Source organism: Talpa occidentalis, unplaced genomic scaffold, assembly GCF_014898055.3.
Source record: "Talpa occidentalis isolate TD23 unplaced genomic scaffold, MPIMG_talOcc4v2.1 talOcc4.3, whole genome shotgun sequence".
In the NCBI taxonomy this organism is placed as follows: domain Eukaryota; kingdom Metazoa; phylum Chordata; class Mammalia; order Eulipotyphla; family Talpidae; genus Talpa; species Talpa occidentalis.
Genome location: NW_023603184.1, coordinates 13304916 through 13449094, shown reverse-complemented (window position 1 = coordinate 13449094; position 144179 = coordinate 13304916). Strand labels below are relative to the sequence as shown.

The 144179-nt window shown below is 38.2% G+C and overlaps 2 protein-coding genes across 5 annotated transcripts; one reads left to right on the top strand and one right to left on the bottom strand.

The window, feature by feature from the left end:
• Positions 1-58144: 58144 nt before the first annotated feature.
• On the bottom strand, positions 58145-75631 carry APIP (APAF1 interacting protein). Of its 2 annotated transcripts, none has more exons than XM_037522471.2 (7): positions 75434-75631; positions 69330-69430; positions 65073-65121; positions 63335-63452; positions 61810-61945; positions 59039-59206; positions 58145-58460 (listed from the first exon to the last, which is right to left on the bottom strand). In XM_037522471.2, the coding sequence occupies exons 1-7, from the start codon at positions 75488-75490 to the stop codon at positions 58361-58363; spliced, it is 729 nt and encodes a 242-aa protein (XP_037378368.1). In that variant the 5' UTR covers positions 75491-75631; the 3' UTR covers positions 58145-58360. The 2 variants fall into 2 exon arrangements, with proteins under 2 accessions (XP_037378368.1, XP_054555251.1); XM_054699276.1 differs by lacking the exon at positions 75434-75631 and adding an exon at positions 73650-73832.
• Positions 75361-129501, top strand: PDHX (pyruvate dehydrogenase complex component X). Of its 3 annotated transcripts, none has more exons than XM_054699275.1 (11): positions 75361-75556; positions 86111-86191; positions 98187-98287; positions 105385-105584; positions 109957-110055; positions 115535-115709; positions 117710-117857; positions 118475-118533; positions 121672-121830; positions 126002-126066; positions 128620-129501. In XM_054699275.1, exons 2-11 carry the CDS (start codon positions 86131-86133, stop codon positions 128876-128878), a joined length of 1326 nt encoding a protein of 441 aa, XP_054555250.1. In that variant the 5' UTR covers positions 75361-75556; positions 86111-86130; the 3' UTR covers positions 128879-129501. The 3 variants fall into 3 exon arrangements, with proteins under 3 accessions (XP_054555250.1, XP_037378366.1, XP_054555249.1); XM_037522469.2 differs by lacking the exon at positions 75361-75556 and adding an exon at positions 75849-76031; XM_054699274.1 differs by lacking the exon at positions 75361-75556 and adding an exon at positions 77065-77156.
• Positions 129502-144179: the final 14678 nt, after the last annotated feature.

Sequence of the window (144179 nt, the reverse complement as noted above, 5' to 3'; positions counted from 1 at the left end):
GGGAGGAGACTTTTTCTCCACCTAGTTATGATAATGACTTTTTTTCATTTTCCTCATCATAAGATGTTCTAGGAATAACCTTGAGTCCAAACTAGTAGAAAGCTGGAGGTATTTCTTAACATTGGCAGCCCAACATACTGTTTGATCCCAAAGAGGCTTGTGGTTTCATTTGACTGCAAGGTATGACAGGAGGCCAAGGCTATCCCCACCACTTTCTTCTTCCTCACCTTCTTTACTATCCAAATCAAATCAGTAACCCACAAGGGCATGGCAAAAGTACGAAGTAGGCATTTTGGTACCCAGGATTCTAAGAACTGTGTCAAGCTCCTACCAGGACTCTAGGTTTTCAGAGCCAAAACAACAGGAAATAATTTTGTTTGTTTTCACTCCATCAAAAAAATACAAGAAAAACTGCCAAACCTGGTTGGGCATGTGACTACAGTAATGCCACATAGAAGAGACATGACTGTAAGGAGAACACAATTAACCTAAAGCCACCATCCCTACCCTTAATACAAGACACACACACACACACACATACACACACACATGACTGCCTCCACTTCTTTCCCTAGTTTCATCAATGGATAGTTAAGTCAGTATTCATCTCAACAAGGGTAAATCGAAGGTAAAAACATTGAGAACCCTCAGAATTCTTTTCAAATATAGCTCTCAGGCATAGGAAATGATTCAGTTCATGGCCACTGAAGTCAAAGAGGACAGCTTCTTAATTTCTGGCAAAAATGACAATGATAAACCTCTCCTCTTCAATTCTCTTAATCTCATGATAAATAAGACACTCCTTCCCCCAAACTTAAACTCCAGTGTTAAACTTATTAGGGATGATGATGTTAACAGTGTGTAAATTGGTTTCTTTTCCATTGCTTTCTTTTCCACATAAATATAGGGTTTTTGTATTTATTTTATATGTTTATTTTTGGCTGGCTTCAATGTACTTTATTGATGGTATATGACAAGGTAGAGCTCCTTAAGCCCCTCCCCTCCTCCAGGGGGTTTGGAATGGAGGTGCAGAAAGGTCAGGAGATTCCCAGTGTGTTACATGAGCTGGGGAATGACTCTCTAGCAGCTGAACATTACTCTCTTCCTCTTACTCTCTTGCTAGAGCTGGTGGTCCAGGATTTTCTTAGTTCTTGAAGGCCATGTGGATTATAGGGTCCACCACCTTGTTGCTGTAGCCAAATTCATTGTTATAGCAAGAAATGAGCTTGACAATGTGGTGGCTGGAGGCAATGCTAGAACCATCATCAAAGGTGAAGGAATGGATGTTGATATGAAAATGGCAGAGGACAACCTGGTCCTCAATGTAGCCCAGGGTTACCTGTGATGTTAAAGTGTAAATTCTTGGGGTTTTTTTTTTTTTTTTTGCCCTGAGTCATTTGTAAATAAAAGATTTATGTTGGATATTTTCCAAATTAATTTTAAATCTAAGTTTCAACAACACTTTCTAAATTATAACTGGTGCTTTCTTCACTACTTTTTACTGTCAGTAATTGTGACTTCAGATAATCCTGATCTTATCTTAGACATTGATCAGAATTCTTTTTGGCTAACACATCCTTTGGTACACAACATCCATGAGAGAAACCTTTGGGACTTCAGGCTAGTTTAATACCCAAACCCCATCTAAATTGCATCCTCTCAAGATCTGACAGCTTCTAACAGTTTCTGGTTAGGGTGCTTTTGTTTCAGCAATCATCCCTGCATCTGCTCTGCTTCGTGGGCTGTTACTGAATTGTGTGCAGAGGTGTTTCATGTCCATACTGGCCGCTCCCTCTCACCATCTTCAGGGCAACTAGAGATACTATCAAACGCACACACAGAATGCAATAGACACATGGCACTATTAATCAGTACTGAAAAACTCTTTGACAACATTTTCCAATCATGAGTGGTAACTTTCCACTCCTTTTTAATATTGTCAGCTTTCCAACACATCTTAAACTGGGAGCTGCTGTGTGATCAACGAACATATTTTGTATAATTTCAGTCCTTTTACATTTGTTGAGATTTGTTTCATAGTTTTTAATATGATCTGTCTTGGAGACTATTTTAGGTACACTTGAACAGAGTGTATATTCTGCTGCTGTTAGAGGAATATTCCATCAATGTTCCTTGTGTCCATTTGTTGTTTAATTCTTCAATATTTTTACTACAGTATTTTAAATGATTTTTTGTCTATTTGTTCAGTTAATTGCTCTGAGGAGATATTGAATCAAGCAGATTCAAATATAATTGTATATTTCTTTATTCTTTTAGTATTATAATTTTTTTTCTTTATGTATTTTGAAGCTTATATTGGGAGATAATAATTATTATATCTTCTTGATTTCTTTATCATTATGTCGTCTACCCATTTATCCTTGGTAATATTTGTAATTTGAAATCTACTTTGTCTAATATTTACCATTGCCTTCTAGTTTTTTTAAATTAGTTTGCACATATCTTTCACCATTCTTTTCCTTTTATATAATTTTTATATTAAAGGTCAGATTCTTTTCAATAATATATAGCTGACTCTTCCTGCTTTATCCAGTTTAACAATCTTTTTCTTTTAATTCAGTATTTAGACTATTTACATTTGATATAATTTTTCATATAGTTAGATTAAAATCTATTATTTTGCTGTTTGCATCCTATTTGTGATAGCCATTCTTCTTTCTAACTCTTTTCCTACCTTCCTTTTAGACAGAATGCTTTCCATGATTATGCTTTATCTCTAATATTGGCATATTAGTTATAAATCAGCTTTTTTAAAAAGAAAAGTGGTTTATCAAACAGCTCTCCTACCCGCCTGTGACTATGCAGATTCCTCTCTTTTTCTCTTTTTCCTAATAAACCTGTCCTTTTTAAAATGTAAAAAAAAAGTGGTTTATCTATTTATTTGACAGTTTCTATGTGCTAATTCTAACACTGGTTCTAATCCAAATTATTGTTATTATTTCATTTAGTTATCTAATTCTTGATTTTTGATTGAATGCTGAACATTGTGTGTCAAAGAACAATGATACTAAAGTGGAAAGTATTTACACCTGAAAATGGACACTCCTCTTTCTATTAGAATGGGAGGATGAGTCAACTTGTTAGTAACTAACCTTTCAGTAAGAAGTCAGTGACATGACATTTTCAGATGAAAAAGAAAAAGTCAAGTAAGAAGTCTAAGTCTAGAAAAACTCTCTCTCAAAAATTAAGGAGAAATTAGATATTCCTAGGTAAATAAAAACTGAAATAATTAATTATTAGCACACTTAATCTACAAAAAAATACTAAAGAACTTCAGGTTGCAAATACACTAGAAGGTAAGTTGAATCCACTATAAATATACCTAGGTAAATAAACATAATTAAATATAACAGTATATATCATTTGTATCTGTACCTTTTTTCTTCTCCTTTCTAATGGAAAAGATAATAGTAAAAGCAGGGGGATAGAAGATAGGTGTATAGGGACAGTTTTTGTACACAATTGAAATTAACATAGTATTACTCTGAAATAGATTGCTTAAGTTAGGAAATTGAAATTGAAATTTCAATTGCTAATTGAAATTCCCCAGAATACCACCAAGAAAAATAACGGGAAAAAAAAGTTTACAGTAAAGAACAGCAAAGGAATTAAAAACAAATATTTATTTAACACAGAAAGTGGTGGTAATTGAGAAAAGAGGAACAAATGATACATGAAATACAAAAAACAAACAGCAAAATGGCACAAATAAATTCTACCTTATCGGTAATTGCACTAAATATAAATTGATTAAGTCCTTCAATCAAAAGGCAGATAATGCAGAAATAAATTTAAAATGATGTGGCTATATGCCATTTGTAAAAGATTCATTTTGGATTCAAAGACACAAACAGAGTAAAAGAAAAGTAAAAATATATGCTATGCAAGCACTAATGGAAAGAGTTGAAGTTGTTATACTAATATCAGTTAAAACAGACATTAAGAATTGCTACTAGAGACAATAAAACACATTGTATAAAACAAAAATTCTTCATCCATCGAGAAGGATTAACAATAATAAATTTGTGATGTTGTCTATCAAAGATACTAAGGAATCCCTAAAAACCATTATAAGGAATAAACAGCCTCAGCAGTGTGTCAGGATATGCAAGATCAGTATACCAAATTCAATTGCATTTTTATACACTAGCAATGAACACTCTAAAAATGCAATTAAGTAAACAATGTCATTTACAATAGCATCAAAAAGTAGAAAATATCTAGGAATAAATTTAAAAAAGAGATGCAAATCTTCTGTGTTGAAAAATGTGAAACAATGTTGAAAGAGTTTTAAAAGATGGAAATATATCACATTTTAAAACTCACATTTAGAAGCAAGGTTTTCGATAAGGGCTACAATATGTATTCATAAAGAAAGGATAGTCTTTCAACACATAGTTCTAAGATAACTGAATAGCCACTTTAAAAAAGAGAAAAGCCCAGCATGGGAAAACCTGTAGGTCCAATTAACTGGGTACTTCAACAGATAGATGGCATGGAAAAGTAGGGGTTCAAAATGTCTTAAAAGACATGTTAAGATTAACTCATAGTGACAAGAGATGAGATGCAAGTTTGGATGATAAAGCATAGACATACCAAGCAAGTGATTCATAGAAAAGTCCAGATGATCCCATTTGGCCAGAGGCAGAGGACTCTGATTGGGACAGACTCCACAGAGGGTTTTCTGAGGATCCACAGAGGGTTTTCTGAGGAGACGGGCAAATTTACGTCTTGACCTGAGAGGAGGTTAAAATAGTATGAGCCTCCTAATAATTCTCTAAGAACTATTTGTTTTGTGCTACTTTATTTTTCTGTGTCTTCCATTTTTACAAAAAAAGATTGAAAACACAAACTCTATGATGGTTCCCCATATCCCTCAGTGAAAAACCAAAACCTTTAAAATAGCTCACAAGACCTATGGGATCTGACCATTCATTTCCTCTTTATTCCTCTCTATCATTTTGCTCCTCCATATTGGCTATGCCTTACTTTGATCTAGCCACATACATTTCTGCTTTTTCTAGAACATTCTAGTACCCACCTTCTAATACCATCATCCCCTTAGAGGTCAGGATTTCAACATACAAATGGAAGAGGAGAACACAGTACCCAGAGAATAACAAAGTCAAAATTACTTTTCCTCGTAGAACCATATTCATAACTGCATTGTAGTCTGTAATGCCTGAGTGATAGTATCATGGTTTCCATAATGGCTTCCTCTACTTTCAGACATTTCTGTTTTTTTAAATTTTTCACTTTTATAAATAAAACGAGGCCCTCCCTGGTGGCACAAGGGGTTAAGTCTCAGCACTAAGAAGCTAATGGCAGCCATTGCAGCACAAGTTTGATCCCCGGCCAGGATGCTGACCCACATGGCGCAGCAGACCTCTCCTGTTTTGCCCACTGCTCCCCTCAGCAGTGGATTTCAGTAGATCTGCCTATTCTGCTCCTCACTCTCTCTCTCTGGTGAATCCTCTCATCCCCCAGCACCTCTGGCCTACACCTCAGCTATTGCATGCATAAATAAATAAATCTTTAAAAAAAATAAATGAGATGAGATAAATATCTCATACACAGAATTTTTTCTGTGGTTAGGATTATTTCCCAGAAGTACAGATATGAGGTCAAAGGTAAGAACATGTACTTGGCTCTGGGATCTATCACTCAGTGGTTTTCCAAACTGGCCCACTTTCTGGCAGCAGTGAGCAGTTTCCTGACTCAGCCTGAATATTCTGATCTGCTAGGCACTGAGTTTCCCAGGATGATCTTTTTCACCAACTCTTTTGGTGATTCTGATGCTGGGCAATGTTGGGAATGTTGGAACTCTCCAAGTGTCCACCCTTTCCATGCGAATATTCTAGATTTTATGAGAGTTAATTCTTTGCCACACCTTTTAGGAACAAATCTATGGCAATACCTCCAATTAAATACATATGGTTGCAAACACTAATTCATTATTTAAGTCATGAATTTGGGTGCTGAGTTAGATAATACACATACAGTAGTTTTCAAGACTAAATTCCTTCTTTCATGGGGTTAATATTAGCGTGTGATTTGGCAGATAATATACAAGAAAACAAGATGGTTTTAGAGATCATGGTGTGCTATGAAAGCAACAAAATGGAATAACAAGATAGAGTGTGGTGACAGGGCTGGTAGGGGAAAGTCAGAGATGACACAGGAGAGTCAGACATGCTACTACGTGAGGAGAAGCATGCATAAATCTGTCTGAAAGTGTTCCTGATGGGAGAAACTGCGAACTTGAAATGTTTGAACAGATGAAAACAGTAAGCATGGCAGCGTCTAGCTCAAGAAAGGGAGAATGCAGAGGAAGGGAGAGGGATGGTCAGATGATATAGACCTAGATGTCAAGGTCAAGTAATGGTGGGTAATTTCAGGACACAATTGATAGGGTGTAAGCAGGGTATGATTGGTAGGGTGTAAGCATGGTATGATACATATTTTAAAGAGATCACTCCAGTTATTGCATGTGGAAGGGAGGAGATGGGGTAGGGGAGCAACTGAAAGACTACTTAGGCGACTTCTGCCAATTCCAGGCAAGAGACAAAGTATTGGTATTGAATAATGACCATCAGAGAGGTGAATAGACTGCAGCCATATTTGGAGGCAGAGGCTGAGAAATTCCACAGAGACCTAGTTCTCATAGAGTTGTGGTAAGTGCATACACTAAAGCTCATCCCATTCAATGAGCGTGCTGAAGCCGAGAGGTCTGGGATTCTGCTTCAGCTGCCTCACCATCCAGTCAGTCATGTGGCCTTGGACAAATCATTTCAACACTCCTGGCCTCTTATTTTAGGGTTGAAATTGGCGTGTAAGATCATTTCTAGTTTCAACATTCTCCTAATGACTTTTTGGTGTAGTATTCTCTACATCATTCCTTTAGTCAACAAACATCTGTGGAATGCCTACTACGTGCCAGCACCGTCCTAGGTATTAATGGAGCTGCCAGACACTAAACCCTCTGTGGAGTGACAGCTTGGGAGAGGTGGCTGATACTAAACAAATAATCATACTACAAGGAATTATTTAAATCACTATTGTTAAGAGAGCTACTAGGGAGAATCACAGGGGACCCCTGCTCAGCAGAAAACTATGGGTAGGCGTCCCTGAAAAGAGGGCCTCTCACCACGGCATTTGATGAGGACATGGTGTGTGTAAGACAAATCAGAATCCTCATTATCTGTACTAAGTCCCCCTCACCTCTAGAGTCAGCTGTTTTTGAGACTGAAGCAACTCCAGCCCAGACCTACCACTGGGACCACGTGGTTCTGGGCTCTCATTCTTGCCTGAGGTCAGCTAGTTCTAGTTTATCAAAGCAAAACATTTTTCCTAGAATTGTATGTCATTGGGAGGCACATATTATGACCTGATGTCATGACACCCAGAATGAAGGAGGCATTTGGCAACCCACCAGTCACCTGGGCCTCTTTCTCTGCCTCCGCCCAGGGTTCTGGGACAGAATGCCAATTATCGAGACTTCTGGACCCAGATTGGCTTATCCCTTTGGAAAACAGCCACACTCCCCACTTCCAATTTTGAGAATTAGGTCAGGAATGAGTCTCCTCAGGACAAGAGAGAAAAATATATGTCAAGTATATTTGGTCATTTTTCAAAGTGACTATGGCTCCCGTTTTCCCATCCACTGCCCACCCTGTACCCAACTTCACAGGAGGATGTTGAATCTGGAATTTTACTGGACAAGCCTTCCAGGATTTGGGAGCTGATGTCTTGTCTGCTTTAGCAGCAGAAACTAGAGAGCCACCACACTGTTTTCTTCCTCTTTGGAGGTTTATAGCTGTTCTCTGTCTGAGATCACCCACCACCGGGACCCAGGGTGTGCGCATGCCTGGCCACACTGAGGAAGAAGAAATGCTTTCTCTGTGGCTGAGAGCACGGGAGGACAGCAACAGGCTCTGTCTCCATGGTGGGGCCCCTCTCCCCCAACCAGTGATAGCCCATAGCCTGAGGGGGGTGTCCCTTTGGGCAGTTGGTTTTCTAATGTGGACTGCTTAGGTTATTTTACAGCTCCATCTGAATAAGTGCACATGGCCCCATTCCCTCCCCTGAAGCAAGGCAGTGCAGTGCAATGATTAGGTAAACAGATTCTGCAGCCAGATTGCTTGGATACACATTTTAAACCTTGTTGCTTTAGGTAAGACATCCCCTAAGTTTTACTTTCTATATTTTTGTAGAGAACCAATTTAAAAATATGCCTATCAAAGGTTTTTTTTTTAATTGAGACATAATTAACATATTAGTTCAGGTGTACCTATCAGGGGTTTTTAATTTAAAAAATTGATGCTTGCGGATGCAGTAATGTGCATAGCACAGGGGCTGAACTCCACCACAAAGTCATGCCTTTGCCAGAGGCTGCAGGAAGCCTCCTGCTTTTGCTGCTACCCATTGAGGTGTGGTCTGGCCCCTAGTCACTGAGCACAGGGGCCACGTGGTCATTGGGAACAGCTACAGACAGGAAGCAGGGGACCTGCTACCAGTTCTCCCTGTGCCCTTGGCCAAGTCACTACATCTGCAAATCCAGGGGTGGGGGAATGAAAATAATTCAATAAAATGAACTCGATGGTCCTAACTAGCACATTATCATTTTTTAAGGAAGGCTCAAATGGTGCTGGGAAGAAGGTAAAAGCTGCAAATTGGCCGTGTGTTTGGGGTTCTTCCTTTTCCCTTTCAGCATCTGCATGCCCAGTGCTGCCCTCTGCCCCTTCCCTGCCCAGGAGGGAAGCCCAGCTGCTCACAATGGGAGAACCACCCCCCCCACACACCCATACACACCTAGAGGCCACCTAATGACCGTGGCTGCAGCAATGACTCTGGCGCTCATCTCTCCTGGCTATAGCTACCATGACCCAGCTCCAGGACCCACAGCCCAGTCCAGGTTCCTGCTAACTCTTAAGTTTTCTGCATCTACTGCTTCTCCACTTCTGCCCAAGTAAGTGGCAGGGACACAGGGAAGGAATGATGCCTGAGCCCCTCATCAGAGATCTGCTTGATAATGAACGACCCAAACCAAGGTGACTGCTCCTTGGCTCTGGTCAGGCCCAAACTCAAGGATCTGTAGAACCTGTCTTGCTTCTAGTTCCAACCCAAGCTGGCTGCATGATTTGAGTTTTTTCTCACCTCAAGCTACTCTTTAAAGCATGGTTTTTCCCAACCTCACCAACTCCTACATAAAAGACCCTAAGGAGATTAACCCTTGATTTAGATATGAACCCTTCCAAAGGGATTATTCAGCCCCTGACTCCCACTGAGGAAGCCCTTGGAAGGTTAAATTCCATTCCCAGGGTTTTACACTGGGTTTTGGAGTTTTTTCTTTCAGTGAGTGAACAAAGCCCATTTAGAAACCTAAACCTACCCACCAGCCCCTGGGGTCTAGGCCCAACTGCTAGATTGGTATAGCCCAGAGAAAGCGCCTGCTGCCCGATTAAATGGGCCCATTATGCATGGTTAATTCCTTAGCAGAACACTGTGTCTTTGAGGCTGGGCAGCAACTGGTCCTACCTGTTTTAGAGTCAGTACATTCTGTTTGCTGGAGGGATGAAGGGAGAGCAGCACACACATCTCATCATCATAAATGCCATTTCAGGTTAATGATTACCCCGTACAGTAGTACTGTAGTCAGACTCTGCACACACCAAGCGCCCTTCCCATGGAGTCTGGCGGGGCCCGCATAAAAGGGGTCATTGTGTGTGCTGGGTGCGGGAGGGAGAAGCGCCTCCGGGTGCCAAGTGTGGTCTCATAGCTCATACACTCAGGAAGGGGGAGGCTGGGACTCTGCGCCCTTAGTTTCTCATTTTATAAGGCAATCTATTTACATTTGACTATTGACACTGGGGTACTGTTACTGAAGCTGGAATTTGTGTCATTCAGCGAATACCCTATCAGCCTAACCTGACATTAGAGAGTATCAACTAGATGCCACACACAAAAATAAAATGAAAAGAATAAGTTCTCATCTCTGGCCAGAACCAGTTCTTAGCCACCCTTCTCCTGCCAGGGAGTCCTGTGGGCCTGTCTGCAGAGTGACAGTTAGGGGGTGTTTCTAACCACGCAAATGACTGCAGTTGATGGCCATCAGGCCCCAACCAGCCTCTTCTGTCTGCCAGGGACAAAGCAAGAATGTTCCCCTCCTGAGCTCTCAATTTACAGGCTTTTCACATTGATAATTAAGCAAGGTTTGCCACCTGCACTCCTGTTTGGAGATTCCTCCCAAGACAGTCCTGACATCGTTTTTAACCAGCCCAGCTGTGACTCCACCTGTTTCCATCGCCACCTCCAGACAGAGGAATTGTTCTAGGATTAGAAGCAATGACCTTGGACAACTTTGTGGATCAGCTGGATGATTTGGCAGGACTAAGGAGACCCTATTCTCCTAGGGAGAAAAACAGCTCCCGATGCCTGAAATTCTGTGTTCAGCGCACACTCGATATCAAGCATTGCCTTCTTTTGTAATTTTCACTTCAAGACCCAATAACTCTGGAAGGGGTAGGAATGTAAATTTTTAGTACTATGATGCCTTTGTCAGATTGAGAAAGATGGCATGAAAATCTTGAACTTTGGAGTTGGGAGGCTACACTGAAATGGGGGGAGTCCTAAGAGCTGGGGAAACACTTGAGGGGTAAAAGAGGAGTCATGGTATCAAAGGCTCAGTGAGTGTTTCCTGGGCAACCAGAGTTACAGATTCTTGTTTCCTGTTCCCCTTATAAATACAACAAAAACAATCTTTCAAGCACATGAATTCATTATGACTGTGGTAGATATCATTGTTTTGTCCACCCCACAAAGAAGATCTCTCTTTCTTTTGGGAACCCTTCCTTTCAGACTTGAAGTCCATGTGGTTTAGGTGAAACTGACTTCATCCCCAAGACTACATCACCTCGGCCTGGTCCATCATATTTCTGCCTCTCATAGTCTCTCCAGCCACAGCCACAGTTACATGAATAGGCCTGCGGTCTGAAGTAGGCCAACAAACTCAAATGCGGGGCTTTTTCTGAAAACCACTGGGAAAGGAGAGCTTTTCTTTCTCCTGGTGGTGCTGAACGTTGGCCTAGCACAGCAGTGGTCATACATGGCCTATCAAGAGTCTGACTAGTGGAGAAATCAGATCAGAAGAGTGTAGAACTAGAACATCCAGGAAATCATATTCCTAAGAATATTTAAACCATAGATCTGACTCCACCTGCAGCCAGTGTAACATCAAACTTTTCAGTGACCTGAGACAAAAAATTTATCCCCTCTTCCATAAATCAGTTTGAACTTTGATGCAGCAAAACAAGTTCTCCACTTTGCAATGAGAAGCTATTCTTTATCATAAGGTTAAAAACAGGACTAGTCCCCAGTTACTAGTCACTTCTTCTCTGCCTCATTCTGTGAAACTGGCTTAACCTTGGGCTTCAGTATACCATCTGTTATTTGGGGATAATAATGGACAGACAGAAAGGGGAAAAAAAGAATTGCTGATCTGAAAGAACTTTGTTCTCTTCAGAAGAAACATGCTGTAGAAATCCAGTCTTTTGTTGACGGAGGTAAACCTCACATTTTGACCCTGAGAGTATGTTGGTGCTTTAACACTGAAAGCAACAGAACACATCATCTGGGCCTTGTAAGCACCTCAGATCCTCAACCTTACTCCAGCTCTGTGATTCAGAATCTGCATTTTCACAAGGCCCTCAAGTAATTTGTGAAAACACATAAGGTGAAGAAGCATTGCTCAAAAGAAGCAGGATATATAAAACTTGTGTTTTATATGCTGAGGTAACATGCATGTCTCAGTTAAAACCACATTCCCTTACTTTGAATAATACTTATCACTTCAGTGTCCACATTTCACAAATGAGTAAACTAAGGATGAGACGATGACTTTGTCTAGGGTCAGAATCAGCTGCTCAGTCAGGATGAAAAGCAGAGGTTCTAAAAAATCCTCGTGACCATGAGCACAGATTTCTTAGATATGATGCCAAAGGCATGATCCATTATTAAAAATGGATAAATTGACTACATCAAAATTTAAAACTACTGCTCTTCAAAAGCTACTGTTGAGAAAATAAAAAGCCAGACCATGATCTAGTTGAAAATATTTGCAGAATACCTATTGGTAAAGAACTTTTATCCACTCAAACTCAGCAACAACAAAACTAACAATCCAATTAAAAAGGAGATTTTGTGTGTCTCCAAATTTCCCCTAATAATAAGGACACTACTCAAATTGGTATAGGACCCACCTTAGTGATTGCATTTAAATCTGATAATTTTTGCAAAGATGCTGTCTCCACATAAGATCACATTCTGAGGCACTGCAGGAAAAGTGGGTTAGGAGTTCGCCATAGGAATTTTGCGAGCACACAATTCAACCAGCAATAGGAGCACAAGTAAAACTTTTGCGGATGTATTCTGTATCTCAGCTGTGATCGTGCCCCATGGATGCATGGCTGTGTCAAAACTCAAAAAACTATACACCGAAAGGTGTGTATTATACTGCATATAACATAACACTTTAAACTCTAAAAAATTAAGCAGCTCTCCAAGTTTTTCTTCAAAACATGTTTCCTCTTCCCAACCTCCTGCACAGACCTGACTATATTTTGTGCTCTAAGCACCCATAGGGTAAAAGATTATTTTTCCAGAATTCCAAGTGGGTCACAGTTTCCCAGAAATGCAACTTTTCTGCTGTGTGAATTTATCTATAAGCAACATTCCGCCAAAGCCTGGAGAGTCCACTGCATTGAATGGTATGTGTAAAGAATTGCCTTTTTTGAGCGGGATAAAGTAATACAAACGGAGGGCCAGCCGGGAAAATCTGGTTTGGGACCTGCCAAGGTGAGTTGGCACTGGACTCCTCTCCCAGAAAGTAGAAGCTTCTGAAGTCTCAGCCCCTACCTGAGGCCACTGAGAGGGCGCCCGCAGGAGCAGGAGACAGGCGATCAAGCCGGCTGCCAGCTTCACTCAGACACACAGGAAAGCGCCCAGGAGGTGACCTCATCTTGTGGGAGTGGAGCAGGTGGGTGGACGTGCTCCTTCCACTTCATGGGGTGAGGGTGGGGGGTGGGAGGGTGGTGGGGGGAGGGAAGGGTAGTGGGGGGGAGGGGAAGGTGGTGGGTGGGAATGTTTTGTCACTTAGACACATACAGATGTTGCTTCACAAGGGAAAAAATCTTTGAAGGGGCCAGAGATAAGAAACCTTAGAGCCCTTCTCATCCCTGGCAGCTTCTGTCCCGGTGCCTTCTCATTTATCTTACTCTGCCACCATTTGACTTGTAGCCATTGGGCAATTCTGAGTCTGCTCAGGCCAAATGGAATCACTTAACCAGTGGGGACAGCAAAAAGTCTTTGTTCCTTCCTATTCACATGTGTGTGTGTTTGTGTGTGTGTGTGTGTGTGTGTGTGTGTGTGTAGATTAAGTCAGGTTCTATAGGGATGGCTGGAGAAGAGAAACCATGTTTCTGGAAGGGGCCAAATTGTGCTACAACAAATGCTAATTCCATGATGAGCAGCTTTCAGGACAGGTGTTCTGTGTACAGATGGGTCCTTCTGAATATCCCAATTTCACCAGTCTGCATGGGGCGGTGTGGCTGAGAACAGGAACCGAGGCCAATGCGAGCCAACAGGGAGCCATCTAGAAAGAAGGAAGGCAGAGCTAATCTCCAAGGGCTTGAGCAGAGTCTCCTCAGATGTGGCCGGGCTGGTTGAAAGGAACGTTGAGCTGGTGGCAGCGTGCCGGGTAGGACTGCTGCTGGCGTGTTGGTGGGCTGACAACCTGGCTTGTTCTTTCCAGTTATCTGTCAGAAATGAGCTCACTGTTTTGCTAACCTTCCCAGCCCTCACATTTCTGTGGACGCCCTGTCTACCTAGCTTCTATTCATTCTGGGCCTGTTGTTCGTTCTGTTTTTATTTCAGTTGCTTTCTTTTATTCTCCTCCCTTAATTTGATTTCCTGAACTAAAACAAAGTTTTTCTCTTGGTTTAGTTTTTTTCATCTGTAAAATGGGGGTAGAGGAAGGATGCTTCTTTCAGTCCTGAGTCCAAAAAGCAGATTTGGATTCAGAAGCTCTGGGTTCCTAAGTTTTTTCTGCCACACACATTTACAAAGATTACTAAGGTGCTCTCTCTCTCTCTCTCTCTCTCTCTCTCTCTCTCTCTCTCTCACACACACACACACACACACACACACACACACACACATTTAGTCTTCACAATAACTCTATGGAGTACTATTATTATCCCCACTTTACATAAGGAATAACAAAAACACAGACCTTAACATTTTCTAGCGCGTCCCATAGCTAGCCCAACATAGCAGGCGGGCAAGATTTGACCCCAGAGATACCCACACAAGGATTCATACTATGCCTCCCTCCAACTGTATCAAGATATAATTGACATATAACATTGTGTAAGTTCAAGATGAGCAATACGATGGCTTGGTATTTTATGTATTGCAAATAACTGCCACAATAAGGTTAGTTGTCACATCCATCATTTTGAATTCTTAATTAGGACTTTGCATTGTGCTGGCAAAGAGACAATCCTTAAATTATTTTAAGTGACTGAGCTTTTTCTAGACTTTTTCTTCATCCACCGCCAAGGATCTGAATTACTCAGTGCTGGGAAAGGAGGAGGCAGAACCAGGTGAATGGCCCAAGACAGCAACCTTTTGGGCTCTTCTGGACTGAAAACCCAGGGTGCTGTTGGGAGTGTGGGGGTGAAGAGGGATGGGGCAAGTGAGTAGGGGTGGAGGGTGGAGGCGGTTGTATTGCTAAAAAGCAAGAGTCAGAGCCCTCCCCAAGAGACAAGGCAGTTAAGTCTACTATCAACACCTGGCTGGCCTTCCTTAGAGGTGCCTTCACGCCCCCTATTGCCTTCTCACCTCCTGATCCTCCTTCACTAACTTTTCCCATGAGGTTTTTCCTGTCAACTAATTTCTGATATGATATTTATCTATGAATTGGTTGACATGGACTATCTAAATGACAGTAAGTGAATTTTAATGAAGAATTTTTGGAAACCCAAAATTAATCATGAAATTACAGTCCTTAGAAGGGAAGGAATTGATTGAGTTGTTGATGAATTCAGGGTTACAGATGCATGTATCTCTAGGTGCTGGCAGGTAAATAGAGAGAACACATGGTGATAGGTAGTAGAAGGTTGTAGAGACTGGAGAACATGGTCCATCTAAAGAATAACGTTACTCCAGTTTTTGAAAACACTCTTCAGGAAAAATAACAGAAACACAAATAAAGCAAAACAAATCAAAAGAGCTACATCTTAAATGCAATGTAGTGTCTTGGCTTAGACCCTGGGACAGAAAAAGAACATTAGTGGAAAAACCAGTGAAGTGTGAATAAAGCCTTATAGTCCAGATAATAGTAATTTTTTTTTTGTTTTGACAAATGTACCATGGTCTGTAAGAGGTTAATATTTGGAGTTGAATGGGGACCCATTGTTTTGTAAATCTAAAATTATTTCCAAAATGATGTTTATTTTTAAAAATTCCATCTACAATCAAAAGTGATATCTATGATAATGATAGGTATTGCTCTTCAGAAATGAGGTTAACCATGTCTAAGATATATACATATGCACACACACTAATCCACTTAATTTTCATGACAATTCTATCAGGTAAATAAAATTGTTACCCTCTTTTTATCAATTAGGAAACTAAGATATAGACAGGTTAAGTATCTTGCCCAAGGTCACATAGCTTTTACTGGTGGAGCCAAGCTTCTAATCCAATACACAGTACCTTCTCCTATGCAGAATCACCTGTGGGATGTAAAACACACCTGTCAGCATCACAGGCTCACTAGATGTTGACTTGTAACTAGGGGTGAGGCAGGGGCTATAGTGAGGTGAAGAAGATAACTTCTTGTTTCAAAATTTAAGGGGTACCAGCATCTCATCCCCATTAAGATGGCTCTATTAAAAATAATAAAGAAAAATAAGCAAAAGAACAAGTGTTGACAAGGATGAGGAGAAATTGGAATCCTTATCCACTGTTGGTGGGAATGTATAATGGTGCAACTGCTGTGGGAAATAGTATGACAGATCCTTAAGAAATTAAAAAATGGTAGTATCATGCCATTCAGAAATTCCACTTCTAGGTATACAACAAAAGGAATTGAAAGCAGGATGTCAAACAGGTATTTGTATACTCATGTTCATAGGAGATAAACTCTTTGACATCAATCTTAGTGATTTGTGGACTCATCTCTAATGGCAAGGGAAACAAAAGCAAAATAAACAAATGGAACCACTTCAAGCTAAAAAAGTTGTGCACAGCAAATGAAAACATCATTAAGATGAAAACATCAGAGATGTTTGCAAATGAATGAATCAGACAAGGGGTTAATATACAACACAGTTACACAATGCATACAGCTCAACAACAACAAATAACAAACAATCCAATTAAAAATGGACAGAGGCTCTAAATAAGCATTTCATCAGGTAGCCAACACACAGACGAAAAGATGTACTTCACCTCTTGCCATTAGACAAATGCAAATCAAAACCACAATGAGATTTCACTTCACACCTACTAGAATGGTTATTATCAAAAAGAAGAGAAACAATAAGTGTTGGTGAAGGTGTGGAGAAAAGGAAGTATTCACACACTGTCAGTGGGAATGAAAATTGGTGTGGTCACTATGGAAAACAGGGTGCAACTGCCTCAAAAAATGGAAAATTTCCACAACCTATGATCTACAAATTCTGCTTCTGGATATTTATCCAAAGAATACAAAAACACTAATTCAAAAAGATGGACACAGCAGCAATATTCACAATAACCAAGATACACAGACCACCTAAGTGTTCATCAAAGGATCAATGTGTAAAGAAGGTGGACTACTTCTAAGCTATTATTATTATTTTCTTTAATTAAAAAAAAAAATAAATTTAAAAAATGATAAAATCTCACTATTTGCAACAATACAAATGAAATTTGAGGGAATCGTGCTAAGTGAAATTTGAGGGGATTGTGCTAGTCCTGATGGAGAAAGACAAGTACTGTCTCAATACTTCCACTGAAATGTGGAATAAATTTTTTTTTTTTTTTAATGAATAATCGAAACAGAAACAAGCCCTCAGGTTCTGACAAAATGGGGTTTACCCGAGGGGAAGAGCAATGGGAGGTGGGTGGGGCAGGCAGAGGGGGTCAACTGGAAGATGGTGTTGGGAACTGAACTTTTCATGGTGGCCGTGGTGAGGAATACATATCTCTTCAGTTGTGGAGCTTTAGTCCTGAAACTTACACAATGCTGTAAGCCAGTGTTGCTTCACTTAAAAAAACAAAGCAAAAACACACACACACACTGAGTTGGAAACTGAGTTAAAAGGAAAATCTGGAAGAGTGATCCCAAAGGACATACCCCGTGAGAGCACTTGGGAATCTTAGAGGTAGACGGGTTATGGAGAAGACATTGAAAAAGCTACTGATTTCAGTATTGAGAGTTTCCTGCCCTCCAAGAGAAAATTATTTCAACATGTATTGGCAGAAACTGTGAACCAAAGTGGTCCACTTTCACTTACTAGAGGTTACCCTGACTAGCAAATGAGTTTGTGGTGAAATATCTGGGAGCTCAAGGATCAGAGAAGGATGCATTTGGGAGACAAGATGTGTGGGTCCCATTCCAGGGCAGCTCTGCTTTAGGGACTTGGTGTTTGAGGACACCAAGCCTGTGCATTTGTGGCTGGATCTTTCATTTTATCCACCAGTTAAGGCTGATTTTAAAATGCATTTCAGTCCTAACAGCCTAGCACCCTGCTGCCCTTTGCCAACTCCCTTGGGAAGTTAGATGGGGAAGCAGCAGCAGGACAAGTTTCTACAGCAACACCTGGGGTTTAAGTACTGCCATTAGCAATGCAAATGCAGGGGAGTGTCAGCTGATTTATTAAATGCTGGAGCCCTTGGCACGCCTTCATGCCTCACTTGGGTTCATCTGTCATCCCCTCATCAGCCCTGGGAGCCAGGATAGATGGGCTACATGTGCTAACCCAGCTCCATTAATATTGTCTCAGGGCTCCGGATTTATGGAGGCTTATTTCTTAATTTTTGGATCCCAGTTATTAGCGTCATGAGATCCTGTCATTAGTCCTGCAGGCTCTCACCCTCTCTCTGCATGTCTCTGTTTTCTTTACCAGGAAGCAGGCAATTGGTTTGGTTTCCTTCTTCAAAAACCTGCAGGGTCTGGCCCTGTCTGCCTCTCAGACTGATCGCCAACCCCTCCAGCCCCATGGTTCTCCCACCCTGGTGGCTCTGCAGAGGCTGCTCCTTCACCAGCCATACCTTTTCCCTTTCTGCCCTCCTGTGTTCCCCCAGCACCTGACCTCTCCCCATTGTTCAGTGGTTCTCATCTGGGGGAAGTTTTACTGTACATCAAGCAACGCGCTCTCCTCCAGTGTTACAAAGGTGAATGAGAACTGACAAGGTCCCAGATCTTGTGCAGCTCAGAGCATGGCTGAGAGGGGCAGAGGAGAGTGGGTGGGGGAGTAGGTAGTTGTGACCTGAGACATTTTGATGGTCACAACTGGGGTATAGTGGGTGGTGCTACTAGCGTCTAGTGGGTAGAGGTCAAGCTTGCCACTAAAGATAGCACTGTGCACAGGACAAGCCTCTACACCAAAGAATTATCTGGCCCAAATGATGGTGCTGAGGTTGAGAAAAAATAACCAGATAACTAGATCCAACAGGTGCAGTTCAAGCGATGCTTCCTGCTCTGGGGAAGTCATCTCTGAGGGGATTTTCCTGCCATCCTTACCCAGTGCACCAGGCACCACCCTAAATATACAGCAGATGATGCCATTTTCAGAGCATGTCCTCTTCTTTAGAGTATTTACCTTAGATTGTTATATTTTTCTATGCTCTTGTTTGATTAATAACTACCCTCCAACAACCCACACCCCCACCCATCCTCCTTCTCCCCTCCCTGGCCATGCTCTGAGCTGCACAAGATCCGGGACCTTGTCAGTTCTCATTCACCTTTGTAACCCTGGAGGAGAGCAGGTTGCTTGATGCACAGTAAGTTTCATCAGATCTATTGAATGAAACAATGGATACCTCCTCCTTCCACACCTCCTGTGAGGTCCCACCAGGCTCACAGTGGCCCCTGGGGCCTGCTGGACAGCTGGGAAAGGGCTCATCCTGTATGCATGATTGGAAGCTGAGAATAAACGGTGAACAAATCCTAATTACGCTTCTCCCTCTTCGTCCCTTTCCTTTTCCCTTGCTCTCTATTCTTCTCTTTCTCTCTCACCCTCTATTCCTCTTTCCTTCCCAGTAAATAAATAGCCAATGAGCATCTACTGAATATAGGAACTATTGGGTATCAAGTCTACAAAAATGAACAGGAAAGACACAGGGTTTGAATTTGAATTGTCTTTTGGGCAGACAATCATTGAACAAGTTATCACATGTGTGATGAATGTCCCCAAGGGAGAGGAAGTGGGTGCTGTGAGCACCTATGCCAAGGGATTCTAAACTGGGTGGGAAGGGTAAGGGAAGGGCTCACTTTTTTTCTTCTTCCTCATGGAGTTCTTCCTCCAGCACCTCTGTTCCCATCTCTGGTCTGTGATTAATGTAAATTATGTGCTAAACCTTTGGGGAGCAGCTCCAAAACAGATAGGCACAGTCTAGGTGTGCACAGGAGACTGCTGGGATATAAATAGAACTCTTTGCATTTATTTTCACTCACTCTTGTTTGAATTTTAATTTGGGACTACATTTGATAATACACATAATTGTCTTTGATTGAGTCTTCTGGACACAGATTCTGAAATGTAAATCTTCATGCAGGTTTGCTGAGGTAGTCTAAGGCAATACACCTGTAAGAATCTGTTCCAGATTCCATGTCAAAGGTAAACTCCGATATAATGACAATGAGGAAAGCAGGTTGGGCGAAAGGGGAAGCTGACATAGATGCACTTACAGCAGAGACCTCAGCCATCCTAACAGAGACACCCAGAGCTAGGATGATCCTCAGACTAGTCATGAATTGAGGCAAAGGAGTTGGGCATTTCTACTCCCATGAGTCAGTCACTGGCTGCAGGCCACCCCCTAAGAGGGCATGGCTTTGGGTAAGTGGTTTCCTTCAGCCAAAGGCAGTTCCCAATGAGGAATGCAGCCATGAGATTCAGAAACTAATATTCCCAGTTGCTCAGAAATGGAGTCACCAGCTCTAAAAAGAGGACTGGGGGTTTGGGGGGGTTTACCACAGAATGCACCCAAGACTATATTTGTATAGCAATACACATGAATTTCACATACAATTTATGTTTTGGGAATTGTGTACCTCTAGATTGTGTCAATGCTGATAGAGTCATGCCATCCATTTAGAGTTTAGAGATGATTAGAGTAGGGATACCCAATTGATAAAAGGAGCCTTTTTATCACTTTACCTTCACACTTCTATTTCTATTATGGGTCCCATATTTCCTAAAAAAAAAAAAAAAAAAAAGCCCTCCCACCCCAGACCGCTGTATTAAGGAATGCGTTCAATTCCCTACTTGAAATCAATGAAAGACAAAAAGAGTTCTAAGTGGTAGAAAGAAAGACAGCCAAAACTAATCTGATTTGGACTTCTGAAATTTTAGTTAATATGGTGGTTAAGAGTTGGGTTAGGAGCCTGGTTTTCTGGGCTCAGACACCAGTTCTATACTTACTACATGAGCTATGAGCTTGAGCAAGGTAGCTAACTTGCCTCATTCCTGTTTCCTCATATGTAAAACAAGGATAACTTAGCACTGGCTTCATGGGATTATTGTGAGGATTAGATGAACTAATGCATGTAAAGTACTTAGACAGTGACTGAGATATAGTAAGCACTCAAAGTTGTTACTCGGTATCATTAGTGTGCATGACTTTTTCCCCAGGGAAATAGGAGATCTTGACTTTTGAAACTATTGTGGACCCTCTTGCACTCGTTAAGTTTAAGTTTGCTTGTGAGTGATCAAAACTCAAAGTAAGAGGTAGAAGTTTATTTCACTATCATGTATTGCCAGAGAGCATGACAACTCTACAATCCTCAAAGACAAAGATTTCTGATTTGTTATTCTATTGTCTTCAAAGTGAAGATCCAATCTCATGGACCAACTTGATTACTCCAGTGGTGCTCATCATGTCTGCATTCCAAGCCATTTGGAAGTCTCCTGCTTTTAAGAATAGGATCGTCAGTTGACTTGTTGGTCAAATTCTTCTGGACTTGTGGTTTGACCTGGACCCACTTCCATCTCTTCTTCCCACCCTTTCTTCTTTAAGGAAACTGTTGTTTTTCACCAGCACACTTTTTTTTTTCATGTTCTCAGGACTCCTTCTTGCTTGTATTCATTGGATGGATGGATGATGGATTCATTGGGGTTCTATTGAGATGTTGGGTGAATGAAAGCTGCCATCGTAAGTGAGTAAGGACTTCACAGGGATGTTGAATTAAAGGAAGACTAAGCTCTCTGCTTCCTCCATCCTTTCCAAACATGGTTTGTAGGCAGCTCTGATGTCAGCTCAACCCATTTAGAGAGTTATAGCTCTGATTTGTTCCTAGATTTTAGTTGCCAAGACACCTGGTGTGGGCTGTGAGTGTGGGGTTCTTTGTTTCTTCAGGTCCTTCAGCTTCGTATTGCTATGACTTCTCCACATATTCAGATGGATCAAAACAACTCTATTTCCTTCTCAACTTACTCCAAGCCCTATCTTCCTCCCACTTGCCTCTCTCCATCCCCATATATATTATAACCAATACTCAGGCAGTTATATCTTACTGTCATCCCTGATACCATACCACCTTGTTAAAAAGGTGGTAGCATACAGAGTCAGGAACATAAGCTCTTCACTCAGGCAAACTTGTAGGTTCAAATCTGGATTCTGCTTGTTGGTTATGTATATTTCTTTGGGCAAATGACTGAAACTCTCTAGTTTCTGTATTCTTGTTTGTGATAGTGTGATCACTCAATATATGAAGATGTTGAGAAATGGTTTTTTTTACCTTGATGGTGAAATTGCTTTGAGGGGTGACAACTCTCCTCTGTGCATGGGCATGTTAGAAAAGGGCCATCAGCCAGTCACTCTTCCAGTCAGTATTCAGGTTTCCTCCCAAGAGTTTCTAAAGAGTATTCTTTAATTGCTTGACTGGTATATCAAAAAGCATCAAAAATAAGTTCAATTGTGCAAAACTGTTAGTCCTTGCATATTTGCACATCTTACGAAATCATTTGAGGAAGACACTCCTGATGCTCAGGAAAATGTAGGACTGTTATTTATATGGAAGAGATTCTGATCTAACTGAATGTGTGCTCAGATAGTATGACCATAATAAATACATTTAAAATTTATCGTTATATTTTATAATTATAAAATCACATATTATCACTGTAGAAAAGTTGAAAAACACAGAAGCCAAAAACAAAAACATAATTGATTTCTACTCAATAGTGGTTTAATGGTACATGGCAAAGTATGGACCAAAGGTCCACTAGGCATCCATAATAATAAGTCATTATTCATTTGTTAATCTTATTCTCTCATGAGTGTAGTATGGAATTTTCTAGAAACTTCAAGATGCAATGAGAATGATTGTTCTAACAGCTTGTGTGCTTGTGCATAAATTTAGAAATTTAATTTTTAAATTTAATTTTGAACATAACGATCCATAGCTGTAACTTACACAAACAAAATTTCTTTGTGATCCTCAATAATTTCCAAGAACATAAAAGAATTCTAAGAGCAAAACATTTATGATTTAGTGTGTGATATTTTCCCCTATTTTGGTCTATGAAAGTGGCTAATTGTTATAGGAGTTATTAGAAGAAGTTAGATAAGTTTTTCCTTTTGTGCTCATCAGGATCTGAAAACAATTTAACCATTTATTTAGCTTCCTTTACATAATCATTAAAGATTTGCACCATATTATATATACATTTTGTGTCCTGCCTTTTTACTTAGTTAATATAGCATATATAAATATTCATGTAAGACATAATAGCTTTTAGCTTGGCACTATTCAAAGTATTTCACATAACGACCTTTTGAGATAAGAATTATTATAATCTCCATTTAATAATTTAATAATAATAATCTCCATTTAATCTCCAAGGCAACTAATTTGCGTTATGAAGCTGTGGAAAGACAGCTGGAATGAAATCCAAATCCAAAGGCAATCCTGAAGCTCAATATTTCATCATCTGAGTGTCCCACAATTTATGTACTTATTCTACAATTTTTGAACATTTAAAATTTTAGTCATTTTCTACTTTCCACTTACATAAAATAAGACTACATGAGTCCTCAGACAAACAGCTTTTGGGGAGCCATTGATTATTTCCTTCTAATCCATCTTTAGAAGTAGAATTACTGGATCAGGGTGGGAAGGGAGTTAATTTTTCCAGAATTTTGATGCACATTGCCAGATTCTTTTCCAAAAACTCTTTTCCCATTCTCCTTCTACCCTAAATACTTGAAGAATATTTATCTCATTTTACACTCATTGATTATTTGCTCACATGATAAGTAACCAAAATAGTTCCTTTCTTTACCAGGAATTTCTTTAATCTCTAGGGAAGCCAAATACCACTTAAAATCTTTTGTCAACTGTTCATTTTTATGATCTATTTTTATCTAACGAGACTGACCTGACTTTTATTCATACATTCTTGAGTTTAGGCATCTAAGCACATGTTGACCACATCAAAGTGATCACTTAGACACAATCTAATGATAACAACACTTGATAAAATATTTGGAACTCCTTGATGGAACTTACATATAATGTAGTTTATGTCACATAGGAAGGTAGGGAGAGAATTCTTTGTGTAAAGCATGATCATTACCTTACAGAAAATGCTATTTGTATTTAAAAACAAAACAAAATACGTATTGCTTACTATGCATACTTTCCAGGATCCAAATAACATTTTGGTTATCTGCTGATATCAATCCTACTCTTGAGGGACTGGGAGTTATTACAGAAATTGACTGTAATGGACATTGTGGGTACCCCACCTCTTTCCCTGTCACCTGGCTAGGGCACCCATTGCCCTGGAGTTGTGAGGAAAGGCTGCTAATGACCTAAAGCAACCACTTCTTCAGAACATTTTCTGCTGAACAAGAGTGGTCAGCCCTACACATCAGGTATCCCGTCAAATCCTTAGGGTAGCCAGTAACCAATTATGACACAGGACACAAAGACTGATATCCTTATCTTGAGGGAGATCCAACTATATTGTGCAATTTGTGCTGCAGAGCTTTCTGTGGGACCAGCTGGTCTTCTGCCCACACCATATCCTTGCTTTTCCCTCTTGCCCCATTCTGCTACTCTTACTTCCCTTCTCCTGAGAGCACTATTCCAATAAATTAGCTTTAGCTGTTTTTAGGGAATGCCACCTAAGGTAATTGGAACCAGCAGTCAGAGCAGATAGATTCTAAGGATGGGATCCTTGAGGTGGGTCACTCACTGGATGATAATGAGGACATCTCCTGGGAGGTAGGTGGAGTACAGATAGTTTCTTTAATGCTTTCTCAGCAATGGCTGAGAATTTCCCCTGTGATAAGCTGGGGGAGGCACTAATTTGTGCAATGTCTCTGAAACTCGAGAGGTGTAGAGCAAATGGTAAACTTAAGACTGTGGAATTGAGAGACTGCTGCTAAATGCCATTGATTTCCTTAAGAGAAAAAAAAAGCAAGGCTCAAATGCATTACTCAGTCATTTAAAGCCAGTTCCTCTTTGGTGACACTTAGAGACACTCTTTTTTTTTTTTTTTTTTTTCTTTTTTGCAGCCAGAGGGCAGAAAGAGCTGAAGAACAAGCTCAGAACCTAATTGCAAAGCAGAACTTCAAAGCAGACTGAATTCTCAGCTTAAGCATATAGCCTATGCCTGATAAGAAAAGTGTAGGACCTTAAGATTTGGGAAACGGATATTTGTGGAAATGTTATAGAGCAACCCCGATATTAAACGGGTTCCTGGCTGTGGGTCCTCACCCGCGCGCTTTAAAGGGACTTATGAATACTCTACTACAGACACACACAAAAGGGTTAATAAAAGGTTTATTTACAAGAGAAAAAGAAATAAGGAAAATGTACAACTCAGGGAGAAAATAGGGAAATAGTCTTTAATGCATCCTACCCAATCCGACGACCTGGAATCCCAAAGTCACTCTCAGAGCTGCGAGCTGCGAGCTGGCGGGGAGCCAAAAATGGAGAGCCCCCAAAGCCCACGTGTCTGCCTTTTGTATCCACCTGGCTGCTTAACCCCACCCTCAGGTCCCAGCCACCTTCCCTTTGGTGGTGATGGGATTTGGAGTTCCCAGTGTCTTTGGCTTTGACCTGGGGTGGGGGTGGAGTCCACAAAGCCTATATGGAAATAGCTTTGGGACATCCTTTTCCCCCTAACAGAAATGCAGTTGAGAACTTTGAAATTCAGATTTCCCTGAAACCCACAGGCATGCAGGAATGGCCCACACTTCTTTGTTGGAAGACAGATTCCCTTTCCCTTTTCTTGACGATAATATAGAGCATCAAATGAGGTCTGTGTTTTATAGATGATGTTTGTTCTTAAGATCAGCTATCATCTTCTTCTTCATGAAGACCCCTAGACCTATAATTACAGTCAAATCTCCTATAACACCACTGAGAAGTACCCAGCCTGCAAAAGGTAGAGAGAAATTATATACAAATAAGCTACAGGAAATGATTAATGTGTACCAGCAGGAACTGGGCGAGTATGCCCAAGGGTGGATCATGAGGATGCTGGATGAAAGTGTGAAGAAAATGGACCATTTGCCAACACAGGGCTAAGGGCCCTAGGAGACATGTCTAATATACTGCCGGAGTAGTTTGTGGCTTAGAAGAGATGATGGGTGGCATCGAATGATATAGAGATGCCAGAATGCCTGGTAGACTGTGGGGATGGGATTAAAAGTCTCAGAAAACTGATCATGCTAGAGTGGGCCAGCTGTGTAAGACTGATACTCAGGCACTGACTCTGTCCCTCCGTTTACCAAGGTGGAAAAGAGGGCTAGAGGGCGGATACCAGAAATATTGGGAAGTTCCTTAGAGGCATTCTCTTTAGATGGGGCTGACAATAGAGCATGTTATTCCAGAACTAGGCTTCCTAGTATGAATGGGAATAATAGGGTCCCAGAAGAGCAGAAGCCAGGTGGAAACCCTTAAGTGTCAGAGGTGGACAGAACCCCTGCAAGAGGTAACAAACAGCAATGGCCCCCCAGGACATCTAACCTGAAGCTATTATGAAGATCACGAATAGGCTGTGTTGTCCCTAGGACCAAGGTACAGTGTGGCCAATAAGAATATTTGCTTAACATACAGAAATAAAAGATATCATTCAGGGATGAGCAGAACTTTAAGGTTAGTCATCCCAACAAAATCAGAATTCTTTTTTTTTTTTTTTTTTTTGCCCAGTTTTCATGCCTGAGTCAATGTTGAGATTCAGAACTCATTGACAACAAAGGGAGTTGGGTCTTCATGTAAGGAAGATACTTCAGCATCAAAATAATATATATGTACTGTTGTGATTCACCCAGTCCTTCTCCAAAATATAACTCTAGTTACCATGCAGGTAACCATATGTGGGGGGAAGGGAAATGCTGTCAGATACAAGATCAGGTGTGATCCTGATATCATGACCTCCTTTAGATTAGGGCATGTGCAAGTCAGGGGATAATGGAAGCCTCTCAGTTTGTACGCTGGGCCATGGGTCCACCCAGTGGTCATTTCAGCAGCTACCAAATATATAAGTGGAAGTGTTATAGGACAGGGAGAGGGGCAGCCCAAACCCCGCAAACCTGCCTATTCTAAATGGGTTCTGCCATCCGTCGCATCAACACAAAACATATGACACTTTAATGGGAAGGATTTTTAATAAAAACTAGGAAACAATACAGGTGAGGCAAAGAGTCTAGTTTCTAAATGAAGCACCCAAAGTTACCCATCCCCTCGTGGGTAAAACTCCATCCATATGGGGTCGGCCCAGAGCAAGGCCCCAAAGCCTGCCACAAGTCTAAAGCATCTTCCCGTGGGGACCCACAGAAAAGGGTCACAAACAACCAGACAAGCCCGGAAGGAAAAGAGCAAAATCAAAATCAAGATAAAAGCTGCCATTGTCACCTCCCCACGGGTCTCACCCACATCTGTGTCACCCAGTCCACGACCAAAAGACAAGCGCAGTTTCTTCACGTGTCTCTAGGCTCCACGCGCCTCCTCCAGGTCTCCTGGCTCCATCCTGCTTCCTTCCTCAGTCTCTTCTTCTGCTTCTCCTCTTCCTGCTCAGCTCCACCCTTCCTTGGGTGGGGCAGGGAACCTCCCCCTTTCCTGGGGACCACCCTGTTACAGAAGGGCTACTCTTAGTCATTTGCAAAACACTTCCATGTGGTCTTTGACCTGCAGGGTAAAAGTAATTATTGTAAGTAAGTCCCCAAACTGTACCCTATAGTCAAAATAATTTATCAAAACACTCTGCATCCTAGGGGGAATGACAGATTGGAGCCATCTTTAAATGCATAAGGGTTTTAGTGGCTGCCTTATATCCTTACCTGATTTATCTGTCTGCTCCTAAAAAATTGGATCATGGGACAAACCAGTAGGTTGCTGCAAACTTGATCAAGTAGAGCCCCCAACTGCAGCTCTTTTTTTTTTTTTTCTAGAACAGATTAACACATCCTCATGTATATGGTAGCCAGCTATTACTTGTCAAATACTTGGTTTTAGAAACTTGCCCAAAAAGGAAGATCAGAAGCAGTTGTCACAAATATGCAATGAACAGCAATGCTCATTGTCTTGGGGCTTTGTTTATTTTCTCCTTTCTAAAGATATAGTCCAGACACTCATGATCATGTCGTGTATCACCTCAGTTTACTGCTATCATGACATCAGTTTCATCAAACCTGATGAGAGGTGGAAGATTTTCTGGATGTCTTGACAATATTAATGTGCTTAGAGGAACACAGAACTTGCAACATAATTGAAGTTTTTAGGGGCTCAGTGATATGGGACATGCTGGGTTATCCTACATAAAGCAAAGGTCAAGTTTTTGTGTTTTTGCACCTTATTTTGTTAGGGGGAAAAGGATGTCCCAAAGCCTATATGGAATTTGCTTTGGGACATCCTTTTCCCCCTAACAACCTGACAAAATGTTCATCTGAGACTGCATCCCAACCTCCATATATTCGATCTTCATCACCATGGAAATGGTGGCAACAAGTGAAAGGGGGGAATTGTTAGGGGGAAAAGGATGTCCCAAAGCAAATTCCATATAGGCTTTGTGGACTCCACCCCCACCCCAGGTCAAAGCCAAAGACACTGGGAACTCCAAATCCCATCACCACCAAAGGGAAGGTGGCTGGGACCTGAGGGTGGGGTTAAGCAGCCAGGTGGATACAAAAGGCAGACACGTGGGCTTTGGGGGCTCTCCATTTTTGGGCTCCCCGCCAGCTCGCAGCGTCCGGCCAGCTCGGAGAGTGACTTTGGGATTCCAGGTCGTCGGATCGGGTAGGACGCATTAAAGACTTTATTTCCCTATTTTCTCCCTGAGTTGTACATTTTCCTTATTTCTTTTTCTCTTGTAAATAAACCTTTTATTAACCCTTTTGTGTGTGTCTGTAGTAGAGTATTCATAAGTCCCTTTAAAGCGCGCGGGTGAGGACCCACAGCCAGGAACCCGTTTAATATCGGGGTTGCTCTATAACAATTTGACTAAGAATGAAGCACAGAGCTTGTCAAACCTCCTTCAGTTTAGGAGATACAATGTTAACATTCATTTATTAGGTGATACAGAAGGATCCTAGATTGAGTGGGATCTTGAACACTGATCCAATAAATTCTTACACCAGAATGTCTAGTGTAAGACTCTGCTTGACTTCAGACAGGTACTGCAAGAAGAGACCAGGTTGACCTCAGACAGGTACTGGGTCTTAGTTCTATGAATTTTTCCTTAGGTTGAGTGATTTGAGCGTGATCTGTTTTCTCTGTGAGCCTCCATGTTTTCATCTATAAAATCTGGGGTTTGCGTTAGGTCAGCATTTCTTAACCTTCTTCCATCAGATAGAAGATATGACTGATAAGATTTACATGCATGACATCCATGGCACACCCAAGGGTGTGCCCCTCGGCACCCATAAGAGAGGCTACAGGTTATGTGTAATTCCCAGAAGGCTCACTGTAATAGCTCTCCTCCCGCCCACTTAAGAAGGAATATTGGGATGCATTGGGGTCAAAGTAGGATAACATGGTACTTATAACCTTGATTCTGTTCTATTTTTTTAAATATTCACAATCTGTATATTTTAATGTGCTAAAAATTACTTTTAACAGAATCCAGCATCTTGACACATGGCTCAGAAGTGGTGGTTTAAAATGCTTTTAATAATCCAGTCAAAAAATGGGCAGAAGAGCTAAAAAGAAACTTCTCTGAAGAGGAAATGCAAATGGCCAACAGACATATGAAAAAATGTTCAACATCACTTGTCATCAGGGAAATGCAAATCAAAACTACCATGAGATACCATCTCACACCAGTGAGAATGGCACATATTAAAAAAACTAGCAACAACAAATGTTGGCGAGGATGTGGAGAAAAAGGAACTCTTGTGCACTGTTGGTGGGAGTGCAAACTGGTCCAACCACTATGGAGAGCTGTGTGGAGATTTCTGGACCTACTAAACATAGAGCTTCCATATGATCCAGCAATTCCACTCCTAGGTATTTACCCAAAGGACACAGAAACATCAATTCCAAAGAGCACCTGCACTCCTATGTTTATAGCAGCACTGTTTACAATAGCTAAGCTTTGGAAACAGCCCAAATGCCCAAAAATAGATGACTGGATCAAGAAGATGTGGTACATATATACCATGGAATATTACTCAGCATTCAAAAAAGATAAACACATGCAATTTGCAGCAACATGGATGGCGCTAGAAGGGATCATGCTCAGCGAAATAAGCCAAAAAGAAAAAGAAAAATACCGGATGGTCTCACTCATAGCAGGAATCTAGAAAACTTAAATAAGGGACCAGGAAAATCAATATAAGAAAGTGAAAATCAAAATCAACAAAAAACTATGAACCAGAGACACTTTTTGGGGGTGGGGGGTGGGAGGGGAAGGATTGGGGTCAGAATGGGGCGTTTGCAATTGTATGGGGGAATATAAAAATAAAATTTAATATTTAAAAAATAAATAAATAAAATGCTTTTAAGATTACTTTACCTCCGAAGTCTTAGATTCTGAAAATGGGTCCCTCCAAAGGAATTCCAAGTTCTCTCTATAATGTCAGTGCCAGTGAAGTGAGAGCACTGCTTTGGGTACATAAATACGAATATAAGTTGAGGTGTACTTGGTGGGCACTCAACTACCATGGTCCTAGAGGGGGCCATTCACAACATATTTACTGACTGCTTCTTCTTGTGTTATTTCTAAGATTCTAGAAATCTAAGTTGTGATTAGTTGATTAACAAAATTACTTTCCTTACTTGACAGTAACATTCTTAAAATTGCCCATTAGTAAGTGTTCAGAGAGAAAGGGATTCTGTTGTCAGAAAACTTGGTGTCAATTAAGATTAATCAGATTTCTATTACAGACTTCTCAAGTCCTTTAATCTAAGCAGGTAATATGTTTTCTTGAATCTCCAGGAGAGAAATTTAGTTTGCAATGTTTCCCAAACATTTTGAGCAAGAAATCCCATAGGAAAAAGAAAATGTTTCTAAGAATCCACACTGGAAAAGTCTGCCTTCTGGGATTCACTGGCTCCTGAGTAGTCTGAATAACTGCAGTGATGCCATCCACGCTGACTTGCCAACCACCAACAGCATGATACTCTCGAGTGATGTGCAGGGTGTCTGCTAAATGCCGTGTGCTCACTTCTGCATTCATTTCTCCCCACCCACAGCCCAGATTCCACAAGAGCAACCAGACAATGGTTGTACTATAAAGTGTGTGTCTACCCTCCCAGGTACTGACAAACTTGTGGAGGTAAAGTGGACACATGGACCAGTGGTCAAGCACTGGGTCCAGGACCTTGCTCAGGCACCCAGTAGAAAGGTAACCAGAACCAAAGACTAAGAATTAAGGTGCAATAATCAAGAGTGGGGTATTTGTGAAATGAGCTGATACTTTTTAAGGAAGGATACTCCTTTTTTTTTTTTTTTTTTTTTTTAAGATTTATTTATTTATTTGTTTGTTTATTTATTTATACAAGCACTGGGTACAGTCAGAAGTGTGGGAGGGTGAGAGAATTCACCAGAGCCAGAGCGGGGATCAGAGCAGGCAGAGGGGAGCAGCGGGCGGCAGGAGAGGTCTGCGCACCATGTGGGACCCTCCTCCAGTGGTCGGGGAGCAGCTGGGGATTGAACCGGCGCTACAGAGGCTGCGGGCAGCTTCGCAACCCAGCGCTCAACCTCTGCGCCACCAGGGAGGCCCGAGCTGATACTTTTTAATACTGATTAGAGATATGTATGTTAAAATAAAATAAGGCACCTACTGCATTTCTGGGTCCGTAATCTGTAAGAAGTAAGAAAATCATATTATTTATAGTCTCATTTATCGAACACTCTACACCAGAACTATGCTAAATACTTTGCTCACATGTCACTTCCTCACAGAGACCATTCCTGACTATCCCCTCAGATAGGTCACTCTTCATACCCCCACCCTCACCTTTATAGAATTTATCACTATCACTTCCCTGCTGGTTCTTTTTCACTCTCTAAAGAGAATTTAAGATCTGTAAGGAGAGAGGTTTTGTGTATTTGTACTGTGGTTATCCCTAACCTCTAGAACAGTGCTTAGAACATGATAAGCCATAAATATATTCGTACAAGGAAGGCATAAATGAATGATCTCGTGGAACCACATCACTATGAGCTAAGTCCTATTATTATCTCCATTTAGTAATTAAGGAGACTGGGCCACAAAGAGATGAAGTCACCAACTTAAGGACACAATAAGCAGGTCTAGGTGTAATTCACAATGTTAGCCACTAGGCTATATAACCTTCAATGAATGCTTTTCAGAAGGTGGTATCTAGCCTCCATGGAGACTCACTAAAGTATTGATTATGGGAATTCATGATGACACAGCAGGGCTGCAGGGAATGCTGGGGGGCGGGGAGAAGAGGGATAGGAATGACAGAGTGAAAGTGCCAGAGAGAAAAGAATCACACCCATCTCAGAATCCAGTTCTCAAATGGACCAGTCTCGCCTCCTGGGATTTCTGTCTGGATCCTTCCAGGAGGAGACTCCATTAGGCCTGGCATGCTTTGATGTCCAGGTAAAAAGTTAGTACCAGTTTGACCTCGTTCAAGTCGAGTAGCTCTATGGCACCATAGACAGCCTTGAGCCAGATGCTGGATTGTCATGGAGACCTTGGAGGGAATCTTGGGAACAGGATCATTAACACAGAGACAGGAATGGAAAACAATAGAGTCAAATACAAAAGGTTATGGAACTTCACCTGGGGTCACAGAAAAGCTTAGAAGGTGGGCAGAATTTGCTAGGGTCTGATGTTCCCGGATTAGGCAAGTGTGGGCAAGTGCCAACTACTGACATTTGAATTGTTATTGTTATAGTGATTTCATTGGTACCTACAAATATTATTTTTCATCCTCCAAGGTTCTTGTTTTCCTTTGTCTGGTTGGACCTGGGTAGTTCTGCTCTGCAGGTCACGCTGGCCTTGTTGGGCTTTCACCCTGAAGTGACCAGGGGGTTACCCTGATGTAACCACCCTGCACTGTGACCAGTGCAACATTCATTCTTTCCCTTTCTGGGACGATCTGTAATTCACTGGTGGTTTCAAGCAGGAAAAAAAAACAACGTCCGGAATAGAAACTACCTGGGAGGATTCAGAACCAGTTCCCAAGTCCCACCTCCTGGCCACCCATCTCCAAAGGACATGGGTGAGCTCCAGAGAGAGAAAGGAGTCTTTTGTCCTCTCCTTGTTCCAAGCCCAACCGCCCTGCTGTGCCTAAATTCCACAGTGTCACAGGATTTGACTGAAATTGCTCTTGATTTCTAGTAGCTTTCTTGAGAGGCCCCTCCAGGACTGAGCTGTTAGCTCACCACTCCTTTATTTACATATTAGCTGGTGAAGTACACCCACTCGGATTGTGAAACACTAGTCATTGTTTTTGGCGAGTTGCTCTTTCGGTGTAGTCAAGTAGTGTTGTTCTGAGGGGTTCAAAAGTGTTCCGTAGCAATGTCAAATCCATAGTTGTGGTCCTAAGTGAAAACCTTGACCTGAGAAATGGGACAAACTCCCAATAGGTGAGGTAAGTACCTGGGCAAGGGACGACATCTCATTGTGTAAATTATACCACATTCACTGTGAAGTTAAACTTCCAATAACCCTTACAAAGTCCTCACAGGGAATGACTTAACCACGAATAGTGAGTTCCAGGTTTGCAGAACAGAACACGTTTGTCTTTTAAGTGCTATTGGGAAAGAGAAACTAGATTAAAATTGAAAAAGAAAAAGCCATTTCTCAGTCTCCAGTCATTGAAGGTTTGGCCTGGGTTCAGGGGTGGAATCCTGGTTTCCCCCCCTCAAACCAACCCAGGACTAGGTTATGCAAATCTTAGGTGTAGCAAGAATTGGTCATGAAATCAATTGCACTTTTGGAATGTCCATCATACCTGCAATTTGGTAGAACATTCTCTCTCTCCTGGTCCATTTTGTTCAGCATTTCCCTGAAAATAAGAGGCACTGATCACCTTTCGAATCCACAGGTTTGCATCACTTTAGGAGACCTCTGATCTTATGTGAATGATGCCCCCAAGAGGTATGCAAAACACCAACCCTCATTCTTTTCTAATGGGATCATGAGTACTTACCAAAAATAACGATCCTGTCTAATTGGATATCCATTCTAGCATACCTTCCACCGCCTGATCCAGGTTAAATGATGTCTTTCACCTCAGTCTATTTTTACCTTTTCCTCTTCATCGTTCAAAGGTGGGACTTTTCATCCAGTACCAAGGTGTGCAATGCAACATCTGACATAAGGGAGAGTGGGCGAAAAAGAGAAAAGAATCTAAGTTGCTTCAAAGAAGCTGGGACATTTGTTCTGGCAAAGACTTTATGATGGCACATAATATTTCAGATCCCAGATCTATGATTGATGTTGAATGTTAATAGACTTTGAGATGAAATGAGGGCAAGATGTCCCTGGCAGATGATGAGACAAGCAATATGTCTCTTCCCTACCTCACCTTCCAACCAAAATGGTTTCTGTGTGTGTGTGCTTTTTGTAACAGGTCTTTACTTACCAAAACAGCTGGTTCTCTTAGGAAAGACGTATCCAACTAATCCTCCACATAAATACTTGGCTTCAACAGAGAAAATAAATTTTCCATATTCAGCATAAAACTTGATTGCACTTGCCTCCTGGTCTTTGAACAAGCAGAGGTGCTTTGCCCATTAGATACTATAGGCAGAGTGCCTAAGCTAAGGCCCAAGAATATTTCAAGAGCCGATTAAAACACCTGAGACTTGGAAAAGAAATATTTGGCCTCCAAGCTGTGGATATTGATTTCACAATTTCAAAATATTTACTGAAATATAGATACAAATTGTGACATATGTCAACTTCATCAATTATTAAATTCTATACTCACAGGTATCTCATAGTTAGAAATAATTTGTTCTTTAGATTTTTCTCCCTTAAAATTTCTCATGAGTACCTAAAGATTGCTGAGAAATCATAACTAATTGTGAATCAAAGGCATTACACAGAAAATAATTTCAAAAGCCAAATTAGAATATGCCTTTCAAGTTTTTTGGCCCCTAAATTTTGGTAGATATGGTTGTTTGAATATATTTGGTAAGATATGGGTAGAACTGCCTACAATTTAGGAAGAGTTCCAAGTGGTCTCTTATGTGGGTCATTTCTGCTCCCTGGGATTCTTGTTAATTGTCTCTGTAATCATCCCTGATTTAAATCTTCAAAGAAAACTCCCCTAAGAACATTTCATTGTTCAATTCTTCTGGTTTCCTTGACTATTTCTTTAGCAATCACACATAGGAGGACTTATCTTCCTCTATTTTTATATTAAGGGCTTTCCTAACATTTTGTGTATTGTCATGTCATATTTCAATAAAGTAAAAGCACTGGAAGGGAAAGCATTTATTCATTCAACAAAATTACTATGTATTGGGTACTTGGGATACAAAGTTAAGTAAATCACAATTGGCCTTTCTTTCAAGGTGTTCACAGTCTAGAAAAGTAGATGGAAAAGCACATACATTATTATTGCACTGCTATTCATGGGTGTTCACTCTGTTGCTTGCACTGGCACTGGCCTCAATATTGTTTTTCTTATTAAGCATGCATTTTCTTGTGTGAGGTACTGTTTTCAACATAGGTGCTATTAGCACACTTGTCAGTATTAACCCTTTTTATTCAAAACGGTGTATTATTAACTCCATCTTTCAGATGAGGATATTGAAGAAAAGAGAAGTTAAATATTTCGCTTAAAATCAGTCACACAGCAAATATGTAGCAGCATCAGGATTTGAACCTAAATAACCCTGTCTCCATATACCATGCCATGGACCTTAAGGTTATGAATTGAACCACCAAATCAGTGCCGATAGGATTCCTTGAAGATGCTATATAACTAATTATGCACAACTAGGATGAAACAGGTAGGAAATTCTTTGAAAAGGAAATGCTATTTGAATTGCTTTGTATGAAACTGGAATTTGCCCAACAGATAAACCTGGAAACAGATTAAGAACAGCATTCCCAATAGAAAGCATAGCCTGGGCACCTCATTTACCTATATAAGCAAACAAGGAAGATAATTTGTTTGGGGAAATGCAAATATTTTATATGGTTAAGGTATAATAAACTTGGAAAGCATGTATAGAGAGAGGATTTGAAAGAGAAGCCAAGAAAACCTAAACTTATCAATCATTTCAAGGGGGTTGGCTCTTGGTCAGTTTCGACTTTGGTGTCGAAATGTTGATGCTGTCTTCCTACCCCCACCCCTTCAAAATCACTCAAGAGAAGATCTATAAATTCAATTGCACACAAGAAAATGTGTTCAAATGCATGGAAGGAAATGACACAAAGAGCCAACAAAGTAGGATAAAATGTTTCACCGTACAACGCAGTCTATTTTCCTTTTTTTTTTTCCACAGTCTATTTTTCTTAATCTATGAAGTGTGTTGACAAGTATACATGTGATGATGGATGTAAGCTGCATTGTGCGGGCACCATTTCACAATCTATACAAATATCAAATTATTATGTTGTATACTTGAAACTAAGATAATCTATCAATTATATCTCAACAAAAATAAGGAACAAGAGTGACCAAGGAATCAAGAGACAAAGGACTAGAAGAGAGGGCCTAAAGAAAAGGCATTAAAACATTTGTAAAGGTGCTTTGACCACTTATAATAAGAGAAATACAAAAGAAGACAAGCATAAGATACAATTGCTGCTGTTGGTTTGGCAAAGACAGAAAGGTGTGGTCACACACCAGCTGGGCTTTGGGGAAACAGCTGCTTCATATATTGTGGCTGGTAGGAGGGTAAATTGGCACAACTTCTATGAGGTCAATTGGGCAATAGCTTTTAAAATTACACATGTATATATTGTTTAACCTGACAATTCCACTCCTAGGAATCTCTTCTAAAGATTTATGCACACATGGATATGATGTTGTACCTATAAGAATACGTGTGCTACAACATTGCTTGTAATAGCAAAAAGATTTGGGGGAAAGCATCTAACCTAAATGTCCTTCACTAAGAAACTGAATGAGTCCATTATGGTACACCCAAACAGTAGTATTCTTTCCTGTCTTTGAAAAGAGCAATCTGTCCTATATGTATTGAAGTGTTGGAATCACCAAGATACAGTGAAAAAAAAAAAAGGTACAGAACAGTGAACAATGTTGGTTATCATGTGTGCTGAGGGAAATAGATACACGCAGACTACAAGATGCATTAAACACCTCTGAAAGAAACCTTAGGATTTGGTAAGCTTGCCTGACTCTAGGGTAGAAAACTGGATAGTAGGAGAAAGGGATTATGAAGATCTACTTTTTATCCTATAATTTTGAATTTTGATGTCTTCTGAGTTTTTGTCATGTTTCCCATTTTGATTGTCGCTTTGCCCTGGTATTAACTGATTGTTAAGTTTTAAAATTTTGGTTGATCTCCTCCCTTACATCATTGCATGATCCTACATTTGATAAGAAGATCAACTAATATATTTATTTTGTGTTTTTAATTTTTCACAAGATTCCAAACTAAGTTACCTTCTGGGGTAGAGAGCAGAGAGAAGAGCTGGACCACCATTCATTGGAGCATCAGGTTTGTTGGACATTCAGGCCAAAGAGGGAAATGCATAAAGAAAATGAAATGGGGGGGGGCCCTCCCTGGTGGCGTAAGGAGCTGGAATGCAGCTCTATGAAGCTATCTGTAGCCACTGCAGCACGAGTTCAATCCCCAGCCAGGGAGGTGACCCACCTGGTGCAGCAGATCTCTCCTGTCTCGCCCGCTGCTCCCCTCAGCATTGTATTTCAGTAGATCTGCTTGTTCCACTCCACACTCTATCTCTGGTGAATCCTCTCACCCCCACACCTCTGGCCTATACCCCAGTTTTGTATACATCTTAAAAAAATTTAAAAAAGAAAATGAAATGGCCAACTCTACCCAGGACCCCAAGAAACATAGCCAGAGCTCATAAAGCCCAGGGAGAGGCAAGAAACACCCAGAGGGGAGAAAGACTGCTTCCCATTCCAATCTACAAGCAGGTGATAACACCCACAGAGAGCAAGATGCAGCCAGAAGGGGGCAATTCCTCAAAACCGGCCAGTTTCTAGAGGGTAAGGCAAGTTCCCTAAGCAGGACAAGCAGTACCTGAAAAACCCCCAAATGCTCTCTCCCTCCCAAGAGAAGGGCAGAGCTGGATAACACATGGCAACTGAAGCCTAATGCTCTCCCCTGCCCCAACCAGCTGCCTGGGCTGATAAGACCACACCCCAGGAACACAATGAGAGGGAGTGACTTAGAAACTGCTGCCTGGACCAATAAACCATACCCCAGGAGTGCCAGTGTAGGCACCTGAGGAAGGGATGGAGTGAACACTTCCTGTACCCCATTTAAGGTGGGAACACCCTCATTTCCCTCACAGTTGTTCTTACCAAGGTCTCTGTCCACCCAAGGACCTCTCCTCAGTGGCCCTTTATTCTGTCTCTAAATAAACTTTGCTTTTGCTTCCTAAAGATGTGGCAATGAATTCTCACCACAGTCAAGAAATGAGGAGCTTCTAATTCAGGGAACCTGAAACCCCACAACAGGTTGAAGATGGCTCTGGGAAGAGGCTGCTTCTGCCCATCTTGTGCTGTGAGTTGGGCCAGCGGGAGAGACTGTGTGTCTGGGGAAGGCGTGCAACGCGGCTTGTTAAAAGACTTCTGTTTAAACACCTTTCCAAATGCTGGTTTTCTGGTTACTTAAAACTAGAGATAAAGGTTGTGAAACTCCTGTCTGGCCTCAGTTTTGGTTACAACCCTGTGTATGTGTTCACTGACACATTCTAGAATGTACATAATCTTCACTGACCCTTTTTGCTAAATGGGATAAATTTATGTATCTATTTTTAGAGATCTCTCTGGTATCAATCAGCCTTGCTTTAATAGGCTTATGTAACCTCCCAAAGCACTGATTTCTTCAGCTAATAAGACTGAGTGCAGAAGACCCAAGTGCCATTTAGAAGAAACTGTGTTTAGACCTCTCAAGGTATAATTAATAAAGAGAATAAAGGATCAAAGATCATTTCAACTGACAAGGCCAGGCCCTTCTAATTAGTGAAAACTGCCCAGTTGCCTTGCAATATTTTCTTTGCCAGGAGACACCTCCTAGCCTAAATGTTTAAGCGACTTCTTGTTGAGCTGGTTTCGGAGGATTAAGCTCAGTGTAATTTCATCTTTCCCAGGTGTGAGACACTTGTGTGTGCAGTAATATGATTCTGTACCGTCAGGAAAAACAGTATGTCTTTGTCAGCACTGTTTGACACAGTCAAACCCCTGAATCATGACCTCACAGGCCTAAATCCTGTGTGATTACCACTTGTCCTTTGCTGAGACATGGGGGGTTTGGCGCCTGGCATGTGGTCATGCCAGCCAGCCGTCGATAGAGTGGGTGCCACCAGTCTCGATGGACTTCAGAAACTATTTCCTTTCCTGTTCCTTTGGATTCCACTTCTAAGCTCATTCAGCGAGTGATACTATCTCTGTTTTTATCGAGAGTAAAAAACAAAATGTTTAATAACTAGTTTGTTTTCACTTTAGTTGATAGCTAAGTGGGTTATTTTTTTGAGATGGTGTGCAATGTCCTCAGTCATGGTTTCTGCTGAGTGTTTGCATTTTTGATATGTAGTATGTGCTATAATGTTATAAAATGGTAGCTACCATTTATGAATAACAGCTTTTTTTGAGTTCTAATGAAGAATCATATACTGGTCTATGTGCTTACATGGATTATTGCCTCTGATGCATACTACTATCATTATCATGTCCATTTTACAGACTTGAAAGTAAATGCAGGAAAAGTAGCCTGAGGGCTGGTAAGTGGTGGACATGGGATTCAAACCCAGGAGTCTGAGTCTGACATTTTAGCAAATAATCACAAAGTTATCTACTCCCATTTAGCATCTGCTAGACACAAAACCACCCCAAACTGATGATTACCATCCTCATTTTAAATGAGCAAATATAGTCTCCATTGAAATAAGTTACACAGGTCAGAAAGGTGGTAAATTCTTAGTGTAGTTAGCTCATATTCAAACCTTGGTCCACTTGGGTAATAGACAGACAGATATGGGCCATATTGCCATTTGTCCTTACCTGTCCCTACAGAGAGACATCAGAGATGAGAGACACTTGTATTCTGAGCTGGGGATTATATAAATTTGTTACTTTAAGCCTTGATGTCTTACTCTTCAAAAAAAGAGTCTTGAAGGGTTGGAACTTTAAATATCAGAAATGAGACCCCAATATTTCACAGATGAGGACTATTGCCTTGGTGACAGAAAGTTACTTATGCAAAGTCATAGAGAAAACTTCAGTGGACTTGCTGCGGTTAGAGCCAAAGTATCTTCCCATCAAGTCTAATGGTCTTTCTTTAACATCCTTTTTGTTGCCACACATGTTTATTGACCTAGTACTGCAAAAATCCCATTTGGGCAGAGTTCATCATTGTGTGGTTTAAGATCAGTCCTGCTTATCAATATCACTAACTTTAAGTTCTTGAAGTTCTCTATAAAGTCTGTGAAGTTTTCTCCATAGCCTCTACTCCAAACCACATGAATTGATGCCTCTGTGATTCTAGAAGATTGAATATAATCAGCTATTTATGATTCTACCTGATCAACTTTCATTTAGTAACTAGCCTTTGACATAGTCTGTCTTGAATTTACTAAATTAAGAAATCATGTCCTCTTATTGAATTGTTTCTTTAAGCAAATGCTTGCCTCGATACCTGTGTGGTTATTTTCTACTGTCCCCTGTGCATTCAGAAGGATACATGGGAGAACTTGAGAAGAATAGAGAGGAAGAACAGTATAGCAAAGACTTACCCAAGGCTTCCCAGTATGATGGGTTGCTAATGTCCTCTGTGTTCTTGCCAATTTAACTGTAAGATGTTTCTTAACTCCACATCATGACCGCCAGAAGCAGGTCATACTTACTTATTACACATTCTCCTAAAAGTTGATGACTCTCTTTCGTAGCATGTAATAAATTTCGACTTCCATATGAAACGATTTGACTGATTTCTTCCACCTCCACAGGCCCATAAATTTCACCTCCAGCCCTTAGCACAGTGTCTAACATATAGTAGGTGCTCAACAAACACATTGAACAGCAACAAAAATTTTTGTTTTATTCCTTTCCTCACCATCCAGCCCACTTAATGTCAGAATGTTTTATTTAAGAATATTTTTAAAAGTTTGTAAGTTACATTTATGTGGATGTAAGATGTGCTTTTATTGAGATATAATTGACATACAACATTATACTAGTTTCAGTGCACAGAACAGTGATTCAACATTAGTATATATTGTGAAATGATTACAATAACAGGTCCAGTTAACATCCATCACTACACATAGTAACAATTTTTTTTCTTGTGATGAGAATTTTTAAGATCAACTCTATTAGTAACAGATACAAACTTCCAGTTATAAACAAATAAGTCATGGGCCTCCCCGGTGGCGCAGCGGTTGAGCGCTGGGTTGCAAAGCTACCCGCGGCCTCTGCGGCGCCGGTTCGATCCCCGGCTGCTCCCCGGCCACCAGAGGAGGGTCCCACATGGCGCGTAGACCTCTCCTGCCGCCCGCTGCTCCCCTCAGCAGTGTACTTCGGTCCTTCTGCCTGCTCTGCTCCCTGCTCTGGCTCTGGTGAATTCTCTCACCCTCCCGCGCTTCTGACTGTACCCAGTGCATGTATAAACCAAACAAAACAAACAAATAATAAATAAATAAATAAGACATGCCTCTAGAAAATTAAAAAAAAAAAAAAATAAATAAACAAATAAGTCATGGTGCTATAATTTACAGTATGGTGAGAATTGACATGAAATTTGGTTCCAATGTAGATAAGGGAATTTGTAGTAATTACTTCATTTGTCTAAGCTGAGGCACAGAAAGAAGAATCTTTCCCAGCAATAAGGACAGTGTGACCTGGCACCTTAACTACTCTTAAGTGCCCTTAAATCTCCTAGTCAAGATCATTATCTGCAACCTGGGCGTACTAGAAAGTAGTCTTCTCCACTGACATCTCAACAGGGATTATGATCCTCTATGCTTATGGAACATGAAAAAGCCAGGCCCTGAGAAATATCTGAGACAGATTGCATGCTTGAGAAATCAACTCATCAAATAGGACATGGTTTAAATTGTCTATGCTTGGGTTGAAGATGATGGTGGCACAACAAGAATGCCCTGTGTCTTGTCTTTTCACTACCAAGTTATCCAGTGAGTAGTTCGTACATGCTTCTTGACATCTTCTTGGTGCTTTGACATCTGGCTTCCATTTTTCAGTTTTCCCCAGCTCAACATTTATCTCTTTGGACCTAGGTTTGTGGTACTTTCTACACTTACTTTTCCCTATTTCTCATAATCACCCCTTGCTACTATCCCTCCTCCAAAGTCCAAGTAAGCACAAAAAAAATAGTTCATAGCCTTCTAATTGGGAGTCACTTAGGCAGGCAAATTTCTAAGCTGGATAGACAACTTCATGTGCTATACTAGCTGTGGAGACAGAGTACAGTTTGACCTCAGTTTTGAGTTTGAGAACCCAGATGTATACTTTGCTTAAATTTCCAACTGTTTTACAGGCCACATCCTCCAAATTGAGACAGAAACATCAATCTTAGATCCCTTAGTTATGGGGTCCTGAACTGTTATCAAAAGCATTCCATTTGATAGCCACTTTCTCTACATCTTATCAGAGGAGCACAGAATAGAAAATTATTGATCTGAGATGCATAGGCCTTAGAAGGTTTTTTGAGCAAGGGTGACTTGGATTTTAAAATTTAAGGACTTGGAGCAAATTTCCTAGAATGCACCAATTCTTCAAATTCAAAGGTGCCAGAAAATAAAGTAGAATAAAAAACCAAACTACTATTTACTAAGCAGTATACATGACACTTTGCAAACATCTCATTTATACAAGCCTTGAAGAAGGTGTTTTCATTTCCCTTAAAGGACACTTATCCAAAATCACATCATCAATAAGTGGTGGACAGAGAACTCAACATTATAGTTTTCTGAAACTAGAGCTTATGTTGTTAACAATATTGTGCTACCCTTTCTTTCTTAGACTTATGCTTGTTATTTTAGCAACAGATGCTATTTTACCTTCTCCCTTTTGAAATTCTCATATCTTAAACTGAATGCAATATTGTTTGGATTTCCCACCCACTTCCTCTTTCTCTATTTCCTTTGCTGGTCTCTCTTCTCTATTTTTTACTCTAGAGTGTGCACTAATGTTGAATATTTCTCCATACCCTTGAAAAGTTCATCAATATTCATGGCTTCAAGCGACATTTTCACAGTCCCACTAGATTCTAGATAAGAGGACAACAGAGACCAGATCTTTTTATTCCCTGGAAAATTTCAAGCCTCTTGAGATAGTGCTTGACATATAGTATGTGCTCAATAAATATTATTGAATAAATGAATGGTTAGATGAATCACTGATCTGCTGAGGTTTCTCAGATACCCTTTTTCTTAAAGTCTAGACCATTGTTTTCAGCTACTTACTGGGTATTCCACCTCAGGTACTGTCATTGCTATGAATTGATAGTAAGAGTTTGGTGGAACTATTGAGAGTTTCAACAATTCATTGGATCGTCTTACCAGTTGAGTTCTCTAATGTTTTCCCATGTAGGCAGCAGTTTTCAAAGGAGAGCTATAGACTTCTTACAGGAGAGCCAAGAAGTTTGGTCTTCCAATGGTGTAGACTTGAACTTCCCAATGATGTGGACTTTAACTTCTTTGGGAGGTCCCAGTGTAGCTACTGAGTAGTGTCCTTGCAAAGTAGACATTGAAGGAGAAGGAATGTTGCATCTGAAGTGACTGGTAGCTCATTTGAGAGTGGGAATATCACAGTATTCATTGGGTAAATGTATCCCAGTGTTGAGGCACCAGAGATATTTAATGCCAGATCAAGTCTAGGCATGGAAGAATAATGAGCTCTAGCCATAAAAAGGCACAATCCTATCAGGAGCTCCAGATCTCTCGGTTGCCTTCTCCTCCTGTGAGTCCTCAGATACTCCCATAAATCTTGACTGTGAATGCCAAAATTGGTGGTTGTCCTTAGTAGAGGTTTGTTCCACTAAGGATTTGTTCCAACTAGAAAAATTAATCAAATGTCTTGAGAGGGGAGGATTTTCAGGGAGAGACTTGGGGGTGGATGACATCTACTGGTTGAGTTTCCTGTCCACTGTTTCACACCTAATTCTAGAGCACATACCCCCCATATGTTAATATCCTTTAGTGGGCATTAACATGATTCAAAACTCTTAACCCTTCATGCTGGCAGACATATGTTTGTTGTCTTGTTCTATCTCACTCTGATTTAATTCCAATATTTAAATCTTTCTCCTTCCAGGCACCTGATTAGCCAGTAGGAATTTACCACTGAAATTTATCTGCTTAATATTTTAACCTTATCTATATAAATTGGGTAACCAGACTTATCCTGTTCATTGGAAGAATTTTTGCTTCATCACTATCTTCCAAGGACATCCTTAGTGGGGTTATAGTGGAGCTCTTTGCCATATACTAAGTTGACCCATCCAAGAATTAAGCTCAAATCTTCTCCTATTCTATGAAATGGCTATAAAGTGTCCATCACTTGACCACGTGTGAGCTAAGAGAAAAGTGTTTGTGTAACAATGGTGAATGGTAACAATGGTGAATGGTATGGAAGCCTGAGTTATCTGCTATTGCAACTTGCTTATGACCTCTGACCCAGATCGTGCTGTATCTCATGTGTACCACTGGCATCTTATAGATTATGGCTGTGCCTATCTGTACTACAACATGACTTATGCTTGTTATTTTAGCAACAGATGCTGATGGTGATAGGCATTCCGGATACCTTCGTATATTAGTCAATTGGTTTATTAGTCAGTGTTCTCCAGAGAAACAGAAACCATAGGATATATGTATACATGTATGTATCTACACACACTCACTCATGCATACACATATGTATTTATACATTAACAGCAAATACTAAAAATTTTAAAAGGTCATTGACAGCAATCCACTAATTGCAGAGAATCTTAATACCCCACTTTCAGCAAGAGACAGATCAGTCAGCCAGAAAGTCACCAAAAAACAATTACCTTAAATGACAAATTAAATGAGATGGACTTGATAGACATTAACAAAATGTCCCATCCCTATATAACATAAAACATATTCTTTTTAAGTGCTCATGAATATTCTCAAGCAGAGACTATATGTTGGGATAGAAAACAAATCTCAATAGATTTATGGAGATTAAAGTCTTATGAAACATCTTTTCAGATGATACTGAAACTAGAAATAATAAGAAACTAGAAATCAACCATAAGAGGAATGAAGGAAAAACCACAAATTTATGGAGAACAAGCAACATGCTACTAAACAAATTTTAGGTCAATGAGGATATCAAAGATGGAATTAAAAAAATACAGGAGATAGCTAGAAATGACAACATAGCTTATCAGAACCTAATGGATACAGCAAAACCAATACTATGAGGGGAATTTTAAATAACACTGGTCTATTTCATGAAATAAGAATCACAAATAAAATTTCTAATCTTACAACTGAAGAACAAAAAGAAAAACCAAGTTACTTCAGTTAAAAAAAGAAATAACCTAGAACCTATGAATATAAAGTATTTTAATTGCTAAGGCATGCAACCAACCGGAATGTCCTGCAACAGACAAAAAGATAAAGACATTGTGGGATATATACTTAATGGAATATACACAGCTGTGAAAAAGACAAAATAGTGGTTTTGGATACAAGAGAGTTGGACCTTGAGGTGACTATATTAAGTCAAATAAGTCAGAAAGTTAAAGATAGATATTAGATGTTTTCATTCACCTGTGGAATATAAATTTTTAAAAATGCAGGCAAAATACCACAGGAATAAGTCTTGTACTTAATAAAAGAATTTAATGGTTACCAAGGGAATGGGGTGGAGGGAGAAGGGGATAGGAGAAGGAGGTAGAGAGGTTATTGGCTCAGGTGGTTTGGTAGGTCATGTGCACATATGGATGAACAAAAATAAAAATACAAATCATTTTGTTTTAAAAATACTTTCATTTGACAAATATTAATTTAGGCTTTATTTTATTCTTTTGGATGTAAAAGTTTACCTTGATAACCAAATGGTTAAAATTCTATCTAGTTTATATTTTACTTTCTTTATCAAAACCAGCAGGGCCAGCAGGGTAGTATGAGATGAATACAGATATTAATAAATTGGTTTATTATGGAATGTCACCTGACTTTATACAATATCTGAGTAGTATATCTACCAACACAAGATTTTATAATAATTTTGTCTTAGACTTAATTTCACCTTTCAACATTAATGCCAATGCTTCTATTCCTTCCTTTCTCCTCAACTCATGTTGTTGTATAAATTTATATACAGTCCTCAGTTCTTTTCAGAATGAGTGCAGATACAGATTAATGAAACAGAAATACTATAACACCATATATATGTTCTGGAAGGATCCTTGCTATGCTAAAAATAGTAAGGCATATGAAATCGAGAAGGCTGACAGACCAGGAGACATTTGTGGGATCGTATAACCAGAATACCAATTAAAAACAATAATATTAGTAATAAAAAATTCTAGCAGAGTTAGTGCTCTTCAAGTATTTGCACCGAACATCATTATTAGTTAATCATTTACTTCTTTATAATTCCATGTGGTTGTGCTTCCTCTCTTAAGGTGTAGGTCATAGAGGGCATTTGCTTCTAAAATAATTTTCATCAAATTTAGAAATCTGATCCAGTCTGAAGCCTCCTTCATTACTCTCTTGTTTTCTATAGGGAGAAATATCTTCTTAGTATCTTCATTCATGCCTGCCTGAGTACACAGCTTAACACTGAGGACTTGTGGATCTACTAAGTCAGCCTCTTATTTTTTTTTTGCAATAAAGAATGAACTTCTGTACATTTTCAGCTTCCCCTCCCCCAAAGTTTGTATATATTTCCAAAGTTTTCTCATTATTTGTGAGTTTCCCCCGATTGCTTTAAAACAATGATCTAAGGAAAATTGTGTACGAGTCAACACAACTTCCATGTTATAGCAATACACCAACATCATTTTTCTATTTACCAATTCTGTATGAAGTAATGTGCACAAAAAACTGTAGTCTTATCAACATTAACATGAGTTAACCTTTTGTTTTATATGGTTCCATAGCATCTACTATTAGCCAAACATCGTATCAGTTAAGTTTCTGTTATGAAAGGACTTATGTCAAAATAAGTCCAAAAAAAAAGCAAATTTATTCAATTCTTCTAATTCAATAAACCAAAGATGAATCCAAAGTCACTTCTGAATCCAGATACTGAAATGATGTCACTGGAACTACGTATTTCTACATCTTATAAGGGCCACAATCTGGAGCTGCTGTATGTCTACATCTTTGCTCTGTTTTATATGCTTCTATTTTTGTGTTGGTTTCACTCTCTTCAACCAGAGATATGTTTTCTCTGTGTGGCCAGGAAGATGGGCCCTGGCAGCTTTCCTTGAGTGAGCAACCTCATAATTGAAATAATCCTGGTGGGGTGCATCATTGGCCAGGCCTGGGGCATGTGCTTAGACCTGAGCAGGAGGTCATTGTGATTGACAGGCCCTCCTGGGATAGAGGATGGGGTGCAAGTGGGTTCAATGAATGAGTTGGGCAGATTCCAATAATAACTTACCACTACTTACCCAGATGGGCAAGATTAAGACAAGGCTAAGTACTCAGAATTCAGAAAAAGAGCAGCTGAAGTTAGGAGTTAGAGGATCACTAGGAAATGTCAGTCAAAAAATGAAAGTATGTTATTATAAATGATTCCAATCAATGTAAAGATTTAAAAGTGTTAGCACATGAGCTGTGAATATAGATGTCAGGGAAGAAAGGATAAGCCAAGAGAGAGGATTAAAAGAATAAAAGTTACAAGTTTAAGGAACAAAAAGGAAGAGAATTGAGAAAAAGGCAAAAAGAAATGAAAGCAATTAATAAAATCTCCCTAATTAAAAATGAATGGGCAGAAGGAATTGAAGAAAAGGAAAGCTAGTAGAAAACCTCTTTCCTAAGGCCTCCCTGGTGGTGCAGGGGTTAAAGTCTCAGCATTGTCAAGCTAAGGCCAGCCACTGAGGCAAGAGTTTGGTCCCAAGCCAGGGAGCAACCCACATGACACCACAGACCTCTCCTGACTCACCCGCTGCTCCCCTCAGCAGTGTATTTTGGTCAGTCTGCCTGTTTTGTTCCCCACTCTGTCTCTGGTTAATCCTCTTACCTCCACCCCCAACTCTGGCCTATACCCCAGTTCTTATACGCATAAATAAATAAAAACAAATCTTTAAAAAAGAAAAAAGAAAACCTCCTTGTTAGGAACAAATGCATTAGGAAAGATTACCAGTGATAATATATACTTTAATATATCATGGATTTGGTTTATGGTAAAGTTTTTATTTCATATTAAAACTAAATAGTCATTTGTTTCTTATGTAAATAGGAAAAATGCCTGAAGAATATTTGAATGGCATTTAATGATTGAAGATTAACAGCTAGAAGTAGTTAAGGACTGGGTTAAAATCACACTTATTTGTAAGCTTGGTGAGTCAGAATCACTGTAAAACGTTAAATGGTAATTCTTATAAAGTTACCTGGGGCAAAAGTAATATCCTTCACAATGCCAGCTTTCTTTCGCAACTCAGCCAGGTTTTTAAAAATGTCATGCCTTGGAAAGAAAATCTACAACTTGAGTAGGAGTTCAGTTTTGCTCTCTGGATAGAGGCAAAAGAGAACATGGTGATAATCTCTGAAATTTAGGAAAATGGAGGAAAGTTTTATTCAGATCATTTCTGTAAAAAGCACACACAGATTGCTGATAAAACAAGTGTAGATTGAAGGGAGTTAATTTATGGTATCATGTGATAAGATCACTTAGTTAAAGATGCCATTCAATTAAATTAACTGCAATAATTGCTAAAAAGAAGGGGACTTAAAGAGTAGAATTATACCTGCCATCCTGTGAAATAAATGGCTTTGTTAGTGCCATTGCAAAGTGTCACTTTTGTTCAGAGCCCTTTGAGGTTTGAATTTAAAATAGAAACAACACATTTCTAAGTTGAGACAGAGGTTATCACATTCAGGAAGAGTTAATGAAAGAAAAAGGAAAGGGAAGAAATGTGCAGCCTTATCAGTTTACATAAGTTTATTCTTAAAAATTGGAGGGTGGGGAATAATGGCTTTTAAAATATTACCATAGTATTCTAAAACTGTGACATTAATTACCTCTATGAATATTGTTAATTTATTTATGTATTTGTGCATAGAAGAACTGGGGTGTAGGCCAGTGGTGTGGGGGTGAAGGGACTCACCAGAGACAGAATGGGGAGCAGAACAGGCAGATCTACTAAAATACACTGCTGAAGGGAGCAGAAGCTGAGACAGGAGAGTTCTATTGTGCCATGTGGGTTAGCTCCCTGGCTGGGGATTGAACTCGTGCTGCAGTGGCTGGTGATAGCTTGATAGCCCTGAAAATTTAATCCCAGTGCCACCAGGGAGGCTCTGTTCAAATATTCACTAATCATTTTTTAGTTTTACTAAACCTGTGTGGGCACAGGTTATGGAAATGGATGGCACTGGCCTTGATTCACTGGAAGTTTATATTCTTCTGTGAATGGTTATAACACCAAAATCACAGGATTGTTGAGAAAATGACAAGAAGATTGAAAGTATTTCCTAAATTATATGATTTTATACAATTGTCATTATAAATATAGTTAATGATTAAGGTGAGTCATAGTTTGCTAATGAGAAATCTCATAAAAATTCAATAAAGACATTCAATAAAGAGATACCAGATAAGCTTTACTGTCTCAATGAGATTTTGGAGTTTTATTCTTCTCAATCTTTTCATTTGGTGTGTCACATATTATTGATTTGTTTATATTATTTATGTTTGTTCCAAACAGGGATTTTAGGCTTTCCCAGTCCTACTCCATTAACTCCAACCACCAATTATGTCTGTAACATAAGAGCTAACATGACTTTCTTCCTTCCCAGCCTCAAGTCTCTCCCAGTGAAATTAGAAGGAGGAGGTGAGGAAGACATTTTGTTTTACTTTTTATTTTCATTTGCTTTAACATTGCTGGGAGCCAAAAACCATTCATTCAACATTTATTGACATCTGCTTAATATTCTCAGGTTGGCAACGATATCATTTGAGGGGAAGAGATTTCCAACCCAGTGTTGAACAGGCATATTTAGTGCCTTGGGATGTCTATTCTGTTCTCTTATCTTTGCATTATGGCATATTTGAGATCACTGATTTCAACCAGATAAGCTTGTATCAGCTGGGAGTGTTAGATTTGACACCTTACAACTGCCTGCTTCGAGAGAGTCATTTATTATACTAACAAGTTATATTTCCTTGAGTTAGGGCATTTTGATTTTCATGCAGTTTTTACTAAATAATGCAAGCCTGAATGTGCATATGATTATACGGACACAGTGTTTTCATACTTAGAGCATGGGAAAGGAAAATTTGTTAACTGGAAAGTTTATGTGTGAGAAAAAAGAACAGATCTTAGCTAGCTAGTGAGCTCTAATTACAGTGGCATTGAATCATGTTAAAGTCGACTTAAAGAGGTTGTATAACAGAGCAACATATCTTTTATTTTTACTTGTATTAAAAATGATGATTGTAATTAAATCTAAAACCAACAATCAGCATTTGTGAAACCAATGGAAAAAATTGTGAGCAATTTTGAAATATCTTGTTAAAGTAATCAATGTTTGGTGCTGGCTTGATCAACAACCTTAAGAGACAAATTATTAATAACTGAGTGACAGACATAAACACTGTGCTTTTGAGTGCTATAGGTAAACATTTTTTCATTGAAAAAAAAAACAGGTTAAACTCACAAATCATATATATGCTACTTTATTAGTGACTTAAAGGATTTTTAAAGAAAAATTTGACTATTGGAGATTTTTGCTTTACTCATTAACTTTCAAATTTAAGAAGCTACCCACTGTATATCAAAAACAAACAAAAAAGATTCCCTACTTTTATTTGCAAAAATATTTGCCCTTATTGCAATAATAAAAAATATCAAGAAGGAAAGTGTAGGGTAAAGAAAATGTCAGGCTTTTCTGCCCTTCCGCCATCAGGATAGATGATGGATCCTTGTCCTGAATGCATGCCTGATGGCGGGCACCTGGAATAGGGTGTGGGCATAGGTAGATGGGATTCAGCTGAGCTAAGACTGTGCTTTTAAGGGCGGCGTCACGGGGGGACCCCAGCAGCAGCAGCGGCAGCACCAGTAGCAGCAGTAGAAGCTGGAGAAGCCGAAGCAGAAGCCGAGAAGCAGCAGAACGAACGCCAGAGAGTCCAGATAGAGTGTAAGACTTGCTGGGGGCTGGGAGGCCTGCCAGCCTCCCAGCCCCCCAGCCAGCACCCCTGCCTGCCATATGCCTGGTGAACCCCAAATAAAAGACCTGCAAAACCACTGAGGACTCTGACTCCTCCTTTACCTGGTCTGCATGGGATCAGAAAACCTGCACTGTGTCCAGTCCTGGCCCTTACAGAAAGTAAAAGGTATTTAATAAAATTATAAGTAAAATGATAAAAGGAAGAGAGTATTATATGCTTAAAGGAATAATAATTAAACATAGGATTGAATAATAGCTGAAAACCCAATGCATCACCAAGAAATGGTCCTCTAAGAAATTTTGGGAAATAGTAGGTCAGTAGAGCCAAGAGCTTTTCTGTGAACACATTAATAATTTTGTGTGAGTCCTCAGTCCCTAATCCCTATATCAGAAGCTACAGAGACTTTAAGAAGATAACTGTCTTTACACCCACAAAAGCAATAATTGTTAAATTAATGAGATAAAGTAGAGTTAATGTGGGAAAGTGCCAAGAGCATATTGGGTTATCTTGGTAAATTTTTCATTTGAGTGATTTAACCTGTGCATTTCATTTGTTTTTCAGTTTGTAAAAAGGGGGTAGTAATACTGTCACAGGTCATTTTAAGAACTGTATGTAATGTATTTAAAGGTCCTGACCAGAGAGCTTGGGCTTCTAAAAAATTTGTCTGCTGGAGAACTACAATTACACCCAGTCTGGCTGGGCCCTGGTCTAATATGAATAAATTCGTTGCATCTTCACAAATTTTATTTCTAAATCAGACATTCCAAGAAAATGATAGAGATTAATACAGTATTTATGATAAAAATTACCTTGCTAATGCTTGTAGAATTCTAATCAAGGAGCTAGTAAGTGGAGAAAATGATATTTTTCTTTTTCTACAGGTTTTATTTATTTATTTTCTTTAAAAATATGTATTTTTTTTATCTGACTGCACAATGAGGTTGGGTGGGAGGAGAAGGTTAGGGAGTGAAAGTGGGGAGGGGCACAATGGGCTACGTTGGAGAAAATCTATACATTTCTTAAGTCACTTTATTTAAATTTCATGAAAGTTACTTTTGAGCAACAAAAATTCCACAGTGAGAAAAAAACTGATAGAGAAAGATGAACACTGCTTACACTTGTTAATCACAGGAGAATACTTATTCCAATTTTGGTGATTAAGTGATTGCAGGTTATAAATCACTGAAATGAAAACCAAATTCTCTTTCTCTCATAGTTCCATATTAAACAAACTTGGTGGCCGAATTCTAATTAATTCTGGAAAAGTGATAGCAGTGTTGCTAGTCCCATATCTGACCACCTTGATGAGAGCTGCTGATGAGACACAGAAGTTTTCTTCATCAAAAGGGGAGTATTTGAATCACTTGAAGTGTAAGATGAAACTCCCCTGAAGCTTATGACTTTACCTTTCTGATTGTTTGGGACATTCTAGGGGAACTTTATTATTTTGAGGTACCTCTCACAGAGAGAGCTGGGGGGCCAAATGGCTCTAAAATCATTTGAGATACAAATGACATGCTCTTGACTAAAATATGTTAATCCCTTATTCACCTGAGAGTAAACGGAATGTCTTGCACTTAATAAAATAAAAAATATTTGATCTAGATTTTTTACCAGTTTAATCCTTTATAACCAATCTTTTCCCTCCTTATTTAAGGAAGGAATAATTGAGAGAACAGTCACCAGGGAGGAGAATGCCACCCTTCACAAGCCTCCACTCTACTGGAGGTGCCGCAATCAATCAGGGAGCAAGGATCACATTGTTCTTTACAAAAAATAACTAGGAGACACAGACTTCTACCAGCTATTCCCCCAACTCTACATTAGATTCTGCAAATCTTTTCTGCATTTCCAGTGAGAAAGAAACCTACGATCAGTGATCAGTTGTGCTATGTTGCAGCATAGCTTAAAGTGATCTACTTGTGGGGTCTCCCTGGTGGTGCAAGGGGTTAAGATGCAGCACCATGAAGCTATCTGCAGCCCCTACAGCTCAAGTTTGATCCCCGGCCAGGGAGCTGACCCACATGGTGTAGCAGACCTCTCCTGTCTCGCCCGCTGCTCCCCTCAGCAGTGTATTTCAGTAGATCTGCCTGTTCTGTTTTCCACTCTCTCTGGTCCTCTCATCCCCCACACCTCTGTATTCAACATCCCCCACACCTCAGTTCTTGTATGCATGTATAAAAAAAATCTTTAAAAAACAAAAAGTGGGGCCTCCCCAGTGGCGCAGCGGTTGAGCGCTGCATTGCGAGGTTGCCCGCAGCCTCTGCAGCGCCGGTTCGATCCCCGGCCACCTGGCGAGGGTCCCACGTGGTGCACAGACCTCTCCTGCCACCTGCTGCTCCCCTCAGCAGTGTATTTCGTCCATCTGCCTGCTCTGCTCTCCGCTCTGACTCTGGTGAGTTCTCTCCCCCTCCCGCGCTTCTGACTGTACCCAGTGCTTGCATAAATAAATAAATAAATAAATCTGGAAAAAAAAGTGATTTACTTGCATCACAATTACCATGACGGTGCTACCTGAGGGGTGTTCTCGTAAGAAGTGTAGCTTTTGAGTGCATTCCTAATATATGACAGTCATGGTGAAGTTAATACAATCTTTTTTATTTTAATTCTACATGTTATTCCTACCCGAGCCTCCATTTCCTCATCTAAAAAAATGAAATAATGCCTACCTCAAAAACGCCTTATGAAGGTTCAGTGGAACTTACAGAAAGGAGGGTAATTAATCCTTATTGAAAACCTATGGGTCAAGCTCTGTGTTCTTTCACACACTTATCTCATTCATTAGGTCCACTTTAAAAATAAGGAAAATGGGGGTAAGCCAAAAAATGATTTTTCCCCAGGGGAATACCCTTCACCAACAACTCAGGAAATAAATATTTATTGAGTGCTTACAAGGTGCCAGGCATTTTTCACTGTTGTAATGAACAAGGCAGAGATCTGTCTCAAAGAAGTTTTGGCCTAAGAGTCCTGAAAATGTTTGTGAGTGAGGGGAAGGTAATGGATACCAGGGAAGAAAAATGAGTAGCATTGTTTGGGGCCACAGTGTGCTAGACATCCCAGGGGTGATGAGTAGGGGGTGCAGAGAGAGCAGTCTGGAATGTAAAAGCAAGGTCTTGGCTGGAGATAACACTCTGAGCCGTCAGCCATATTTAAAGTCAAACACAGAAAGAGATTTCCTAGTTAAAGAGATTAGGTGGCCTGAGGCCCTCCAATGTTTACAAGTCTGAGAGTGGAGAAACTCTCCAGGAGAGAGCCACAGAACTGACCAAGGAAGGAAGCAGAAAATCTCAGGACCCTAGAGAAAAACGTTTCAAGGCAAGTAAAATAGAGAAGTGACCCTCATTTTGGCCAAAGGTGGTCTTTTAGTCAATAAATATTTAATACTGACTATGTACTAGATACTGCTCAGGAGACTAGGCGTATGGCAGGGAACAAAACAAACGGAAATCCTCATCATTCAATTCCCATTCTAGTGAAGGGATAAAGAAAACAAATCATCTGCTGTTGGTTATAAGCACTTCAGGAGATACTAAAGCAGGGAAGGAATCCTTAATGTGGGGGGAGTGTTATATTTAAAATGGGGTGATGAGGAGGTGGGGGTGACATTTGAAGACCTGAGTGAGCAGAGGAAAAGTGTCTGGAGGAGGAAGGTTTAAACAAGGAGGCATTTGTGTAGAAGTGCCCTGTAAGTTTATATTCTCTGGAGGATGCCAGTGGCTGGAGCAGAGTAGTGAGGAGGCAACTGAGGGAGGCAATGGGGAGCTGGGGGAGACTGCGGAGCGTTCATTGCGACACAGTAAGCTGAGTTTTGAGTGACAATGGCTGATTTCCATATTAACAGATCAAGAAGACTTCTGGGTTGAGAATAAATTTGTTTGCACCAGAGTGAGGGTCGGGGGAGGAGGGTGAGCAAAGGCCAAAGCAAGGAAATTGGTTAGGAGGCAACTCCAATAAGAGGTGAGAAATGGGAGGCTTTGGGCCAGGTGGGAACAGCCAACGCAGTGAGTTTAGAGAGACTAGGTATATTCTCAATGCAAAGCTGGGAGAACTCACTGGTTAGCTAGCTGCGAGAGGCATGTGAACAAAACCACGAGTAGGATAACTTATGAGCAACTGCAGGGTGAGGAAAAATGTCAGGTTTTTCTGCCTCCCGCCATTGGGATGGATGATGGATCCTTGCGGTCCTGAATGCATGCCTGATGGTGGGCACCTGGAATAGGGTGTGGGCATAGGTGGATGTGATTCACCTGGGCTAAGACTGGGCTTTTGGGGGCAGCGTCACGCGGACGCCAGCAGCAGCAGCAGAAGCCGAAAGAGAAGAAGCCCGAAGCAGAAGCAGAGGGGGCCGGAGAGCCTAGATAGAGTGAAGACTTGCTGGGGGCTAGGAGGCCTGCCAGCACCCCTGCCTGCCGTATGCCTGGTGAACCCCAATAAAAGACCTGCAAAAAAAACACTGAGGACTCTGACTCCTCCTTTACCTCGTCTGCATGGGATCAGAAAACCTGCACTGTGGTCATTCTTGACCTTTACAGCAACCAAAAGGATGGAGCTGGGGCAGACTTTAGGAAAGTGGGAACTGTTTGGGATGTTGCCTCTGAACATGAGAGAAGGGAGATCTGCTGTGTGTATTTTCAGTGAAATAGCAGTTGGGGTCATTAGCCAAGAGTGAGTGCGCTGGTGCTCGATGGTTGAGAAGAGAGAACATTTGTTGAGGAGAGCAGGGGAATGGAAGGACGAGGGTCATACTGTAAAATTCAGGGGCCGTGTTAAAGGCCCACTTGACCTTAATGTGGTTGTGGTTGTATGTTTCCTTACATACAACATGAAGGCACACAGGGGCAGTATGGTGTTGTAATAGGGTGGTCCCCAGGAAAGAGGGAGGTTCCAGGTTTCCTGCCCCACCCAAGGGACGGTGGAGCTGAGCAGGAAGAGAAGAAGCTGCAGAGGAGACTGAGGAAGGAAGGAAGCAGGATGGAGCCAGAAGGAGACCTGGAGGAGGCGCATGGAGCCTAGAGACATGTGAAGAAACTGCGCTTGTCTTTTGGTCGTGGACTGGGTGACACGGATGTGGGTGAGACCCGTGGGGAGGTGACAATGGCAGCTTTTATCTTGATGTTGATTTTGCTCTTTTCCTTCTGGGCTTGTCTGGTTGTTTCTGACCCTTTTCTGTGGGTTCCCACTGGAAGATGCTTTAGACTTGGGGCAGGCTTTGGGGCCTTGCTCTGGGCCAATCCCATTTGGATGGAGTTTTACCCACGAGGGGACAGGTAACTTTGGGGGTGCTTGATTTAGAAATTAGATTCTTTGCCTTTCTTGTATTGTTTCCTAATTGTATTAAAGTTCCTTCCCATTAAAGTCTCATATGTTTTGTGTTGATGCGGCGGATGGCAGAACCCATTTAAAATAGGCAGGTTTGCAGGGTTTGGGCTGCCCCTCTCCCTGCCCTATAACAGTGTCAGGAGAGCGCAGGAATTCACTGTGGTTGAAGGCCCACTGAGTATAATGGAACAAGGGGAATTCATTCACTCCGCCCCCAGGCCCATCAACAGGAGAGGAAGTGGAAACCACCACCACCTGCCAGTGTCAGGGGAGAGAGCAGCTTCATTTGGAGCAAAGAAGAAAAGGACGAAAAGAGGCTGAGGATCTGGGGTTTCCCTTATTCGTGGCAAAACTGTTTCAGTGGAATGGTGTGGCCTGCCTGGGGTGAGCCAAGGAACAACTGAGAGAACAGAAATTGACAGACAAGTGCACAACCCTCAAAAATTCTTGCTCTGAAGGAGAAGTTAACTGAAGGCAGAAGACAAGGTTTGTGTATTTTTAAAGTTGTAAGATATTATGGCATATCTTCATACCAATGGAAAAGATCCAGTGAAGAGGGTAAAAAATTGATGACTGAGAAATGGGTTAAGTGGGTAGATGTTTGCAAAAGCAAAGCCTCCAAGATCAGTGAACATTGTCTCCAAGGCTTAAGTGGAAGAACTGACTTTAGAAGCAGTTCGGTAGAAAGAATGTGGCAAAGTAAGGCTGTAGGCAGAGGGTTGGTGGCGATAATGAAGTGAGGAGATAGTGAAGGGAAGATAGTGAGTTCTAAGGGAGTGGGGAGATAGTGAAGGAGAGATAGTGAGTTCGCTTTACAATAGACTGTATTTTCTCTCACCTGAGAGTTGATGGTGGTGGTGGTGGGGGGGTTATGTTGGAGATTTGATGAATGACAAAGGAAGGTGAAGAAATAGTCACAAGGTGGGGAAAATGAAACTACTAAGGAATTGCAGGTTTATGAGTCAGTATGGAGTGCCCATAGGAGATCTGTGGTCATAAATCTGTAGTGAGACAGGCGACTGAGCACGGTCATTTTTCCCAATCAGGCCTTCCTACTTGTGTGTGGTTGTCAAGTAAGTGGTATAACAAGGACTGAAATGCCCCCATTCCAGAAAATTTTGGAGATGGTGTATTATTGATTTTTCTCCCCCAGCTGAAAAAAAAAAGTAATGGTGAAATAAAACTTTCATGATCAAGTTGATGTAGCTTTTGGCTACATTTAAAAAAAAAAAAACATGGTCTGATGACATCGCTGGTTTGGTCAGGGTTTACTTGGCTAGGAGACTTTGAGTTAATATCACCTGATCTGAATTTCACAAGCAATTTCAATATACAATGAGTGCCATATGTTATAAGGAAACACCATAGCACATGGGGAAAATTTATAAAACAGCTTTGACATCAACAGCAAGGGATACATTTAACCTTTCCTTTTCACATCGATTTTATGATAGCAATATTACAGCAAGTGAAAATGAAATCTGCTGTCTAATCTATTATCACCAGCAACATTAAAGAAAAGAGAGTTTCTTTGGGATTGTATGGAAAAGAACTTAAAGAAAAATATTTTGAACAGGACTTAAAAGTAAACATTATAAATTTTTTTATTACATTCAATTGTCATTTATAATTACAAGGATTAAGCAAATATCATCCAATGTCAATAGAGATTCAGGGTGATAATTTGCAGTATTTAGGGACAAAATAACAGCTTCATAGAAATTTTCAATTCATTTAAAACCCATCAAGTTTCATTTAAGTAATAAGATAAGCTTTTGCTCTGGATATAAACTTCCATTTGGCTTATACAATTCCATTTTCTCCAACTGGAAGCTGTGCAGGATCCAGCCCTACTCTCTTCATTGATACAGCAATATCAAACAAATAGTCGTAACACTCACACCTATGAGAGAAAAAGCAAGAAGGTGTTTAGTAAAACAGAGTTCACCAAACCCCGTCCATCAAGTTAGCCCTGTTTCTGGCACATTTAATTCTAGGCCAAGTTTTTCTTATTTTGCCCCAACATTATTAAAACATGGAGTGCGATCATAATAAATTATGCAACCTTTTCATGATCTACATCTTAGGAAATAAAAGGAAGTTTATAATATACTCTCTATTGAACTTTATATTTTTTACTATGTGCCACACTTTAAAGAATAAATGTGGCAAATCATCATTAGACTTGGTTTGCTCTATTCTGTCTTTCAGACTTAAACTGTGAACAATATTTGTCTCCTTGTCTGTATCAAAGGGCAGAGTCGTGCTAAATAAATAATTTATCCAATAAATATTACATAATGAAGATAATACAAATATCAAGAAATAATGATAAGCTACTTAGATTTAAGCCAATTTGATCAACAACACACACGCACACACACAATCACACTTCCTTTTCAATGATAAACTGTATTTTGTTCTCTTTCACATTTGGAGTGTGATGACTTGTCCCAGGAATGTTCTTTGATTTAGGCTTACATGGTTTTTGCCTTCTCCCAAGTCTCTCCCCAGACATATACTCCATGACGTCTGACCAGTACTGCACAGGAGTCTGGGTATTCGTTCATTGCACAAGCCATTCGTTCTTTGAGGTCCTTCTCCTCGGGTGTATTCTCAATAATGGGGACCACTAACATATCATCGTATCTGTGAGATGAAACAAGTCACTTTCCTTTTTAAAATGAACGTATACATATATAACATTTATAATTTTTTCAAGTAACCACTTAGACATTCTCTTTATAGCTGAAAAGTCGCTCCAAATTACAAACAAGATGCTGCATGCTATTCTGTGTATCTTGCATAAAAATCTGTATCAAAAGGCACCTTGGGAATTTGGCAGGCATTTTTCTAATCCTGAGCGTCAGTGGCAGAAATTTGTATAGGATACCAAAACCTAACAAAGGAATATCAAGATCATACAAGTATTTATTTGAAGCAGAGACAAGCATAGTACTTTTAACAGGAGATGGCAAATGATAGATCTCAGAATCAGAAGAGTGGGAAGGATTAACAGTTGAACTACTTATTAAGGAGGAATTTCTCAATGATATAAAATAATTTTATTTTACCTCTGTAGGACCTTACTATGTCTCATCTAGCCAATACAGGTATGGCTTATGGCAGTGGGATAGCAAGAACCTCCAGGAGAAAACTAGTAAAGGTAAACATTTTCGGGGTGTTCTCAAATCTGTGGCCTCAGAACTTCTTTTATTGCCATCCTTGTTTTTGGTAAATACATGTGATGAAATCGGAACACGCATCTTCCTTTCTGTTCAAGTAATAATATTTAAGCAAACGACTTTGTTACTGGAAAGATTAAGTCTATCCCTGAAGTCATTTATAAGTAATCAAAACGCAGATGTTTTCCTTTTCACAGGAATTTTTCTTGCCTTGTTATTGTAACATCTGCTTTTTTACTACCTCTATAATGTCTTAACAACAACATCAAAACAACACTTCTAGCGAAAGAATCTCAGAAATCACTAATTTAGGGCAGGTATAGGCTTTGTAGCTGTCCTGTGATAAGTTGGCCAACCATTATTGTAAACAGTATGAAGTTGCCCATTGTCTCACTTAAGTAAAATTCTTGAATATGTAAGGGATGAATTGCTAGTCTCAAATCTTCCCTAGTATTGGCCAGGAGAACCACAGATTTTTATTTTCCACTAGCATATATTGAATAGTCAGAAAGAAAGCTAAGTCCATCCAAAGCACTGAATTTGTCAACAGCACACAAATCCTCCTAAGGCAATGAGAAAGAGAGCTAGAATAGTCTTTTGAAGGTCAAATATAGTGTCCTTACTCTACCATAGGTATGAGGTTTCCAAAAGGGAGGCCCATTATATTTAAAGATGGTAACCTTCCCTGATAAGAACTAGGGTACTTGAAAGTTTTCACTTTTAAAAGATGGATTTATAAAAAAATATAGAGAATATAAAATTTTTTTTATTCCATCCCACCTTCTTTTGAAACGACTCAGCATCCTCCCCAAATTCTGATATCAGCACTCCCAGAGCTGTGACTGACCCAGCTACTGATTTCCCATAAATAGAATCGCAATCAGCATCTCCAAAATGTGTGTATTCTGTAAACTGTGAAACATTCCAAACAACACATAGACTGTATGTGTCACATAACAAATGGCATCTTTCATTCGTGTTCTTTCTTCCACAAAGTTCCAAAGGCTCTCTGTTGTGCTGTTCTTCCACCTACCTTCTCACATATTCTCTTGACTGATTTTTCTTTTCTTTGCCAAAGTAATCAAATGCCAATGACATTGATAGCACACGTAATGCCTCTCCTTTAAGACCCAGATACAGGAAAGGCAAAAGGGGCTATACTTTCTCTAGTATGTACACTTTCATAACTTAAATATTTAACAGTTGTAAATAGGTGTTTCACAGTGCTGAGAAATGCTTTGGGCACACAATAAATATTAACTCAAATCAATTAATTTCTTTGCACACTAGTTTAAACATGTACGTTCGACAACATGCAGTAACAATAAGATATTACTATAATAACTGGCAACTTTTCTTCTAAACAAGGCAAGGGAGAATTAGGCCTTTGGGAAGTCAGGAGGGTGAAGGCTCAGGCGTAAGAATGCCAATACATCCGAGTGAAATGCTTGGGAACATGCTTCTTCACGTCACTTGAGTCCAGATTTACAAATAATTAGGTTTTTATGGGCTGAAGGGTTTATTTGATTTTTATCTAGACAGCCTCTGTTCTATACCACTTATGCTTTTCCAATGAAAAAGCTTTTTTTACTGAAAAATCCTAAAAATAGAGGCCTACTTAACAATTTAAATAATTCGCAAAATGCTTACAGAAATGAAAATACTCCACAAGTAACAAATCAAAACAAACTATAAACTGTAGTTTGAGCTGAAACTTCTGAAAGACAAAGTGAAATGAGGTGATCTTGCTGTTTTGGGTGCCTCAACAGAGGAACATAATCTCTCCATCTCTACAGAAATCTCAGCCAAAGTTTTTTTATGTTACTCTGACAAACACTTCATTATTCCTGTTGCTTATAATTTACCCAGTCTGGCTGGAGGAGGAGGAGGGGCCGTATCTGATTTGTGTCACTGAGAACAGATCTGGAAGTATAATATTAAATGGGGTATTATTTAACACAGATCCCACAACATCTCATAAAATGCAGAAAAAGATCAGTTATCCTGTTTATCAAAAGAAGGAGAAATGCTTTTCGAATTATTTAAGCAAAAATTGAAAAAAAATACCTATAATACCCTCCTGAGGTACATTTCCTTATTCCTTTTATCATCTCTTGATGTGTAATTTTAAACTCGCGTCCTGGAAAGAGGAGGGTGGCCATCACAGCGGCTTTAGAATGGGTGTGGATCACCGCGCCTGCTCCTGGGAGAGGAATAACGTCACATGCTCAGTGAAAATGAAATTTTACCTTTCAAAGAAGCATATACACACTTATACACAAACACACATAAATATTTACATATGGGCATCGACTTGTTTTTCCTTGGCCTGGAATAATAAACTGGTGGATAAGGAGGGTAAGGGAAGGAAGAAAAAATACTGATAGAAAAGTTAGAAAGAAAAGAAAAAAAAACTTTATCTGGCATCTGGACAAAACATACTGCTTTATACATGCTCCAGAAATATCTTTTAGATGGTCTGAAGTACAACTATAATAAATATGGACGTGATAATCCTAATGCTACAGCTAATGAGATGCCAATGTGCCAGCAGCTGGACAACCCCCCTTTAAATTTTATCTCTTTGCAGTTTCACTATAACCACAGAAGCAGATCCTATTTCCCCGTTATGATGGTCAAGGATGGAGGCTGAGAGAAGTGAAATAACTTGTGTGGTTCACAAGAGGCAGAACTTGAATGTGGACCTAGGTACTCTGATCTTCTGTCACCAAGTTAGGCTTCTCAGCTCAGTCCATGTCTTGGTAACAGAAGGGATGGTGAGGATATCTAGGCAGAGAAGTGATGGATTTACCTAAGAAGTTATTTGCATGCTATAAAATTCAGTAATGGCTAGTTGGAAGTTAATTTAGTTTTACGCTGTTATAATCCGTCCCTGAAAGTTATATCCTTCAGTTCTGGTTGATAATATCCAGGAAAGGAACACAGCATGGTTCCTCCCTCAGCATTCATTCAGTGGCTATAGGAAAGTGGCTCTGTTAAATAAATATACGTATTTCATTTATAATGACTTTATTGCTGCAGTTGAGACAGTACTTCAGTTACAATTTTCTATTTTCATGTCGTCATCGAGGGTCCACCTTTCCAGGCTGTTTTTCTAGTACAATTTTGGTAACTGGAATAAGACTCCTATTATCATCATACAATAAATTTTTCAAAAAGAAAGGACCACTTCCACTGAAACAAAGGCCATAGTTCTCCCTCATTTGATTGACTTCTACTACAAGTTCCCAGACATATAACTTTTAGCTAAGAATGGGAATCTGATTGTAAACATAGTATGTAGCCAGTCATTCTGACAATCTAGGGAAGTCAGGCTGACCTGCGTTGGAATTCTGGCCCGAACACTCACTGGCTATTTAATTTGGGGAAGTCTTCCCAGAGTCTCTGCCCACTTACATAAAAGGGAGTATTGCCAGACTTTTGTCACAGGCTGATGAGAGAACTGAATGGGTTAACCCATCCAAAGTTCCTGCACATAGTAGGTATTCAAGAAACTTTAACTCTGATCATAATTACCATTATTTAGGGGAGTTGTGAAGTTTTCTTTATGTTGAGTACATGTTCTGCCTACCTCTCATTATGTAAGCATTCATGAATAGAGGAGTACACTGGCTTTTCTTCAGCTTCTTACACGGTGGAGGCCCACTTATGTCCTGCCCAATTATGTCACACACAAACATGTCTTCAGGCTATTTAGAAAGGGAGAAAAATGAAGGAGGCTTATACGACATCAATGCAAATGTCACACAGTGCTGACATAAATGTATATACACTTTTTAATAATTTTAAATGTCTCATGTTTTCTCCATTTTTAGCCATTTTGAGAAATAAAGAATACTTTCTATTAATAAGAATATTATCGAAAGAGTTAAATCTTCCCTTAGAAACTGAAGGAGAAATGGGTATAAAGATGCTGCTGTCATTTCATCAGCTTAGCCTCTCAACTTGTCTATAATTTCAAAACTGTATATATATATATATCTATATATAGATATATATATATATTTTAAATTTTATTTATTTATTTACACAAGAACCGGAGTACAGGCCAGATGTGCGGGAGGATGAGAGGATTCGCCAGAGACAGAGCGGGGAACAGAACAGGCAGACTGATGAAATACACTGCTGAGGGGAACAGCGGGCGAGACAGGAGAGGTCTGCTGCGCCATGTGGGACCCTTGCCCAGTTGGCTGGGATCGAACCCGCGCTGCAGAGGCTGCGGACAGCTTCATAGTGCGGCACTCAACTGCCTGTGCCACCATGGGTGGCCCCAAAACTATATTTTAGGGAGACAAAATTAAGAAATTATCCAGAGGGATTTTTTTAACTTTTCCCTCACATTTCATAAGAGGAAAAACAGGGCCTCCCCTGTTTGAGCGCAGCGCTGTGAAGCTGTCCGCAGCCTCTACAGCACGGCTCGATACCAGCCAGCCAGCAAGAAACCCACATGGCGTGGCAGACCTCTCCTGTCTCACCCACTGCTCCCCTCAGCAGTGTATTTCACTCAGTCTGCCTATTCTGTTCCCCGCTCTGTCTCTGGTGAATCCTCTCACCCTCCTGCACATCTGACCTGTGTCCCGGTTCTTGTATGTATGAATAAAAAAATCTTTAAAAAAAAAAAAGAGGAAAAGCATAGCGTAAAAATTTCTATCCCCTGAGAAACTTAACTGGTATTGAGAAATACTGATCTAATAAGGTATATTATTCTTAAAGTTCTGAGGAATCACATATATGGGCAGATTTTTGTAGTAATGCATGCATATTTCTGACTTGGATCCTTCATTTGCCAGGGTTTACTACAAACTTCAATATAAGTATTTTATTAATGAAGCATTATGCCCTAGAGAGAAGTGTTATGGTCATTTTAACTAGATTTTGGGTATTACTCTAGCATTAATACAGAATGACTCATCTTACAATTTTGAAATGAAGTTTATAACAAATTGGAATAGCTTTGCTGTTATTAAATGTGAATCATTTTGCTTCATTTGAGACCAATCTGATTACCTTACTAGCCTGATAAAGATAGTATTAGAAAGCTGCAAAATTGTAATCACTTTTCATTTTCAGTTATGATTATACTATTCACTTTTACTTTCTAGAGGTTAAAATGACAAATCAGTAAATGTTTGCTGAAAAAAAAATTTTAACTAGTTTTTCAGCAAATATTTGTTGATTGGTCATTTTAAATACTCACAACAAAATCACTTTACAAAACTAACATCTCTTTTAAAATCATTTCCTTTTAACAAGTCAGTAGTCAAGTAGAGAAGAAAAGACATTTGGCTTTATGGATCCCTTTACCATACCTGAATCTGTTCCTTTTGCACTCCTGAAGGAGCTATGTAGATTTCATTGCTGGTAATACAAAAAAATAAAGAAATTGGTATTTATTTAATTCTAATGTTCTGGTTTTGCACAAAGAAAAATATCCTTGCAGTCAAATCAATAATGTTTTTTATAAACTAAGTCATATAAATAGTTGCTTGATTGAATTAATGGTATAGGCTGTATAGAAAGATTACCAAATTATTTTAATGTCTTTGTAATGACGATGACATAGTTATATGTTGGTACTTGCTTTTGGGTTTTAAGCTTTCATATGTATTTCTTTTTACAGTACAAAATCAATTATAACCAGGCTTTAATTAGGTTAGGAGAAATAAAAATCTGAAAATACATCTTTAGCATCCTTAGGCATGAATAAGCAGAGTTTATCCTATTATATGTCAAATACAGTTATTCTATAATCCAGTCAAGGAAAAATATGCTCATTAGGAGCAGGTTTCTGTCTTGCAAGGAATCAGGTTTAACTTTATTGTTTGAAATGCTCCTATAAAACATGAAGTTTAGAGACCTCTGCTGGGGGTTTTGTTAAATTACAGCAGGAACACTTTCGTGGGGAAATATAATAGGATGTTTCCTATTGGAAACACACATCTATCTTGTAAAAATATCTGGTAACAAGGCTAAAGCAACTGCAAAAAGTTAAAAACAAAAAGTTAAAAAGAAATGGCTCCATTTAGAGATTTCTCTGCTACAGGTTGTGCTACTGGGAATGCTCTACGCTCCATTTACCACAACGTGCTTTTAAAGTGGAGTTGGAAATTAATTTCAAAGTCACCGCTAAACGAAAAGAACAAACAAAACATTGCCTCTAAATTCTCTTTATCCTCAACAAGAACACTCTGGCTCATTTATCAGTTTCAGTTGGGTCTTAAGAGTTGCCATATAACATGCAAATGAAGGAAATGTCAGCACCTACACATTCCAGCTTTTGCCACTAAGGCAAGGAGAGAGGACTCTGATCAAATATTAATGGTTTCAAGGTGAGGAAGAGGATGATGGCCTATACTGAATTAAGCTGTCAAAGTTGTGGTTATTAATAAACCTATAGATTTGGAGCTGACAAAAATGTAAGACTAGTTGAGAATTTCTTTAAGGGCCCAGTTGTAAATGAAGGTATAGAATTAAGGCCTGGTTATAGAGTGAAATGCAAGGCAAAGCATTTGTCTTCATGAAGCAGCTCCTGCTTCGGAGTTTTGTTGCAAAAGAGAACCTTAGCATGGCATTCTTCTGGAACCAGAGGGATGGGTAGGGATCATCTTGTTAAGAAGATGATATATATATATATCATCTTATATTTATATTTAAATATATATGTCAAATATATTTACAAATACCAGGGATTCAAATCTTTTGTCTTTGTGTAACATGAAGAAACCCTAGACTCATGTGTGGTACAGAGTCCACTCACCTTCACTGCTAAATGGACATGTGGGATTTCTTGTGAGGAGAATTGGATGCAGTGCTGGGAACAGACCCAAACGAAGTACAAAACAGTCTGGTGGTAAATAAAACCTACTACAAGTAGGACAATCCAGAGCATTTATTTTGTTTATTCAAGTGATTTGGTCCACTAAATCTGTTTTTATCACTACCTTTGTAAAACAGAAATCAATTTAGACTTCGATCAACGTTGGGTAGTTAAAAGATTAACTAAAAAGCTTTTAAAAAATATATCTACACCTGTTAAAAAAAAAAAAAAAAGCTATCTGGATAAAAATAACAGAGCTTTTAGTCTAGGAGGGAAATATGCCAAAGACTAAAAGTGTACTATTTAGCTGGTACTGTAAGCCACAAACAAAAGGTGTTTTGAATTTCAAGGTGTTAAATTTTGGAATTTATTTCTTTATACTCCCTGCTCTTTCACAATGTGGTAATCAGGGGGACAAGCAGTCATAATATATCTATGAACAATTGCTTCTATTTTTATTTACTTCAAAAACAATTTCTTCTATTTTTATTCACTTCACTTCTATTTTTATTCACTTCAAAATATTTAAATCTTACTATGTCTCAACTATCTTATTTACCGGGTACATTTCATTTATTTTAATTCTAATAGCATAAATCAGGGTTAGTGTCTCCTGACTATGCTGTGAAAACAAGAAACTGCTAAATTTGGTGTGGACCCAAACTAAACACAACGACTTCTGATTACCCCGGATTTATTGCCTTGATAACTCTTATTTTCTTGGTCTTCCATTTCTTCCTACTGATTTAGGTCTCACATGTGACTTAGCCTACCTTTCTATATATCTCTTGGTACCACACACCAGTAGCATAAGCTGGAATGGTTTTACCCAAAACTTGGAATCATTAAATAATTTTATTAATCCCAAAGAGCTTACAATCAATATTTTTTTGAAAACAATCTAGTGGATTTGTACTTCATTCCAAATGTACTTGCTTAAAGAAAACCAAACTTTCACTAAGAGCATAAGAACAACATTGCTGATCAAGTTCTTGATGTGAACTTAGGAATTTATTTAAATAATAATAATACATTCAACAATCTACTACAAAACATCCATTTTATCTGGAACACACAAATTTAACCGACTCCCGAAAGAGTACTTTAAAATTGTGGCTGTTTCCAACTACGACCTCTAGGAGGAGCTCCTCACTCATTAAGGCTCTTAAGAAAAAACTACACATATGATGCAACTTGCCTATAAATTGATTGTACTGCTATAAAAGCCATTTAATTTTAAAAGGTGGCAGTGATGATTTTATGGTGGCCACACACAATGCCAATGCATGGATTAGTAAGATTCTTCTAGAAAGAGCATAGTCCTTTATATTTGGGTGACCACAAAAGTTTCATCTGGAGGTTCCTAATGGCCCCTTAGCTGCATTCTTCTACTTTTAACTTTGCCATTCTTCATTAAAAGAGTCAGATAGAAATAGTTATTTCAGCTTTGTAGGAATTCCTATTTGTACACAAACTACTTCTGCATTTAATACACTAATGCAAATAAAGAGTAGTCAACTAAAGGCAACATTCAGCATAATTTACTACAAATAATAATTTGAGAAATCAAATTACTGGAACTCAGCTCCTACGTGGATGAATGAGACAGTAATATCAAAGGTTGTCATCAAAGGACTTTGCTGTAAACAGGTCAAATTGGAGGTTTTGGCAAAATAATCTGAAAGCCTATGAAGCGCTGAATTAGCACAGGGTCAGAGGCAAGGGGTGTGGATGGATGGATGATGATTTATCAGGGGGAGCTGGACCTTTGCAGATGAGTGCGTCCCCACAGGTGAACTGTGACATTTGTTGACCAAGGCCCCCTCCTGTCGGCTCCCACAGTTCAATTAATATTTCATGAGGTCACTGAAGAGAAAATTACAATGACATCATCCTGCAGTATGCATAAAATCCCTTTTGTTCAAAATGCTCTGGCTGTATTTTACATTCCATTCCTTTCCTTCCTGCCGTCCCCTTGGGGGTGTTATTACATATACTCATTAGTATATAAATATTGTAGTATTCTAATTTTGCTAAAAAAGGTGAATTAGCATAAAGCAATAAATCAATCTACTCAGTTTAACACTCAACCTCCAGATAATAATATTCCTAAAACATTTCAGGGGGAAAAACATTAATTCTATTCCAGAAATACTATTCCAGATATTCCACCAACACTGTTTTCAGCATTAGTAAGTTACTTATTTCTTCATCCTGTTGGAGGGAGGACAATGAATAATTCTAATGAACAATTAAATAGCAGACCAGCAGCTGCTATGTCCATTAACAAGGACACCAGCACTTACAGATGTACACTGCTTTTCTTTTGACTCGCTAAACATAATTTTTAGGATTTTTAATGTTAGTAATCTACATTTAAGTGATTTTGAAATTTGTATGTAAACCTCTGAAACAAATCCTGTTTACTGAGAGGGAACCGTTTATATTTCCACACACATATACATACTTGGCAGCAAGTTATTTAACTCTGCTACTCTGAAGACTGAGAAATCAATTATTTTGATTAGACACTGTGGTTTTATTATAAATCCTTCCATATTTATTATAAGTGCAAATTATGCACACTTGTTCCATTCAATTATGCAAATATCCTTTTCTCCATTTAGAAGCTAAATACCTACAGTATCCCATAAAACTGCTCAATTGTTCTTAGGACATAACACATGCTAGGCTTTTGCAGTCCACTGACATGGAGAATTCTCAGCAATGAAATCAGCCAGGAACTTACCCATGCTTCAAGCTAATTCCTCCTCCAGTCCCAGTGACCCAGCCCAGATGGTAAAACTGTTTGCAAAGCTCTGGGATCAGGTGTCTCGGATGTTCCTTGTCCTTAAAAAGACAGACATTTTATCAAGTGATATTCTAGCTGACACTTCTATTAAGGAAGTTTAAGAAAACCCACCATAGACAGAGAGTATAGTGAGGGACAAAACTATTATAAAACATACTTTACATTTTTAATGTTTAGAAGGTGGATCTATATTATTTGACAACTGGGTTACTGAGTACAGGACAGTACAATCCAACACTATGGAAGAGGCTGCAAGCACAAGGTGGAGAAATGTCCCCTATATATCACAAATATCTACTGAAATGGATGGAATAAAAAAGAATTAGGAGCCAAAAGGAACATGCCTCAGTGTGTCCAGAAAATTTCTTTATGCAAAACGCGTTATTCAAATAAGGCATGATACACATGAAATATTATGATAGCTATTTGTTCATGTTCTGTATGGTGGGTTCAATTTTATTTTTGTACTAAAATGTGTATTTTTTCCATAGTATTATATTGTTTTCTCTTATTACAAAAGCAATCCAGACTCATTATGGAATAGAACATAAAAAGCACTCACTCAGAAACAATCACAATTAATTCTGGGTCCATTCTATAAAGATGTGTCTAAAGGGACATATGTTCCTATGTAGGGAGAAACATCCAGCCTAATTTTTATAAGCTTAGTGATTACTTCTTTAGAAAAAAATAAGCCAATGTTTCTTCTTTTTTTTTAAGTTAATGAAAAAAACAAAAAAGAAATACAATGAATACTATTTTTGGCAGTATGATATATAACCCTTACCTTGAAAACAAGTAAAAATGCTGAATAAATTATTTAAAATATATTTCAAAATAAATTGCTAAAGTGTAAGAAAGCAAAGTTTCATAGGAGCCATAAAAGAAACGAGATTAAGACTAGCTGTCAGGGAAGTGAGTTCCAAAGCCATGATTTCCCTGAAGATATTTGCAAACTGCTGGTGACCTTGAGATTCAATTTTGATAACTAAGGAAACCACTAGTTAAAACCTACAGCATGCTCAAAGTGAGGCATCTAATAGAAAATTCTTACATAAACAGGAAGAACCCATGAGGCTATGCACCCTCAAGGTAAGAGTGAACAAGAGACAGACCCACAGCACAGAGAAGCACAGCAAGAAAGCTTGTGTAGATTAATCTTGGCAATGGGGAGTGGGGAAAAGTGCCTTTGAGTCTTAAAAGGTATGATTATTGAACAGACTTTCAGCCATTTAACTGGATACCTGAAATTGTGGTGTTTTTCCAAATTCACTGTTGACATTTTATATAATCCACTTGAAATAGCCTTCAAAATATATAATAAAATATGGGACTGTTGAAAAATTAAAGTTCTGATTTGATACAGGCAAAGGAGTTAAGGGAAATAAAAGTCAAATCCACATCACACCATTTACTACTTAACATGATTTTGGCTTTTTAATTTACTCTTCATCCATAAATGAGAACATGGTGAAGATTAAAATGAGATATAACAGACATAAAACTCTCAGCACAATGTGTGACATAGTCAATACTTGTTTCCTTTGCATTTTAATGAGTTAAAAATTCTTCAGTTAAAATTAGTAATAAAACCAGGCTGTTTTTTTTAAATATCTGCCCTTACAAAATCTAGCCAAGAGTATCCATGGTGCAGATAATTTGCTATTTCCTTTTTTTGGGGGGAGGGGTATATAGATGAGTCTTCTCTAAAGAGAAGACTCCTGCAGTTTCCCAATCCTTAAAACCATCAATTTGCACAGCAAGTTGCAAACAGTATAGAAAATGCTCTGTGATTATGGGTCTCCCCTTTCCCTCTTATCTTTTCTAGTACTGAGGTATTATAGTAATTAGCAGCTTCATGCTACAGAAATAACAATGATATGGCAGCTGCTGTTAATAAAGTTGAATTCTATTGTTCAAGCCAAAAAAAATTACAATTTTAAGGAAAATCATCACCTATCAGCAGGAACGGAGGGATATATTTGTAAAAATGCAGTTATTGTCCAATATAAGAAAGTATAAATCAGAGTATATATTTAAACATGATAAGAAGAAAGGTTTAGTTAATAGTGTTTAGTTTTCCCCTGAATGTTGTCTTTTATTGATAGAGCTGGCTTGTAATTAGAGTAAGAATTTTAAGAAAGCTGTACCTAAAAATGGGCTATAATCAACTGCTTTATACTAGAGGTTCCACTGTAAGTGATGGAAAAACACTTAACAGTATTTCAAAAGGTTACAAACAAAACAACAGGCCCCACATGGAGTCACTTATGCTAAGCCCCATGTCACCAAAACCAGACTTAAGTTAATTGCAGTTTTGGCTCTCCCAGAAATCTTCAGCAGTCAATCCTGTATCTCCTTCCACTTCCACCACACTTAAAACCTCCTCACATTTGTCAAGCAGTGACTAGGAATCAAAAGATGTGGATCTGAGCCCCACTCTTGAGCACCTTGAAGACAATCAGTGACCCTTCCTGGGTTTCAGCTCCCTCATATTACTAAGGTGGATCAGTGACTTGCAGACTTCTAAATTCCAAGACCAACCATTTTTTGCTGTTTTTAAATTTTAGGGTCTGTTATTAGGTTGCTAAATTTGATATTAATTATATATAGTCATTTGATATTAATTATAGTCACCTTTCTCACAAAATAAAGGGAATTTTTAACGTAAAAAAGAGTAGGAAGGAAAACTTCAGATTAGTGGTAGATTTTTAAATTTAAAGCAATTAATATTGGGAAGCCTAGCTTTTCCATTGTCTTTATTTTTCTTATTTTGCAACAGTTGAATAACAACGTTCAGGGACAAATACTTGAGGATTAAATTTATCTTTTCCTAATTGGTTCCTTGTCTACAACTTTTCCTTTTACTCCAACTTACCCTTAGTTCTAGTGTTAGTGCTAAAGTAACATAATTTGGTCACTGAACTCCATTCCTTAAATCATTTAATGCTCAAATACTGTGTTTTTTGTTCTAGTTAAGTTCTGCTTTCTTGCACCAATTTAACAAAATATTTTTCTTCACTTTTTTATATAAATTCCTCAATTCTGTTCAACTGAGTCATGGCAGTCAACCTTCAGGATGGCTCTTGATGATCCCTGCCAACTGGTGTTATTCACCCGATGAACAACAGTCCTTCCCACATTGTAAATGGTGGCAGATGAAAGGGGGGCAGGTGTAGGGCAGAAATGATAGTATGTTCTTTCTGAGATTGGGTTATAAATGGCTGTAACTTCAGCTTTTGTTGCTGGCTTTTGGATCAACTGCTCTGGGGTAAGCCAGCTATATGTCACAGGGGGACTCAGCCTATGCAGTAGGGCCATGTGCCAAAAACTGAGGTCTAGGGCCAGTGAGGAACAGAACAGATCCTCCAGCAGCAGTTGAGCCTTGAGTTGACATGACAGCAGCTCCAGATGACAGCTTGACTGCTGCCTCTCCTGAATCAGACCTCAGCTAAACTCTCCTGGACTCCTAATCCTCAGAAACTGGGTGAAACAAATGTTTGTGTTTTAAGTTTAGGGTACTTCTTGTGCAGCAACAGATAACTAAGCCAATTTTCTTGCCAGCCAGAGAAATGTTTTTCTTTGTGCTGTTACTGCTTATGCTGGATCTCTGATTATCCCAACTCTACCGGTCAAATTCCCACCGTGAGCCTTTACACCAAGTTACCCACTCATTTCACCCATGATTCCTTTTCTTCCCAGCAGGAAGTCATCACTCCTTCCTCATTTGCTCTGGCATTTGCTCTAGCTACAACAGTTCATTCAATATACTTTTACTTAAAGCCCTAAAGAAATGAATACAAGTAAGACAAAAATCCTTACACTTGAGGAGCTCATAATCTAGTAAACAGTTTTGAAAAGGCAAAGTAATATGGACCACCAAGCCCCAAACACTCCATTAGAAATTTAGAACTCTTTCTACGTGACTTCTCAATCAATAACTAAGTCTCCTAATTTTACTGCCTAAATCCCTCACTCAGGCTACCTTTAGCTCTAATCTGTGTTACTACAACTTACTAATTTTGTCTCCAAAATTTTTTGTCATGTTTTTGGTCATTTTATTGCCCTGAGGACCAAATGCTACAGTATTTGTAGCATTGGCTTGTAAGATTGCAGCCTCAGGTCCTGTTTTCCTCATTAGTCTCATCTCTTCCCAAGTCCTTATCCCCTACTTTATATTCCACTAACACCAAACTTATCTCAATATGAGAAGCCACCAGACTCGACATGCTATTTCTCTATCTGGAAAGCCCTTACCTCCATTTCACATAGTTTCATCTTTCTGATCCTTTAGGCTTTGGTTGATATCGTCGTTTCCTGATGAGGTATTTGCTAACTCATCCATGTCTTTGTTCTTATCATATTTTTAACTTTTTCATCATAGAATAAATACCATATTATCCTTATCTTTTCAATTATGTGTATCTTTCGCTACATGCCATACTCTATGGGGAAAGTAAACATGTGGTTTGCACTCTTGATCCACAACATCTGGCATACAGTAGGCAATCACTAAATACTTGTGAATTATTCACTTACAATTGAATATTTCTCTTCCTTAAGCTTAGAGATTGATTCTCAATTGCCCACAAACCTGCCAAAACTACAGTAAACTTTTATGATTTCTTAAAACTCTTCTTACTGCTCTACTTGTTTCTTTGCTTAAAACCAGGTAAACATAAGTGACTAGAGGGGCTAACATATTTAGGTGCCAACAGAAATCTAGTGTGAGTAGTGGAGCTGGGGCAGACAGGCAAACACGTGTCCCCTTTAAGGGGATACTCACTAGTCAGCTGAACCCAGAGTCACTTATTCATGAAGGAATAAGTGCCAATGCCATCATATATTCTGAAGTTTTAAAAGAAATTGGAAATATTTTGGATTTTGATTATGTTGGTTCAAAATTTTTATGACCTTTGATTGGAACAAACATGCATGTCCACCAAATTGTCTAAGGGCCATGTTCCTCGGATCCCTTGTGAGGCACTTTTTAATGTTCATTTAGATTATGTTTCACCAAGATTTACTTATTGGGGCATGAACACATGCGCTAAAGATCTTAGCAATGATTCTAAGAACAGGTTGCTTTTAAATTCCTCATCTTCCTCACAGCCTGCCTAAGAGCTATTTGGAGTTGTCAGTCCTGTATCCAACATAGTCTCCCTTTCTATTCAATCTTGCCTGTCCAGCATTCTATCCTCATAGAGTCGTTTTGTTAGTCTAGGGGAAGTCACTTACTCACTTAACATACAATAGACGAGTATTAAGCAATAATAACCTGCTGCGTGTTACTACATTTTAATTGAGACCTTCAGTCCTATGAAAGACTAACGGGACAAATAAAGTGGGCTAATTTTAGGGGGCTTTCCGTAGCTCTGAAGCAGGGCTTCTCACATTGTAGTGCGTTTATTTCCATATTTACCTACATACCCTTGCTCACTTGTCTCAATCACCACTGTCTCTCTAAGCATGACGAAAATGTTTCATAAAATTGTTACTGTGTTTAATGAAACAGATTTGCTGCCCAAGGGGGGATTTCCTTAAGGAAAGGATTGCTTAAGAAAGAATCGTTTCTATACCCATGCCACTTAAACTGCGACAGGCAAAGAGCCTGTCAGAGCCTGTCTCCTGCTCAGAGGAAAAGTGCTGGCTACTGAGGCATGGCTCTGGGTCTGCAGAGTAACCCTTGCATGAGCACTTCACCTGTGCTGCTATGGCTTGACACTTAAAACATCAAGTGCTCTTTTCGCTCCATCATTTTTATTTCTCGACGTGTGCCGCTCAGCTATCGCCACCGGAGAGAGCAACGCCGAAGCGGTGACAGCAGCCGGTTCAAAGTCAGCAACCGAGATGGAGGTGGACATGGAGGTGGACGTGGAGGTGGGCGGCAACCGCTTCCGGTCCGGCCAGAAGCCCCGCCCAGCCGGCGCGTGGCCCCGCCCAGCCGGCGCGTGGCCCCGCCCCCTTTCCAGGTTCCGCCATGATGCCGCCACCTGCGTCTCGTTTCCTGGGAATTAAGGGCACGGCGGCCCCGCCCCTACCTGCGCGCCGTTACGCTCCGAGCAGCAGTCTCCTTCCGTAGCGCGACAACCAGACATGGCAGGAGTGGGGGGCACCCTCGGCTTCCAATCTGCGCAGGGCGTTACGTGCCGCGCTCTACCTGGGTCTGTGCAGCGAGGCCCCACGCGCAATCAGGCGGCGCCGCGGGCAGCCCGGACGCGGAGTGGATGAGGCGGGAGGCGGGAGGCGGGCCTGGGGGGGTCCTCGTCTCCCGTACAGGCGGCGGCGCAGTCGCCTGACTGGCAGGCGGGGCCGAGGAGGCCGGGGGCGGGGCCGAGGAGGCCGGGGGCGGGGCCGAGGAGCGCGAGACTCCGGGAGTCAAAGGCCCGGCGGGCCCCCCCTGGGGGCGGGGCCTGGGAGGAGCCTGATGACTGAGCGCTCAGGCGGCGCCGCGGACACCCCGGGAGAAGGCCGGGAAGATGGCGGCCTCCTGGAGGCTCGGCAGTGACCCGCGGGTGCTGCGCTACCTCGTGGGCCTCCGGGGCCGGCGAAGCCCGGGTCTGGTCGGTGGGGCTGCTAGGTGGTCTGTCGGCCATTCAGCTAGTTGGAGATGGTTTCACAATACGCAGTGGCTCTGGGGTGAGTGACCGGGGTACCCTCAGCTGCTTTCTAGCTGAGCTATGGGCCTGGGTCAGGGGCTTTTTGATTGAGGGCCTGCCTCTGGGTGTAAAGGGATTTGGGCTTCCCTGAACATCTCTCCTCGGGGAGAAGCCTGCAGACTTGGCCTAGTGCTTGCCTCGAAGGCCTTTCTTGGGAGCTGGGAGCACTTGACTCAGTCGCTGGCTCCCATCGTTGTTAAGCCTTTTCTGTGACCTTGCCGTGAAATTCGTGTTGTGAGTCGTGGAGAGAGGTCCTAAGCCCCTTCTCTAAAGTCTCTTTCCAGTCACGTCTCATGTTCCTTTAGGGATGTCAAGCATCTCGGATGGGGGAAAGCTGCCCATGGTTGCTGAAATTCAAAGCCGCTGTCACTCCTATTCGTTCGCTTCGCTGGTCGCTGGGGGGATCTTTCAGATCTCTCCGGTTGCTCCACGAGACTAGTTGTCTTCCTCCCCCCTTATTAGCTTTAATTTTAATTTGTAAATGTCTACTGAATCACAGACATAGGGCTGGGAAAATGTTTTAATCCAAAATGGGCTTGAAAGAATGCAAATCTAGGAGAGGAATCATACCAAGAAGTTTATTCTACAAAATTGGCATCTAGTAGTGATATTGACACAGTACGGCCGTATTATTATCTGACAGTATGTAATGCTGTAGTATGCTGGGCATTATTTTTCTTCACATGGGATAGTGGTAGGGTACTAGGACTAACATTTTCTGAGTATGACATACCTCCCAGTCATTGTTCTGGCACATCACAGAATGAATTTTAATAAAAATTTGGCACTGTAGACATTGTCTACCTATTTTGCGCAACTTGAAGCTCAGAAAAAAATAAGGTAAAGAGTTACAAAGTAAAATGACTACTGAGATGTCTGAAGATTAGGTGATGTGAAATATTTCAGTTTCTTCACTATAATTTTTCATAAAACACTTCTTGGAGCAGTGATTCTTTGTGTACAGAATTCCCTGACTTCCTCCTCCACCTCCCCCGTCCCCCCACCCCCCCACCCCGAACGGTGTCAAGGATTTAACTTTCCTACAGCTCCCAGAGATTCTGTCTGGGATGGAGCTCAGCAATCTGCATTTAAAAAACAAACTTAGGTGAGTTTTAATGTTTTATGTTGGTGTCTCATGGGCTACTCTGAGACTCCATGCCTTAGTCACACGGAATAGTTAAAGCTCAGTGTTGGAAAAAAATCTAGGACGAGTGTTTTTAACTTGTGTGTAAAACAGATCCTTTTGAGAAACTGCTTTAAGCAGACTCTACAGAGAAAGGGGTGCATTTGTGGTTTCATTAAAAAAAATGTGCATGCAGGAGTTTCTCTTAGACTTCGTTTAAGGACTCCTGCTTTTGCAGATTCAATTAGGCAATCTGTCTGATAAGCTTTGCCATTTTACCTACTTTCATGTGCAGTGAATAACTTGCCTGACTCTGCTTGGACATCTGTAAGGGAGAGCATACAACATCCAAATGAAGCTGTGTTAGTTTCCTAGCATCTCTTGATCTGCTGTATAAGGACTCTTGTGATTACATTATTTTGTTGGTCCACCAGACTACCCTGGGTACTCTCTTCAGCTTACTTTCAGCTGTTCAGTGTCTTTGATTCCTTCATCAATTACCCTTTGCCATATAACATAACATATCAACAGGTTATGGTTATGAGGAGCTGGAGGACTGTTTGGTGGGGAGGGGCATTATCCTGCCTACTACAGAAGCTATGCTATTTAGTAACTAAATTATTTGGAAATCTTGGATTTTTTTTTTCTAATATTGCGCAAAACTTTGTCTCCTAACAGAACACCTTTCTTTTCTTTTTTCCCACACACACAGTTTTATTTTTCCATTCTGAATATAGCACTCAATCCTGGCACTATGTATTTCACAAATCGTGAATTTCTACCCTTTTGTTTTTCCTCTGAGCTTGTTGGAAATTACTGTTTCATAAAATGAAGCTTCTTTTTAGTAATCAATAAACTATTGTGAGTTAAGTACAATTGCTGAACTGTTACCTCTTTGATACATCTATCCAAGATTTAAAGATTTGCTGGTTACAAGTATACTTTGAATCTTGTTTTCCTTGAAAGGTGTTTGCTGGCAGCATTATAATGAGCTCTGTGACACATGCCACATGCTTAACACTGTCTAAAACTCCTTATTCATGACTTGTAGCAACCTAGTGAGGTTGACATTATCTGCACTTTATTGGGCAAAAATATTAAGGCTCACTGAAACTAAGTGAATCTCCCAAAACCACGCAGCTATTTTCCAGCAATGGACTACCTAACAATCCAGCCAGCTTCCTTGCAAATGTGCCACGGTTTACTAAGTGTATGAAAGAATCAACAGATTTTTTTTTTTTTTTTTTTGGTAGTGCCAGGCAGTGTTTTTTTTTTTTAAAGATTTATTTATTTATGCATACAAGAGCTGGGATACAGGCCAGAGATAAGGGGGTGTTGAGAGGATTCACCATAGACAGTGGGGAACAGAACAGGCAGACTAACTGAAACACTGCTGAGGGGAGCAGCGGAGAGAGGTCTGCTTCGCCATGTGGGTTTCTCTCTGGCTGGCTGGGGATCAAACTCATGCTGCAGAGGCTGTGGATTGCTTCATAGTGTGGTGCTTAACCCCTTGCGCCACCAGGGAGGCCCTGCCAGGCAGTGTTTTTATTATAACGTGTGATCTGTTCGTTTTTTGCAACTGTATATATAAAGATCTTTCTTGTACTACATAAACTGTTTCTAGGGGAGAATTAAGCTTGGCAAATGTACAACTCTTCAGGAGAGCTTCCTTGGGAATTTACTAGCAGCGATTTTTAGAGGGGTACAAATTATTTGAAAACTGATAAAAACTATAGCATGTCTTCAGAAAAATACATGCATGGAAATTTGTATGTGACTCCAGGGAACTTCATGAAATTCATATATAAACACCGCCTAGTCTCTTGCCTGTTTTTATAAACTTTTCAGTCATTTCTCAGAGAAACTAGATTCCATACTTTGTGTTTTAATATTGGGATTCTATCTATAACCATATGACTAGTGGGTTTATTTATAAATGATTGTGGCAAAGCCACTAACTTGGAAATCTTGATTCTGATCTGAGTGTGGGTTAAAATATACATGTGCACTTAGGCTCATCTGCTCAGTCTCCTATACCTAATATCTGTATCTTTCTTCTGCTCATATTTTATTCCATCGAGTGGAATGAACTTCTCTGTGGTTTAAATATTTTCCTCTGAGGTCTTTCTGTAGGCCCTTGGCAGGGAAACAAAAGCACTCTAAAAAATGGATAATTTGAGGAGAATTTAATAAGTAACCATTTTTGTGAATTCACGATACAGAGATGGTACTATATTAAGGGTTCTCTAAAGCAAGGTGAGGTGACCACAGTGGACTTGAAGAGGCACAGGAAGGAAGCAGTCACCAGGCCTGGAAAGGAATGAGCTTCTGGGGAAGACCTCCCTTGAATCTGTGCCTTTCAGTTAAAGGAGGGCAGCCCCAACTCACCTCACAGAGAGGGAGCCTGGAAAAGAAAATCCTCTGACCTCACTGCCCTCTCTTCAGCCTCCTGCTTACACTGCCAGTTGACTGAGCCCATCTGGAGCCCTAAGCACAGGAAGCCTCTTGATGTAGCACATACAGTAGAATGGGGGGAAGCTGGCGAGCAGATCTGGAAGGGCAAATGGATACACCTCTCACACCTACCAGATTCCCACCCATCTGTCATTCCATGGACACCTTGGTTTTAGCACTGGAACTATCGAATACTGTATTGTCTCTACGGTAGTTTCTCATGATAAGAGAACAGTATAATTTCTACACTAGGGAAGATCAATTGTAGTTTCCCTGGATGTGTCCCCAGGCCAGTCAGTGCCTTGCATGAGAGTAAGCACAGGGTTTTTATAACTGATCTGATTTTAATGGGGTTTTTTTATTACACATTTGAATGACTGAATAAGAATCAAGTCATGAAGTTTATGAGGCTCTTGTAGGAAAAAAGACTTTCTTTTTGGAGCTGTCACATATCATTTTGACTTGTTATTTTACTCGTACTTACTGATTTTCATCTTCCACATCCAATCTGTCAGGTATTCCTGTTGCCTCTACCTTTTAAGTGAAATCTACCCACTCCTCACCACCTTTCCCACTACCCACTAGACAAGTCCAAGCTACCACCACCTTTAACGTAAATTATTCCAGGAAAGTCCCAATAGTTGTCCTTACCATGATCCTCAACCCTATACAGACTCTTCTTAGTGCGACTTTCTTGTGAATTGTGCTTCTTGTAAATTATAAGTCAGATCCTGTCCTGCCTTTGCTGAAAAATGCTCCAAAAGCCCATTAAACTCAGAATAAATTATGAAGACCTTATTGTGGTTTACACTGCTCAATATGATATGGATGCCCTTCTTACTATGTTCCTCCTCACTCACTCCATTTTAGGGTACTGGCTTCCTTCATGTGTTTTGAACATACCAAGCACACTACTCATTCTTTGTGCTTGCTATTTCCTCTGTTGAAAAGCCTTTCCATCAGATGTGTGTGTGGCTCCCTCCATTCAGCTCTGTTTACTTTATCAGAGGAGACCTCTGATCAATTGGTAAAATAGTTCCTCCTCTGTCATGTTGTCCCTTTACCTTCATTTCTTTGTTCATATCACTACTAGCTATGTTACTTGTTTCTCAAGTCTCTCCATTTTAGAAGATAAGCTCCATGAGGGGAGGGATTTTTGTCTGTTTTTACTCATTTTTGCTATCTCCAGCCCCTAGACGAATACCTAACTAGCACCTGTAGGTGCTGAATAGATATTTGCTGAATAAATGAACAAGCAGGTCTCATTGTCTTCCTCCTTCTCTAGTTCATTCCTATGCCTTGTAATGATCCTCCAGAAATGCTCACCCCCTGATTCAAACCCTTCCATTTCTTTCTAATGAAGGCCAGACATTTAGAAAGATCTCAATCTCTTAGGTCAAAGGATCTGTGTAAATGAGAACAGGTGACAATTGATGGTCAGGTGACATCATCACTTTGTACTTACAATCCCATTGTTTTAGTTTTTTTTTTTTTTTTTAATGACGTTTATTGTTTTGACCATCTCAAAGCATATGCATTGGGGGGGGGTAAATTGTAGACTGAACATTAGCTGTGTATGTGGAACTGCAAGCAATTTCAGATTCTTTTTGTTTTCCTTTTGTTGATGGTAATTTCTCTTTCTTGCTCAGGTTTTTTCAGGGCCTTTACCCTTTCCATGCTGCCTACCAGTACTGAATAACTAACCCCTTTGAGACTTACTCTTGCCAGGCACCATAAAAGATTTTGCATTTGTCATCTTATTTAGTGCTTAGAAAACTGTATTTTATAAAAGCAGCAACTGAGGCATAGAATGATTTAGTAACTTATAAGTAGTGGATCTATAATTTGAACCAAGGTAGCTTGACTCCAGCATGAAGTCTCCAAATCATCATGGTGTTTTAGCTTAAGTCTTAAAAATGGTAAACATTTTGTTAAATAAATGTTTAACAAAGTAATACATGCATGAAGGTCTATAGCCTTCAGTGGATCTTCGCCCGATTTACCCTACTTGACTAGTTTGTCTTCTTCCTTAGAAGCCACATGTTTTGTCTCTTAATTTTCTTCTGGCTTATGCTCTGGCTTATGCTCTGGCTTATGCCCGTTTCTATTTTCCTATCTCATATACCCCCTTCCTTCTAGTGTAGTTATTTTGCAATTTTTGCTTACATTCATATTCATATTTATTCACATTCATTAAACATTGTGCACACAAGATCGTCTCATATCATCCTATATCTTGATTGATAGCTTTCTACTTTTTGCTTTTTTTCTGGCATTGTTAACTCTTTAAATTTTCTTTAGTTTGCCCTGAAACCATAGCTGATTCAACTCATACTATTTAACAACTTTTCAGCACAATTTTCTGTATTGTCAGTCACATCTCAATTAACCTTTTTTTTAGTTTCTATATATCTCTGAGTATTTAGGTTGACCCTCCTCCCCATAGGTCCAGTCATTTTCTCTCTTCAGGAGAAACCACCTTTAGTCTTCTGCTGAATGAGGGTGGAAGGAGGAAGGTGATCCTGGTGACTAATTGTGTTTCTAATAGCTTTCACCCATCTCTTCCCTTCCTAGTTCCACAGGTCCTCAGTTCTGCCAGCTCCAGGCCTTGAGGAAAATCTCTATGTGGTGTAACCAGCTTTCATACTTCTGGCTTAGAATTCAGCTTTCTTGAGTCTCTTTGGTCAATTATTATTTAACTGTTTCATTTTCTGCTTTCAAAACTGTGTCTCATTGTCCCTTTTCTTCCTGTCTTTGTGAGTTTCTGTCTGAAATAACAAAAGTACATTTTTTAATTAGTGTTAGGTAGGCTTTGGGGAGGGAATGGAATGGGATAAATTTATCATAGAAAATTATTAAAATGTGAATTATACAAAGAACTGGAAAACATATCACCAACTAGAGTTAACTACTATTACCATTGTGGAGTTTATCATTTCTGTCTTGGTGGGTACACAAGCTAAGCAGGTAGAAATTGGATTGTGCCCAAAATACTGTTTATGGAGGTATCTTTTATGACTGTTACCATGCTAAGACCTGTAAATGCCTTTTTCACACAAACTGTTCTGCATGCATTTTGTTGCCCATTTTCAATCTGTTCTTACGCCAATACCGTAACAAAATAATTTTTTAAACAAAGACTTTTATAATAAACGTGCACTTAAAAAAAGAAAACATTGCTTAAAATGCCTTTATTCAAGCTGTAGTGTCCTGGTGTTGATTTTAAAACTATCTGGATTTCATGCTGCTTTATTTCATCTCATCTGCAGGTGGCAGAATTGTTTTATTTGAACTGAAATTTTAAAAGTGCAATTTCCTTTTGTAAGTTCTTGTATTGGAAAGAGAGGTGATTCTATAAGCAGCTTCTCTCCCTGTTAGAGAAGACACAAATTAATGCAGAAGCAGTGAGCACACTAATGACATTCTGGGAACATCTTCATTTGTTTGTGTTCATTTTGCAATTTTTATATTTGGATCACAGTTGTCTAAATGGACCAGAGCATGAAATTCAAACTGTACCATAGGTAAACTGCTGGATTTCCTTCATTACTTTAGTCACAGTAATGGAACTTAGCTCTGTTTCATAGTGCCAAAAAGCAGTTTGTTCTGCATTTGGATTTTAAGTTTGTTTGTATTAATCCTTTTAAATTTTTTTTTAAATCTAGAGACTTTACAATCAATGTATATATCATCAGTTTAAAGCGTTGATGTAATCTTGCTGAAGTGTGTTTTGTTTTTAGGATAAAAGCAGTACTTTAGGGAATAAGAAACTAGATTAATGTGTCATATTTGATGTTGAAAACAGTTATGCTATAGAAATATAGAAAGTCTGGAAAAGCACATTTGAAGAAATGTAGGCATTGTTTTGAGAAACTGCCAAAAAATGATCAATAGATCCCAATATGGCAGGAAAAGCTGCAGAATCCTAAAGAACAAAAGAATTAATCTAGTGTGTTATTCTATTGAGGCCAAAAAAAAAAAAAAATCAAGGATTGCCACGATTTATGAAACGGCTTTTAAATTCCGTATGTCTAAATATCAACTAATGTACATACCATGACTTTGTAAGTCATTAGATATACTTTCTTGGCTTGATTATAAAGGAATAGAACACTAAAATGATTACAAAAAGGTTAATTTAATTAAATTTGCATTGGGCTGTGTGTGTGTGTGCGTGTGCTAATTGAAATAACCTGTATGATAAGTGAGGGAAAAGAACACATTTCCTTTATTCTTATCCATAGTTGTGCCGATTTTTTAAATAGAAAATATAATTGGCATATATTTCAAAGCCACCTCAATTTGACAGGAGAGAGGTACTGCATTGGAAAGGGAAGCTATATTTAATTTCAAATGAAATAAAGCAATATTAAGTATAGGTTAAAATTCCAAGAAGTCTAGAAAAGCCCACGGTTATCTCAGTAGAATTGACAGCAGCCATGAAGGGCAAATTTAATTTCTGCAGCTCTGTCACTCAAAGCTGATGTTATGTTTAATTACTTTTCCACTGGAAAATAATTTGGAAAAAGATGTACATAATATTCCGGTCAAAGGAAGATATACTAGAACGAAATATGAACCATGATTAATAAATTAATGCTTCTATTTTGAAATGCTTCTGTAGCTTGAGAGGCCAAGGATAGATTGGTTAGATTAATCAGAAAATACATTACACATTTTACTTTCCATAGTAAGCAGTGTAATCAATCAAGATGTAGTACTGAGTAATGGAGACATCTAAAATGTCTGTCTTTGGTTTTTGTCTCCTTCACTTCAGAGTAAGGGTAGTGATCTATTACAAATTTTTTTATATTTTATTGTCATTATTCAGAGAAGCAATTTCAATTCATCCATGAAGGGTAGCTATATGAGGAATGATTATGTTCTTTTTATTTTTAAAAATATGAAAAATTTTGAGGTTCTTGATATAATTTGGAAAATAATAAAAAATGCAAAAATTTCATAATACAGTCCTCAATGTCATGGATAATGGAAATGTGAGGGTCTTAGAGGTGAGAGATGATAATATGAGATAGAATCATAAAATAAATATGAGTTATATCTTGGCAACTAGGACAAAGGTATAAAAATATAGAAGAGATTTTGTTTTGAGAGAATCAATTTAGTATTTGTCATAAATTGGAATCTGGCCATAAAATCACTGAGGTCCGTTTATTTCATATCCTTGAAGTGAAACTCTATTTTATATATATTTATTATGTTTATAATTATGAAATATTCCATCTCACAATGCCAGGCTTGAATTTTTTGATGGAAGTAGCCTATTGAGACATTTAAGTTATACTTTACAAGAAGAGGCTTGCCTCTTACAGTACTATTAGAAGGTCAGTTGTTTGCTATTAACCCAATTTGTGTCTATGAGCTTAAAAAATTAAATGCTGAGATTTGAGCTGTCTATACACACTTTCATAAATGTTTTTGTTTTCTTCAACAAGTCATGTAAAAATATAACAGAGTTGATAGTCATATAACATAATGTAGGGGATTAGTAAGCTACTTTTATTAGCTCCAGATATGGTAAAAAAAAAAGAAAAAGTCCTCTTTTCTGCACTTGTGATATGTTAATATGCTATGATGCTTTGCTTTCTGGGGTCAGAGAGTTGAAAAATCTGAAGCGAGAATAGGCTCAATGGACGATTTCAGGGAGTGCAATTTGTTTCCATGGCTACTGCTAGTGCTGACGCTTGCTGTTAGCTATTTTATATAAACTTTGTATAAATTGTCATCTAACAGCTGTGTGCTGATCTGTGCATCTGGTCTTGGGTAGTGGATGACTGTTGGAAAGCACATCTGGACAAATAAGAGTGTAGCATATTTACCTTTTTGATATCTGAGAGGTAACCCTAGTTTGAGAGGTCCCCAAAAAGGGTACCTTTTTGCATCCCCAGTGGGATTATGGTATGCGGCACAATCTGAGATTAACTGGACCACTAGGTTCATCTGCTTCATCATCATTGAAAAGACAAACTTGCCATTATACACCTGAAAGAACCTTTGAATATTGCATAGTCTAATATTAGAGGAACGTAAAAACACAACTCATTTCTTAATGCCTAATGTTGATTTTTCTGTTGTAAGTCTACCCTTGATTATTTTAAGTGTTTTTAGAACCTTGTTTCTTCTTTGTCTTTTTCTTTGGTCATTTAACTTTTAAGTATACCTTGAAGTGACCAAAGAGGAGGGAGAAGGAACATGTCAACTTTATTTTTTCAATCTGGCAAGACTTAGCTTGGAAATATGCATAGAGGACTGAGGAATGATGAAAAAAGAAGTTAAAAGTATTCCAATAAAGAGTTTTCTTTTTAAAAAGTCAGAATTTTACTGACCAGTTCAGAGTCTGTTAGACATTGAGATATTTTCTTCTTTGAATTTGATATTAATCTACTTGAACATTTTAATCCATTACCTATGAGATACATTATTTTTTTTTGTGGGCTAATCATTCCATTTTTCAATTTCAGCTGATCCTATTAAGATACTGATGCCATCGCTTTCTCCTACAATGGAAGTAGGAAACATCGTGAAATGGCTGAAAAAGGAAGGTGAGCAAGCATACTACTAATGCCTTGTGTTAATCGATCACCTTGTTACTTTTGTACTACATGATAAATATTATATCAATGAAATAAATTATTTTCCTCTGCAGTTAATCTGAGCTTGTTTAAATAAAATTTTCCCATGTAATATAGCTAACATTTCCTGGATTCAGCATTTCATTAAACAGAAAATAGAAAAATATTTTAAAGCTTTTTTTCCAACTTTTAGTCTGTATACTTAGCTCTTAGTTTCAACATTATAAATCTGTCAGTCTACTTAAATTAACTTATGACTTTGTGATTCTCTGTGTGTGTATTTCCTGGTTCTAGGCAAGTTGATTATAAATTTCATTGGAAAGAACAAATAAGTAGGAATAATAAGGAAAGCTCTTGAAAGAAGAGCAGTTGAGCAGGATTATAGCCCTACTAGATAATTGAAACACACTTTTAAGCTGTATAAATAACTGTGGTAGTGGTGTGTAAAAAGACAAATAGAACTGAATAGAAAATGAGCTTGTAAGCACAGTTGCATGTGGGTATTTAGTGTATAATGAAGTAAGACAAAATTAGATTCATTGTTTGTACTATACAAAAGATAAATTACAAATACACTGTACACTTAATGTACAAGAATGAAACCATATAAGTACATTTATGAGAAGAAATTTCTCATTATTGGCATATCTCAACTCTCAAAATTGGAGAGATGATAGAATGTCACTGTATAATCATTTTGCAATCTCTAATAAAATAATGGCTATTACTAGTGATCATTTATGGTTGCTAATACTACAAGAAAGAGAAATTCAGAAATGCTTCCTGATGTTAGGACACTGCAACAGCTGTGAAGCTGTCTTGCTAGAAACTTGAACTGAATATGATCAAAACTGTAGCTATAACTACCATTTTTCAGGAAATACAGGGGAAAGGATAGTGTTCAGTGATGCCATGCAGTATATACTGGTAAACCCAGACTGTAGGGTATGGGGAATTCTACAGGCCCGTTTTTTAACATGAATTTTAGGGATGAAAAGGAGGAAGGAGAGTAACCCCTAGTTTAAATGAAATTGAAGAGATCAAATGTGTGGACCTTATTATGATTCAAGCAAATAAAAAAAGATCTTTGAAAATGGTATATTTAATGATATCAAGGAATTTATCATTTTAGAGGTTTAATGAATCTTAGCTGTGAGAGGTATGAGTTGAAATATTGACATATGACATAGTGCATGTGGGATTAACTTCACAATAACTGTTGGTAGATAAGAAGATAAGACAGTATAGATGAGACAAGACTATGAGTCAGGTGACAGTTGTGTAAGTAGGGTGAAAGGTACATGTAATTTCGTTAACTTTCCTCACAACTTTTGTATATGTTTGAAATTTTTATAAAGACATACAATTTTAAAAGTTGTACGCTGTAATCTTTGGGACAAAATTTGAAGTGAGACAATGCCTTTCCTCCGCTTTTTGTGCGATCCAGGGGAATTTGAATCTTGTTTTCACTAAGAGAATATTATCTACAATACTACCTGTAAAGCTGTATTAATCCATTGTTTATAGCAACCACTTTGCCAGGATATGAATAGGTAAGTATGCTGCAATGCTCATAGTGCAGAAGGACGAAGTAACAATTCATTTCTGGCAGCTGCTTTCTTTTCCCTTTTTTCCTTTTTCTGGGCATTGCCAACTGTGGTGGTAAACTCTCCTGGGTATTGACTGCTGTACAGCTTCCAGCAACCTTTCCTATGCTTTACTCATTCTGCAACATATTAAACTTTTGTGGAGGAAAGAGGATGACTCCAGTACTTAACCAAAATTGTTAGACAGATTTATAGAACTTAGAGGTGACCAGATGCATTCCTCACATACGGTAATATGCTTTGGTTTGAGAAATGGTGACCCAAGTGTTAAAAATGGAAAGAGAGGAGAGAAGAGCAAATTGAGAAGGAAAGTTATGACCTGGGAGGACTTGTCTGAGTTCAGAGACTAGCACTGGCAAGAACTTGTCCATTTGTGACTGAGTGGGCACAGATGTCATCCAGGCAAATGCTGGTATTGAGTAGTCCAGTATAGTGCTTGTAAAATAGCATTGATGGAGTTTAGGCAATGGGAAAGAATTCAGAGTATTGCAAAGTTGTGCTGTGATTCCAGGAGATAGTCATTCTTGCATTGCTTTTGCCAGTGGTGGTAAGTAAGGAGGTCAGGAAGATGACTGCAAGTATTTACTTAAGAACCCTAATCAAATAAGCTTGGGAATTTGGGAGAAGTTCCCATACTTTGAGGGAGACCAGCAAAGGCAATGGAATAGATAATAGAATAGGTCTCATAGCAGGAGCTCCGGACTATCTGTTGGGCCAGTAAGTGAGAGGTAAAGCACAAGGAGGTTATCTAAATGACTACGATGTGCTAGATATCACACCTGGTTGGAAGTGTTACTTACTTTTGCTTCCTAGTAGGGTTTCTAAATGGGGTTTGTTCTATAAGAACCAGTTCAAACAGCATCTCATCCACAGCGCCTTCTTAGTTCCCTGTTACATTTCTTGCTTTTGGTTTTCACTGCCAATACGTGTACTATTCACCCACTTAGAGTGCTGCTGGGTCTGTTCTAGTTACCATACTACTTATAACAGAGAAGGGAGACATAGCAAAACTCAGAAGAATACCCCACTAAGAAAACTAGACTGTAGTTAATTAGCATGTGATGATTGTTATCTGAAAGCCAAGATATATCCACATTCATGACTGTTAAGTACAGGTGGTTAGAGGTGGTTTCTGTGTGCTGTCTTGAACCATGTTAATAGCATTGCACTGATTGGAACAGACTTAAAGCATCCTGGTAGCAAGAGCTAACTAGAGGTCATTTAAGTGGGTCCCTTAGTCTGCTCAAGTCAATCCTGATGACTTGAGGTCAATATGACCATCTAAGCACATGGGGCTCCCTATTGGATATATAATTTTAGTGTAAATCTTTTAAATGTAAGTTGAACTTTAAGTCAAGAAAGCAAAATGACCAAATGTCATGAGCCTTCAGAGTGGTCAGTGACAGTTGAAGCTGCACATGCCCCACCGGATTACAGTTAGAAGACTGGACTAGCTGTGATAGGGAGTGGGGACTTTTGTGGTGGGAGGGAGGAAAGGCAATGAAAGATTAAGTTCGGTTTTAGATGTGGTGAAGTTTGAGATGCTTATTAGACAGTCAAAGGAAAGTGTTCAATAGATCAGTTGGATATAGGCGTTCTAGAGTGAAGTCTTGCTTAGTGATAGAAATTTGAAAGTTGTCAGCCTATGAATGAAACTTAATTCCATTTGATAACAGGCCAATTTATTTGTTTGACTTGGAATCTAAGGGAATAGGAATGCCTAGTCCCTTAAAAATTTGCTCTCAAGTCCTGTCCTCATTAAGCATTGGGATTAATAGTTTTTTAATCCAGGCCACACAAGATTCCCAGATAAAGTCCCACTTATCAGGAGTTCATGATCCCAAATTTAATTCCACCCATGGAAGTACTCCTAGGAGCAAAAGTCAAAAGGCATGACAAAGCATGACTAGACTGCCAAGAACTTCAGTTAACTGGAACTACTAGGTACATAAAAATGTATTTCTGAAATGACTTAACATGTAAGAGAAATTGAAATATGAAAAAAAGCACTATTTTAAAAAAGGCAGATTTGAGAAGGAGAAATAGAATTAGGAATGAAAAATATTGTCTCTAAAATTAAAAAGCAAAAATTTCAAGCTTGATTTATAATATGATTAGATTGGTAAATGTATAAACTGAAGACCAACTTGAAAGTTTAGCTTGCTCACAGCTCAGAGAAATGAAGCAATAGAGAATATGTAAAAGAAGTTGAGACATGAAAAGTATAATGAGAATTATCCAGTAACCAGTAGGAGGAATTCCAGGAGAAAAGAAAATGGGTAAAAGATAATATTTGGGGGGAAAAAATGGCAGTGAATTTTCTAGAATATGAGAAGCACATATGCCACATAAATGAAAGAGCCAGTGCTTCATTAGCAAGCACTTGGAGCAATTGGCTCTATGTGGCTGCTGCCATCTATTAAAATAATTACCCTTAGCTAAAAAAAGTTTCACCTTCATAAATAATGTAATCAATTGGAGTCTATTTTTAGGTTTCTTTTTACCTGATGAATTATAGAGCTTTGGCAATTTCTATATTTGATATAACAGAGTGTTGGCATCATTAAATAATGATTCAGACACAGAACAGTCGTTTAGTAGGGTTATTATAAAAAGATTAAATTTCTTCACACTTTAAGAACTGATAGGTAAGTAGATAAGAGAATTCTCTGGATCACATTTATCTCTCAAATTCCTAGCTTACAGGCGATCCAATAAGTTATTCATGTCCATTAGTAGATGGAGAGTATGATAAAGAGCCAGGAAAGACATATGGTCTCATCATTCTGCTCTTTTTATCTTTTTGATTACAAGGTGCAATTTTCATATGGGACAAGCCATGGTGTATTTTAAACTCCTGGAGCTTATTCCCCTGAAGGTTACTCTTAAAATTATTTGTTTTGCTAACTGAAAAGTGTGTGATTACCAATACAGTGTAAGTAATTGAGAACAATCTTTAATCCTTGGTTCTCAATAATTCAGTGGTTTAAGTTTATCACCTTTGTGATTTAGTTGTGAGCCTTTGAGTATAAAATCATTAACTTATACACATGGTATGACTGTAGATGTCTAAGTGTGTTTGATACTTGGTACATTTCTAGTAAGTAGGTTCAGTTATTCTGTATTAAAATATATTCTGACACAATACATTTTATATACTTTTTCCTCTCACTGGCTATGTTTTTTAAATTTTTGTCTTGAGATCTTTGTTAATGTATGGTCACTGTTTTTAGAACAATGACTCTTTAAACCTTCACATATTAAGAGGATTGGAGTTGTTTTCATGATAATTTGTGTCTGTGGCCTACACAGTATGGGCTCCCCCAACATTGTGAGCGGCTGATATACTTGGTGTTAACCCTCAGGTACTGCCATTTTATGTAGACATTCCTTCTGCCATGTGATTAGGAATTTGAGTATTTCAAATAGTTTTTGTGTAAGTCGTAGATTGTAGCTAACAGCATATAAAATTGTGAAGTAAGACTGTTTGAAGGAGTTTATTATTGAAGTGTTATAACCAGGTACAACTTGAGAATTGTAGGGGTCTCTGTCTTCTACTGTGGAAGAGGCTTTGATTTTTCTTATTTCTGGGACTTTTGTATACGTATTTGTGGTGCTAAAAGGAAAAATTTTGGAAACATTTTTCACAAATAACTTTAGTATTTTTTCAGTATACAGCTATTCAACAGGGCCTCCCCAGTGGCGCAGCGGGTTGAGTGCCACACTGTGAAGCTGTCCGCAGCCTCTACAGCACGGGTTCCATTCCTGGCCAGCCAGGGAGATTGCCACATGGCTCAGCAGACCTCTCCTGACTTGCCCGCTGCTCCCCTCAGCAGTGTATTTCAGTCAATCTGCCTGTTCTGCTCCCCACTCTGTCTCTGGTGAATCTTCTCACCCTTACGCACCTCTGGCCTGTACCCCAGCTCTTGCATAAAAATAAATAAATCTTTAAAAAAAAAAAAAAAACAAAACAAAACTATGCACCAGCTTATTGAAGTGTATTTTGCCTATTTTGGCATTCATCATTAAATGTACAACTCATTGATTATTAGTGACTACAGAATTTTGCAGCCATGACTACCATCCAAGTTTCCACTACTTGTCACCCCAAAAAATCTCTGGTCGCTTTCTTCCTTATCTGTAGCCCTGGATGAGCCTAATCTGCTTTCTATCTCAAAAACTGCCTTTTCTGGACTCTGATGTGAATAGAATCATATAATATGTGGGTTTTTGTGACTGGTTTCTTTAAGTTAGCATTATTTTGAGGTTTGTCCTTGTTGGAGCATCTATCAGCAGTTCATTCCTTCTATTGCAAAATAGCATTCCATCGTTCTGCTTTTTTATTATGCAAGAATTTTAGAATTGGTGAGTGGAATTACAGATTACAGTACTATTTAATAGAGCTTTCTCTGGTGATAGAAAGGTCCTGTGTCTGTATTGTCCAAAATAATAGCCGCTATCTTCATGCCCACCAGGCCCTTGAAATGGATGACACAATAACATGCAGGAGGTCAGAAGGATGTCAGGGCCAGCCTATTGGGCTCCTTTTCCAAGTACTGCATGGTGCCTTCAGCCCTAACAGGCAGGGCCCACGGTGGTCAAGGAGCCAGGTTGCCTGGGGCCCTGGGCCACACAAACAGTATTCTGATTTTAGTGGTGAAGTAAAGAGTTGGTAAATATTAACCAGAGACTATTGTATTTTATACTATTGTGCACACTAATTTGATGGGATTGGCAATGCCTGCTTGCTTGTTCTTTTTCAATCAGATTAGGAACTTCTTGAAGTAGGTCTGTCCTATTTTATTTTTTTACCACAGTGTCTTACATATTGTCATTCATGCATTGGGGCAGCTAGTACAGAGTTGTTGAGTAAACAATTGAGTTATTTTTGTCTCTTCTCATAGTTGTCATGGTTCAATATAACCCAACAAATGTTCACTTCAATGTAACACTTTAATGTTCACAGATTTAAAACCAGTTCTCCCCCACTACTACCACCTATGCCCTTTTCAAATCAAGACGTCTGTTAATAATTTTGGGCAGAACAGAATTATTTTGTGGAATCCACAGGGTGTGTTTACTTCATAACCAATATCACTATTAACTACTTTTAATCAAGACTATACTTCATACCCAGAATTTAAAAAGAGAAAGGGAAGTCTCTGTATACGCCAGTCCTCAGCTCTGACAGCTGCCCGTCTGGACAAAGGACCAGGATGATGATGCTGGCTTCGGTGCTGGGGAGCGGCCCCCGGGCGGGCCTCTGCTCTGGCTCCTCCTGGGGCCCGCACTCTCGCTCCGAGCCCGCTCCACCTCGGCTGCTGACACGGCACCACCAAGAGGAGATGGTGCAGGAATACTGCAAGGCTGCCATCTCCTTCTCCAACCAGCCAGCCATCCGCGTGGCAGCTGAGGAGTCGTCTGTTACTTCACACCGTCCATGATGCTCTCCTGGCTGCTCAGTCTTCTTCTCTAGACTGTGAGCTCTGCCTCATTGTTGTGTTGATAGGCAGTACTTAAGTGTCCTATCACTAATGTATATGAAGTGATTGTTTGAAAATGACGGAATATGGAGTAGGGAGTTAGAATTGTCAGTAACATGCCTAATATTTTTGTCTAAAGATGCGTAGTGTTCTGAAAATGTATGGGAAAGTTAACCTAGTATTTTCTCAGGGCCTTGATTTTTTTTTTTTAAATATTTATAGCTACACATCTAAAACCTTTCTGAGAATCAAGTAGATTAAATAACTTGGTCATGATTACTAGTAGGTCTTAGATCTTTATACTCAAACCTATGTCTGAATTGAAACAGCTCCTTTATATATCATGGTGCCTAATTGTTGATCAGACATAGAATAGTTTATTTGGAATTTTCATGATTCATTATTTAGTCTCAAAATTTTCTTTTGGCATTTACGTTGTATTTTGATGATAGATAGATACATAGAACCCTAGTTTCATGATAAATTATATAGTGATAAGGTATTTTAAACTTTGCTGTGGTTCTTGTGGAATGTTCATCATATAGTGGATAGAGCCTTCTTTGTATTTCTTTTGATTTCATCTCTCGGCATTCTCATATAGCTAACATACATGTCTATGTTACATGAATAGATGTCTTACTGCTTAGCATTTTGAATGTTAAAGCATACTACAGATCAGATGTTATAATGATGGAAATAAAAGGGATGGGTTTATGTATACCTCATGAGGAAATGAAGATTTGTGAAATTGTTCTAATTTTTTCCTGAAAGTCTTTTAATCTCAGAATCATGTGTGAGGCACTAGTCAGAATCCTGGGTAAGGAAGTGAAATATAAAACATGTGGTTTCCTGTTCCTGTTGTAAAGAAGTTTATAAGCGAGTAAAGTGAGGAAAACCCAGTTTTTACAGATGTAGTCAATAGTAACAGTATAACATTTTACAATGCAAATTGTGAATGACTTAGAATTATAATGGCTACAGAATTCAGCAACAGGAACAAAATCATCAAATTTGTGGATGATTCTTAAAGGATGTTTGGCATTTGAATATAGGGGAGTACAAGTGATAAAACACGATTTGACTCTGTCTACCTAAGGCCAGACTTTTCTTTCTAGGTGGCTAGTAGCAGGGTTTAATTGCTAGATTGCCTGTTGCCTAGTACAGTTGTTTCTCTAATCCCTGCCGCCTCTCCTACCAGAAGAAACATAAGGGCATGATTTTTTCTCCTCTTAAAATACAATTCATTCCTATTAAAACATCTGTCATATCAAGAAGTATATAAGGTTATATTATGTGGCCCCAGAACTTTCTCTGTACTACCTACAAGGGCTTTTTGGTCTGGTCTTGCTTACCTCACCAGTCTAATCTCTCACTCGTCTCATGCACCCTTTAGTTCCTCCAAACGTCCATGTTCCCTTTTGCCTCCAGGGTTTGGAGTAGTGGTGCCTTCTGCCTGGATCACTGCCCGTGTCCTTATTTTCTCATCTTTGGAGCCTCAGATTAGTTACAACATTTTTTCCTACGTAGCCTTCTTTTACCTTCCAAAAAATTAAATGAGATGCTCCTCCTGAATGTTCCCAAGGCATCCTGACCTCACCTAACCTGCTGTAATTTCCAATAAACAAGCTTCTTCAGGTCAGAAATCTTCCATTCCCCTGCCCCTCTCCCCACTGCCCTGTACTCAGCGCACTAATACATTTTTAATGACTACTTGTTGAGTAGAAAAATGTCTTTGAAGTTAGGCCAGACACCTTTTAGGTGTCCACAAAATAACATCTAACAAGTACGTTTATTTTTTTTTAAATAATTTCTATTGCTGGTTTTGAACTATTGTAACTGATGATAAAATATAACCATCCATGTGAACATCTTAATATGCAATGAATTTTGCTATAGTAAACTTTCATATCATATTTGTTACCTTAATAGTAAGTTCTTCTATTAATAATGCTAAGCCAGCTATTTTTGGTATGTGCGTGTGTGTAATTACATGTTACAGGTTTTCTATCATTGTATTTTTACTGTTTTTGTTTTAGACTTACCTCTTGTAAGCCACGTTTACCTAGATTTAATCTTTTTGTATTTATTTTGAAAACCTCTACTTTTAATAGGTGGTTTTAATACATTTGTAGTTATTGTAGTTACATTCATTTGGACTTATTTTTAGCATTTTTATGTGTTTTCCATTTTTATTCTTTTCACTTTTTATGTGTTCACCTTAAATTAGATGATAGTTTTATTTTTTATTTTCTTCTCCTTTTTCAAATATTATAGACTATATTTATTTTTTTATGTACACCATTAAATTTTTTGATACATATTTAATTGAATGTTACCAATAAAGTCTAGAGTTATTCAGCTTTTTCCTACCGATCTGTATTCAGTGGTCCTAGTGTGCTTTAACTATTACCTAAATATTTCCTTATCCATCTTACTTTTTTAACCCTCAGAAATTGTTTTTTAAATGATCAACAGCATCTTATCAGTTTCCCTGATAACTTATTTCATGTAGCTCTCCCTTTTTCTTCTTGATGAACTGTATTTTGTCAAGACTCATCAATAGGTAGGAATTTTTCTTCACCTTTGTATGTCTAAAGAATACTTTTCCTTCTTTCTTGAATGATGGTTTGGTTGTATATTAAATTCTAGATAATTATATTTTCTCAGCTTTTTGAAGATGTTATTCCATTGTCTTCTGACCTCTGTTACAGCTGCTGAGACCTATCCTCTTAGTCTGTCATTCCATGGATGTAATCTGTTTTTTTTCCTCTCTGATAGTACTTAAGATTGCATTTTTATTGTTGATAGTAAGTATATGGTTTCTCCACAGTCTGTTTAGTGTGGATTTGTATTTGGCAGTCTAATAATTTTTTCTGTTTAATATTTTAAGCAAGACATAACTGGCATGAAATCTAAGCCTAATTAATTTTTACATACATATAACCAGGTTACCACCACCCAGATCAAGATTGTAGAATATTTTCAGCAAGCGACAAGACTTCCTCTGCCGTCCTAGTCAACACACCGTAGAGAACCAATATTTTAAACTCATATAGAACTGCATTGAGGGCACATCTCTCTTTTCAGTTCTGGGAAATTTTCAGCCATTACCTCTTTTATTTGCCTCTCCATAATTCCCTACATTCTCTTTTCTTGGAACTCCCTTAGACAAGTGTTGCAGTATCAATCTTTGTCTTTCAACTGCTCTTTTCTATTTTTATTTCTTTTTGACTACCTATATTAAGCTCCAGCTTGTTTCTTAATGCTATCTTTGATTTACTTATTCACTCTTTCACCATATCTAGATTGTTGAGTGTTTCTTTTTATTTCTGTGACTCTATTTTTCATTTCCAAGATTTCTTTTAGTTTTTTTCCTTTCTACCTGATATTTTATTTCTGTGCATTATTTGAAATCCCTTATTCTTGTGTTAGATCTTTTACTTTCATTTATAATTCTGAACATCCTCAAGATATTGATTTTAAAGTTTTTGGCAGGTTGCACTAAGAAAATTTCATCTTAAGTGAATTTCCATTGTAATTGTTGATTATGTGATTTTCTTTCTTAGCATTATATTTCTTCATGTCTTGGAGCTTTTGCCATTTACTTTTTTTTTTTAATAGGGCATGTTTTATTTATTTGTTTGTTTGTTTGTTTGTTTGTTTTGTTTATACATGCACTGGGTACAGTCAGAAGCGCGGGAGGGTGAGAGAATTCACCAGAGCCAGAGCGGGGAGCAGAGCAGGCAGAAGGACTGAAGTACACTGCTGAGGGGAGCAGCGGGTGGCAGGAGAGGTCTGCGCGCCATGTGGGACCCTCCTCCGGTGGCCAGAGAGCAGCCTGGGATCGAACCGGCACTTCAGAGGCCGCGGGCAGCTTCGCAACCCAGCGCTCAACCGCTGTGCCACGGGGAGGCCCTGCCATTTACTTTTGCGTGGAAGATTTTAGTTTTTGTTTTGATGTCTTCCTGCTCACTATCCTCCTCCTTCCCCTACTCTCATCTTGGGATTTTACTATTGATATTGGACATAGAACAGATATAGTAATGGAATGAGAGGGAACTTGACTGGGTTCCTAGTATTGAGACAGTGTTTTTCTTCCCTACATTCCTAGACACACTATTCTGATTAAAGCTATATTCCTAGCCAACAGATTTTGATTCCCCATTTTACCAGCCTTAGCTTCAAGTAGTGAATCTGATTGAGGAGCCCTGTTTTCAGCAAGTCACTTGAAGGTCCTTTTACTCTAAAGGAAACCACTGTACTTGTCTTCTACCCAGCCTGCTTCTAGGTCTGGAAACCAGGAAGTCCAGTCCTGCTCAATGTTTTTGACGTTCCATTAAATTTTGTTATACCAGAACATTTCTAATTTGACCTCGTTGTGTTTTTCTCTCTTTTTGCTTAATATGTTTTATTCATTTGTACTCTGTGGTGCTAATATGATTTCTGAACTTGACTTATAAGATGTTAACCCAGAATTGCTGTTATTGTAAAACTTCTGTCTTAAGGAATAACAGTCAAAATATATTTTAAAAGGAAGGAGTGTGTGGGACCTAGAATTAATTTGTTTGAAGATATGCATTCCTTGCTATCATCTCTAAAATGCAGTATATTTTTAATATTTGTTTTGTGATCACTTTTTTATTATAACAAATGTATGTCAACTATAGAGTTGTTGGAAAATACAACAAAGCATCCATATATTCTTATAAAGAAATACACAAATATGGTGAGAATTACTAATAATTCCACAGCTCAGAAATAACTACTGAGTAATTTGGGATTTATTATTCATGTAATCACACTGTAGTCACACACCAACTCCTATGCTAATATTCATATTTTAAAAAACAAAACAAACCCAGTCTTGTTTTGCAGGTGAAGCTGTGAGTGCTGGAGATGCCTTATGTGAAATAGAGACAGACAAAGCTGTGGTTACCTTAGATGCAAGTGATGATGGCATCTTGGCCAAAATAGTGGTAAGTTTTTATTTTGATTGTCTTCAACAGGATGCGGATTTCTTAAATATAAAGTGCCTTTAAATAAAGTTACCTTTTGGGCCTCCCCGGTGGCGCAGCAGTGGAATGCTGGGTTGCGAACCTACGCGCAGCCTCTGCAGCGCCGGTTCGATCCCCGGCTGCTCCCCGGCCACCGGAGGAGGGTCCCACATGGTGCGCAGACCTCTCCTGCCACCCGCTGCTCCCCTCAGCAGTGTACTTTGGTCCTTCTGCCTGCTCTGCTCCCCGCTCTGGCTCTGGTGAATTCTCTCACCCTCCCGTGTTTCTGACTGTACCCAGTGCTTGTATAAATAAATAAATAAATAAATCTTTAAAAATAAATAAATAAAGTTACCTTTTGTTTTTACTCTGTTTATAATGCATTATCTGCTGCATAATATTCTTTAGATGTTTAAGATGTATTAATGGTAAGGTCTAATAATAATGATCAGACAACTTAGAATTATTTCAACCATGAAAATAGTACTCAGTGTTTTGAGTTCCCTAGTGGAGAATGAGAAGCATTCTGGCTGAGGGATGATAGAAGATGGTAAGTTAAAGCTTTGAGATACATGTTTGTATATGATAACAGCAAAAGGAAGAAATGTTTTACTCTCATCACATAAAACAAGAACTCCTGTCTTCATTGAATGCAGGACTGCTCAGGCTGGTGTGTATTAAATGATTGTCTGCTCAGTTCTAATTCTGTCCTGTGCAAAGTTTTGTCACTTAGTTACCTGTCCAATTCTTACTCATCCTGACAATTTGGACATTTTTTTATAATCATTTAAAGTATATATTATCAGGAATCATATGTATAGAATATCTTATGAGGATACAATTGAATGACAAACTTGTCTGTTGGTGGTGTATTTTCAGTTCCCTGAGCATTTTAATGGAAAATATGATTGTAGGGCTAGCAAGACCAAAATTACTCCCTTATAGACCTAAATTTTGATATGTCCAGTAATTTTGAGTACTCTGGACAAAATTCGCTTTATAACTAATTAAAACTGGAGGTACAACTTGGATACTTTAGCATTATTACTGGAAGCTGAAGTTAGCACAGCACTTTAACCAAAATGTGTACCAAAGCAAGAGTGGTTACTTCAATAATAGAAGACAGTATAGAATACATGTAGCCATTAAAATTTTTTTACAAGAAAAATAATGTGATTTCTTTATACATTAGTAAAAGCTCAACAATTTTTTGGAAAAACTGCTTTTAATTTCTATGGAAGTGATTACAATCTCCTAGGACTTTAGGAAAAACAAATATGAGAAAGATTAGAATAAAACATTATAAAAATGTTGAACATTCTTGGGGAAGAAGTGATCCTTCTGCCCCATGTTTTCTATTTTCTGTAATACTTTTGCTGTTTTATGTGGGATATTAATTTATGTAAAAAATAATATAAAATACTTGAAGCATGATTACTTTGGGTAACATGGTATATGCACTCATGGAGCATGCTCCTTAACTTCTAGAACATTTAATAATAGATAATGGGGTGTGGCAGCTGAGGTTATAGGCTCTTAAGTAACACTTCTGCCTGATTCTTATATAGACAATAAGTTCTTCTAGTTAATAGTTACATAAAGATTAAAAGATTCTTCCTTTGTGTATTTTATTCAAAGACCACACTTTGGAATGTTTTGCTCTAATTAGATGTAGATGTATACAGAGTTTTTTCCTTCGTGTTTCTAACTTGAAAATCCCTTTTCCTTTATTTAGTCGCTTATATTTTATTTTTGACCTTTTGATTCATCAAACTTTCTTGTCGTCTATAATTTGATATTAACAGCCATGTTAAAATGTTGAAAATACTTTCTTAGAGGAAATATGAATGGAAGTCTAAAATTTCTGTGCCTTTCAAATTAGGAAAATATAACTATTAGTACTAAAAATAGTTTGTGGGACTAATTTATGCAGCACTTTGAAAAAAAATTGTTTGAATTACCATATGTAATAAACCCAGCTACATTTTATTGTGTGTGCTTTTGGCAAGCTGTGTTCTTGGCCCTAGTTCTGGATTGTTTGACTATGATAGTCTTCCAGAATTGATAGCATTTTTCCACTTAGCTGCTTAATAATGCATTTTAAATTGCTACCAATGTCATAGGTCCAGAGTGCCTGTTCATCCCTTTCTTATGCTCTGAAAAGGTAGGGTCCTGGGAGGTTATGATTGATAGCAGCTTTAGAGCACAAATAGCTATTTCCTTGCCAAAAAAGAGATTGTATGTATATTTTAGGGCTTTGTGGCTTTATTATTATTCCACATGCTTTTCAAATAATAGGGTTGGGAATATATCCTTGTCACAATGCATATAATTTTATGGGGGTAAATTATTATGGTGGTATTATAGGTTGTTATTGTTTTTGTTTTAAATCATTTGCCCTATTCCAATCCCAAACTCCAAACTAGCAAGTTACACCTTTATCTTTTATTGTGGAATAATTCTTACATTAGCTCACATAATAAAATGACTTTTATAGTACATATAAGAGATATTTACCTTAAAAATTAAGGAGTTGGATAACTGAGCTTATGAAAAGGCGAGTGGTAATATAAACCTTCAATTTTTAGTTTGCCCCTATTTTTGAAAGATTAGAAATTATAAACTCTTTTGCTCATTGTAAGGATTTATTTCCACATTCTCTGAGAGATTTCTGTATTCCCTCTTCCCTGACAGTTTCACTCATTTCTTTGTACTCTTACAGTTTTTGCATCTAAATTCGTTTTAAGTATGAAATGATTATATTGTATAGCAATTAGAACAAGAACTTAGAATAATTATTGAATATAGATAATTTGTAATTTACTTCCAATTTAGTTCAGTTAATGGGAGAATTGTGAAATTTTCATTTAATCACTACTAAATTGTTATGCAAAAAACCTTAAATTATTACACACATTTTAGTTCATAAATTTAGTCTTAAAAATTTATTATCCAGCAAATTGGACAGCAGGTGTTTTAGATGATAAATTAATAAGATAGACCATTAAAATGACATACTTGAAGATTATCTAGTTTGACTTCTAACATATTTAGGGTTATCATATAATTTTTCATACAAACAGGATACCTCTGAGAGTGAAACAGGTGTAGGATATTATTGTTACTTAAACTTGTATATAATATTTATGAATTATAATTTATGTTCTCCATGAATTAAAAGCTAAGTCAGTTGTAATCTACCCTATATCTTTTCTTTGAAACTTGTTTTTAAACATAGTATTAAATACTGATCATTTTAAATACTACCTCTAATGTCAAAGCACATATCAGTTCTGGCTTATTTCAATACTAGCTTTGTGCTCCTGAACAAGTTACTTAACCTTTCTGTGCCTCAGTTTTCTCATGTATAAATAGGAATGATAGTAGCCCTTACTGTCATCGGAGAGTTAAATGGAGTTAAATCTGCTAGAGCATCACTTGAAAGCCAGACAGGCTATTATTCAATGACTAACCATTTCTTCATCCCCTCTGCATTTTAGCATGTCGTTAACTTGTTTTCAGCTTCAGTGTTTCTTGTGAATTCTTCATTTTAAACCAAAGTTCATTGTGTGTGAAAATTAAACTGTATGTGTTAAAGAATAAAAATAATTTATAGCTATTAGTGGTTCAAAACATGATTTCCAAACCATAAATTTCAGACCACATCAGTTGTGTGACTCAGTTCATCTCCACTAACTACTGTGCATGCTCCCTCACTACCCACTTAGCAGCTTTCAAACTGTTATGAAGAAAAATATTTTAATAATTAGTTACTTTATTTTTTTTTTTAATGTCAGCATCAAGGCAGAATTATTTACCAGCACCTTTAATGGAATGAACCCCTTCAGACAACTTCTCTGTGTGGAGATATTGCTGTAGGTATTTTGTATCTTGACTTAAGCATCCCAAATCCTTGAGTCCACTGATGAGCTAGGTGGTCTGTACTTAGCTAACTTCCAGGTGATTCATGGCAGCCTTCAGAGCTGTCTCTGATAAAGGGCTCAAGGCCTAAGATTGCAGTTTTACCTCTCTATGGTTTCTATAGAGAGATAGTTTGTCACAGGCCTTACTATCCCTATGTCTCGTGTGATGCTGTTTACGAAGTAGTACCGCCAGTTCCATGCAGGATGATCTTTAGGCTTAAATTTCTAAGTCTTACCAAGAGGCACTCCTCTATAATTCATCTTGATCCATGTTGAGTGTATTATTTTTTGTTTTAAAAATCAGTAACTTGGAGGGAAACATCGTTACCACAATAAAAATAATACCTTTTGCATTTATGTAGCTGTTACTAGATGTCTTGTGTATAACTCCTATTTTCTCATAACCACTCTGTGACATAGCTGCTATTACTATTTTATTTTATTTTGCAGTTGAAGAAACAGTCATGGTGAGATTCTAGTAAGTAGCAGGGCCAGTACAGATAGCCAGGAAGTCCATAGGAAACTGGGAGGGAAGGCTAACACTGAATGACAGACAGCAGATCCAATATGTCAGCATGAGTGAGCTCTTTGGCAGGGCTAAATTTTATTATAATTATAATAAAGTAAAAGTCAAAATCAACAAGCAACTATAAACCAGAGTCACATTATGGTGGGGAGAGAGGGAGGGATTAGGGTCAAAATAAGGGGGTTGGGAATTGTATGGGGAATATAACAATGAAAATGCATCCATTGTGCAAAAATGAAAAATGATGTAAAAAATATATAAAATAAAATAAAAAATAAAAAAATATTTATCTGAAAAAAAAAAGGTATCCTGCCATTAAATATTAAGAAATCAGTGGCACAAGAGTAGGAGAGAGCAAGTCAATCAAGTGCCTGGGAAACTACCTGGGCGTTTGAGGTGCCTTCGAGCTCCAGAATAGTGGCACCCACTGTATCCGCAGTGCTAACTTAGGGGGAGCAGTAGCAAAGGCTCATTTGGTTTCTAAATAGTTTTTGAAAGCACTTTATTTACTTGTTACTAAATCTGCACCAGCTTTAAACATTTGTTGACTACAACATAAGTAAATGTTTACCAAAAATCTAGCCCATCTCTAAAAGAATTACACTAAGGCAATAGAAAAGGTCAGTGAAATTATCTTAAACTTGTGATTATAATGACTTTAAATGGGACTGTAATAAACATTTATTTTAAATTTCTGTTACACATTCAAGTTTGATAATGTATCATGTGCCCTGTCTATGTTATTTGGGGTTCATGCTTCATGGTATTATTTTTTAATGGGAAAATGTTATTTGATATTTAGGTATAGTAAAAATTGAAACCATACTAAATGCTCCTTATTGCTTATTTGTGTATGTATCAACTGGTAGTGTGTATATATATATATATATATATATATATAAATCAATTGTATGATTTATTGTGGTAATGAAACAGATTACATTTAGAGTCCAATTCATATTTTAGAAATCTATCAATATTTTTATTTCTTTGTTTCTTTTTTTTATTTAAATATTTTATTTTAAAAAAAAAATAAATATTTTATTTTATATAATTCTTACATCTTTTTTCATCTTTGCACAATGTATGCATTTTCATTTTGGTTATATTCCCCATACAATTGCACCCCCCCCTCCCTTATTTTGACTCTAGTCCTTCCCTATCAATATTTTTAAAGGACAACTTTTTTTTTTTTTAATGCTTTGCGTTTGACTGATGTTCTTTGTATGTGGATATTGATCCTATTTCTGGCTCTGTAAACTTAGTAAACTTAGAAAGATTCTTAGCTGGGCCTCCCCTGGTGGCGCAGCGGTTTAGCGCTGGGCTGCGAAGCTGCCTGCAGCCTCTGCAGTGCCTGTTCGATCCCCGGCCACCGGCGAGGGTCCCACATGGCACACAGGCCTGTTCTGTTCCCCACTCTGGCTCTGGTGAATCCTCTCACCCTCCTGCGCTTCTGACTGTACCCAGTGCTTGTATAAATAAATAAATAAGTCTAAAAAAAAAGAAGAAAGATTCTTAGCTCGTAGAACTTATGCCTTATTATTTTAAGAATAGTGCACATAATAATAAGCATCAGAATTAATGTTTCTTGGAAATGTCAAACCCAATCTCAAAGTTATGCTTTTACTTAAAAATTACTATATTATTGAAGTCCTGTAGCCTATAATTCTGTTATTCATTAAATTACATCTGTAATGAACCTCATTTAAAGTAATTGAGGGAAATAATAGAAAAATTTTAAGAGTGACATTTCTTCCAGTACTGAGAATATCAAATATTGTCATCCGAAGGTTCTTTAGGGACCCTATTTTTAATTAGTAAATAAGAATTGAATCAACCTTTTATAAATTAATGCTGCTGAAACAAAATGTGATTTTAATTGCTACCAGCTATGAGAAAATATTTGCTTAGCTGAAACACCGCTGTTTCTGATATAGTTATGAAGAATTTTATTTTATTTTGCAGACCTTGTCAATATCCAGGGAAGAGTTAGATATAAAAATGAAAATTACATTTAAAGATTAATCCAAATCTATTGTACTGGCTTTCCCTGGTGGTCTAGTGGTTAGGATTCGGCGCTCTCACCAAATCTATTGTACAATTGATTTTTTTTTCCAGAGACTAAGTTTACTGAAACAGTTTTACTTTAAATTAATTTTAGTAAATGAGATTAATTTAGGAAAGTTAATCCCTTAAGAACTTTTGAAATTTCTAAACCATTGTGTAGATATTATCTGAGAAAGACAAATAATTAAGATATGTAACCACAGTCTTCTGTTTTGGATTTGTACTGTTTGACATAAAAAGGAATATAATATTGACCACTTTATATATTTGAAGAATCAAAAAGAGAAGAGCTTCCAGATTTATTCCTTTTATTTCAGGAGGTAGCAGTAAACGGGAGAGGGGGAGTTGTGAATGAAGGTATCTGTCTGTCTGTCTATCTATGCACATATCAGGGAAATTAAAAAAGGAACTTGGGGATCGAAGGAAGAGTGACTTGGAAGTATATTTTAGCTCTAATTAAAAGCTCTTTCTAACCAGTAAAGAATTATCCAACAAAGGTGTACACTACTTCATAAGGTCATGACCCTTTCCATTTCTGTAATAATTTTCTTCTTAAAATACAGGTTGAAGAAGGATCTAAAAATATACGGTTAGGGTCACTAATTGGTTTGCTGGTTGAAGAAGGAGAAGATTGGAAACATGTTGAAATTCCCAAAGATATAGGTCCACCACCTCCAGCTTCAAAGCCAGCGGCGCCTCCTCCCTCACCAGGACCACAAGTTTCCCTCCCTGCCAAGAAGGAACATGCACCCGGGAAACTGCAGTGAGTATGTTTATGTGAATGGTGATGAAAAAAATATGGCAGCAACTGTTAGGGTATTTTAATGTATAGTTGAAACATCTTTGTCCATTAAGAGGGAAGTTGTTGATCTTCCTTTTAATCTCTTAGGAAACTGACACCAAGGGATGACTATTTTACTACTACTGTTCATTCACCAAGGGTACCTGTTATGTTATAGGTGCTGTGAAAAAAGTGCTCACTCAGCAGAAAATAAACAGTCCATGGTATACTTGAATTTAGTTTTAGGTTTCCAGAATGGAATTCAGTACACTAAACTTCAGATTGTATTCCCGTTTGTGGAATTCTAATTATTATAGAGTGAATTTCAGTTTTAAACTGATATAAAATGGAATTAACATTTAACTTGCTTTCCTTTCCCAGCTGTTCTGTGGAGTATCTATCACAGATCAGAGCCCAGTTTTGTCCTCTTATCCTGTAACCATTCTGATAGTTAATAAATACCATTATCCTTCAGCATTATATAGCTTTACTCATGTACTTTGGAAATTCCAATATGTTTTACGTATTTGTTTTTAATATTCTTTCCAATTATATAAAAATACGTTTTCTTTATAAGGAAAAGTTCTTTGTAAAGGTCTCATTAAGAACTGCTTTTGGGGCCTCCCCTGGTGGCACAGCGGTTGAGCACTGGACTGCAAAGCTGCCCGCAGCCTCTGCAGTGCCAGTTCAATCCCCGGCCACTGGCAAGGGTCCCACATGATGTGCAAACCTCTCCTGCCGCGCCCGCTGCTCCCCTCAGCAGTGTATTTCATCGGTCTGCCTGTTCTGTTCCCCTCTCTGGCTATGGTGAATTCTCTCACCCTCCCGTGCTTCTGACTATACCCAGTGCTTGTATAAATAAATAAATAAATCTTTTAAAAAAAATGCTTTTGAACTTAAATGAAAATGTAAACCCTTTCAATTTGTGTCAGAAAAAAATCAGTGTTTATGAAGTGTTAAGTTTTTTTTTTTTTTAAAGATTTATTTATGCATATAAGAAATGGGGTACAGGCCAGAGGTGCAGGGGATGAGAGGATTCACCAGAGACAGAGAGGGGAACAGAACAGGCAGATTGAAATACACTGCTGAGGGGAGCAGCGGGCAAGTCAGGAGAGGTCTGCTGCGCAATGTGGGTAGCTTCCTTACGAGGGATGCTGCAGAGGCTACAGTTAGCTTCATAGGTTACGTCTTAACCCTTTGCGCCACCAGGGAGGCCCATGAAGTGTTAAGTTTTAATTCCTGTTACCACACACAGTATTTCTTACTCTATTGCCTAAAACTCCCCTTTATTTTATCAGATGGGGGATCATGGGTGTTTTTTACTTAATGCTCTTCTTCGCTTGTGAAGATGATAATGTGTATTTGTTCTGGCATTCTGCTAGCCCCATCATTAAAGACTTTACATGGATCTAAAACTCCACAGTGTCAGTTGAAGATGGAAAAACCCGTGAGCCAGTAGTATTGACCCACACGGTGATCTTTTATAAAAAAAAATTAGTTGAATGGTTATTAATTTATCTTACATAAAAATCTAAAATTTCAGTTTCTTGAAAAATCTGAAGATTTGGTACCACTGAGCTCATATCAAATAGAGCCATTTTTCCTTGAAAAGCAGCAAATGCCAGATTTGTTCCTTTCTATTTTTTTCTAGTTCCAGTCTCTTTTACTCATTTTCTTCTTTACCTTGCTATGTAGTCATTTGTATTAGCTGGTTTGCAAATAAACATGCTTTCATGCAGATACTAAGAACTTTAAAAAATATATGAGGGATACAATTCAACAATAATAAAACAAACAACTTAAAGCAGGCAAAGGACTCCGATGCGCATTTCTTCTAAAGAAAGATGTGCTTGTGGCAGATAAACACATGAGAGGATGCTCAGCATCACTCATTGTTAGGGAATTGCAAACCAGGGCCACGTCACACATTAGCATGACTGTTATAAAAAAGGAAATACTTATTTCGCTGAGCATGATCCCTTCCAGCGCCATCCATGTTGCTGCAAATTGCATGTGTTTATCTTTTTTGAATGCTGAGTAATATTCCATGGTATATATGTACCACATCTTCTTGATCCAGTCATCTATTTTTGGGCATTTGGGTTGTTTCCAAAGCTTAGCTATTGTAAACAGTGCTGCTATAAACATAGGGGTGCAGGTGTTCTTTGGAATTGATGTTTCTGTAAGCCAAAAAGAAAAAGAAAAATACCGGATGGTCTCACTCATAGCAGGAATCTAGAAAACTTAAATAAGGGACCAGGAAAATGAATAACTATAAGAAAGTGAAAATCAAAATCAACAAAAAACTATGAACCAGAGACACTTTTAGGGGGGCGGGGGCGGGAGGGGAGGGATTGGGGTCAGAATGGGGGGGCTGCAATTGTATGGGGAATATAACAATAAAATTTATAAAAAAAAAAAAATAAACTGTCAATGTTCAAAAAAAATAAATAAATAAAAATAAAATTTTGTTTTACTATGAAAAAAAAAAAAAGGAAATACCGGGCCTCCCCGGTGGCGCAGCGGTTGAGCGCTGGGTTGCGAAGCTGCCCGCAGCCTCTACAGCGCCGGTTCGATCCCCGGCTGCTCCCCGGCCACCGCAGGAGGGTCCCACATGGCGCGCAGACCTCCCCTGCCTCCCGCTGCTCCCCTCAGCAGTGTACTTCGTCGCTTTGCCTGCTCTGCTCCCTGCTCTGGCTCTGGTGAATTCTCTCACCCTCCCGTGCTTCTGACTGTACCCAGTGCTTGTATAAATAAATAAAACAAAATCTTTAAAAAAAAAAAAAAAAAGGAAATACCTGTTGACAAGGATGCAGAGAAATTAGAATTCTTGTGCAATGCTGGTGGGAATGTAAGATGGTAAAGTCACTGTGGAGAACAGTATGACAGGTCCTCAAAACATTGAATTGAATTGAATTGAATTACCCTGATCCAGCCATTCTTCTTCTGAGTATAAACTCAAAAGAATTGAAAGCAGAGGCTCAGAGATGTTTGTGCCCCCACGTTTATAAAGACATTGTTTGCAATAGCCAAAAGGTAAAAACAATTCAGTGAACAAAATGTGCTATTATATAAAATGGAAATGTCTTCAGCCAAAATAGGAAGGAAATGCCGATGGATTCTACAATATAGATGAATCCTGAAGACACTGTGCTATGTAAAACAAGTCAGTTACAAAAGGAACATACAGTATGATTCCATTTATATGGGTTACTTAGGGAAGTCAGATTAGTAAAGACATAGCATTGATGGTTACCAGGAGCTGGTGAAGAAGGGATGGGGAATTTCTCTTTAATGGGGACAGAGATTCAGTTCTGGAAGATAAAAAAAGTTCTAGAGATGTATGGTGGTGATGGTTGCATGGCAGGTTGAACGACACTCAGTTGTATGCCTAAAAATGCCCCAAATGGTAAGTTTTGTATTTTACCAGAAAAGATATGTGAAGAAAGAAGTTAGCTAATTCTTTATTGAGGAAGAACCATGTGAAAAGTTAATGAGTTCAAATATAAGCTCTCCTGTGTGGAGATTTCTGGACCTACTAAACATAGAGCTTCCATATGATCCAGCAATTCCACTCCTAGGTATTTACCCAAAGGACACAGAAACATCCATTCCAAAGAGCACCTGCACCCCTGTGCACCCCTGTGTTTATAGCAGCACTGTTTACAATAGCTAAGCTTTGGAAACAACCCAAATGCCCAAAAATAGATGACTGGATCAAGAAGATGTGGTACATATATACCATGGAATATTACTCAGCATTCAAAAAAGATAAACACATGCAATTTGCAGCAACATGGATGGCGCTGGAAGGGATCATGCTCAGCGAAATAAGCCAAAAAGAAAAAAAAATACCGGATGGTCTCACTCATAGCAGGAATCTAGAAAACTTAAATAAGGGACCAGGAAAATGAATAACTATAAGAAAGTGAAAATCAAAATCAACAAAAAACTATGAACCAGAGACACTTTTAGGGGGCGGGGCGGGAGGGGAGGGATTGGGTTCAGAATGGGGGGCTGCAATTGTATGGGGAATATAAAAATAAAATTTATTATTTTTTTAAAAAAAACAAACAAATATAAGCTCTCTCCTTATGAATATTTAGTCTTATTAAAAGAATACTTTCAAATACATACAATTTTGATGTTACTCAAGTAGTTCAATTTGTATGAAAATGTGATAGTAAAATAAATCATATTGTTATAGATTAATTTAACTGTGACTATCTGTAAAAGTCATTTTAGTTTATTGTAAGTTTTTCTTTTTCTAATTATCAGTAAAACTGTTGACACTTATATATAGTTCAAACATAAGCCTTAATTGGCTCCATTAATCTTCAGGTTTTCTTTTTAGGTTCCGTTTAAGTCCAGCTGCCCGCAATATTCTGGAAAAACATGCACTGGATGCTAGCCAGGGCACAGCCACTGGCCCTCGGGGGATATTCACTAAAGAGTATGTGTGTGCTTTTTGTATTAACTAATTTCATTATTTATCACAATCATCTTTTTCAGAAAGTATTTAATGAAAAGCTTATTCATTGTAAAGATTTAAAGGAAAGTATATTCTTTTAATTGCTTTTGTCAGTATAAAATTATAGTCTATGCAGGGGTTGTTTTCTGAATAATTGCAGCATTACTGAAAAATAGTTCTAATTTGGTAACTAAGCCAGATCTTTAGAAATGACAATAAATGCAGAAAATTAGAGTGCAAACTGGTGAAACTTTATATTGTTTTTAGTTTGTATGAAATAATCATGTAATCACATTTAACTCTTTCGAACATGGAAATATACTTTTAGAACTAATTTTATTCTTGTTCATTTGGATTTCATTCATTTGTATGATCGAAACATTTTCCCGTTGCACTTGGGTCACTTTTTGGATTTTCTTTTCCATTCCATTGTCCCTCTTGCCTATGACTTATAGTACTAGACTTTTAATTATAAATATTTTATAGTATACTTTAAAATCTGATATGAGTTATCCTGCTTTTTTAATAAGGCAGGTTTCTTGGTTTCTTCTCATTTTATTATTCTTCCATATGATCTTTAAATAATCTTTTACCCCACTGGTGGAGTTGGACAAGGAAGCTGGTATTTTAGGGATTGTATCACATTATAAATTAACTCAGGGAGGAGGAGATAAATTAATAAGGTAATCCAGGTAGAGTTAATGCTCAAATGTGGATTGGAAGATCTGATAAAGATCTTCCATAAGGATAGAATCCAGAAATCTTTGAAAAGGATTGAATGTGCCGCATAGACCAAGATAGCAGTAAGTAAGGGAATTGGAATTAGGGTCCGGTGATGAAATTTCGGTTCCGTAAGTAGAAATAAAGGGATCAGGAAAGCATCTGTCTTGGTGAAGTGAGTGCCTTGCTTGGAATGTGTTGTCATTATGGACAAGCCATGCAGGCATCAGGATCACCAAGGTGAAGATGTATCTCGGGAGATAGTTTTGGACTAAAGAGGTAGGTTTGGTAGGTAATAAAGAGGTAGTTAACCGACTTCATCAGTAGGTGGACTTTTTTAGAGGAAAGAAATTCCTGGTTGGAGGATACCTGGGAGATGGACAAAGCATCAAGGAAGATGGGGTCTTAGAAAAAGCTTTTGAAGTTGTTGCTTAAATGACCTTTTAGAAAGGAATGCAGGGGTCTGACTGACATTAGTGAAATGAAATAAGAGTTTTCTTCTTTTCTCCCTTCTCTTTCCTTCCATGCTTAATATATGTATGATAAATAAATGGTTTTTTCCAAACCTGAGTTGAAAGCTGTAATAGTATCCTAACATTTCCTAAGGAGAATAAAATGGTATGGCCTTCCTGGATGCCCTAAAGAAGCAGTGTTAAAGAGTTTTTTTAATAAAAAAATGTTGCCAACTTTCTATTCAGGTCTTTTCCCTGTCCTTTAACCAGCTATCACCGGAGAGTCAATCTTTGGTCTTCCAAATATGGCATACTACAAAAGATTTTGTGAGAAAAATGAATCCTTAAGTCAGGCATTATTGGGGATTTTTGCTTTGTATGCTACTGTCTGTTTTTTATTTAACATTCAGATGAGCTTTGGGAAAAAAAAAACTTCTGCTTGGTGTCACTACAGAAGTGTCATCTTCTGACAAGATTGAAAAAGTTCAGGCTTTGGCATAAGTGGCCCCCAAACACCTTAGTACATGTTCTTGGAGTAGTGCGGGACATCCGTCTTCTTTATCCTGTCAATGAAAAGTTAAGCAGAATAGAAAAATCATTTCCAATGACCAAGGAAGTGCTTCTGACGCATTGTAGTTATAAAGAAAATCATAAGAGTTAGCATTGCTGTTTTAATGTTGCATTAAAGCAATTGTATTGCTCAGAATAAATGTTTTGGAAAATATATAGAAACTTTTCTTTGCTTGTGCATGCAACTATTTTAAGAAAACAACTGCTAGGGTCACAGAAGCAGAACATATTTAGGTTCCTTGCCCGCAGCCTGACATCTGTGGTATAATACTGTCTTAAATCATAGTTGTTAAATGATTGTATTCAGACCACAGCATCAGGAATCTGGAAGGCATGACAGGCAAGTGTCTAGTATTTATTCCTTTGTAAAACTAATTCATGGCACATCTAAATGAATTTAGGGAACTTTAAATCAGGATCTCTAACAGAAATTTCTGCCATGAGTGTTCTCTCCCATTCTGCAGAAGTGTGTGGTGTTTTAGTTTTTCTCCTGATTTTTATAGCTTTTATTGTCCACCTAATTCTTCAAGCTTAGTCTGATTAATTATGTAAAGGATAGAAATCATTAAACTCATTCTGTTCATTGTAGAAACTTAACTGTTGGCTATTACTAAACAATAATTAGCATTTATACTTTATGAGGTATGTCAGTATAAAATCAGCAATAAAAGTTTACTGTGAACCAGTGACCAGAATTGATTTTCTCCTAACTTGTCTATGATTAATGACTCCTTATGTTATTCTACACCAACTGCTGATTTACCCAAGGATCTTAATTTTTACAGGGATGAATTATACTGCCTTTTCTTCATAAAATAGTAATAATTATGATGATATGAAGTAAATTGTCTATTAGTGTGACCAATCTTCTTTGTTTTATTTTTTAGTAGATGCATTAAGACATTAGCATTTTGGGTACCAGATTCTTCCCAAGTGCTCATTTTTGCTTGTTTTGTTATTAACTCATGATACTGAGTAAAACTAGGAATCCCCATATAAGGAAATTAATGTGTTTTGGATATGTCATTCTGGAACTAAATTTTAATTTGATTTGAAATCCAGGTAAATAAAATTTATTAATTAAAAAAAAATAAAAAAAAATAAAAAAAAATAATAGCTTTTGTAGAGAGATATATTTAATTACCTTATAGAATGAAAAAAGACTAGTAATATTAGACTGTGTCCTTTGAAAACACTCAAAGCAAAATATCTTTCATTAAGGACATTTTTCTGAGTCAACGGAAGGCTTATTTTATATCAGTGCTCACACTTTTGTCTGTCTGTCTGGGGTTTTGGCTCAGGATATATGTGCCCAGGGATTGTGTTGGCAGACTCATTATTATATGTAAATACTATTATTAACTGGACAATGGTGCTTTTGGTTTTGAATATCATAAGTAAATTTAAAATTAATTTCCAAACAGAAGTGAGCTTATTGTCAAAAACCTTAACAGTGCATAAGATTTGTCCCTGGGACATAAACTTACTCTTGCTTACTCAGTCTTTTGTGGCTCATCCTATTTGAAGAACCCTCCTTTCACCCATCACTGTCTCATTTCTCTTGTTTATATTTTCTTCATGGGCACTTTTCATTTGTTTACTTGCTTGATGTATGACTTCCTGATAGAATAAAGCCCCTTGATGGGAAGTGTTTTGTTTGATATTATATCCTAAACACTCGGAATAGGTCAGGTGGTTGAGGAACAATTGAATTGCTCATGGAATCTTAACCTCTTGTGTCTGCTTACTCATCTGTCACTTGGAAGTTATAAACTTCAACATGACTGGTGTTAGATTAATAATAACTTGAGCATAATCCATACATAAGGGAGGCTAATTTTTCTACTTTACAGTACTTAGGATCCAAGAACATGAACATTTAAGATTTCTTTGTCAGTCTCACCTCTTACCTTAAATGTCAGTTCTTTAATTTTAAAACGAATTACTTATAAGTAATGTATTTAAGTCCATGGATTCCTTTCTGGACCTGACATAAAGGACAGAGTCAACTTCCTAAAGAATTGTAACAGTTCACACTGGAGGAGGTGGGGGTTATCCCTCTAAGGATGCACCATCAATTATTGCAACAAATTCAATAGCTTAAAACAACACCTGTTGTTACCTAAGAGGTTTATGGGTCAGAAGTCCAGGCCCAGTGTAGCTGGGTTCTCAGGTCATGGTCTCACAAGGCTAAAATCAAGGCATATACAGGGTCACGGTCTTCTCTGAAGCTTGAAATCTTCTAAGTCAAGGTGTTGACAGAATTTGCTCCTTGGAGCTATAGGACTCTGACCCCTGTTTTCTTGCTGGCTCTCAGCCAGGAACCACACTCAGCTCCTAGAGGCCTCCTTTAGATCCTTGCCTTGTATCATCCCCGTTAGGCAGCTCACAAATGCCCGTTTGCTTCTCCCATGCAGCAGGAGCATCTCTCCCTTCAGATTTCTTCTTTCAGGAATCCCAGTTTCTGTCATGGAAGTGACATCTGTTACAGACACACTCAGTAGGGACTATATGAGATGTGTACACAAGGAACAAGAATATTGAGCTATCTCAAAATTTTGCTACATGCTGCCAGAAGATTCTAAGTAAAATCATTCTAGGGAGGATAATTGTCATCTCAGACATGATCAATAGGCGCTAGGTTTTACCCTTTACCAGTTCTTTTGACAGACAATACCAAAGTATTAACTGTGTTTGAGAAATGTAAAAAATATAATCCATTTATATATGTGTCAACCTGAAGTTGTTTATGTTATGGAATGCCTTTTTAAATTGTTTAAAATTATTGTATTCAAAGTATTTTTAAATGTAAAACTTTTTTTGACTTGTTAGACATCAGATTTTCAGAAAAATTTTAAGAAAATACTTTACTTGATACCCATTGTATATTAGCATAAATTGAGAGCTTGACATATTTAGTAGCTTAATTTATATCCTCTTAATAAAATAGGTATCTTTGTTTTATAGAGAAATACAAAGACAAGTCTGTTACATGTTACTTTTCATTCTGAATGCTGCTGTGAATTAGTTTCTTTACATTAGGTTGTCCTGATAGCATTTGGACAGAATTTTAAGTAATGCAATTTCCTGGCCATAAGCAAGCTAATTTGCATGGGAATAAACATTGATTGGTAAATGTCCTAATGATAGTCATAGATAAGGTTGACATTTTCTGAATGCCATGTGCAAACTATTTCACAAGTATCAAGAATGAGGATATGGTTTGATTTATGAATTGCTCACCTACCAAATGATACCTCCTCTTCCCCACTCTCCCACTCCTCGGGGGAAAAAAGAATACTAATTTCCTTTTTTAAAATAGCTGTCTATATCCAATACTTTCGTAAAATTCTAATTTTGCTTGGTTTTTGAAAATGTACCAATATTGTAGCTGTTGAGAAATCAATATGAATCAGCAGATCAGGTTAAAGACAAGATTTGCCTGAGTATACAGGCTTCTGCTGTGGTCCAGGCAAGGGGAGGCTGAGCACTTCCTCCCCTCTGGTTGTCCCATGTTCCAATGAATTGGAGGCTGAATTGAGAGTCAGTGAGTTAATAGGCTGAGGGGAGGCAATTGGGTAGGAGGCTGAAAAAAAAAAAAAAGATTAATTGTGCTTGACATCTATATATTTCTATCTTTCATGTCTCCTCCATTTTCTGAAAGTTCTCTTACATTATTTGTTGCTAATCATGATTATGCAATTTCCTCACATCTTCAGAGATGCTCTCAAATTGGTCCAGTTGAAACAGACGGGCAAGATCACTGAATCCAGACCCACCCCAGTTGCTCCACCCACTCCTGTCCAGCCTTCGCAACCACAGGCCACAGCCATGCCATCTTATCCCCGGCCACTCATCCCACCGGTATCAACTCCTGGACAACCCAATGTAGCGGTAATGTCATCTGAGTCGATTTTTCCATATTTAAGATTTAACTGAGAGAGAAAATAAGAAACGTTATTTTATGTTTTACAAGTACTTTTACCAGTCCACATTAGTAGTAACTAATATACTTCAAATGCTTTGTTTTGCAGATTTTCTAGGACAAACAAAACTTGTACAATGCTAACTTCCAAATAAAACATTAGAGATATGATTCAATTTTAAATTTACTGCAAGTTCCATAACTTCAATACCATATATATGCTCTGTAATCATGAGCCTTCTCAGGTTTTTCCCCCCTTGGGTGCAGTACTAATCATTAGCAGCTGACAATAGCACCTTTTTATGGATATGTTTTGTTTTTTGAATGAGGAAAGTCTCACTATGAAGAACTGTAGACTATATAGCTCATCAACAAAAACAGACCTCTTTGCTTTCAAATTATTCCATTTGACCTTTGTGTCACCCTTTTTAGTATCATTCATGTCATTTGCTTTCCATCCAAAGAAAGGCAGGATATTCAATTTATTTAAAATTGAGTAGACACTGAAATTTTTTTAATGAACAAACCTACTGCTCTTCCTGATGGAGAAATTTATTCTGATCTGGAAACAGTACAAGTTTCATGGAAAATAGATTTTTTCCAATGTACATTAACAATTCATGCTATAGATAAAAAATGTTTATGTGTAATAAAGTATTTCTTTTAAAAATAAGTTTTTCAAATTAGAAAACAAAAAAAGTAACAAGTTAGAGAAGATAAGCCTTTCAAATTCTTGTGGTCTGTAGAGAGCTTTTATTCTAATTGATCAAGTACTTTGCTAACATAAAATGCTTAATTCTCTAAAAGAGCATCTGTTAAAATAAAAAGAAAGAATGAAGCCCAGCTGCTGGGGAAATTTTTGCCTCTGTGTCTTACCCTGAAGTATATTACCCTAGAATGAAGTGATGTTAGGTGAACCTAACATCCAGGGTTATCATGCATTTGTTAGAGGTTCAGGGAATACAATGGGAGAGCTACAGTAAGCTTTCAGGAAGATTTTACTGTCTCATTCATACTTTAACTTAGGAACTTTTAGAAACTATGGTACTTCTGAGGGTTTGTTTTTTTTTTTAATTACAAACCAAAATAGAAGTACTTTGGCAGATTATTCAGTATATTAGATAATCTTTTTCTACTCTTTGCATTTTTATAAGTAAGAATTGCTTTTAGTTGGTTTGTTGATTTATTGGCTATTGAGTTTTTTTTTTTTTTTTTAATTTTATAGAGGCATGTTTTATTTATTTATTTGTTTGTTTGTTTGTTTGCTTTGTTCATACATGCACTGGGTACAGTCAGAAGCGCGGGAGGGTGAGAGAATTCACCAGAGCCAGAGCGGGGAGCAGAGCAGGCAGAAGGACCAAAGTACACTGCTGAGGGGAGCAGCGGGCGGCAGGAGAGGCCTGCGCGCCATGTGGGACCCTCCTCTGGTGGCCGGGGAGCAGCCGGGGATCGAACCGGCGCCGCTGAGGCCGCAGGCGGCTTCGCAACCCAGCGCTCAACCGCTGCGCCACCGGGGAGGCCCCTATTGGCTATTGAGTTTTATTAAGAAATGATGTTTGTAACAGAAGTTGTTTGCAGTTGGTATCTGTGTATGTGTATGCATACACTCTCAGACACCCATGGGGCAATTATTTGTAATTTGGTATATTTTCTTTTCATCACCTTGAACTTGGTGTAACATAAGATGTCCCCTATACAATTGAAACATGAATTTTTCTATAATCCCATACTATAATGTAAGAAATACATTTTTCTTATATACTGTGTCTTATATGTTTTATTTTCATATATACTATGAAGTCATAACTGCTCACATTTCTTTATTCTTCTTATACTAAGAATTTGTAATAGTACTTCTCCTACAATGGTTTTTATTATAAGTCAGTGAGGCTAGATTTCAATTATGAAGTTTGTTTGTTTGTTCTTCTTCTATTTATAATTTAAAGGGCAGATTGCTATTTCTTTGCAGGGCACATTCACTGAAATCCCTGCTAGCAATATTCGAAGAGTTATTGCCAAGCGGTTAACTGAATCTAAGAGTACTGTGCCTCATGCTTATGCTACTACTGATTGTGACATTGGAGCTGTTTTAAAAGTTAGACAAAGTCTGGTCAGAGGTTGGTAAACTTTAATTTACTCCTGTAATACACTTGCTATATTTTATTTCAGTTTAATCATCTGGGCTTATTGAAATGCTAGAAAAAATAATTGCTTCTCTTTTTTCTGTGAGAATATTTGGTTCTATCATCATTTATGGTATGATACCTGAACAAAAGAGTCTTTATTTAAAATAAACACATGTACTGCTCTTCTAATACATTATAAAGCATACTTAAAATAACGACATTTGAAAAGGATGAGAAAAAATGATTTGATAAACTTGGCTGTATAACCACAGAGATACTATTTGTCTTTTAGACATGTAAGAGTATGTTCTTTTCTTTCTGGCAGTGGTTATAATGTATCCTTCAAGTTCTTGTGTATGATATCTGAGCCATTTAGAAAAAATGTAATCAAGGCTTAGAAGTGAACTTTCATACTCGTGGTTAATATTACATATCCAAGATCTTAATGCAAGTGTTTCTAATCAAGGGAGCCTTTCTGAATTACTGACTAAAAGAAACAAAAGCTCGTCATTGTCATTGCAGTTTGTAATTTACAAATTTGAAATCATAATGGTCAATATTAAAGTTTTATTATGAAGATTAATTTTAATATATGTATTTTTTTTCAGATGACATTAAAGTATCAGTAAACGATTTTATCATCAAGGCTGCAGCTGTAACCCTTCAAGTGAGTAGTAAGCTCCAGAAAATATTTGCTTCTAAAACAGTCTTAATCTGGGGATTTTTTTAATGATAAGTAGAACTCTTAATTTTAAGTCACAAAATCTATAATTTTATTGCTAAAATGATTCTATCACTTAATCACACTCCCTCAGTTTTATAGGTGAAATAACCAAGAACCAAAAGGTCTTAGAAGTAATTGCAGCAGAATAATGATGACTTATTCAGCAAATACTAATTAATCCCTTAACTTGTGCTAAATATGTTCCAGACGTTCTGAGATACCATAGTGAAAGAAAAGCCTACATGTATTCTGTTCTCATGGGGCTTATATTTTAATTTTGAGAGACAAACATATGTATGACAGACAGTAAAAGTGCTTAGGAGAAGGAAAAGGGTAAGGGGACAGAATAATTAGGGGTGTTTCTTTCCAAAGTTAGGCAAGGAAGGCCTTTCTGACAAGGTGTTAATTGAGACAAGGCATGCAAAAAGAGGGAGTGAACCATGTCTGGTTAGAAAAGTACTCCACCCAAAGGCGCTGAAGAACAGAATATGTTTCAGAGACAAAGCCCTGAGAATTAAGTCTGCCTGCAGTGGGGAGGATAAGAGATGAGATTAAATATTTTAAAAGAGGGAGTATTTAAGGGAGACTTGAAGTCCATGAGGCCTTGTTGACCATAGTAAGGACTAGGTATTGGATTGTGAATGAGAAGGAAGCCTTTGGAGGATGTAGAACGGAGGAGTAACATGATCCTGCTCAAGCGATACAAAGGAAAAGGCGAGACACCTCTGGTTGGGTGAAATACAGCCTGCAGAGGCAAGGGTGGGAGTTGTGAGCTCTCCTAGAAAGCTGTGGGCTAAAACAATGGCTTAGACTAAGGTGGCAACAGTGGATTTGAGATGAGGTGAAGATTTTGGTTTACATTTCACAAAGAGCCAGTGAGATTTGTTGATGGGTTGCATGTGGGGTGTTTTGAGAAAGAAGGTAGATGATTTTGTCTGGACAAAGTAGCAGAAATGAAGGTTTATGTGTGCTCAGATTGGGAAAATGGGAGAGAAGCAGGTGTAAAAGCACAGAATCGAGAATTTGGTTTGGGAAATAATTAAATTTGAGAAGTCTAATCAAGCCCCCATGCACGTGGCAGTGAGGCATGACACAAACCTGCAGTCAGTGGAGTTATAAGATAAAGGTCTGAAACCCCTGTTTCTGCGCCATTTTCTTTCACATCTTCTTTTTTATAACTAGGCTAATTCTCTGTGGCACTAAGTGCATATTACAGACTATCTTTAACTAGGTGTATATTTATATACTTTAAATTTTTTTTAGATCTTGAACAATAAAATATTGGAGAATATTAAAGGCATGCCTTTTCAGCCAATCAGTATGTAAATACCTGTATGACTTTTATCTTTGACCAAGTGTTTTGAATTATATTAATGAATTTCTAACTAAGAATCATTCTTGCCCTCTTTAGGTGACTCTGTAGTGGTCATTAGCTATTTCTTAGTATTTTATAATTTTGTGTCTAGAGCTATAAGCAGTTGTAATTTAAATTTTGCAACAGCTTTCTCAGGCTTTTCTTTTTATATCAGTGGCTTCATACAATGAATTTGGATACTTACTCCTTCTCCTTTTTCTGTGCTTGCTTCAATACTGTAAAGATTTTTTTCCTTCCCATTTTGTGGAATTCACCAATGCAAATATCTGATCAGTTCTGTGTGAGGAAGAGGGCCTTGGCAACTTTCCCATTTATTTCCTAATAATTGCTGACCTGTTTAATTTTCAGCTTTTTATTAAATCAATTTTGGATTATTTATGTATTTCCAGAATATAATTCTGGGAATATTATTTCATGTAGATTCCCAAACTTATTAGCATGGAGTCATTTAAATTTGTTTCTTAGAATTCTTTTACTGTCTTCTGTGCCTGGTGTTTTTCTAGATTCTCACTTTTGTTCCATATTTGTGTTCTCACTCCTTTTATAGTGTTTCATTATGTATTCTTTCATCTCCTTAGGTTTATAATGGTTAGAAAGACTTTGTTAGAAAATTTGTGCAATCATTTTAGTTATTTTTTATTAATAAGTAGGCTTATGATGATGAATTTTCTTTTGGAAACTACTTAATCTATGTCCCACAGATTTTTGTGATGTAACTTTCTAATTAAATATATTTGCTAGATAGTCTTCCTTTGTGAGGTTTTTTGTTTTTTTGTTTTTCTTTTACTTTGGTGTTGTCTGTGAAGAACTGAAAATCTTCTATCAGTTGGGACTTCATTATTTTGACACTGGCATTATTGAATGAAAGAGCTAAACCTCAAAAGAAGGAGAAGTGAAAAGAGCAGTTGAAACATAATAGAAGTGAGCATAGCTTGCCATTGAGAAACCTGAGTAAAGTAGGAAATTCATCTTAGGGGAGTGGTCAGGAATAAAATTAAATAGGTTGGGTGGAATCAGTTGTGGCTTGCCTTGCTTAAAGGACACATCCTGAAAGGCTGAGACTTACTCTGTAGAAAACAAAGAATTTTTGGAAAGAGAAAAAAGTTTGTTATTTTTGTTTTTTTGTATCATCTTCTATGATATTTGGCAACATTATGAATATACACTGTTTCCAGGCATTTAGTCATTTCAGATGGTATTTTCATTCTCATTGTGATAAGTATATTAAACATAAGCATAGTCATATGTTGCGTATATATGAAGCCTAAGACATCTCTCTTAATAGGGGAGTCCTTTATTAAGGGCCTTCTGATATCTCCCAGGACTACACCAGAAAACCAGACTTCCTTCATGCCAGAGGAATGATGTGGCTGAATGTCACTGTTTGCCTCCATCCCCTCATTGTCAAGGTCCTGCTGGTCATTATGTGAGGCAAGAGGTAGAGCAAACACTAAGTACTTTGTAGTAAATTCAACAAAGGCAATCCTTTCTTTCTAACCCTGATAGGAAGAGACCAAAACGTGCACAATCAGAATTTCTTCAAACTTCCTTTTAAAAAGATTGCTTAATTATTGTTAAACTGAATTTTGATTTATTTCCTTCTGTCTAGCTATATTCACTTTTAAAAAATGCTAATAATGTTAACTATTTTTCTTGGTCTGAAACTGCTGCATTAGTAACATGTTTTTTCTGTTTCTTTTTTCTAGCAAATGCCAGTTGTTAATGTAAGTTGGGATGGAGAGGGTCCAAAGCAACTGCCTTTTATTGACATTTCAGTGGCTGTGGCCACAGATAAAGGTTTAATCACACCAATCATAAAAAATGCTGCTGCTAAGGGTATACAGGAAATTGCTGACTCTGTAAAGGTATGTCTTAGGAAATAGTGTGCTTTCTAAATGAAACAGTTTACTGTCTGATAAAATGTCAACATGATCTGGTCACACTGATATACAGTATAGCTGTAGATATAAAATTTTTAATTTCTAAGTGGTTGTCAGTTAGGTACTTAGGCCTTTTAAGTTTTTATCCAGTATAACCTATTTCAACAACATTGAGAACACACAAATTTAGAGGTCACATACAGATAAGGGCCAACTGTATTCATGTTATAAATCAGTGCTTTCTTTATCTAAGTTGACAATTCAAGCACTAAATATTTTGAATAAATTTTAAAATTAAAGCTGAAACTATAGTTCTGTGAATGTACTAATGGATAGATTTCACTGTAACAGCATTTTATTCTTGAAAGCAAGTTTATTCATTTCCTCTCTAAAATTAAGACCACTAAAACTACTTAAGCTTTTTTTTTTTTAGCAGAAGTGTCACATATTTTGAAGTGTTGCCATTGAAAAGTTCCTATTCATTTAGATAAATGATTCTTTTATGTTTTCATTTACCAAGCACCCTTGTGTGTGTGTGTGTGTGTGTGTGTGTGTGTGTGCATGCACTCATACCCCCATGTATGGTAGACCAAGTCATAAGGGGGATATAAAAAAAATGTAGAAGCAACTACTTACTACCTTGGGAGTGCTGATAATATATAAATGTATAGACCTTCTTTACCAAAAGAAATGAATGTAAGTTACCCTAGTTTTAAAATTATACTTCGTAGAGTTTCGAGTTAGATCTAATTGAAGGGAACTTTAATGGGGTTAACAAATTTAGGTCTTTCTTCATTCCTCTTTGAAATAATTTGCAGAGGGTAGTTTTATAGATAAAAATGCAATTTTTTTCTTAATTAAGAGAGAACATTTATTTGGCCAGTTCAAAAGTCAAAGTAATATAGATTGATTTACTTAGGACAATGCATGAATTTTTATTCATCAAGAGTTTTCAGTAACAATGAGAATACATGTTTGTTAGTGTTTTTGTGAAGTTCAGATGAGATTGAATTTAAGTTCAGATGAGATTGTGTAGAGTTGGAATCTTCTTTAAATATATTGCATATTAAAACATGGTAAGTTATCTTTGATTTTCACCAGTTTACCCATTTTACAACTATAATACATATTCTTGTTGGCATTCTCTGTTCCTTACATCCTGAGAGAACCTAAGTTGGGGAGTTGAGGTAGTGAAGGGCATTCACTACCCAGCATTCAGAAGGGCAATCCAGGCCCTTTGGAATGTTCTCGTGCCTCTGGTAGTCCTTGAACATTTCTTGTAATTGCCAGCAACTCATAAGGTTTTCTGTGCTCTGCTTCTCTCTTTGTGCGTCTTACATATCTGCTGCTTCTCTGTCAGTGTTCCCCTGTCTCTAATTATACACTGTGCTTTCAGCTAAGCACTTTATATCATGTTAGCCCAATAATATAGTTGGAATCTTAACTTCTCCACTTTGAAACTGGGAAACTGAGTTTTAGCACCTTAAAGAAATTTGTCCACGCTTGAGAAATTGTCAATTTACTTAAACCTAAGCATTTCTTATATTTCATTTTCTTAGACCTTCTTTGACTTCCAGAGCTAAGGTAGCTTCCTGATGTTGCCCTGCTTTGTTATCTTCACATGGTCCATCAATCTTTGAAATTACTTTGTTCTATGTGCCTTATTATTGCCTGATGTTGACTGTCTTGTTCATTGCCATGTATATATGTAGTGTTTGGTGTTAAGCTTGGAGGATAGTAGATGCTCAGTGATTTTTTAAAAAGAGATTTTATTAAAAACTTTCTATGAATCTGAAGAGTTTGTGGGACCCTAGAAATCTTTTGTGCACCCCAGGTTAAAAACACAGACATGTGCACTTAGTGTTTTCTTCTTTAATCCCAATAATCCCAAAGATGTCAGTATGTGGACTAAAGCATGCCTCAGCCAAGTTCATGTTTGTGTTATAGTAACAAACCTTAGATCTCATGCTGTTCTTCATTAATTCTAAGTTTCAAAGCACAGAGACAGAATTCACTTCATTAGTATTCTGTAAATTTTTTAAATGAATTATTAAGAAGTATGATATATTGTAGAAATATTTGATAATCATTTTGTATTGTAGCCTTTTAGATGGATGCTTCAGGTAACATGCTTTCATTTTTGAGTTCACATTGTCAGGGAATTCCTGTGAAAATTAGGAATTTTCGGAGCAACAGTTTCATCAGCATCTGTCCTTATTCAAGAACCTCAGATTTCGCTGGTAGAAATATCCTGCTGATGTATTTAGTGTCTGCAGAGATTTTTTTTAACTGCGTTATGTGTGTCTGCAATCTCATTTTTAAAAAGAATATGGTTTTCATTTGTTTTAGCCTAATAACTCATCAGGATATGTTGAGATCATCTGCCTCTAAAGAAATGCCTTTCAAAGTTCATGTGATACGTGCCTGTTCAAATCATGTGAACACTTAATTGCTTAGGGCATGAGAAAGAAAAACATGTATATAGCTTGTTCTTTTGACTTCTCTTATTCTAAGGATTATATAAGTCTTAAGTTCATGTTTTCAGTTTTCAGTTTTTTACAAGTAACTGTATCCAAATAATATAAATCTCTGTTACTTCCTTTGGCAATAAAATGTTGAGATAATTTAAAAATTTTTGAAGAATTTTTTTTTCAAAATTTAAATCATTTATGGTTTAAAATTGTTACCAATATTGATTGCATTTATACCTATATTAGTTTGTCTGTATGCTCTAGATTTATTTCGTGTATTAAAATGACAATAGCTTCAATTTTTTCTACTCTTAAATAATTTGTTAATTTTTCATATGTAATGACAAGCTCTGTTTCCTTGTTTTTGAAGCATTGGAAAATAAAAATTTAAAGAAGCGAGTTTAGTTGCAAATACAAATAAAGGAAAATTAAAATACTTTTATTAATGTCACTCTCAGACATTTCCCTCTGTAAATTTTTAGAAATTAGTGTTGTCAACAGGTATATGAAATTGCAACATTCTTACAATCCATATAACAATGTAAATTGAACCAGTTCATTCAGGAGGTGCTTCAGCTATAAGATCAAGACCTGCCTCCTATCCCCTCAAAATGTTCATTTTCTAGGACTTAGTAATTTTCCTCCTAAGAACTTATATGAAATAATTCAAAGGAAACCAGTGAACCACATTATAACACTGGGGAACAGACTAAAAGTAAATCGTGGTAGATGTAGTGTTTGGTGTTAAGCAGACATTAGAAAATCACTTATAAAGGCTAATACCATGAAAGGTACTTAAAATATTGAAAAGTGAAATACAAATGTTTGGTTCTTTTACAACTACCTGAAAGTATTTGTTATAGATAAGAAAGCAAAAACTTGAAGAGGAAAACTGTTATGTTGGGTATGGGTTTGTAGCCATTGGATAATTTGTTTAAAGTACTGGACTGACATGAATGATTGCTTCTAATATTTTGTCTTACAAGAAAGCATTTTATAGGAAAAATAGAAAATTACAGTATATATTTAGAAAACACTGATACATTTTACATTATAATGGCATACAGGGTAATTGAAGTATGAAGAATTTTTCAGAGGAAAGTGATTTTTCTGGAGTTTTGAGTCACATCTTTAGTTTCTTAGATTATCTGTACTCTGCTTGCTAATTATTTAAATTGTATTAGAGAAATATATATATATATATAGGATAATTTGTTTGGATAATTGGATAATTTGAGATATATATAAGCTATATATATATATATATATATCATGTTATAAAGTCAAATCCATGCTCATCAGAGTTGAGAATATTCCCTGTACAAATATTTCAAGGGACAAGTACAAGTGAAATAAACCAGAAGAAGAAAGAGAAATACATGATGGTGTCACTTATATATGGAATATAGAGAAACCAAACAAAGGGTCAACCAAAGACAAATTATAAACTAATCTTTGAAAACTGAAATGTGGGGGGCAGGCTGAGTGAGCATAGTAGACTATGCAGAGGACTAAGGGTGCTTTGGTGGTGGGAGAGTATGATGACCAAAGGGGGGAAATCCTATATTGTCAAAATGTTAACAAAAATATAAAACAATGGATCTACATTAATAGAAATATATTTCAAATGATAAAGTCAATGCATGACAGTGTTTGTTGGTTGACATGCTCTGTATTTTTTTCAGGTTTTATCAAAGAAAGCAAGAGATGGAAAATTGTTACCTGAAGAATATCAAGGAGGTTCTTTTAGGTAAATTTAAACTTTTAATCATCAGTAGCATCAGGCAGATTTATAAGACTTATGATGACCCTGTCAACCGGTGTCATTTATTTTTTGAAACATGTTTTGAAATTTAAGCTAAATATCACATACTGTATTTGGATAACAGAAAATATGTTTTAGACTAATCAGACTTTCATATTAAAGCTAGTGGGAACCCTCCAGGATCAGCTAGTTAACCCACTTAGATGTCCTTGGAATGACATTCAGGGTCTGAATTTTTTTTTAATTTATAAGTAATTTATAAACTTCAGCTTTTTTCTACTTGTGATGTCTTTTCCTTTCAAGTACTTTGAGGAGAATACTAACATTTAGACCCTTCAGTTATTAACAGTTCTATTTTTGTTTAAGTATCACGTACATACAATAATGTACACTGAGTGTGGCTTGAGTGATTTGCAAAGTAAAGAAACCTGTGAAACCAACCAAAAAGCAAGATGTAGAACATTACCAATGTCCCAGGAGCCTCCCTTTACCTTTCCAGATACCATCCCCTGAAAGATAGCCACTATTCTGGAAATTAGAAGCATAGATTTATTCTGTTAGCTTAGATCTTTATATATTCTTTAGTGTCTTTAATGTTAAGTGAATTTAACATTAATGGCTGTGAAATTAACCATGTTACTATGTGAAGCAGTTATTTACTTGTTTCACAGATTATATTAACACAGTACATGATATTCTCTAGTGCACAGCAAAAGGATGGCAGAATCTGCTTACTGATTTTGGGGAATTTGTGTTGGTTAAAGTTTGTGCTATTACAGATTCATACTAGTGTTTAATGGTGAACATATGAACATATTTTCGTTTTATAGATCTGAAAGTAGAATTGCTGCCTTAAAACTTTTCAGACAGGGCCTCCCCGGTGGCGCAGCGGTTGAGCACTGGGTTGCGAAGCTGCCCGCAGCCTCTGCAGCGCCGGTTCGATCCCCAGCCACAGGCGAGGGTCCCACATTGTGCGCAGACCTCTCCTGCTGCCCACTGCTCCCCTCAGCGGTGTACTTTGTCACTCTGCCTGCTCTACTCTCCGCTCTGACTGTACCCAGTGCTTATATAAATAAATAAATAAAATCTTTTAAAAAAAAAAACTTTTCAGACACTGGCAAACAGTTTTTCAAAATGGTTGTGCAAATTTATACTTCTGTCAACAGTGAATGAGATTGTCAAAGGCTTCATGATCTTGCCAACACATAGTAAAGTTTCAAATTTTAATGATTTTTGAAATGTGTAGTGGTACTCTTTGTGGTCAGAGAAATGCAAAATAATGATATAAATACTGGTTTTCATTTATCTTTCAGCCATTTGGATGTCTGGTAACTCAGATAAAATATCTGTTGAAGCCTCATATCTATTTTTAAAGTGATTTGCAGTTTTTTTTCCAGACACAGAGATGTTTGTAGGATATGTATTTTATTTCAAATAACTTTTCCCACTTTGGAACCTTTTTGATGAACAAGAGTTCTGAATTTTAATGGTCTTATTTATCAGTATTTTCCTTTTACAATGGTACTTTTTGCTTTCTATTAGGAATTATTGCCTATCCCAGAGTCCGAAGTTATTTTTCTATGTTATCTTCTAGAAGTTTTATAACTCTCCACATGTAGATAGATCACTGTTCAATTGATTTTTACTATGTTGTGAAGACAGAGGTCAGGATTCTCTTTTTTTCCCCCCATATGGATATGAAATTGACTCAGCATCATTTTTTGAAAAGATTTCTCCTTCTCCATAGTGTTAAGAAGGTGAACATATATGTGCTTGGTCTTTTTTCCTCTTATATTTGATTGTCCTGTTTGTCTGTTCCTTGCTCAGTGTTACAAAGCTTCAATTTTTGACATCTGATAATGAAAGTCTTCCATTTTATTCACCTTCAGTGTTTTCTTCCCTGGCTCCTGGGATTCATAGTCAAATTGACATTTTTTATTCATACATACATACAAAACAACCAGCCAACCAACCTTGCTGAAAGTTTGATTGGAACTGCATTGAATCTTTTGATCAGTTTGAGGAGAATTAATTTCTTTATAGCATTAAGTCTTCAAGTTAATAAACATGGTATTAGCCACTATTCAGCTCTTTAATTTCTTTCAGTTAGGTATTGTAACTTTTTGTATAGAGGCCTGATGTGTATTTCATTAGAGCTATTTGTTTTTTTGATACTATTGTAAAATCATTTTAAAATTTTATTTTCTAATATAGCAATTTTTATAGATTTTTATATGTGTAATCAGTTCATCTGTGAATAAGTTTTCTTTATCTAGTCCTTATACCTTAAATTGGTTTTTCTTGCCATAGTGCACTTACTAGAACTTCTTGTTCCGTGCTAATAAATGTTTATATTAGATATGATATTTGTGTGCTGATATCTGTTGATACTACATAAATGGTAATGTTTATTCTTGATTTTTGAAGAACTTGATGTGAGCTTCTGTAGCACATTTGGTAAAGCAAAAATACATGCTTCATAGGAAAGACTTTTTGACTGAGTACATGCCACTTACAGAGCTGTTTGTTTTCCCCTAGTATTTCCAACTTGGGGATGTTTGGCATTGATGAATTCACTGCAGTGATCAACCCCCCTCAGGCTTGCATTTTGGCTGTTGGGAGATTCCGCCCTGTGCTGAAGCTCACTCAGGATGAAGAGGGAAACGCCACGCTGCAGCAGCGCCAACTCATAAGGGTCACAATGTCGAGTGACAGCCGTGTGGTCGATGATGAACTGGCTACCAGGTTTCTTGAAAATTTTAAAGCAAACCTAGAGAATCCTATCCGACTTGCCTAGTCCTCAAAGATAAGAAGGTGGTCTTTGACATAGTTGCATTACTGTTACCAAGAAATATATACTGTGGAAGACAGGTATTTAAGTGTGAAATGGATAAAATGTTTATTTATTTAAGGTAAAAGAGTTTGACCCAAGTTGTCTTCATTTTCACTTTGGGGTTAATGTTGTAGAAGTAGGTGATAAGTGTAATGAATAAGAGAGAATATTTGATTAGTCAGATCCATTTTAACCTCTGGTGCTAAAAGGGGTGTTAACTAGATGTAAATTATAACTTTGGCTCATTTGAGCATTTTAGAATACTTGAGAATGTATGATAACTTGTAAAATCAAAAAATTATTAGAACCTAATTGTGTCAAAATTAGAACTGGTCTTTAAAGGGATTCCCATGGGACTCCACTGTTACAAGCACTGTTCTAGGTATGTTTGAACTACTCATGTACAGTTTACTCTGGATAAAAGTAACTAAATAAGGGTCATATTGTATTAGAGGTTGTGGCAAAATTATTGAATTTTGTATGTATATAAAGCCATATGTTTCAGAGTGGTTTCTATTAGTCTTATTTTTCACTTCTATAACACTGTGAACTTACAAAGAAGAATAATTAAAAAATACAAAATGAGAGACCAAAACATTGTTTGTTTCAATGATATATTATAGCTAAAATATCTAAACACTTAAAGATTTATTTATTTTTATTTTATGCATACAAGAACTGGGGTATAGGCCAGAGGGGTGGGGGGTGAGAGGATTCACCAGATACAGAGTGGGGAACAGAACAGGCAGATCTACTGAAGTACACTGCTGAGGGGTGCAGCGGGCAAGTCAGGAGTGGTCTGCTGTGCCATGTGGGTCAGCTCCCTGGCCAGGGATCGAACTCATGCTGCAGTGGCTGCGGGTAGCGTCTTAATCCTTTGTGCCACTAGGGAGACCCTAAAATATCTAAGCACTTAAAAGTAAACTTCTTACCTTCATACTAGTTGGTATATAGTAAAATAAATTATACTAGCTAGCTTTTACTGAATATTTTATGTTGGTGTTGATTTAAACACCAAATGTTATGTCTTAGTGTTTTTTAACCATTTTTACTTTGCAGTGCAGTGTGGGGAAATATAAAAATTTCTATTGTATTTTGAATGTTCGGACGCAGTATTTTAAATGTTCAGACACAGAAGATTAGTAAAACTATGCAGTAGATTAGTAATTTCCCTGGAATAGTTTAGAAGGAATTTTACAGGAAGGAAAAGAATTTAAAGATAAGACGACATTAGGAAAATAATGGATTTGGGATGTAAAGTTTTGAAAAAAGAGTAAAAGAGAAATTTATTAAGCAGGTGAAAACTTTTTTTCCAGTCATAAAATGAAACTTTCACTAATTTTGTAAAAGTTAGAAAGCTTATTTCTTTCTTCTAATAACTCTGCTACAACTGACAAGATAACTGTACTGAAACTGCATGGTAATTTAATTAAACAGTCACAGAAAAGCTTATGTTAGAGTTGGCTGACAGGAACCAGAAGAAAGATGATGTGGTACAAGTTGTGTGGTTTGACATGATGAGCCACTCCACTTCTGAAATGATTAGTATTAAGAAGATGCTTAATTCAGTTTCTCAGTTTTAACAAGGCATATTTTTTTTAAGTCTTCAAAAATTTGCTATATTAATTTAACAGTAGCACTAAAAATTATAACCAGTTTCCCAACCTTTTATTGAAAGATAGGTGGTGCTGTAAGTTAATATACATGTATTATAGTTAGAGCATGAGAGGAAAATCAAAGTGGCACTTAAATCTTAGTTTTCAAGGAAAGTTGGTTCTGCTTGCACATTGCATTGTGGTGGGCTTGGTCTTGGGGGAAGTGAAGAAGTGAAAGAACAACTTTTGTTGGTTTGAAGAAGGAAGTAGTGATGCAGAATTATTTTAAGATTAAGGATTAGTCTGTCCACCATATGCAAGATGGGTCAAAATAAGGAGAGGACGGTGGTCCTCAGAAACATTCTGGAAAATTTTGCTGGAATGAAGGCATGAGTTGGTTAAGTTCTGCATTAGTTTATGAACTTCTTTACTACCTTTTTTTTAGAAGATTTATTTATTTATTTATTTATTTATTTATTTATTTATTTATTTATTTATACAAGCACTGGGTACAGTCAGAAGCGTCGGAGGGTGAGAGAATTCACCAGAGCCAGAGAGGGGAACAGAATAGGCAGACTGATGAAGTACACTGCTGAGGGAAGCAGCGGGTGCGGCAGGAGAGGTCTGCACACCATGTGGGACCCTCGCCAGTGGCTGGGGATCAAAGGTGGCCGGGGATCGAACTGGCACTATAGAGGCTGCGGGCAGCTTCGCAGCCCAGCGCTCAACCCCTGTGCCACCAGGGGAGGCCCTTACTACTTTTTATCCCTAAAAAATATCTTTTAACAATAAAATTGTTGTCATCTAATGAAATGTTAGTCACAACTATTAGTCAGCACTTTATAAAACATACGGTACATTTTGATGTAAGATGTTAAATTGTTAATCACATCAGTTGCACTTACTCTACACTTAATCAGTGACTCATCAGCAGTCTGTTTGATAAAAATGGCATCACAAAGCTATCAATGGTTCATAATAAACTACCATCTTCTTCACAGAACTTCTGGTCTTTAGCACATGCTTTGTTTCCCAAGTTTGCATATTGAAATCAAGACTATTTAAGGCCTAGTTTCTACTTTGTAGATTAATGAGCTCTTGGTATAAACCTTGTATTTCAGAGCCTCAAATATTCTTGCCTATAAAATGAGGCAATAGCAGAAGAGAAAATTAACAACAGTGATGGTTCCCTATCTTATTTAATCTTCTCAGTTCCAGAAAGTAGGAATATTCCACTCTCCAGTCATCATTGCAAGGAAGGATAAGAAACAAATTCAGAATAGAAAATGTGATTCCATCATGAAGCTAAGAAATGCCACAGTTAGGATTTGAACCTCCATAGCATCAAAGCACTCACGCTGTCTGGGTTGTAGTGTCCAGCTTTCTAAGTTGTATTGCTGCTGCAGAGATATTGCTGTGTGAACAAAGTTTTTCACTAGCAATCACTGAAGGCCCTGTTCTTCAGTAATAACACTACTGTGTTCAGTATATGACTGCTCTGTAAAAAGTGCTGAGGGATATTTTGTTTTCATAATCACAACTACTATTAACCTGAAATGCTGAAGTTAAGTGTTATAACTTGTACCTCTGAATGGAAAGCTTAGAAAAATATAAGCTTCAGAAACGTTAGAGATTTAGTGCCTCTAGGGATAAAAACATAGACCATTTTGCTTTTAAGAACTAGCTTTGAGTCAGGTTCTAGCAAGAATCTGAGCTAGCAAATCCAGAACCAAAACTGGTTATCTCAGCTTTCATTCTGAAAGCTCCAGGCTTCTATAGTGACAACAGTTTCACTTGGTGTAGTCTTCTCTGGTGACTATCTTAGCAGTAAGGGCCCAGTGGTTACAGCCCATTGGCCAGCAGAGCAGTTCATTGGGATGTCCAGGCCAGACCCGTCAACACTCACCAGGGAAATAGGAAGCAACCCTCCATGGCCCAGGTGACCTCAGCTGCTGAGCATTGGCACCAAGGGGTCAGCAGGCCACTGCAGGTGGAGAGGCCTGGAGCACTGGTGCCTGTCAGGAAAGCCACAGAAGGTGACATAGTTCATATAAGTGAAAGGCAATTAAGTAAATTCAGTAACCAAAGATTGTACATAGGGCATGGGTTGAGATGAAGGCCTCACAGAGGAGGTCACATTTCAACTAGGTTTTTACATTACTGGTTACAACCAGCTCCCTATTGTTGGTGATTTCTTTGACTAATTTTCAGTAGCCAAATATTTAGCATCTGTTATGTACCTAATACACAAGCTCAGCTGTTCATTTTATATGACGTTCACTCAGTGCCTGTACATATGAGTATAATAAACTTAATTCCAACAACAGTTAGGAACTTAGAAAGAAAGCAATGGAGGTTATGTGGCAAAGAAAAAGCCTCTACCCTATAAACTACTCAACAAAGAAATGTTCTTTGCCAGGTCATTATGCCTAAAGAAAATTAGGTTAATTTTCTTTATCATGCTTTATTTAGTTGCAATGTATTTTAATAACTCTACTTCCTACCTCTCCAGCTCATACTCTCTAAAGGTGTCTTGTGTGTGCAAAGGCTGTTTGGTAATGGAATGTCATCTGCTGGGATAGCTACTTCCCTTAGGTATCTTTACATCCATTGTGTTGCTTCTAAGGGCATCATTGTTACATTTATTTTCAGAGAACCATAATCATCTTTGGGCTCTCGCGTAAAACTGTAGGAGCAGGTGAGAGTCAAGGGTTTTTTTTTTTTTTTTTTCTTTTTAAGGTTTATTTATTCACATAAGAACTGGGGTACAGCCCAGACGTGTAGGGGGTGAGAGGATTCACCAAAGCCAGAGTGGAGAACAGAACAGGCAGATTGACTGAAATATACTGCTGAGGGGAGCAGCAGGCGAGGCAGGAGAGCTCTGCTGTGCCATGTGGCTAGCTCCCTGACCGGGCATCGAACTCATGGTGCCGTGTCTGCAGGTAGCTTCATAGGTTGCATCTTAACCCCTTGTGCCACCAGGGAGGCCCCTTTCTTGGTTTTCTTTAAATCATTATCTTTAATGCTAAATATCAATTTAATGTGTTCGTTAAGTGTGTTAAAATGAATGTGGTATAAGGACAGCTTTATTCATGTCCTAGCACCATGCAGTTTTTCATGGGTTACAAGCTCCCGGTTAAATGGCTTTCACTACATACTGACTTAGGCTATTTGAGGACACTTCATTTTGACACCAAGTCAAATGTATTTTACCTCAACCTGTTGACTGAGTACTCGTCAGAATATGATGAGTTTCCAGGTAGTCTCTTTATACTTCGACACAATTTTAGAAGAATGTGAATAAATTTTGTAGATGTATCTGTACCTGAAAGCAAACTATAACCCTTTTGAAAATTTCAATTTCAGCCATTTTTCAGGGAATGCTCAAAGTCACTGCCTCTGAATCGAGAGTATATGCGGCTATGCATCATCTAAGTGGAAACTCAATATTCAGTGGCATGCAGGGCTTTTTAAAAAAAATTTTATTTTATATATTTTTTACATCGTTCATTCTCTTCTCAGTTGTAATAGCCATAAATTCCCACAAATTCCCACCACCAAGACACCGTAAACCATCACCATAGTCTGTTGTGCTCCTCCTTCCCCCGTTTTGATCCCTCTGCCTCCCCCGCCCCAGCTGAATGTCACAAATTTATAGTTTGCTGCCTCCACATGGATGGAGCTGGGAGGGATTATACTGAGTGAAATCAGTCAGAAGGAGAGGGACACAGGTATATTTGTTTCCCTGTTTTCTAAATGAGTCGTCACAACATTAGAAAATATCGGGTAGAACAGCTTCCTAAAAAGTCTTAAAATTAGAAAAACTGCTAACATTTACATAAATTATCATTTACTAGCAAGATTCTCTACAGAGCTTTTATTTTCTGGGTTGATATTTCAATGTAATTTTTCTGGCTAGTATCTAATTGCTTTGTTTTCATTAAATAGATAGAGAGACCTTTGCTCTTCAAACTATGCATACACTGATGATGAGAAGATAACATGATAGTAATAGCTGGCTTTCTGTGTTCCAGGCTTTGCTCTGAGTGCTTTATAAGTATTACTAATTTAAGTTTTCACTACAGCCCCATAAGAGATATTAGTAGTAACCACATTTCACAGAAAACACTTTAAGTAACTTGTCTAGGATGATAGAGCTGCCAAGGGACAGTGACAGGGCCCAAGCAGGCAGTCTGGCACTAGAGCCTACCAGAGACTCCTCTTTCAAAAACATCCATTTATCAGGGAATTCTGGAGTTAAAAGATTTATTAAAGTGTGGGCAACTGCCTTCCTGTTGCTAGAATGAAAACAGCTTGTGGAGAACTTGCACCTGCTACCAGAGTCACACGTGTCGAAGCTGTAAGACTGGCTAAAGCCACAGTAATTTGACATTTAGTATTCTCTCAATTTTAATATTAATGAATGATGTATTACTCCTTTTCTGATTCATGAAGGAGGACTGGTAGCAGGTGTGGATTAATAATTGTGACTCAAACAGAAAACAACATCTCGATGTTCTTATTTGGATGGGAAGTTGTTGGGTGATGACCAAAGAGTTCCTTTGTTTTGGGAGAGCAAGTTACACAACACAGAAGAAATGTCTGATAAAGTAAGGAAAAAAACTTGAATCAGTGTCTTCATGGTTGGAAGTACATGTTCTTTCTATGCAGATACTGATCTTGCAAGTTCCACTTGGATATGTTTTTGTTTGAAGTGTATCTCTTCTCTACCCTTGTCTTCTTATCACCAACGCAATTATTATCTTGTAAAATGTAATATATGGTTCATACCTCATAGGATGCCAAACTGATTGGGCTTTTCCCACTCTTCCCACCACCCACCCTCTAATTATGTCAGTCTGACTTTCATCAAATCCTTCTTTCTTTGGAGCATGCCTGGGAATCTTCTGGAAGCAGCTCTGTTCCTTGGTGTCAAGAATATACCCATTAGGTAAAAGTGTTAATCATTTGTTCAGAACCCGCCCAAAACTGCTTTCGGTAAGCCACTTTGGTATCAGTTTCTCTTATATGGTGGGTGGGTAAGCTGGTAGCATTGATTTACTCCCTATTTAGGGTTCAGAGAAGCCCTGTATATTTTTGCATCATCGTGAATAATACCATAAAAAGACATTCAAAAGCAACTTGTCTGACAACTTTTTTTTTCTTATCCGCATCAAAAGTTTTTTCATAAATGAAAAGAGTATACTCCTCATAATTGAAGGATGACTTTTGAGCAGAAGTTCCTACCTCACGGCACCAACCCATATTTGGTGAACTTTTTCTTAAGAAAAAAGTCAAAAGGAGAAAGAGGAATAAGATTGTATACTAGGGCCTCCCCAGTGGCGCAGAGGGTTGAGCGCAGTGCTATGAAGCTGTCTGCAGCCTCTGCAGCGTGGGTTCATTACCCAGCCGGCCAGGGAGATACCCACATGGCGCGGTAGACCTCTCCTGTCTTGCCCACTGCTCCCCTCAGCAGTGTATTTTGGTCCATCTGCCTGTTCTGCTCCCCGTTCTGTCTCTGTCTCCCGCGCCTCCGGCCTGTACCCCAGTTCTTACATAAATAAAAATAAATCATTAAAAAAAAGATTGTATAATAATGGGAAAATACTTGTGGTGTTGATGAGCAAGAGCTTGAATAACATGAAGAGTCAATAAACTGATTTAATAGAGACAAGACTGGCCATTTTTTGAAGAAAACTTTAAAGTTTCATTGTAATTTTTTTCTAGCACAGAAGGAAACTGCTTAGTAGCTAGTGTTGGTTTTTGGCCTCAGTCTAAATTTACCAAACAAGACTATCAAATAACCTAATTTTTTAAATGTCTGAACATCTTGGTTCAGTTAGCTGTTTAATTCCACCTTTACAAAGACTTTTTAAAGATTTACTTATGCATACAAGAACTGGGGTACTGGCCTGTGGCATGGGGGGTGAGAGGACTCACCAGAGACAGAGTGGGGAGCAGAACAGGCAGACTGACTGAAATACACTACTGATGGGAGCAGCAGGTGAGTCAGGAGAGGTCTGCTGTGCCATGTGGCATTTTTAAATCACAATTGCAATTTTAACATAAATAAGCAAGATGCCTACATGTTCATGTGCACTGTACTTGGTGAAAGGAAGATTCAAATTCCTTCTGTTCCCTCCTTTGACCCTAAGTAGCCACCTGATGTGGATTAGGCTTTGGTGCCAACACTGCCATCTGTTAGGATCCTTTCTTCCCATGTGGCAGGTGTGGTCAGGACAACCTAAAGCTGTCCCTACTTAGAAGGCAGCCTCAGGAGGTTGATCTGCTGTGACTCTTCAGGAAATTCTCTATACTTTTTTTTTTTTTTTTTTTAAATGGTAGCTTTTTTTTTTTTTTTTTTTTTTTTTTTATAGAGGCATGTTTATTTATTTATTTATTTGTTTGTTTGTTTGTTCTGTTTACACATGCACTGGGTACAGTCAGAAGCGCGGGAGGGTGAGAGAATTCACCAGAGCCAGAACAGGGAGCAGAGCAGGCAGAAGAACCGAAGTACACTGCTGAGGGGAGCAGCGGGCGGCAGGAGAGGTCTGCGCGCCATGTGGGACCCTCCTCCGGTGGCCGGGGAGCAGCCGGGGATCGAACCGGCACTGCAGAGGCTGAGGGCAGCTTCGCAACCCAGCGCTCAACCGCTGCGCCACTGGGGAGGCCCAAGTCTCTATACTTTTTGATTTGTGTTCTTGTACAGTTCTTCGTATTTTTCTTGACAAGGGAATGGTAACCATAAGGGCTGAGATGAAAGGGTAGACTTCTATGATAGAAGCTAAGGAGGTTCACCCTGCTTTGTTCTTGGATTAGGCAGTGTGCTGATAAATGTTAACACTTGAGAGGAGAAATCACTGTACAAAAATGAACAACAATGTAAAAATAGATAAATAATAATAAAAAATATTTTTACTCCGGAAAGAACGTGTATGCATAATCAAGTGTAAATCTATCAGAAGCATTATATGCAAATAAAATATACAATGTACAATACAACAGACTCTACAATACTACTAAAATATGACCAATATAGTAACAAAATTATTCACAAATAGATATTTTCCTTTACAGGAAAAAGATAGAAGTTAAAAAGATAGACGTTGGAATTTCTCTTGTAGATGTAGAGAGTAACGTCTTTACTGAAATCAGACAATTTTTGAATACTACAAGTCTTGCCTCAAATTTTTCACGATTCACAGTGTACATGCTGTAGACATAACATTTTAAAATTTAATCTTCATTATTTAGTTATTCATCACTTAAGTCTAGAGATAATTAATGACAAATCAAACCCAGATATTTTAGTGTTTCCTTATTTCCATGGTGTAAGTGCTCTGATGTCAGCTGCCAATATGATTTTACAGAATGTGGAGTTGAGATGAGAAGCTCAACAGTTCATCATTGTAACTTTCCCCACCATTCCAGACACAGTAGGTGTCAAAGTCCTCAAGAATACCGATAATAGTAAAACCTTAGTTTTATTATTAGTAAATGACTTCCTAATTGTAAAATTGATTAGGAATTCACATAAATTTATATAATTTAATTTGGAATAGCTTGCAAAATTCCTGAAAATATAATAGTGCTCACAAGCTGGTACAAGCTAACTTCAGCACCCCACTTTTTTCCTTCCAATTTAGGTCAGTAATTCCCTAATGCCAGCAATGCTAGAAGTGGGGGAGATCTATGGCTATATGACTTGCTTTTTGAAATACAGAATCTAGGGCCCTGCCCCTGGAAATAAGTATGGGCTGGTCCTCCCTGGTGGCACCGGGGTTAGAGACAGCACTATCAAGCTGTCACTGCAGCATGAATTCGATCCCCTGCTGGCCAGGGAGGTGACCCACTTGGCTCAGCAGACCTCTCCTGTCTTGCCTGCTGCTCCCCTCAGCAATGTATTTCATTAGGTCTACCTGTTCTGCTCCCCACTCTCTGTGGTGTATCCTCCCTCTCTCTCTCTCTCTCTCTCTCTCTCTCTCTCTCTCTGTGTGTCTCTCTTAAACCCCCAAACACACACCCCACACCTCTGGCTTACACCCCAGTTCTTATATACATAAATAAATAAATCTTTTTGAAAAAATAAGCCTGGGCTGATATTTGGAACTGCAATTCAAAACAAAACCACTTCCCCAGATGCTTGTGATATGCAACCAGAGTTAAGGACTGTTTCTCTGCAAGGGTACTTAAAATCTAACCCAGTTTCCCAGGACCTACTTCATCTGGGTTTGAAGGAGAGAGTCCCCAAAAATACTCTTTCAAAAAGATGTACACTCCTATCTTTATTGCAGCCTTGTTTACAATAGCTGAGCTTGGGAAATAATCCACATGTCCAATGGATGGGTGGACGAGATGTGGTATGTATAAACAACAGAATGCGCTCAGTTGTTTTTTAAAAAAAGGGATGAAATCTTGCCATTTGCAACAATATGGCAAATAATTCAAATGATTTCACTCTTGGAATATAAGACACATGAACAGACAAAACAAAACACACCGTTAGATGAACAGACAAAACAAAACACACCGTTAGATACAGAGTACAGGTTGGTGGTTACCAGAGTGGGAAGGGTTTTGTCAGGTGGTTTAACTGAGTTAAGGGGATCAGTGATGATGGATGGAAGCTAGCCTTGGTGGTGATCATGATACAGTGTGTACAGATGTCAAATTATGAAGCTGTGCACCTGAAACACTGAAAACTTATTTATGAAAATGCATCTTTCTTTTCTGGCCTTGCTCTTTGTTCATATATCGTACCCCTATTGAACCTCATGGTATTGAATATACAATGGTGGCTGCGATGGGAGGGGTCCCCATGTTCGTGACTCTGGGACTCAGCCACTTTTACTACGACTGTTAACATGGTTGTCTTAAATGGCGCCACTATTGTCCTATGAAAGTGGAAACCAAGCCAGTGTCTCTGTTCCTAACTAGAGGCTTGACTGGCGACCACTGAAAAAGCAGAAGTAGATATGAAAGACTGTGGGCTACTTACATGGAACCGTGAAGTCTTTCGCTAGGTTTGGCTCCTGACTCATGGGGAAGTTTTTGGTCTCGGTAGCACATGTTATTTTCGAATGTCCGTTTAGTAAAATTTAAGAGCAAAGCATGACTGCCTCTTGTGTTGCTGTGTAGCTTACCCAGCAAATGAAAAAGAATGACCTTTATTTCTTGAAATTAGTACACACAAAGGAGGGAATGATGTTACTTTTTCGAAAGCGCTCTCTGTTTATGAGAAAACCCACAGAAAGTTACCTAGAAAATACCCTTCAGGTAGTTTTAAATGGTGCTTACAACATTCCTCTTATATTTGCGTGTTTGTAGAAATACATCTATGGTGTTAAACATACTAAACATTTAACCATGGAGTCCACAGAAACTGTCTCCTTATTGCTGTGAAATAGGAAATAGGACCCACGTGGGGTAACGGGAGGTTGCATGCCAGCAGTGAGGATATGTTTGGGGACAGTAACAACACAAAGGCCTTTTTCTTTGCTGGGTTGAGAGTCAACTTGCAGACAACGTGACTGAACCAGCAACTTTGAAACAGCTTTTGTTTTTGTAACCCATCCTGGAAGATGAAGTTACTAATGAAAATTGAGGAACTTTAGCGGAAGTTTTAAACTTAAATTCCTGAACCACCCACCTAAGACATGTATGTGAGGGGTGAAAATTATGGATTATTGTGGAGCAGGAAAGCTCAGTATGCATGAAGTCAGATCAATTTAAAGTTCCTTGCACTTGAGATTTTGTTTTTATTAAGTAGCTTTCCCCCAAATTTCTCATGGAAAAATAAAGCTGAAGTAAAGGGTTGGGGCGAGGGGAGGTGTGGTTCATGGGTCATTGGGAATCAAGTTGTTTTCCTGAGCAGTTTCCAAGTCCTCTTGTAAGCACATTATTGCACAAGAGCTATACACAACAGATGTAAACACAAAAATAGAAGATGATTAGAGACTTGAGTCTTTTTTTTTTTTTTTTTTTGAGTACAGTAATGACATTTCCTTTGGAAAGCTTCCTTGAGCTCTGTGAATGCATGATTTCAAATGGAGAATGTCTAACTTGATATGACAGCAGGCAAACACTGCGCATGGAGAACAGACTGGAAACAGAAGCAAGCAAACCCACGTAATTTGTTTTATTAATTTGCTACTGCCTCATACCTGTGCTGAGAATTTAGTTCTTTGTACCTTAGTTTCTCCACTTGGAAATGGATGCTACTTTGAGCAGCCACATTCTCCAGAACAAAAGGAACCAACATATCTGATCTATTTCATCTCATTTCCATGTCTTCCCCTGCCTTCCTGTATTTGACATGTCACAGGTGGGTCTTGCTGATTTGTGTCTCTACACCTGCACACTCACACTCACACTCACACACTATCTACCCATCTACAAGTTCCTTTTACACTACTCCCCTCCAACTGGGTCCCTCACTCCATAACCTTATACACAGATCCTATTCCAGAAAAGTTTCCAGAATGATCACTCTCCTTAACTCTCTATAAACCACAGTACAGGACGAGCACAGCTTTCTATGAAATCTTGAAGAAGGTCATCACTTTAAGAGTTTCCTGGAGAAGTGACTGGCAACATGAATTGGCACTCTGCCCTGACCCGTCTCCCTGTCGTCTGTGTACTGTCACTGAGACCAGAAGCAATGTCTGATGTAGCAAGTGAGGAACAATGAATCTGACTTTTATGAACATATAAATGTTGTCCTTTCATATATGATTCCATTCTTACTACAATTTTATTCTCTCCCCTCAGTTACTGCTCTCTACTTAAAAAGTCAAATTTTTTAACATTGGGGACAAAGCCCTTCATGATCAGGCCATGATTCTTGTCTCTCCTTTAGTTATGCCCCTCGGTTGCATGTACATCAATCCACCTGTTGTCTGGACTCCCCTCCCCGCCTCCACCAGTGACTGCTGCTTGTCCTTTAAAGTTCATCACTTCTTCTTGACTTTCAGGTGGATTTTTTGGGCTCTTCCAAGTTGGTTAATCTTTGCACACCAAGAAATCCCTTGTGGATCTTTCCTTAGGACATTTCCTGCTTTGTCTAATTATGACTGTTCTTACCTTATTTGCACATTATGAGTTTCCTGAGAGCAAACCATGTTTCTTCAGCTCTATTCCAGTATCCAGCAAAGTGCCTGACACCTGGTAAATCTTTAACTAGTATTTGAATGAATAAATGATCTGTTGCATTACCTGGAAACGAATGTGAAGAAGAAAGAATGGAAAAGATAATAACTTCTGAGCTCAGCTTCCAAAGAACTCATAATTTTGACACGTCTCAATGACCTTGGAAGATACCCTCTTACCCGTGATTAATGAATGCTGGAAATCTGACAACATGTGACTCAGGTATTCCTCGGAATAAAAAGCCTTGAGAAAACAAGTAAGTATATCATTCATGAAGAGCTTGAAAAAAAAATTGTCATTAAATAAACACAGGGAGTGCTGTCTTCAGTAAGAAATAATGTCATAAGAATGCATCTGATTCAGAAAAAATAAATTTAGATAATGAAGAGATTGTATCAAAAGGAAACTGGTATGTTAGTTGAAAAGGTAAGTATGATTCATAGCTCTCCTGAGTTCGACAGAATGTAAATCCATGACGTGGTGGTAAAGAATGTACAGTCTCTTATCCCTTTTTCGTTCAAGGCAAAGAAAGGTATTTCAATTAGTAGAATAGCTGATAGGCCATATAGACATTTGGTTGATAAGGTTAAGAAAATATCAATACATAAAGCTCTTTCCAAGTTGGCAATAGCACCAATCAATGGCCATTAGCAGCTTGAAACTACCAAATGTTATAGTTGTATTTGTTTCTCCCAAAAGGTGGTGGTAACTTGTAGACGTGTTTATGCAAAGACAACTTCAACCAGAGTTATATTGTGTTGTTCCCAGGTCAGCCCCACCCTTCTCCAGAAGGATTAATGATGGAAAAAACCCAAAGGGCATGTAACTAAACAACACTTGATAATGTGTCAATGAAACTTTTCTATATTAAGTAAGCATTGAAAAGTAGCCCAATTCAAGACCTTGGGCGCAGTGCAAAAAGCTTAGAATCAAGATCACATAAATTCTCATCCGTACTTTTATGTAGTGAACTGTCAAGAACGTTGCCTGTAGAGTCTTGTTGGGTTTGGAAGTTCTTGACGAAACTTTAAAAACTAAACGGGTCTGTGTCTTTTCTTCCGCAAAGATATCACTGGGCTGGGGTTGGACTCAAAAATGGCACTTGGTTTTAAGGAGGCTGAAGCTAGGAGATCAGAATAGAGCAATGAGGAGCTCAAAGTGATTTGAAGAAACCTAGGAACAGTTTATTTCTCTAAATTAGTTTTGACAATGACTCTTTTCTTACCTCATGTGTTCCCTCACCCGCTATCATTTGAATATTTCCCACTCCAAACCACACCAGATACTGAGAGATCAATACATAGCAAAGAGATTCCAGACTGATCTTTTTACCTTTGAGTGAGTCTAAGCTTTGAGGCAGAATCATCCTATTTTTTGTGTTTATCTGTGGATATATTGTTTGTGTTTATATTGTGGATATATTATATATATATAATATATATTACATATATATTATATATTATATGTATTGTGGATATATTGCTTGTGTTTATCTGTGGATATATGTGCTCTAAACAATGCAGACAAATCCATCAGGTGGTTCCAGGGGGCCCTGCTAGTTCTAGTTCTTTGTAGATGCTGTTGACTCCCAGCTAAACTATGATTCTCACACTCCCTCTCTCGCCTAAGCATGTAAACTTCAAGGAAGTCAGTCTTCAGATTGACTTATTACCTGTGTCTGTGATGGTTCAGAGCACATTATCCTAGAGCCAGACTACCTGAGTTCATACCCCATTCCACACTGCTGGCTGACGCAGATCATACTATTCAACCTCTCTCCATAGACTTTTTTCCTCATCTAAAAAAGAGGGATGATAATTATAGTTCTTACCTCATAGAGTTCCAGAGAGGATTAAGTTTAATACATGAAAAGTGCTTAAGTGTTAGGTACTATTATTTTTAAGCCCTTTTGGCATGCACAAAGTAGACCTTCAACCTTCCACTGCAAAGTATAGAATATGTAGCTGAGAGAGGTGTGACTGATCATCTAGCCAGCTTTTCATTTCTAAAAAGTAGAAAACTAAAATCCAAAGAAAGCACAGGCCTTTCCCACAAAGTCAAATAAATGTCTATGAGGGAAAGATTAAGAACCAGCATTTGAGCTCCCTGCTTGCTATCTCAGACTACTTTTGAGTGGACCGATGAGAGGATCAGAGTTCCATAGAGAAATTGACACTTCCCTAGGTTGACTGAATGAACTTAAAGTGGAGAACTTCATAATTTAAGGCCATATTATCAAATACTGAGTGTGTGAATTTTGAAGGAGATTAAGGATACCAAAGGGCAAAATTACAAATAACCAGGGCCCAGAGCTCCCATACTTTGAGGAACATGAACTTTGCTTTGGTGGAAGCTGATGCTTGGGTAGTGACCTAGGAAGACTTCACAGGAGGGGCAAGAAGTGGATTCATCAACTGGGGCTTAAAAAACAAAAAAGACCTGTGGTTCAGATAGATAGATAGATAGATAGATAGATAGATAGATAGATAGATAGATAGATAGATAGATAGATAGATAGATTA

What these genes read in the sequence shown, in the direction of transcription:
- APIP (XM_037522471.2), bottom strand. Translation starts at nt 75,490, where the DNA reads ATGTCTGGTTGTCGCGCTACGGAAGGAGACTGCTGCTCGGAGCGTAAC. An exon ending in GAATGCTTACATAATGAGAG is followed by an intron (nt 61,946 to 63,334) that starts GTAGGCAGAACA and finishes TTCCTCTCCCAG; the next exon opens with GAGCAGGCGCGGTGATCCAC. An exon ending in ACCTCAGGAGGGTATTATAG is followed by an intron (nt 59,207 to 61,809) that starts GTATTTTTTTTC and finishes TTCATCTCACAG; the next exon opens with ATACGATGATATGTTAGTGG.
- PDHX (XM_037522469.2), top strand. Translation starts at nt 75,872, where the DNA reads ATGGCGGCCTCCTGGAGGCTCGGCAGTGACCCGCGGGTGCTGCGCTAC. An exon ending in CAATACGCAGTGGCTCTGGG is followed by an intron (nt 76,032 to 86,110) that starts GTGAGTGACCGG and finishes TTTCAATTTCAG; the next exon opens with CTGATCCTATTAAGATACTG. An exon ending in CGGGGGATATTCACTAAAGA is followed by an intron (nt 110,056 to 115,534) that starts GTATGTGTGTGC and finishes TCACATCTTCAG; the next exon opens with AGATGCTCTCAAATTGGTCC.